Source organism: Chelmon rostratus, chromosome 3, assembly GCF_017976325.1.
Source record: "Chelmon rostratus isolate fCheRos1 chromosome 3, fCheRos1.pri, whole genome shotgun sequence".
In the NCBI taxonomy this organism is placed as follows: Eukaryota; Metazoa; Chordata; class Actinopteri; order Chaetodontiformes; family Chaetodontidae; genus Chelmon; species Chelmon rostratus.
The window spans coordinates 6,866,570-7,010,748 of record NC_055660.1 but is presented as its reverse complement, the minus strand read 5'-3'; the positions used below and the strand labels follow the sequence as shown (position 1 = coordinate 7,010,748).

Here is a 144,179-nt window from a genome sequence, read left to right as displayed (position 1 = left end):
ACTTAATTTGTGTTTGGACAGGTTTTGGCAGATGTTCCGCAGGTGAGCCGAAACTCCTCATATAATATGATTCTTGGACACGACAAAAAGCATCAGCCGGAGAAAAAAACTGAGGTACGTTTACTGGACTTTTGTTTCCACAGGGACAAAACCTGAGGTACGTTTACTGAACTTTTGTTTCCACTGATTTTTGCAGATGTTTCCCAGGAGAGCCCCGGTGATGGTGAGGATGGAAAAGCCCCAGGTCTGTGTTGTCGGCTCGCAGTTTGAGGGAGGACTTCTGAGCCCCGGAGATCACGAGAAAGATCAAGCGCCGGGGGACCAAGCTCAGGTACGTTTGCTAAACTTTTGTTTTCACAGGTTTTGGCAGATGTTTCGCAGGGGGGCCAAAGGTCCTCAGACAATATGAGGCTTGGACACGATGAAGAGCATCGGCCGGGGGACAAAATCTGAGGTAGCCTACGTTTATTTTCACTTTGGAAATTTTTTATACTGGTTGTTGTTTCGATTACACTGGTTGTTGTTTTTTATCACTGGTTGTGTTTTTGTATTACTGGTTGTTGTTTTTATTATGCTACTCTTTGTTTTATTATGCTGGTTGTTGTGTTTTTATCACTGTTTATTGTATTTATTTTACAGGTTGTTGTTGTTTTATATTGGTTGTTGTTTATATTATACTTGTTGTTGTTCATATTATGCTGGTTGTTTTTTATCACTGGTTGTTGTATTTTTATTGCAGGTTGTTTTTCATTATACAGGCAGTTATTTTTTTACATTGGTTATTGTATTTTTATTATACTGATTGTTTTTTTGTTATATTAGTTGTTATATTTATTTCACTGGTTATTGTATTTTTATTACTGGATGTTGTTTTTATTATACTGATTGTTATTTTCATTATATTGGTTGTTGTTTTTATGATACTGGTTTTTGTTTGTATTATACTAGTTTTTGTTTTTATGATGCTGCTTGTTGTTTTTTATCACTAGTTGTTGTGTTTATAGCACTGGTTGGTGTTCTCCGAGTAGCGTTTACAGGAGTGTTTACGACGGTTTACTGTGTTTTAAAAGGTTTCACTGGATTTAGGTCTGGTGGCCACCTTTTAATGTAGTGGCTGTGGCGAGCACAACCTTCACACTGCCCCAGAGGAGATGTGAGCCCCGGTGATGCTGAGGATGGAAAAGCGCCAGGTCTGTGTCGTGGGCTCACAGTTTGAGGGAGTACTGCTGAGCCCCGGAGATTACGAGAAAGACCAAGCGCCGGGGGGACCAAGCTCAGGTACGTTTGCTAAACTTTTGTTTTCACAGGTTTTGGCAGATGTTTCGCAGGGGAGCCGGAAGTCCTCAGACAATATGAGGCTTGGACACGACAAAAGGCATCTGCCGGGGGACAACAACTGAGGTAGCCTCCGTTTATTTCACTTTTTTTCCACAGGTTTATCTTCAAATATCTTATTGTTTTAAGATAAACCTGAAAAGATGTTAACCCATCTTTAATGTACTGAAGCCCCTCAGACAATATTAGACTTGGAGAGGACGACGAGCATTTGCTGAGGGACAAAAACTGTGGTACTTACTTAACTTGTGTTTGGACAGGTTTTGGCAGATGTTTCGCAGGTGAGCCGAAACTCCTCATATAATATGAGTCTTGGACACGACAAAAAGCATCAGCCGGAGAAAAAAACTGAGGTACGTTTACTGGACTTTTGTTTCCACAGGGACAAAACCTGAGGTACGTTTACTGAACTTTTGTTTCCACTGATTTTTGCAGATGTTTCCCAGGGGAGCCCCGGTGATGGTGAGGATGGAAAAGCCCCAGGTCTGTGTTGTCGGCTCGCAGTTTGAGGGAGAACTGCTGAGCCCCAGAGAGTACGAGAAAGACCAAGCGCCAGGGGACCAAGCTCAGGTACGTTTGCTTAACTTTTGTTTCCACAGGTTTTGGCAGATGTTTCGCAGGGGAGCCGGAAGTCCTCAGACAACATGAGGCTTGGACACGACCAAAGGCATCTGCCGGGGGACAAAAACTGAGGTAGCCTCCGTTTATTTCACTTTTTTTCCACAGGTTTATCTTCAAATATCTTATTGTTTTAAGATAAACCTGAAAAGATGTTAACCCATCTTTAATGTACTGAAGCCCCTCAGACAATATTAGACTTGGAGAGGACGACGAGCATTTGCTGAGGGACAAAAACTGAGGTACATTAACTTAATTTGTGTTTGGACAGGTTTTGGCAGATGTTTCGCAGGTGAGCCGAAACTCCTCATATAATATGATTCTTGGACACGACAAAAAGCATCAGCCGGAGAAACAAAACTGAGGTACGTTTACTGAACTTTTGTTTCCACTGATTTTTGCAGATGTTTCCCAGGGGAGCCCCGGTGATGGTGAGGATGGAAAAGCCCCAGGTCTGTGTTGTCGGCTCGCAGTTTGAGGGAGAACTGCTGAGCCCCGGAGATTACGAGAAAGACCAAGCGCCGGGGGGACCAAGCTCAGGTACGTTTGCTTAACTTTTGTTTCCACGGGTTTTGGCAGATGTTTCGCAGGGGGGCCAAAGGTCCTCAGACAATATGAGGCTTGGACACGATGAAGAGCATCGGCCGGGGGACAAAATCTGAGGTAGCCTACGTTTATTTTCACTTTGGAAATTTTTTATACTGGTTGTTGTTTCGATTACACTGGTTGTTGTTTTTTATCACTGGTTGTGTTTTTGTATTACTGGTTGTTGTTTTTATTATGCTACTCTTTGTTTTATTATGCTGGTTGTTGTGTTTTTATCACTGTTTATTGTATTTATTTTACAGGTTGTTGTTGTTTTATATTGGTTGTTGTTTATATTATACTTGTTGTTGTTCATATTATGCTGGTTGTTTTTTATCACTGGTTGTTGTATTTTTATTGCAGGTTGTTTTTCATTATACAGGCAGTTATTTTTTTACATTGGTTATTGTATTTTTATTATACTGATTGTTTTTTTGTTATATTAGTTGTTATATTTATTTCACTGGTTATTGTATTTTTATTACTGGATGTTGTTTTTATTATACTGATTGTTATTTTCATTATATTGGTTGTTGTTTTTATGATACTGGTTTTTGTTTGTATTATACTAGTTTTTGTTTTTATGATGCTGCTTGTTGTTTTTTATCACTAGTTGTTGTGTTTATAGCACTGGTTGGTGTTCTCCGAGTAGCGTTTACAGGAGTGTTTACGACGGTTTACTGTGTTTTAAAAGGTTTCACTGGATTTAGGTCTGGTGGCCACCTTTTAATGTAGTGGCTGTGGCGAGCACAACCTTCACACTGCCCCAGAGGAGATGTGAGCCCCGGTGATGCTGAGGATGGAAAAGCGCCAGGTCTGTGTCGTGGGCTCACAGTTTGAGGGAGTACTGCTGAGCCCCGGAGATTACGAGAAAGACCAAGCGCCGGGGGGACCAAGCTCAGGTACGTTTGCTAAACTTTTGTTTTCACAGGTTTTGGCAGATGTTTCGCAGGGGAGCCGGAAGTCCTCAGACAATATGAGGCTTGGACACGACAAAAGGCATCTGCCGGGGGACAACAACTGAGGTAGCCTCCGTTTATTTCACTTTTTTTCCACAGGTTTATCTTCAAATATCTTATTGTTTTAAGATAAACCTGAAAAGATGTTAACCCATCTTTAATGTACTGAAGCCCCTCAGACAATATTAGACTTGGAGAGGATGACGAGCATTTGCTGAGGGACAAAAACTGTGGTACTTACTTAACTTGTGTTTGGACAGGTTTTGGCAGATGTTTCGCAGGTGAGCCGAAACTCCTCATATAATATGAGTCTTGGACACGACAAAAAGCATCAGCCGGAGAAAAAAACTGAGGTACGTTTACTGGACTTTTGTTTCCACAGGGACAAAACCTGAGGTACGTTTACTGAACTTTTGTTTCCACTGATTTTTGCAGATGTTTCCCAGGAGAGCCCCGGTGATGGTGAGGATGGAAAAGCCCCAGGTCTGTGTTGTCGGCTCGCAGTTTGAGGGAGGACTTCTGAGCCCCGGAGATCACGAGAAAGAACAAGCGCCGGGGGACCAAGCTCAGGTACGTTTGCTAAACTTTTGTTTTCACAGGTTTTGGCAGATGTTTCGCAGGGGGGCCCCGGTGATGGTGAGGATGGAAAAGCCCCAGGTCTGTGTTGTCGGCTCGCAGTTTGAGGGAGGACTTCTGAGCCCCGGAGATCACGAGAAAGATCAAGCGCCGGGGGACCAAGCTCAGGTACGTTTGCTAAACTTTTGTTTTCACAGGTTTTGGCAGATGTTTCGCAGGGGGGCCAAAGGTCCTCAGACAATATGAGGCTTGGACACGATGAAGAGCATCGGCCGGGGGACAAAATCTGAGGTAGCCTACGTTTATTTTCACTTTGGAAATTTTTTATACTGGTTGTTGTTTCGATTACACTGGTTGTTGTTTTTTATCACTGGTTGTGTTTTTGTATTACTGGTTGTTGTTTTTATTATGCTACTCTTTGTTTTATTATGCTGGTTGTTGTGTTTTTATCACTGTTTATTGTATTTATTTTACAGGTTGTTGTTGTTTTATATTGGTTGTTGTTTATATTATACTTGTTGTTGTTCATATTATGCTGGTTGTTTTTTATCACTGGTTGTTGTATTTTTATTGCAGGTTGTTTTTCATTATACAGGCAGTTATTTTTTTACATTGGTTATTGTATTTTTATTATACTGATTGTTTTTTTGTTATATTAGTTGTTATATTTATTTCACTGGTTATTGTATTTTTATTACTGGATGTTGTTTTTATTATACTGATTGTTATTTTCATTATATTGGTTGTTGTTTTTATGATACTGGTTTTTGTTTGTATTATACTAGTTTTTGTTTTTATGATGCTGCTTGTTGTTTTTTATCACTAGTTGTTGTGTTTATAGCACTGGTTGGTGTTCTCCGAGTAGCGTTTACAGGAGTGTTTACGACGGTTTACTGTGTTTTAAAAGGTTTCACTGGATTTAGGTCTGGTGGCCACCTTTTAATGTAGCGGCTGTGGCGAGCACAACCTTCACACTGCCCCAGAGGAGATGTGAGCCCCGGTGATGCTGAGGATGGAAAAGCGCCAGGTCTGTGTCGTGGGCTCACAGTTTGAGGGAGTACTGCTGAGCCCCGGAGATTACGAGAAAGACCAAGCGCCGGGGGGACCAAGCTCAGGTACGTTTGCTAAACTTTTGTTTTCACAGGTTTTGGCAGATGTTTCGCAGGGGAGCCGGAAGTCCTCAGACAATATGAGGCTTGGACACGACAAAAGGCATCTGCCGGGGGACAACAACTGAGGTAGCCTCCGTTTATTTCACTTTTTTTCCACAGGTTTATCTTCAAATATCTTATTGTTTTAAGATAAACCTGAAAAGATGTTAACCCATCTTTAATGTACTGAAGCCCCTCAGACAATATTAGACTTGGAGAGGATGAGGAGCATTTGCTGAGGGACAAAAACTGTGGTACTTACTTAACTTGTGTTTGGACAGGTTTTGGCAGATGTTTCGCAGGTGAGCCGAAACTCCTCATATAATATGAGTCTTGGACACGACAAAAAGCATCAGCCGGAGAAAAAAACTGAGGTATGTTTACTGGACTTTTGTTTCCACAGGGACAAAACCTGAGGTACGTTTACTGAACTTTTGTTTCCACTGATTTTTGCAGATGTTTCCCAGGAGAGCCCCGGTGATGGTGAGGATGGAAAAGCCCCAGGTCTGTGTTGTCGGCTCGCAGTTTGAGGGAGGACTTCTGAGCCCCGGAGATCACGAGAAAGAACAAGCGCCGGGGGACCAAGCTCAGGTACGTTTGCTAAACTTTTGTTTTCACAGGTTTTGGCAGATGTTTCGCAGGGGGGCCAAAGGTCCTCAGACAATATGAGGCTTGGACACGATGAAGAGCATCGGCCGGGGGACAAAATCTGAGGTAGCCTACGTTTATTTTCTCTTTGGAAATTTTTTATACTGGTTGTTGTTTCGATTACACTGGTTGTTGTTTTTTATCACTGGTTGTGTTTTTGTATTACTGGTTGTTGTTTTTATTATGCTACTCTTTGTTTTATTATGCTGGTTGTTGTGTTTTTATCACTGTTTATTGTATTTATTTTACAGGTTGTTGTTGTTTTATATTGGTTGTTGTTTATATTATACTTGTATGGAAGCAAATCTGTGCCATCAGAGTATGAATTTGAATTTTTAGCACTGAATTTTTTTGCGTTGAATTTCTGGCACTGAATTTTTTTTTGCATCGAAATCAGACTATGAATTTGAAAAGTCATCGAATTTCAAGCATTGAATTTTATTTGATTCTGATTTTTTTCCAATGTCTAAAACAATTCAGTGTAAAAAAAAATTCAATGTCTCAAAAAAAATTCAGTACCGAAAATTCAGTGTCTCCAAAGATTCAGTGTCGAAAATTCATTGTCAAAAATTCAGAGTCAACATCCGGGTATCAAAACAGAAGCAATCGATCCCTGAATCAAATCGTTCAACAACCAGCCAATCACGTTACGCTCCACCTGTGACCTGTGACCTGTGACATCAAAACAGAGAGCGGTGAAGCTCACCCAGCTATGGCGACAGCAGGCAGAAACGACGGCCCTTCGGTGAGTGTATTTACTCATTATTTACCATTTCTGTTCAAAAACTTCAGTAACAGATATTACCAGACTTGTTGCACATTAACAGAAGTTCTTGAGCAATATCTGCACAGAACGTATTACGGGGTGGCGTCCGTTAAAACGGTTAGCAATTAGCTAACGCTATGTTTGCATGGGTTACTGCTAGTAATGTCACTCACAGTTCTGTGGCAGCGAGTATCTGACAAGAAATATTTGACTGACAGTACATTTAACTGTTGCTTTACCCAAAACAGTTTTAAAAATAGCACAAACGGACAGCAAATAATGTAGCTGTCTGTCATCAAACTCATTGCTTATCATTATCGTTTCGCTGTTTAAACCCTCTTTGTGCCGCTGGCTTGTAGATCCTAGTTTTTTTTGTGCTGTATTTGTGATGACAGGATAGTCAGGCTGACCTTGTGCAGTCAGCCAGGCACTTGTTGCAGCTAATAAGTTCGGCTGAGAGGGGCTCAGCCAGTGGTGGCGCAACAAATCAAGATATGAGGTTCAGTATTAAACTTCAGTTCATGTGCATATGGCTTGATTTACCTGTTGCAGATGTATTGATGATTAATAAATATTTTTTGGATACAATCCTGCAGAGAACAGAGACAGACAGAGAGACCACCACTTCAAATGGAAATGACCAGGTAAAGACTTATGGTCAATTTAAATGCAAGCCCTATGTATGCACATTTTCAGATGCTGCTGATTTGTACAGGTAAAATTCAGCTCTTTACTTTTACAGAAAGTATTATAATAATTTGTTGCATGGTATGTTTCTTACCAATATTGCAGACATTCAAATCTAAGTTGGTAAACCCTGGAAAAAGTCCAATCTGATGTTTTGTGACTCTTCAAAATATATAAAGTCCTGTTTAACTTAAGGCTAATGTGAAATTGCTTTATGAACTAAAAAATATATATGGGATTTGAAGGTGTAAAAGATTGCCTATTGCACTTTATACGAAACTGGTGAGGATAGGCAATACAGTGCCATGTTTTTGTATTTTCTATAGATCCTTCCCAGGTCTTTTTACCAAGGGCAGAGGGAAGAGGCGCTTTCCTGCAGCAAATCTTGTTCCTGCCAAGAGACTTAAACCACTTGATGTGGCCTTCTATTTGTTGCCGAAGCAGTGTGAAAAAACCCCAAAAGAGCAGGAGCAAATAGTCCATATGCGTGCAGGATTGGGCCGCCGGACTGCTCATCTAGATGAAAACACAACACATGAAGAGGTAATAACAAGAAGTTAGCTGTTTAAGGCTAGCTGTATTGTAAGGATTTGCTAGTTTGTCATGCAGTGTGATAAATGCTATTTCTGGCTGGAATGATGAGCTTTAATTCTCTTTTGGAGAGGCTTACACTTGCATCCATTTTTTGCTTACAGTTATGTGATGCCCTCAAAGTTTTATTTCCAAAATTGGGGGATGTTACTGGTGGGTGGCTGCTATACAAATCTGCAGGTAGGGTGACACAGGTTGACAGTTGCTCACTCATAAAAAAAACAGTACATATGTGGCAGCTAACTTCACATTATGCAATGCACAACACTGGTACCTAAATAAAACTTCAAAAGATTTCTTCAAACTCATCTCTGTACATTTATTATTAAGCCATTTCAATTTAAGGAATTTGTGAACGTTTATTAGGTCATGCCTCACTGCAAATCAGCAACTGCAAACTAATTGATTGTAATTTTATTTATAAAAGTCAACAAAAAAATTGACTTGTTTTGTTATCGTTGACTTCTTCAGTCTGGCCTGTTGTCAGACTAGAAGTCTAGTTGCTTTGACATAACTTCTAGTTTAATCTATATCTAATAAACTGTTGAAAGTTCTAATTTTCTTCTTCTCTTTTCTAAAGGTGGATGGGGTAGCCGAAAACTCTCTCTTGTGGCTCCTGATGTTACTGGCTATACAGGCATGATGTTGAAGTCTGTAAGTCGTGGGGGTAAAAATCTATTCATAGCCCCAATTCAAGAGGAACTCAGCACAGATCCCCTACCACTAACTGATGCAGCATTCAGCAGCATGCCCAAAGCCATGTGTCAGAAGTGTGGCGTTGCAGTTCCTCTTCCACTCCTGACAGAACACATCAAGTCTTGTGATGTCATGTATGTTGGCAGTGACGACAACCTGGCTAATGCAGATAGCAGTGAGTCTGAAGACGTAAAACGTAAGAATTCTTCATTTAAAGCTTTTGTCAGCATATTGTATAGTATTAAACAACATAAACTGTTTTTCTTTAAATTAACATTGTTCTAGCTTGTAACTTTTCAATATTTCTTCTATTTACAGCAGATATGCAGGAATGTCCTGTCTGCACAGAAATGTTTCCCATTGACTTGATTGAGGTACACTCTTCTTCATGTGTGGAAAGGTATCTATTTACTTTCTCTTGTCAGTGTTTTTCTCTTATCAGTAATTCTTATATACAATATCAGTTAAATACAAATGATTCTATGTGGATAGGGCAGGAAAAGAGGTGATGCATGAAAGCATTGTAATTGAGGAAGAGCAAGCAGCAGTGCCTGGACCATCCGGAACTTGCTCAACTGTTACAGATGGTAGGTGTTGTTCAGGGTTAGCAGTGGTTTAGGAAAGTTAAGGAAGGTTAACTGTCTTTGTGAAGGAAAATTGGCATTTATGAAGCATGGCCTACTCTTGATGCAAACCATGAATTGATTACCTTGCTGTAATATTTTTACTTTGACCTGGAATATCTGTATTTTAACTCAAGTAATGGTGTGGTGTTGTGTACTTTATCATTTGATATTACAACAATGTTAAATATAATACTTTTAAATCTTAGCACAGTCTTCAGAGCTCAACGTTGCCAGATTGAATGCCAGATTGGTTCTCCCATTAATCTTCATATATATAGTCAGTGATTATTAAGATGCTTTATTTATGCTGAATAAGGCTTGATGGCTCTAACTTGTGATTTGAATGTACATGTTAAAGATTTTTATTGTCTCGACAGTCAAGCATAGATCAAGAAACCACTTTTTTTTTTTTTTTTTTTTCTTATTAGGCTGGTTAACTATCAGTGACCCCACCAAGGCCATATCTCAGTGTGCTGACAGTTTTCTCCGTATTCATGAAACGGAGAACCCCTTACATCTCAGCATGGACATCAGAGAAAAGCCCCGCTGAACAGGACATGGCCCTAATCTCCTTCTACAAGCAACCTAGTGTGGAATGGGGACGACCTCTGAATTGCAAACTTGAAGGTAGCTCCAATTACAAGTTACACTTGTCCAAAAATAATTAAAGTATTTCCTTTGTCCTTATCTTGTCAAACTTTAAATTGTGTTACAGGAGATGCTGCAATTGGACAGGGTGTAACTCACTTTTTTTTCTCAACATGCATGGAAAAACTGAAGTCAGGGTTTTGCATCAATTTTGGTATGCTATATTTTAATTGGTTTGCTTTAACATGAAAGTTCAAGGGATTCTACTTAATGTGTTATGCCTATATTGATGAGAGCTACAGTTTCCAGTCCATGACATTACTAACATACTGTGTATTGTCTGACAACTATTGAGTCTCAAATTCATACCTAATGGCAATTAAGAGCAATATTAACCTGCATATATTTGTACTTTGGAAGGAAGCCTATTACTTTTATATTGATTTTATTTTGTGTTTTTATTGTCTTCAACAGCCAACTCAAATGGTACACGGCTCTTTGATGGACAGCCTGGCCATCTAGTCCCCTCAGCCTCTCACTTTCTTGTGGAAAGTGATATGTTCCTGCTGGCGGGGCGAATGGTCGGTCACTCCTTCCTTCATGGAGGACCATGCCTGTCGGGACTCAGCCCTGCTATTGTTCATGCCCTGCTTGGTGGGAGTCCTGAGACTGCAACTGTTACACTAGAGGACTGTCCAGACCTGGACATCAGAGAAACAATCAAGCTTGTATGTCATTCAGATTTTATGTACAATGGAGTATCCTTTTATTGTGTATCCATTATCCTTATTGAGTGACATTAATATATGGCTAACTTGAGCAGATATTTGTTTTTTTCCTTTAATTTGTCGTCATCTGTAATATCTGGCATCATGCATTTTTCTATCTAATTAGTTTCCCTCTGTCTTGAAGCTTGAAGGGAGATCCATACTGTCAGATAAGGATAAACAGCTCGTCCAGGACTTGGCCCTTGCCTGGGACCTCCCTTCCCCAACTGAGAAAAACAGGAGATGGCTTTTTGAGAAACTACTGATCCATGCTGTGAGTGAAACTACTTGTTTTTTTTATCCTGTGAGTGATGTTGTTCATAAATGCACATTGCTAAGATTCTAAAAAATTGTCTGACAAAATTAAATTGTTGCACTTTTCTCTATTGTTGTACTTTTCTTTATTAGAAAGCTAAAAAACAAACTTTTTTTTTTTTTTTTCCGGAAACATAAAAGATAGTGGGTATTATTATTAACAGTATTATTTCCTCTTTCACAAGTGGATTGAAGCATAATAAATGTATTTAAATGTATTTATTGTTTTTTATCTTCAATCTTACTTATAGATAAGGAACGTTATGTGTTCATCCTCTCTGTCTTATTACTACTAACAGGTAGTTGGACGTGTCACAAGGCAAATTAAGCAGCTGAGACGAGGTCTTAAAGAAACCCCAATGTGGGCACTGGTGACCCAGAGACCTGACACAGTGGCCTTGCTTTTCCCTAAAGAGGGAGCAGGACATTTCAGCCCTGAGGTTAATTTTAATTTCTCTGATCTTTTATCATTTTCCTAGCAAATATTGTGGTTCATACCTGGTCAGCATCTATTATGTTGTCAGTCTTGTTCTTGTTATTTCTGTTTTCCTACATACACAACCCACAATTGAGTGCAAAAGTTAGATGTAATTTTAAGATAGAAAAGTGACCAAAGTCTTTCTCATGCTATTTTTCAATGCAGGTACTTCTTCAGCGACTCACATGGCCTCATGAGGATAGCGACGATGATGAGTGTTCAGCTGACACCAAATGCCGCGTATCAGGCTATCTTCGACAGTTCATTGCTAATGGTAGGTTTACAGAGAAACTTGGAGGTGCCATTTAAATATTTGGTTACCTGTTAAAGCTATGTAGCTGTATAAAAGCTACATAGCTATTTAAACATTCAGTGTGAATTTCACACATTCACTATTGAGCTGGAAACAGCAACATGACATAAATTTTATTTTTAAGAAATCCACCTGATTAAAAAGAAAAAAGCATTTATAGTCATGTCACTGTTTTCAACTCAATAGTCCAACCAGTCTCATTCTAAAAATTATTTTTCTGTTAACTTATCTCAAGGGTTTGACTAATCTTCTGTTGAGTGTAAGCTGTTACTGTCATAGTTGGTCATTTATCCTGATGACTAATAAAGTCAAAAAAGATCTTTAATTCCTTTTTAATTTACTCCATAGCAACACCAACTGAACTGACCAACCTGGTCAAATTCTGGACCGGATGGGAGATTGTACCACCAAGTCTCTCTGTAGAAGTGGTCGAGAGCAGATACCCCACAGCCTCCACCTGCTTTGAGACCTTGCGCATCCCAGGGCACTACAAGGATTACACATCTTTTAAACATGACATCCTGGCCTGTATTTCCACTTGCCATACAGGATTTGGTCTTGTGTGAGTGTCATGTGGCCTGCATTTACCCTTGTCAGACAAGATTTGTTCAGTGTTTGTTTTTAAGCTCGTTAGTTATTCTGTTAAATGATGGTTTTAACAATTGTAAAACTGAAGGGAACTAGCCCAAGGAAGTACTTCACAAATCTTCCTTGTAAACTATCTCTTTAAGCATTCAAGAAGTTCTTATTGCATACTGAATTTATTTCCACACTGTTACTGAGAGTCCTTTGCAGTAGTACAAACATGTCAATCTCAGCTTTCACATAAAAATGTGGTATGTCTTAAATTTTTGCAGTTTAACATGTTCCTTGTCAACAGTCTCTGCACTGATATCATTCACACAAGTGAATTATAAGGGAATGAAAGCCCTTTTTGTAACATTCCTTGTATTACACTGAATAAATCATTAATATAGGTGTATACATTGAAATGAGCTGTACTGGTTTCTTCTTGCCAAAGCAATAAGAATAATAACATTCAGATTTTGCAAAAATACAAAATATTAATCAGTGTCTCTTCAGTCTCTCAACTCAAAAGACCTTCTGATTCTCTGATCAGTTCTTTCACAGATCAAGAAACCGCTCACAAAATTGAACAGCAGCAATGTAAGTATCGCAGCCAAAGGACTGGGATGCAGCTCTTGGGTTAACTGCCTCTCTTAAAGCTGTCATTTGTCCATCAGTCAGAGGGCATGCTGTGTCTGGAACAACGATGGTTGAGTGGTCATTATACTGAAGTCCGCTGTTTTCCCACTCAATGTCAGGAAAATCCAGTGTGTTATCTGGTCCTGGAATTGGGTAATATGTACGGCCTAGCTCCCACAGCTGGTTAGGGGTCATGTTGCTTTCTGTTCTCAGCGGATGATTGTCCCAACCACTGCAAAAAGTATCCAGGTCATCCTGCAGGCGTGGGACAAACAAAGTGACAGCAGAAGAGGTGTGTATCATTGGCGATGCTGAGGAAGCCCTCTTCTTCAAGGTAGTGGAGAACATCATAGTAGATGCATGTGACAGCTGCCCACACATCTCTCCACAACCTCTCAATCCTGGAAAATTTTAATTGAGAACAAAAAAAAAACCTTTTTTATGAAAGGGTTTTGATCCACACATGCACAATTATAAAATGACTGATATAATAGTTAAGACCATGCCTTAGAATTTCTACTTTATTGAAATAGTGTTTATGCATTACCCACTATATTAGATCTTGTTACATAAATACTGCAAGTCTGCATTAGACCCTATCCAAACGTGACAAATTATAGTACACCTGCTAACAAGTGTATGTTAACATACTACCACTACATGAGGTGGCTGCTTTAAGTAACAGTAACTATTCCCTTGAACAAACCGTTGGTTGTGAACACTCTTTCCAGATATAAAGCTGCTCCTTCCAGTGCCACGAACTGTAAACACCAAGCATGCAACGTCCACTTTTTCCACTCCCTGTTCACCACGAACCCTAAAGGAGACACACAACACCTTCAAAGATCACATTTATGTAATTTTGGTTACAGTTTATTGGTTGCTTATTAACACAATGCAACAGGAGTGGTTTAAAATTCTGAAAATGTATATAAATCTTTTTTTTTTCTTTCAAATTATACTAATTGTAGGGGGTAGTGTGATTTGGGCATTCGATTGTTCTCAGAGGTGGAAGTATTTATATCCTTTACTTATCTTTAAGTATTAATAAAGCAATGTAAAATTACTGCATTAGAAGTAAAAACCATGCATGGGAGATCCAACTTCAGTAAAATTTCAGAAGTATTGTGATTTTGAGATAGTATGCAGTATTACAGTAAAAGTACAGTGGTAAAGTTGTTAAAAGACATCTGAAAAACAATTCATTATCCATTGTGTCAAATCTTCATCTGAAAAATAACTACAGCTGTCAAATAAATCTAGTGGAGTAGAAAGTACAAAATTTCCTCCGGGATGTAGGGGAGGGAATTATAAACTAGAATCACATGGAAATACTTAACTACTTTACAGTACAAGTACCTTAAATTTGTACTTAAAAGTCCTCCTCCACCTACGGGCTGTTTTCACATTCATCTGCTGACGGGGAAGTTTCTCTGAGTTTGTTGAAAATCCATTTTAATTAATATTTCTCAAAGAGAAATATTTCATATACACCCTAAAACCTGTCTGAAGGGGATCTTTAAGTACAATACTTGAGTAAATGTACTTTTTGCCACAGACTGTACTGACAAAATGTAACAACTCCTAGTTTAAAATATGTATTTACCGAAGAGGAAAACCAAACTTCTCAACAGATTCTTGGAAGAAAGCCAGAGTGGTTGATGCAAGGTTGTTGGAGGCTGCACGGAGATACATTATCTGCAGCATAAATGGAATTACACCTCCATAAGAGACACAATTCCTAATGATTATAGAAATGTGTACATTTAGTCCAAACAACTGTACTTACCTTACGGGAAAAACCGTCAATACCACCAAAGACAACAATGTTGTAGCTGAAAGAGAAAAAAATAATAATAATGATAATTGGTCAACTGTATATAACATACTGCAAATAAGTAAAAAGTGTTCTACACACAGTTGCTGAATGTAATAGACATGCAATTTTAAGAGATCAGCTGTGATGGTGTACCCACAGTAACATGAAAGAAGGAGTAAAAAAAATGTTATGGTGCCTACTGACAACTGCTGCAGAGTTTTTAAATTTATGCAGTTTGTCAAAAAGATAGCTTAATAAGAATTTACCGTATCAATTTATGGTTTGTATCTATGTGCATCAGACACTGGGGTCCTGGAACTGAGTAGGTCCGTCGAGCAATGCATCCTACATTGACCATCCGAGTTATGACACCAGTGGTGTCAACACGGTGCATGGAGGCTCTGACACGGTCATACTGCACCCTCAGTCCTCTGGCTTGCAGAAGGGCCTTCATCATGCGATATCCAGAGTGAGGCTCCCTCGATTTAATCTCTCTCACACACTGATCTAACTCTTCATCTGTCATAGTGCTGTATAATGCCTTTACTGAGAGATCAGACTCAGCCATGTGTCGGTATACTGTGCGTGTGGACATCCCCAAAAGTTTGGCTATGTATGGAACAGACAAGTTAAATTCCAAAAGTTTGCTAAGGTACTCTGGGGATATGACCATTCGTTGTCGCCCAGCTGGTCCTTGCTCAAACTGCACAACTGCAATGTGTTGCTCCCTTTTGTCTTTTTCCAAATTGATAAGATTGTGCAGCTGTGTCAAAGAATCTAAAATAGCTGGACAAACAGTTACTTGACTGGATACCGCATTTAAAAACACAAGCTCTTGTGTGCAAGTGAACTCTAAGAAGTCCAGATCCAGAGGCATGCGTCCCAGAATATGCTCCAGTCGAGAGCGAAGTCTCTCTAACAGGTAATTAAGCAGGAATTCCTAGCAAAGAAAAACAAAAGAGAAAATTACCAATAGAGAAGCAAATTCATGATTGTAAGACCTGATGTTTGGAATATGTGTAATCTGTAATATTAATTGCTTCATCATATGGAAAAAAATAATGGTAAGCATGATATTTTTAAATAAAACATTACAACATTAAATAAACAACATGTTATATTTCTATTATTTCAAGTAAGTAAACATCTTATCTGAGTAAATGTTCACAGCTGAGCACATTAATTTTATATGAAAAATGCTAATTTATAAATGTCCTCTGTAGTGGAAGTCACAACTTTGCACTTATGTTTTTTGGAATATTTTTCAGTAGACAGACTTTGATAAAACAGAGACAATTATTTACAGAATCACTGAAGATATTCTCAAGTGATATATCCCACTGTGATGTTAATTGTGCTAAAATATTGTTTGTACTTTGTCTTTCTCCTCAAGTTTATGCCTGTGTCAGAAAGTATGCAGAATTACACCAGATAATGCTGCCCTGAGCCATAGAGACTGCAGTATTTCACAGTACACCAAGAATAATTATATCCTGTTGTCCAATTACGTGTACATGCTTTAAAATTTGAATGAAGCAAAGATTTAATATTTTTTTCTTTGCAATGTGTATTTTAACCACCCAACACTTAATTTATGTCAAAAATTAAATGAAATATATTTTTCCTGGGACTCAGGAGGAAGGGAGACATTTCCACTCCAACGTTTGGCTCAAAGAAAAATACATTTATATAAAGACATTTCAAGAAAAAAAAAGTCGCAAAGTGATTCAGAAAGGAGCGGAAAAAATGAATAAACCAGAACAGAAAATACACAAAATATTGCCACACTTAAGACTTATACACAAGTCGACTGATTTGGCCGCTTGCCAACTGAAGATAACTGTTACAAAAATTCCAATCTGGGCTATAGCTGCGCTGCCAACTCATAGCCGAGCCCGAGGCTACGTTGTACTTGTTTGTTTCATTCATTACAAACAACCTTTGTTGCTTGTAGTTGTCATCACTAACTTATGAGCTAGTATGACACGTGCTGTTACGAGTTATCGCTGTAATTAAATCATTTGCGCCTTCTTTTAATGTTTTGGGAAATGTGAAGTAGCCAGTAACTTAATAGTCTGCGGTTAAACAAACGAACAAATATTTCTTGCCAGTCACATCTTAACATAGCGTTAGCTAATTGCTAACCGTTTTAACGGACGGCACCTCATAATACGTTCTCTGCAGATACTGCTCAAGAACTTCTGTTAATGTGCAACGAGTCCGGTAATATCTGTTACTGAATTTGTTGAACAAAAATGGTAAAAAACGAGTAAATACACTCACCAAAGGGCCGTCGTTTCTGCCTGCTGTCGCCATAGCTGGGTGAGCTTCACCGCTCTCTGTTTTGGGGTCACAGGTCACAGGTGGAGCGTAACGTGATTGGCTGGTTGTTGAACGATTTTAATCAGGGATCAATTGCTTCTGTTTTGTTACCCGGATGTTGACTCTGACACTCTTTGACACTGAATTTTCGACACTGAATCTTTGGAGACACTGAATTTTCAGCACTGAATTTTTTTTGAGACATTGAATTTTTTTACACTGAATTTTTTGAGACATTGAATTTTTTTTAACACTGAATTGTTTTAGACATTGGAAAAAAATCAGAATCAAATAAAATTCAATGCTTGAAATTCGATGACTTTTAAAATTCATAGTCTGATTTCGATGCAAAAAAAAATTCAGTGCCAGAAATTCAATGCAAAAAAATTCAGTGCTAAAAATTCAAATTCATACTCTGATGGCACAGATTTGCTTCCATACAAAACCTGTCCAAACACAAGTTAAGTAAATGTACCTCAGTTTTTGTCCCTCAGCAAATGCTCGTCGTCCTCTCCAAGTTTAATATTGTTTGAGGGGCTTCAGTACATTAAAGATGGGAAACCGTCGTAAACACTCCTGTAAACACTACTCGGAGAACACCAACCAGTGCTATAAACACAACAACTAGTGATAAAAAACAACAAGCAGCATCATAAAAACAAAAACTAGTATAATACAAACAAAAACCAGTATCATAAAAACAACAACCAATTTAATGAAAATAACAATCAGTATAATAAAAACAACATCCAGTAATAAAAATACAATAACCAGTGTAATAAATATAACAACTAATATAACAAAAAAACAATCAGTATAATAAAAATACAATAACCAATGTAAAAAAATAACTGCCTGTATAATGAAAAACAACCTGCAATAAAAATACAACAACCAGTGATAAAAAACAACCAGCATAATATGAACAACAAGTATAATATAAACAACAACCAATATAAAACAACAACAACCTGTAAAATAAATACAATAAACAGTGATAAAAACACAACAACCAGCATAATAAAACAAAGAGTAGCATAATAAAAACAACAACCAGTAATACAAAAACACAACCAGTGATAAAAAACAACAACCGGTGTAATCGAAACAACAACCAGTATAAAAAATTTCCAAAGTGAAAATAAACGTAGGCTACCTCAGGTTTTGTCCCCCGGCCGATGCTCTTCATCGTGTCCAAGCCTCATATTGTCTGAGGACCTTTGGCCCCCCTGCGAAACATCTGCCAAAACCCGTGGAAACAAAAGTTAAGCAAACGTACCTGAGCTTGGTCCCCCGGCGCTTGATCTTTCTCGTGATCTCCGGGGCTCAGAAGTCCTCCCTCAAACTGCGAGCCGACAACACAGACCTGGGGCTTTTCCATCCTCACCATCACCGGGGCCCCCCTGCGAAACATCTGCCAAAACCTGTGAAAACAAAAGTTTAGCAAACGTACCTGAGCTTGGTCCCCCGGCGCTTGGTCTTTCTCGTAATCTCCGGGGCTCAGCAGTACTCCCTCAAACTGCGAGCCGACAACACAGACCTGGGGCTTTTCCATCCTCACCATCACCGGGGCTCCCCTGGGAAACATCTGCAAAAATCAGTGGAAACAAAAGTTCAGTAAACGTACCTCAGGTTTTGTCCCTGTGGAAACAAAAGTCCAGTAAACATACCTCAGTTTTTTTCTCCGGCTGATGCTTTTTGTCGTGTCCAAGACTCATATTATATGAGGAGTTTCGGCTCACCTGCGAAACATCTGCCAAAACCTGTCCAAACACAAGTTAAGTAAGTACCACAGTTTTTGTCCCTCAGCAAATGCTCGTCATCCTCTCCAAGTCTAATATTGTCTGAGGGGCTTCAGTACAATAAAGATGGGTTAACATCTTTTCAGGTTTATCTTAAAACAATAAGATATTTGAAGATAAACCTGTGGAAAAAAAGTGAAATAAACGGAGGCTACCTCAGTTGTTGTCCCCCGGCAGATGCCTTTTGTCGTGTCCAAGCCTCATATTGTCTGAGGACTTCCGGCTCCCCTGCGAAACATCTGCCAAAACCTGTGAAAACAAAAGTTTAGCAAACGTACCTGAGCTTGGTCCCCCCGGCGCTTGGTCTTTCTCGTAATCTCCGGGGCTCAGCAGTTCTCCCTCAAACTGCGAGCCGACAACACAGACCTGGGGCTTTTCCATCCTCACCATCACCGGGGCTCTCCTGGGAAACATCTGCAAAAATCAGTGGAAACAAAAGTTCAGTAAACGTACCTCAGGTTTTGTCCCTGTGGAAACAAAAGTCCAGTAAACGTACCTCAGTTTTTTTCTCCGGCTGATGCTTTTTGTCGTGTCCAAGACTCATATTATATGAGGAGTTTCGGCTCACCTGCGAAACATCTGCCAAAACCTGTCCAAACACAAGTTAACTAAATGTACCTCAGTTTTTGTCCCTCAGCAAATGCTCGTCGTCCTCTCCAAGTCTAATATTGTCTGAGGGGCTTCAGTACATTAAAGATGGGTTAACATCTTTTCAGGTTTATCTTAAAACAAGATATTTGAAGATAAACCTGTGGAAAAAAAGTGAAATAAACGGAGGCTACCTCAGTTTTTGTCCCCCGGCAGATGCCCTTTGTCGTGTCCAAGCCTCATATTGTCTGAGGACTTCCGACTCCCCTGCGAAACATCTGCCAAAACCTGTGAGAACAAAAGTTTAGGAAACGTACCTGAGCTTGGTCCCCTGGCGCTTGGTCTTTCTGGTGATCTCCGGGGCTCAGCAGTACTCCCTCAAACTGTGAGCCCACGACACAGACCTGGCGCTTTTCCATCCTCAGCATCACCGGGGCTCACATCTCCTCTGGGGCAGTGTGAAGGTTGTGCTCGCCACAGCCGCTACATTAAAAGGTGGCCACCAGACCTAAATCCAGTGAAACCTTTTAAAACACAGTAAACCGTCGTAAACACTCCTGTAAACGCTACTCGGAGAACACCAACCAGTGCTATAAACACAACAACTAGTGATAAAAAACAACAACCAGCATCATAAAAACAAAAACTAGTATAATACAAAGAAAAACCAGTATCATAAAAACAACAACCAATATAATGAAAATAACAATCAGTATAATAAAAACAACATCCAGTAATAAAAATACAATAACCAGTGTAATAAATATAACAACTAATATAACAAAAAAACAATCAGTATAATAAAAATACAATAACCAATGTAAAAAAATAACTGCCTGTATAATGAAAAACAACCTGCAATAAAAATACAACAACCAGTGATAAAAAACAACCAGCATAATATGAACAACAACAAGTATAATATAAACAACAACCAATATAAAACAACAACAACCTGTAAAATAAATACAATAAACAGTGATAAAAACACAACAACCAGCATAATAAAACAAAGAGTAGCATAATAAAAACAACAACCAGTAATACAAAAACACAACCAGTGATAAAAAACAACAACCAGTGTAATCGAAACAACAACCAGTATAAAAAATTTCCAAAGTGAAAATAAACGTAGGCTACCTCAGCTTTTGTCTCCCGGCCGATGCTCTTCATCGTGTCCAAGCCTCATATTGTCTGAGGACCTTTGGCCCCCCTGCGAAACATCTGCCAAAACCTGTGGAAACAAAAGTTAAGCAAACGTACCTGAGCTTGGTCCCCCAGCGCTTGATCTTTCTCGTGATCTCCGGGGCTCAGAAGTCCTCCCTCAAACTGCGAGCCGACAACACAGACCTGGGGCTTTTCCATCCTCACCATCACCGGGGCCCCCCTGCGAAACATCTGCCAAAACCTGTGAAAACAAAAGTTTAGCAAACGTACCTGAGCTTGGTCCCCCGGCGCTTGTTCTTTCTCGTGATCTCCGGGGCTCAGAAGTCCTCCCTCAAACTGCGAGCCGACAACACAGACCTGGGGCTTTTCCATCCTCACCATCACCGGGGCCCCCCTGCGAAACATCTGCCAAAACCTGTGAAAACAAAAGTTTAGCAAACGTACCTGAGCTTGGTCCCCCGGCGCTTGGTCTTTCTCGTAATCTCCGGGGCTCAGCAGTTCTCCCTCAAACTGCGAGCCGACAACACAGACCTGGGGCTTTTCCATCCTCACCATCACCGGGGTTCCCCTGGGAAACATCTGCAAAAATCAGTGGAAACAAAAGTTCAGTAAACGTACCTCAGGTTTTGTCCCTGTGGAAACAAAAGTCCAGTAAACGTACCTCAGTTTTTTTCTCCGGCTGATGCTTTTTGTCGTGTCCAAGACTCATATTATATGAGGAGTTTCGGCTCACCTGCGAAACATCTGCCAAAACCTGTCCAAACACAAGTTAACTAAATGTACCTCAGTTGTTGTCCCTCAGCAAATGCTCGTCGTCCTTTCCAAGTCTAATATTGTCTGAGGGGCTTCAGTACATTAAAGATGGGTTAACATCTTTTCAGGTTTATCTTAAAACAATAAGATATTTGAAGATAAACCTGTGGAAAAAAAGTGAAATAAACGGAGGCTACCTCAGTTTTTGTCCCCCGGCAGATGCCCTTTGTCGTGTCCAAGCCTCATATTGTCTGAGGACTTCCGACTCCCCTGCGAAACATCTGCCAAAACCTGTGAGAACAAAAGTTTAGGAAACGTACCTGAGCTTGGTCCCCTGGCGCTTGGTCTTTCTGGTGATCTCCGGGGCTCAGCAGTACTCCCTCAAACTGTGAGCCCACGACACAGACCTGGCGCTTTTCCATCCTCAGCATCACCGGGGCTCACATCTCCTCTGGGGCAGTGTGAAGGTTGTGCTCGCCACAGCCACTACATTAAAAGGTGGCCACCAGACCTAAATCCAGTGAAACCTTTTAAAACACAGTAAACCGTCGTAAACACTCCTGTAAACGCTACTCGGAGAACACCAACCAGTGCTATAAACACAACAACTAGTGATAAAAAACAACAACCAGCATCATAAAAACAAAAACTAGTATAATACAAAGAAAAACCAGTATCATAAAAACAACAACCAATATAATGAAAATAACAATCAGTATAATAAAAACAACATCCAGTAATAAAAATACAATAACCAGTGTAATAAATATAACAACTAATATAACAAAAAAACAATCAGTATAATAAAAATACAATAACCAATGTAAAAAAATAACTGCCTGTATAATGAAAAACAACCTGCAATAAAAATACAACAACCAGTGATAAAAAACAACCAGCATAATATGAACAACAACAAGTATAATATAAACAACAACCAATATAAAACAACAACAACCTGTAAAATAAATACAATAAACAGTGATAAAAACACAACAACCAGCATAATAAAACAAAGAGTAGCATAATAAAAACAACAACCAGTAATACAAAAACACAACCAGTGATAAAAAACAACAACCAGTGTAATCGAAACAACAACCAGTATAAAAAATTTCCAAAGTGAAAATAAACGTAGGCTACCTCAGCTTTTGTCTCCCGGCCGATGCTCTTCATCGTGTCCAAGCCTCATATTGTCTGAGGACCTTTGGCCCCCCTGCGAAACATCTGCCAAAACCTGTGGAAACAAAAGTTAAGCAAACGTACCTGAGCTTGGTCCCCCAGCGCTTGATCTTTCTCGTAATCTCCGGGGCTCAGAAGTCCTCCCTCAAACTGCGAGCCGACAACACAGACCTGGGGCTTTTCCATCCTCACCATCACCGGGGCCCCCCTGCGAAACATCTGCCAAAACCTGTGGAAACAAAAGTTAAGCAAACGTACCTGAGCTTGGTCCCCCGGCGCTTGTTCTTTCTCGTGATCTCCGGGGCTCAGAAGTCCTCCCTCAAACTGCGAGCCGACAACACAGACCTGGGGCTTTTCCATCCTCACCATCACCGGGGCCCCCCTGCGAAACATCTGCCAAAACCTGTGAAAACAAAAGTTTAGCAAACGTACCTGAGCTTGGTCCCCCGGCGCTTGTTCTTTCTCGTGATCTCCGGGGCTCAGAAGTCCTCCCTCAAACTGCGAGCCGACAACACAGACCTGGGGCTTTTCCATCCTCACCATCACCGGGGCCCCCCTGCGAAACATCTGCCAAAACCTGTGTAAACAAAAGTTTAGCAAACGTACCTGAGCTTGGTCCCCCGGCGCTTGGTCTTTCTCGTAATCTCCGGGGCTCAGCAGTTCTCCCTCAAACTGCGAGCCGACAACACAGACCTGGGGCTTTTCCATCCTCACCATCACCGGGGCTCTCCTGGGAAACATCTGCAAAAATCAGTGGAAACAAAAGTTCAGTAAACGTACCTCAGGTTTTGTCCCTGTGGAAACAAAAGTCCAGTAAACGTACCTCAGTTTTTTTCTCCGGCTGATGCTTTTTGTCGTGTCCAAGACTCATATTATATGAGGAGTTTCGGCTCACCTGCGAAACATCTGCCAAAACCTGTCCAAACACAAGTTAACTAAATGTACCTCAGTTGTTGTCCCTCAGCAAATGCTCGTCGTCCTCTCCAAGTCTAATATTGTCTGAGGGGCTTCAGTACATTAAAGATGGGTTAACATCTTTTCAGGTTTATCTTAAAACAAGATATTTGAAGATAAACCTGTGGAAAAAAAGTGAAATAAACGGAGGCTACCTCAGTTTTTGTCCCCCGGCAGATGCCCTTTGTCGTGTCCAAGCCTCATATTGTCTGAGGACTTCCGACTCCCCTGCGAAACATCTGCCAAAACCTGTGAGAACAAAAGTTTAGGAAACGTACCTGAGCTTGGTCCCCTGGCGCTTGGTCTTTCTGGTGATCTCCGGGGCTCAGCAGTACTCCCTCAAACTGTGAGCCCACGACACAGACCTGGCGCTTTTCCATCCTCAGCATCACCGGGGCTCACATCTCCTCTGGGGCAGTGTGAAGGTTGTGCTCGCCACAGCCACTACATTAAAAGGTGGCCACCAGACCTAAATCCAGTGAAACCTTTTAAAACACAGTAAACCGTCGTAAACACTCCTGTAAATGCTACTCGGAGAACACCAACCAGTGCTATAAACACAACAACTAGTGATAAAAAACAACAAGCAGCATCATAAAAACAAAAACTAGTATAATACAAAGAAAAACCAGTATCATAAAAACAACAACCAATATAATGAAAATAACAATCAGTATAATAAAAACAACATCCAGTAATAAAAATACAATAACCAGTGTAATAAATATAACAACTAATATAACAAAAAAACAATCAGTATAATAAAAATACAATAACCAATGTAAAAAAATAACTGCCTGTATAATGAAAAACAACCTGCAATAAAAATACAACAACCAGTGATAAAAAACAACCAGCATAATATGAACAACAACAAGTATAATATAAACAACAACCAATATAAAACAACAACAACCTGTAAAATAAATACAATAAACAGTGATAAAAACACAACAACCAGCATAATAAAACAAAGAGTAGCATAATAAAAACAACAACCAGTAATACAAAAACACAACCAGTGATAAAAAACAACAACCAGTGTAATCGAAACAACAACCAGTATAAAAAATTTCCAAAGTGAAAATAAACGTAGGCTACCTCAGCTTTTGTCTCCCGGCCGATGCTCTTCATCGTGTCCAAGCCTCATATTGTCTGAGGACCTTTGGCCCCCCTGCGAAACATCTGCCAAAACCTGTGGAAACAAAAGTTAAGCAAACGTACCTGAGCTTGGTCCCCCAGCGCTTGATCTTTCTCGTGATCTCCGGGGCTCAGAAGTCCTCCCTCAAACTGCGAGCCGACAACACAGACCTGGGGCTTTTCCATCCTCACCATCACCGGGGCACACCTGCGAAACATCTGCCAAAACCTGTGAAAACAAAAGTTTAGAAAACGTACCTGAGCTTGGTCCCCCGGCGCTTGTTCTTTCTCGTGATCTCCGGGGCTCAGAAGTCCTCCCTCAAACTGCGAGCCGACAACACAGACCTGGGGCTTTTCCATCCTCACCATCACCGGGGCCCCCCTGCGAAACATCTGCCAAAACCTGTGAAAACAAAAGTTTAGCAAACGTACCTGAGCTTGGTCCCCCGGCGCTTGTTCTTTCTCGTGATCTCCGGGGCTCAGAAGTCCTCCCTCAAACTGCGAGCCGACAACACAGACCTGGGGCTTTTCCATCCTCACCATCACCGGGGCTCTCCTGGGAAACATCTGCAAAAATCAGTGGAAACAAAAGTTCAGTAAACGTACCTCAGGTTTTGTCCCTGTGGAAACAAAAGTCCAGTAAACGTACCTCAGTTTTTTTCTCCGGCTGATGCTTTTTGTCGTGTCCAAGACTCATATTATATGAGGAGTTTCGGCTCACCTGCGAAACATCTGCCAAAACCTGTCCAAACACAAGTTAACTAAATGTACCTCAGTTTTTGTCCCTCAGCAAATGCTCGTCGTCCTCTCCAAGTCTAATATTGTCTGAGGGGCTTCAGTACATTAAAGATGGGTTAACATCTTTTCAGGTTTATCTTAAAACAAGATATTTGAAGATAAACCTGTGGAAAAAAAGTGAAATAAACGGAGGCTACCTCAGTTTTTGTCCCCCGGCAGATGCCCTTTGTCGTGTCCAAGCCTCATATTGTCTGAGGACTTCCGACTCCCCTGCGAAACATCTGCCAAAACCTGTGAGAACAAAAGTTTAGGAAACGTACCTGAGCTTGGTCCCCTGGCGCTTGGTCTTTCTGGTGATCTCCGGGGCTCAGCAGTACTCCCTCAAACTGTGAGCCCACGACACAGACCTGGCGCTTTTCCATCCTCAGCATCACCGGGGCTCACATCTCCTCTGGGGCAGTGTGAAGGTTGTGCTCGCCACAGCCGCTACATTAAAAGGTGGCCACCAGACCTAAATCCAGTGAAACCTTTTAAAACACAGTAAACCGTCGTAAACACTCCTGTAAACGCTACTCGGAGAACACCAACCAGTGCTATAAACACAACAACTAGTGATAAAAAACAACAACCAGCATCATAAAAACAAAAACTAGTATAATACAAAGAAAAACCAGTATCATAAAAACAACAACCAATATAATGAAAATAACAATCAGTATAATAAAAACAACATCCAGTAATAAAAATACAATAACCAGTGTAATAAATATAACAACTAATATAACAAAAAAACAATCAGTATAATAAAAATACAATAACCAATGTAAAAAAATAACTGCCTGTATAATGAAAAACAACCTGCAATAAAAATACAACAACCAGTGATAAAAAACAACCAGCATAATATGAACAACAACAAGTATAATATAAACAACAACCAATATAAAACAACAACAACCTGTAAAATAAATACAATAAACAGTGATAAAAACACAACAACCAGCATAATAAAACAAAGAGTAGCATAATAAAAACAACAACCAGTAATACAAAAACACAACCAGTGATAAAAAACAACAACCAGTGTAATCGAAACAACAACCAGTATAAAAAATTTCCAAAGTGAAAATAAACGTAGGCTACCTCAGCTTTTGTCTCCCGGCCGATGCTCTTCATCGTGTCCAAGCCTCATATTGTCTGAGGACCTTTGGCCCCCCTGCGAAACATCTGCCAAAACCTGTGGAAACAAAAGTTAAGCAAACGTACCTGAGCTTGGTCCCCCAGCGCTTGATCTTTCTCGTGATCTCCGGGGCTCAGAAGTCCTCCCTCAAACTGCGAGCCGACAACACAGACCTGGGGCTTTTCCATCCTCACCATCACCGGGGCCCCCCTGCGAAACATCTGCCAAAACCTGTGAAAACAAAAGTTTAGCAAACGTACCTGAGCTTGGTCCCCCGGCGCTTGTTCTTTCTCGTGATCTCCGGGGCTCAGAAGTCCTCCCTCAAACTGCGAGCCGACAACACAGACCTGGGGCTTTTCCATCCTCACCATCACCGGGGCCCCCCTGCGAAACATCTGCCAAAACCTGTGAAAACAAAAGTTTAGCAAACGTACCTGAGCTTGGTCCCCCGGCGCTTGTTCTTTCTCGTGATCTCCGGGGCTCAGAAGTCCTCCCTCAAACTGCGAGCCGACAACACAGACCTGGGGCTTTTCCATCCTCACCATCACCGGGGCCCCCCTGCGAAACATCTGCCAAAACCTGTGAAAACAAAAGTTTAGCAAACGTACCTGAGCTTGGTCCCCCGGCGCTTGTTCTTTCTCGTAATCTCCGGGGCTCAGCAGTTCTCCCTCAAACTGCGAGCCGACAACACAGACCTGGGGCTTTTCCATCCTCACCATCACCGGGGCTCTCCTGGGAAACATCTGCAAAAATCAGTGGAAACAAAAGTTCAGTAAACGTACCTCAGGTTTTGTCCCTGTGGAAACAAAAGTCCAGTAAACGTACCTCAGTTTTTTTCTCCGGCTGATGCTTTTTGTCGTGTCCAAGACTCATATTATATGAGGAGTTTCGGCTCACCTGCGAAACATCTGCCAAAACCTGTCCAAACACAAGTTAACTAAATGTACCTCAGTTTTTGTCCCTCAGCAAATGCTCGTCGTCCTCTCCAAGTCTAATATTGTCTGAGGGGCTTCAGTACATTAAAGATGGGTTAACATCTTTTCAGGTTTATCTTAAAACAAGATATTTGAAGATAAACCTGTGGAAAAAAAGTGAAATAAACGGAGGCTACCTCAGTTTTTGTCCCCCGGCAGATGCCCTTTGTCGTGTCCAAGCCTCATATTGTCTGAGGACTTCCGACTCCCCTGCGAAACATCTGCCAAAACCTGTGAGAACAAAAGTTTAGGAAACGTACCTGAGCTTGGTCCCCTGGCGCTTGGTCTTTCTGGTGATCTCCGGGGCTCAGCAGTACTCCCTCAAACTGTGAGCCCACGACACAGACCTGGCGCTTTTCCATCCTCAGCATCACCGGGGCTCACATCTCCTCTGGGGCAGTGTGAAGGTTGTGCTCGCCACAGCCACTACATTAAAAGGTGGCCACCAGACCTAAATCCAGTGAAACCTTTTAAAACACAGTAAACCGTCGTAAACACTCCTGTAAACGCTACTCGGAGAACACCAACCAGTGCTATAAACACAACAACTAGCGATAAAAAACAACAAGCAGCATCATAAAAACAAAAACTAGTATAATACAAAGAAAAACCAGTATCATAAAAACAACAACCAATATAATGAAAATAACAATCAGTATAATAAAAACAACATCCAGTAATAAAAATACAATAACCAGTGTAATAAATATAACAACTAATATAACAAAAAAACAATCAGTATAATAAAAATACAATAACCAATGTAAAAAAATAACTGCCTGTATAATGAAAAACAACCTGCAATAAAAATACAACAACCAGTGATAAAAAACAACCAGCATAATATGAACAACAACAAGTATAATATAAACAACAACCAATATAAAACAACAACAACCTGTAAAATAAATACAATAAACAGTGATAAAAACACAACAACCAGCATAATAAAACAAAGAGTAGCATAAAAAAAACAACAACCAGTAATACAAAAACACAACCAGTGATAAAAAACAACAACCAGTGTAATCGAAACAACAACCAGTATAAAAAATTTCCAAAGTGAAAATAAACGTAGGCTACCTCAGCTTTTGTCTCCCGGCCGATGCTCTTCATCGTGTCCAAGCCTCATATTGTCTGAGGACCTTTGGCCCCCCTGCGAAACATCTGCCAAAACCTGTGGAAACAAAAGTTAAGCAAACGTACCTGAGCTTGGTCCCCCAGCGCTTGTTCTTTCTCGTGATCTCCGGGGCTCAGAAGTCCTCCCTCAAACTGCGAGCCGACAACACAGACCTGGGGCTTTTCCATCCTCACCATCACCGGGGCCCCCCTGCGAAACATCTGCCAAAACCTGTGAAAACAAAAGTTTAGCAAACGTACCTGAGCTTGGTCCCCCGGCGCTTGTTCTTTCTCGTGATCTCCGGGGCTCAGAAGTCCTCCCTCAAACTGCGAGCCGACAACACAGACCTGGGGCTTTTCCATCCTCACCATCACCGGGGCCCCCCTGCGAAACATCTGCCAAAACCTGTGAAAACAAAAGTTTAGCAAACGTACCTGAGCTTGGTCCCCCAGCGCTTGGTCTTTCTCGTAATCTCCGGGGCTCAGCAGTTCTCCCTCAAACTGCGAGCCGACAACACAGACCTGGGGCTTTTCCATCCTCACCATCACCGGGGCTCTCCTGGGAAACATCTGCAAAAATCAGTGGAAACAAAAGTTCAGTAAACGTACCTCAGGTTTTGTCCCTGTGGAAACAAAAGTCCAGTAAACGTACCTCAGTTTTTTTCTCCGGCTGATGCTTTTTGTCGTGTCCAAGACTCATATTATATGAGGAGTTTCGGCTCACCTGCGAAACATCTGCCAAAACCTGTCCAAACACAAGTTAACTAAATGTACCTCAGTTTTTGTCCCTCAGCAAATGCTCGTCGTCCTCTCCAAGTCTAATATTGTCTGAGGGGCTTCAGTACATTAAAGATGGGTTAACATCTTTTCAGGTTTATCTTAAAACAAGATATTTGAAGATAAACCTGTGGAAAAAAAGTGAAATAAACGGAGGCTACCTCAGTTTTTGTCCCCCGGCAGATGCCCTTTGTCGTGTCCAAGCCTCATATTGTCTGAGGACTTCCGACTCCCCTGCGAAACATCTGCCAAAACCTGTGAGAACAAAAGTTTAGGAAACGTACCTGAGCTTGGTCCCCTGGCGCTTGGTCTTTCTGGTGATCTCCGGGGCTCAGCAGTACTCCCTCAAACTGTGAGCCCACGACACAGACCTGGCGCTTTTCCATCCTCAGCATCACCAGGGCTCACATCTCCTCTGGGGCAGTGTGAAGGTTGTGCTCGCCACAGCCACTACATTAAAAGGTGGCCACCAGACCTAAATCCAGTGAAACCTTTTAAAACACAGTAAACCGTCGTAAACACTCCTGTAAATGCTACTCGGAGAACACCAACCAGTGCTATAAACACAACAACTAGTGATAAAAAACAACAACCAGCATCATAAAAACAAAAACTAGTATAATACAAAGAAAAACCAGTATCATAAAAACAACAACCAATATAATGAAAATAACAATCAGTATAATAAAAACAACATCCAGTAATAAAAATACAATAACCAGTGTAATAAATATAACAACTAATATAACAAAAAAACAATCAGTATAATAAAAATACAATAACCAATGTAAAAAAATAACTGCCTGTATAATGAAAAACAACCTGCAATAAAAATACAACAACCAGTGATAAAAAACAACCAGCATAATATGAACAACAACAAGTATAATATAAACAACAACCAATATAAAACAACAACAACCTGTAAAATAAATACAATAAACAGTGATAAAAACACAACAACCAGCATAATAAAACAAAGAGTAGCATAAAAAAAACAACAACCAGTAATACAAAAACACAACCAGTGATAAAAAACAACAACCAGTGTAATCGAAACAACAACCAGTATAAAAAATTTCCAAAGTGAAAATAAACGTAGGCTACCTCAGCTTTTGTCTCCCGGCCGATGCTCTTCATCGTGTCCAAGCCTCATATTGTCTGAGGACCTTTGGCCCCCCTGCGAAACATCTGCCAAAACCTGTGGAAACAAAAGTTAAGCAAACGTACCTGAGCTTGGTCCCCCAGCGCTTGATCTTTCTCGTGATCTCCGGGGCTCAGAAGTCCTCCCTCAAACTGCGAGCCGACAACACAGACCTGGGGCTTTTCCATCCTCACCATCACCGGGGCCCCCCTGCGAAACATCTGCCAAAACCTGTGAAAACAAAAGTTTAGCAAACGTACCTGAGCTTGGTCCCCCGGCGCTTGTTCTTTCTCGTGATCTCCGGGGCTCAGAAGTCCTCCCTCAAACTGCGAGCCGACAACACAGACCTGGGGCTTTTCCATCCTCACCATCACCGGGGCCCCCCTGCGAAACATCTGCCAAAACCTGTGAAAACAAAAGTTTAGCAAACGTACCTGAGCTTGGTCCCCCGGCGCTTGGTCTTTCTCGTAATCTCCGGGGCTCAGCAGTTCTCCCTCAAACTGCGAGCCGACAACACAGACCTGGGGCTTTTCCATCCTCACCATCACCGGGGCTCTCCTGGGAAACATCTGCAAAAATCAGTGGAAACAAAAGTTCAGTAAACGTACCTCAGGTTTTGTCCCTGTGGAAACAAAAGTCCAGTAAACGTACCTCAGTTTTTTTCTCCGGCTGATGCTTTTTGTCGTGTCCAAGACTCATATTATATGAGGAGTTTCGGCTCACCTGCGAAACATCTGCCAAAACCTGTCCAAACACAAGTTAACTAAATGTACCTCAGTTGTTGTCCCTCAGCAAATGCTCGTCGTCCTCTCCAAGTCTAATATTGTCTGAGGGGCTTCAGTACATTAAAGATGGGTTAACATCTTTTCAGGTTTATCTTAAAACAAGATATTTGAAGATAAACCTGTGGAAAAAAAGTGAAATAAACGGAGGCTACCTCAGTTTTTGTCCCCCGGCAGATGCCCTTTGTCGTGTCCAAGCCTCATATTGTCTGAGGACTTCCGACTCCCCTGCGAAACATCTGCCAAAACCTGTGAGAACAAAAGTTTAGGAAACGTACCTGAGCTTGGTCCCCTGGCGCTTGGTCTTTCTGGTGATCTCCGGGGCTCAGCAGTACTCCCTCAAACTGTGAGCCCACGACACAGACCTGGCGCTTTTCCATCCTCAGCATCACCGGGGCTCACATCTCCTCTGGGGCAGTGTGAAGGTTGTGCTCGCCACAGCCACTACATTAAAAGGTGGCCACCAGACCTAAATCCAGTGAAACCTTTTAAAACACAGTAAACCGTCGTAAACACTCCTGTAAACGCTACTCGGAGAACACCAACCAGTGCTATAAACACAACAACTAGTGATAAAAAACAACAACCAGCATCATAAAAACAAAAACTAGTATAATACAAAGAAAAACCAGTATCATAAAAACAACAACCAATATAATGAAAATAACAATCAGTATAATAAAAACAACATCCAGTAATAAAAATACAATAACCAGTGTAATAAATATAACAACTAATATAACAAAAAAACAATCAGTATAATAAAAATACAATAACCAATGTAAAAAAATAACTGCCTGTATAATGAAAAACAACCTGCAATAAAAATACAACAACCAGTGATAAAAAACAACCAGCATAATATGAACAACAACAAGTATAATATAAACAACAACCAATATAAAACAACAACAACCTGTAAAATAAATACAATAAACAGTGATAAAAACACAACAACCAGCATAATAAAACAAAGAGTAGCATAAAAAAAACAACAACCAGTAATACAAAAACACAACCAGTGATAAAAAACAACAACCAGTGTAATCGAAACAACAACCAGTATAAAAAATTTCCAAAGTGAAAATAAACGTAGGCTACCTCAGCTTTTGTCTCCCGGCCGATGCTCTTCATCGTGTCCAAGCCTCATATTGTCTGAGGACCTTTGGCCCCCCTGCGAAACATCTGCCAAAACCTGTGGAAACAAAAGTTAAGCAAACGTACCTGAGCTTGGTCCCCCAGCGCTTGATCTTTCTCGTGATCTCCGGGGCTCAGAAGTCCTCCCTCAAACTGCGAGCCGACAACACAGACCTGGGGCTTTTCCATCCTCACCATCACCGGGGCCCCCCTGCGAAACATCTGCCAAAACCTGTGAAAACAAAAGTTTAGCAAACGTACCTGAGCTTGGTCCCCCGGCGCTTGTTCTTTCTCGTGATCTCCGGGGCTCAGAAGTCCTCCCTCAAACTGCGAGCCGACAACACAGACCTGGGGCTTTTCCATCCTCACCATCACCGGGGCCCCCCTGCGAAACATCTGCCAAAACCTGTCCAAACACAAGTTAAGTAAGTACCACAGTTTTTGTCCCTCAGCAAATGCTCGTCATCCTCTCCAAGTCTAATATTGTCTGAGGGGCTTCAGTACAATAAAGATGGGTTAACATCTTTTCAGGTTTATCTTAAAACAATAAGATATTTGAAGATAAACCTGTGGAAAAAAAGTGAAATAAACGGAGGCTACCTCAGTTTTTGTCCCCCGGCAGATCCCTTTTGTCGTGTCCAAGCCTCATATTGTCTGAGGACTTCCGGCTCCCCTGCGAAACATCTGCCAAAACCTGTGAAAACAAAAGTTTAGCAAACGTACCTGAGCTTGGTCCCCCCGGCGCTTGGTCTCTCTCGTAATCTCCGGGGCTCAGCAGTTCTCCCTCAAACTGCGAGCCGACAACACAGACCTGGGGCTTTTCCATCCTCACCATCACCGGGGCTCTCCTGGGAAACATCTGCAAAAATCAGTGGAAACAACAGTTCAGTAAACGTACCTCAGGTTTTGTCCCTGTGGAAACAAAAGTCCAGTAAACATACCTCAGTTTTTTTCTCCGGCTGATGCTTTTTGTCGTGTCCAAGACTCATATTATATGAGGAGTTTCGGCTCACCTGGGAAACATCTGCCAAAACCTGTCCAAACACAAGTTAAGTAAGTACCACAGTTTTTGTCCCTCAGCAAATGCTCGTCATCCTCTCCAAGTCTAATATTGTCTGAGGGGCTTCAGTACAATAAAGATGGGTTAACATCTTTTCAGGTTTATCTTAAAACAATAAGATATTTGAAGATAAACCTGTGGAAAAAAAGTGAAATAAACGGAGGCTACCTCAGTTGTTGTCCCCCGGCAGATCCCTTTTGTCGTGTCCAAGCCTCATATTGTCTGAGGACTTCCGGCTCCCCTGCGAAACATCTGCCAAAACCTGTGGAAACAAAAGTTAAGTAAACGTACCTGAGCTTGGTCCCCTGGCGCTTGGTCTTTCTGGTGATCTCCGGGGCTCAGCAGTACTCCCTCAAACTGCGAGCCCACGACACAGACCTGGCGCTTTTCCATCCTCAGCATCACCGGGGCTCACATCTCCTCTGGGGCAGTGTGAAGGTTGTGCTCGCCACAGCCGCTACATTAAAAGGTGGCCACCAGACCTAAATCCAGTGAAACCTTTTAAAACACAGTAAACCGTCGTAAACACTCCTGTAAACGCTACTCGGAGAACACCAACCAGTGCTATAAACACAACAACTAGCGATAAAAAACAACAAGCAGCATCATAAAAACAAAAACTAGTATAATACAAAGAAAAACCAGTATCATAAAAACAACAACCAATATAATGAAAATAACTATCAGTATAATAAAAACAACATCCAGTAATAAAAATACAATAACCAGTGTAATAAATATAACAACTAATATAACAAAAAAACAATCAGTATAATAAAAATACAATAACCAATGTAAAAAAATAACTGCCTGTATAATGAAAAACAACCTGCAATAAAAATACAACAACCAGTGATAAAAAACAACCAGCATAATATGAACAACAACAAGTATAATATAAACAACAACCAATATAAAACAACAACAACCTGTAAAATAAATACAATAAACAGTGATAAAAACACAACAACCAGCATAATAAAACAAAGAGTAGCATAATAAAAACAACAACCAGTAATACAAAAACACAACCAGTGATAAAAAACAACAACCAGTGTAATCGAAACAACAACCAGTATAAAAAATTTCCAAAGTGAAAATAAACGTAGGCTACCTCAGATTTTGTCCCCCGGCCGATGCTCTTCATCGTGTCCAAGCCTCATATTGTCTGAGGACCTTTGGCCCCCCTGCGAAACATCTGCCAAAACCCGTGGAAACAAAAGTTAAGCAAACGTACCTGAGCTTGGTCCCCCGGCGCTTGATCTTTCTCGTGATCTCCGGGGCTCAGAAGTCCTCCCTCAAACTGCGAGCCGACAACACAGACCTGGGGCTTTTCCATCCTCACCATCACCGGGGCCCCCCTGCGAAACATCTGCCAAAACCTGTGAAAACAAAAGTTTAGCAAACGTACCTGAGCTTGGTCCCCCGGCGCTTGTTCTTTCTCGTGATCTCCGGGGCTCAGAAGTCCTCCCTCAAACTGCGAGCCGACAACACAGACCTGGGGCTTTTCCATCCTCACCATCACCGGGGCTCTCCTGGGAAACATCTGCAAAAATCAGTGGAAACAAAAGTTCAGTAAACGTACCTCAGGTTTTGTCCCTGTGGAAACAAAAGTCCAGTAAACATACCTCAGTTTTTTTCTCCGGCTGATGCTTTTTGTCGTGTCCAAGACTCATATTATATGAGGAGTTTCGGCTCACCTGCGAAACATCTGCCAAAACCTGTCCAAACACAAGTTAAGTAAGTACCACAGTTTTTGTCCCTCAGCAAATGCTCGTCATCCTCTCCAAGTCTAATATTGTCTGAGGGGCTTCAGTACATTAAAGATGGGTTAACATCTTTTCAGGTTTATCTTAAAACAATAAGATATTTGAAGATAAACCTGTGGAAAAAAAGTGAAATAAACGGAGGCTACCTCAGTTGTTGTCCCCCGGCAGATGCCTTTTGTCGTGTCCAAGCCTCATATTGTCTGAGGACTTCCGGCTCCCCTGCGAAACATCTGCCAAAACCTGTGAAAACAAAAGTTTAGCAAACGTACCTGAGCTTGGTCCCCCCGGCGCTTGGTCTCTCTCGTAATCTCCGGGGCTCAGCAGTTCTCCCTCAAACTGCGAGCCGACAACACAGACCTGGGGCTTTTCCATCCTCACCATCACCGGGGCTCTCCTGGGAAACATCTGCAAAAATCAGTGGAAACAACAGTTCAGTAAACGTACCTCAGGTTTTGTCCCTGTGGAAACAAAAGTCCAGTAAACATACCTCAGTTTTTTTCTCCGGCTGATGCTTTTTGTCGTGTCCAAGACTCATATTATATGAGGAGTTTCGGCTCACCTGCGAAACATCTGCCAAAACCTGTCCAAACACAAGTTAAGTAAGTACCACAGTTTTTGTCCCTCAGCAAATGCTCGTCATCCTCTCCAAGTCTAATATTGTCTGAGGGGCTTCAGTACATTAAAGATGGGTTAACATCTTTTCAGGTTTATCTTAAAACAATAAGATATTTGAAGATAAACCTGTGGAAAAAAAGTGAAATAAACGGAGGCTACCTCAGTTGTTGTCCCCCGGCAGATGCCTTTTGTCGTGTCCAAGCCTCATATTGTCTGAGGACTTCCGGCTCCCCTGCGAAACATCTGCCAAAACCTGTGAAAACAAAAGTTTAGCAAACGTACCTGAGCTTGGTCCCCCCGGCGCTTGGTCTCTCTCGTAATCTCCGGGGCTCAGCAGTTCTCCCTCAAACTGCGAGCCGACAACACAGACCTGGGGCTTTTCCATCCTCACCATCACCGGGGCTCTCCTGGGAAACATCTGCAAAAATCAGTGGAAACAACAGTTCAGTAAACGTACCTCAGGTTTTGTCCCTGTGGAAACAAAAGTCCAGTAAACATACCTCAGTTTTTTTCTCCGGCTGATGCTTTTTGTCGTGTCCAAGACTCATATTATATGAGGAGTTTCGGCTCACCTGCGAAACATCTGCCAAAACCTGTCCAAACACAAGTTAAGTAAGTACCACAGTTTTTGTCCCTCAGCAAATGCTCCTCATCCTCTCCAAGTCTAATATTGTCTGAGGGGCTTCAGTACAATAAAGATGGGTTAACATCTTTTCAGGTTTATCTTAAAACAATAAGATATTTGAAGATAAACCTGTGGAAAAAAAGTGAAATAAACGGAGGCTACCTCAGTTTTTGTCCCCCGGCAGATCCCTTTTGTCGTGTCCAAGCCTCATATTGTCTGAGGACTTCCGGCTCCCCTGCGAAACATCTGCCAAAACCTGTGAAAACAAAAGTTTAGCAAACGTACCTGAGCTTGGTCCCCTGGCGCTTGGTCTTTCTGGTGATCTCCGGGGCTCAGCAGTACTCCCTCAAACTGTGAGCCCACGACACAGACCTGGCGCTTTTCCATCCTCAGCATCACCGGGGCTCACATCTCCTCTGGGGCAGTGTGAAGGTTGTGCTCGCCACAGCCACTACATTAAAAGGTGGCCACCAGACCTAAATCCAGTGAAACCTTTTAAAACACAGTAAACCGTCGTAAACACTCCTGTAAACGCTACTCGGAGAACACCAACCAGTGCTATAAACACAACAACTAGTGATAAAAAACAACAAGCAGCATCATAAAAACAAAAACTAGTATAATACAAAGAAAAACCAGTATCATAAAAACAACAACCAATATAATGAAAATAACAATCAGTATAATAAAAACAACATCCAGTAATAAAAATACAATAACCAGTGTAATAAATATAACAACTAATATAACAAAAAAACAATCAGTATAATAAAAATACAATAACCAATGTAAAAAAATAACTGCCTGTATAATGAAAAACAACCTGCAATAAAAATACAACAACCAGTGATAAAAAACAACCAGCATAATATGAACAACAACAAGTATAATATAAACAACAACCAATATAAAACAACAACAACCTGTAAAATAAATACAATAAACAGTGATAAAAACACAACAACCAGCATAATAAAACAAAGAGTAGCATAATAAAAACAACAACCAGTAATACAAAAACACAACCAGTGATAAAAAACAACAACCAGTGTAATCGAAACAACAACCAGTATAAAAAATTTCCAAAGTGAAAATAAACGTAGGCTACCTCAGCTTTTGTCTCCCGGCCGATGCTCTTCATCGTGTCCAAGCCTCATATTGTCTGAGGACCTTTGGCCCCCCTGCGAAACATCTGCCAAAACCTGTGGAAACAAAAGTTAAGCAAACGTACCTGAGCTTGGTCCCCCAGCGCTTGATCTTTCTCGTGATCTCCGGGGCTCAGAAGTCCTCCCTCAAACTGCGAGCCGACAACACAGACCTGGGGCTTTTCCATCCTCACCATCACCGGGGCCCCCCTGCGAAACATCTGCCAAAACCTGTGAAAACAAAAGTTTAGCAAACGTACCTGAGCTTGGTCCCCCGGCGCTTGTTCTTTCTCGTGATCTCCGGGGCTCAGAAGTCCTCCCTCAAACTGCGAGCCGACAACACAGACCTGGGGCTTTTCCATCCTCACCATCACCGGGGCCCCCCTGCGAAACATCTGCCAAAACCTGTGAAAACAAAAGTTTAGCAAACGTACCTGAGCTTGGTCCCCCGGCGCTTGTTCTTTCTCGTGATCTCCGGGGCTCAGAAGTCCTCCCTCAAACTGCGAGCCGACAACACAGACCTGGGGCTTTTCCATCCTCACCATCACCGGGGCCCCCCTGCGAAACATCTGCCAAAACCTGTGAAAACAAAAGTTTAGCAAACGTACCTGAGCTTGGTCCCCCGGCGCTTGGTCTTTCTCGTAATCTCCGGGGCTCAGCAGTTCTCCCTCAAACTGCGAGCCGACAACACAGACCTGGGGCTTTTCCATCCTCACCATCACCGGGGCTCTCCTGGGAAACATCTGCAAAAATCAGTGGAAACAAAAGTTCAGTAAACGTACCTCAGGTTTTGTCCCTGTGGAAACAAAAGTCCAGTAAACGTACCTCAGTTTTTTTCTCCGGCTGATGCTTTTTGTCGTGTCCAAGACTCATATTATATGAGGAGTTTCGGCTCACCTGCGAAACATCTGCCAAAACCTGTCCAAACACAAGTTAACTAAATGTACCTCAGTTTTTGTCCCTCAGCAAATGCTCGTCGTCCTCTCCAAGTCTAATATTGTCTGAGGGGCTTCAGTACATTAAAGATGGGTTAACATCTTTTCAGGTTTATCTTAAAACAAGATATTTGAAGATAAACCTGTGGAAAAAAAGTGAAATAAACGGAGGCTACCTCAGTTTTTGTCCCCCGGCAGATGCCCTTTGTCGTGTCCAAGCCTCATATTGTCTGAGGACTTCCGACTCCCCTGCGAAACATCTGCCAAAACCTGTGAGAACAAAAGTTTAGGAAACGTACCTGAGCTTGGTCCCCTGGCGCTTGGTCTTTCTGGTGATCTCCGGGGCTCAGCAGTACTCCCTCAAACTGTGAGCCCACGACACAGACCTGGCGCTTTTCCATCCTCAGCATCACCAGGGCTCACATCTCCTCTGGGGCAGTGTGAAGGTTGTGCTCGCCACAGCCACTACATTAAAAGGTGGCCACCAGACCTAAATCCAGTGAAACCTTTTAAAACACAGTAAACCGTCGTAAACACTCCTGTAAATGCTACTCGGAGAACACCAACCAGTGCTATAAACACAACAACTAGTGATAAAAAACAACAAGCAGCATCATAAAAACAAAAACTAGTATAATACAAAGAAAAACCAGTATCATAAAAACAACAACCAATATAATGAAAATAACAATCAGTATAATAAAAACAACATCCAGTAATAAAAATACAATAACCAGTGTAATAAATATAACAACTAATATAACAAAAAAACAATCAGTATAATAAAAATACAATAACCAATGTAAAAAAATAACTGCCTGTATAATGAAAAACAACCTGCAATAAAAATACAACAACCAGTGATAAAAAACAACCAGCATAATATGAACAACAACAAGTATAATATAAACAACAACCAATATAAAACAACAACAACCTGTAAAATAAATACAATAAACAGTGATAAAAACACAACAACCAGCATAATAAAACAAAGAGTAGCATAAAAAAAACAACAACCAGTAATACAAAAACACAACCAGTGATAAAAAACAACAACCAGTGTAATCGAAACAACAACCAGTATAAAAAATTTCCAAAGTGAAAATAAACGTAGGCTACCTCAGCTTTTGTCTCCCGGCCGATGCTCTTCATCGTGTCCAAGCCTCATATTGTCTGAGGACCTTTGGCCCCCCTGCGAAACATCTGCCAAAACCTGTGGAAACAAAAGTTAAGCAAACGTACCTGAGCTTGGTCCCCCAGCGCTTGATCTTTCTCGTGATCTCCGGGGCTCAGAAGTCCTCCCTCAAACTGCGAGCCGACAACACAGACCTGGGGCTTTTCCATCCTCACCATCACCGGGGCCCCCCTGCGAAACATCTGCCAAAACCTGTGAAAACAAAAGTTTAGCAAACGTACCTGAGCTTGGTCCCCCGGCGCTTGTTCTTTCTCGTGATCTCCGGGGCTCAGAAGTCCTCCCTCAAACTGCGAGCCGACAACACAGACCTGGGGCTTTTCCATCCTCACCATCACCGGGGCCCCCCTGCGAAACATCTGCCAAAACCTGTGAAAACAAAAGTTTAGCAAACGTACCTGAGCTTGGTCCCCCGGCGCTTGGTCTTTCTCGTAATCTCCGGGGCTCAGCAGTTCTCCCTCAAACTGCGAGCCGACAACACAGACCTGGGGCTTTTCCATCCTCACCATCACCGGGGCTCTCCTGGGAAACATCTGCAAAAATCAGTGGAAACAAAAGTTCAGTAAACGTACCTCAGGTTTTGTCCCTGTGGAAACAAAAGTCCAGTAAACGTACCTCAGTTTTTTTCTCCGGCTGATGCTTTTTGTCGTGTCCAAGACTCATATTATATGAGGAGTTTCGGCTCACCTGCGAAACATCTGCCAAAACCTGTCCAAACACAAGTTAACTAAATGTACCTCAGTTGTTGTCCCTCAGCAAATGCTCGTCGTCCTCTCCAAGTCTAATATTGTCTGAGGGGCTTCAGTACATTAAAGATGGGTTAACATCTTTTCAGGTTTATCTTAAAACAAGATATTTGAAGATAAACCTGTGGAAAAAAAGTGAAATAAACGGAGGCTACCTCAGTTTTTGTCCCCCGGCAGATGCCCTTTGTCGTGTCCAAGCCTCATATTGTCTGAGGACTTCCGACTCCCCTGCGAAACATCTGCCAAAACCTGTGAGAACAAAAGTTTAGGAAACGTACCTGAGCTTGGTCCCCTGGCGCTTGGTCTTTCTGGTGATCTCCGGGGCTCAGCAGTACTCCCTCAAACTGTGAGCCCACGACACAGACCTGGCGCTTTTCCATCCTCAGCATCACCGGGGCTCACATCTCCTCTGGGGCAGTGTGAAGGTTGTGCTCGCCACAGCCGCTACATTAAAAGGTGGCCACCAGACCTAAATCCAGTGAAACCTTTTAAAACACAGTAAACCGTCGTAAACACTCCTGTAAACGCTACTCGGAGAACACCAACCAGTGCTATAAACACAACAACTAGTGATAAAAAACAACAACCAGCATCATAAAAACAAAAACTAGTATAATACAAAGAAAAACCAGTATCATAAAAACAACAACCAATATAATGAAAATAACAATCAGTATAATAAAAACAACATCCAGTAATAAAAATACAATAACCAGTGTAATAAATATAACAACTAATATAACAAAAAAACAATCAGTATAATAAAAATACAATAACCAATGTAAAAAAATAACTGCCTGTATAATGAAAAACAACCTGCAATAAAAATACAACAACCAGTGATAAAAAACAACCAGCATAATATGAACAACAACAAGTATAATATAAACAACAACCAATATAAAACAACAACAACCTGTAAAATAAATACAATAAACAGTGATAAAAACACAACAACCAGCATAATAAAACAAAGAGTAGCATAAAAAAAACAACAACCAGTAATACAAAAACACAACCAGTGATAAAAAACAACAACCAGTGTAATCGAAACAACAACCAGTATAAAAAATTTCCAAAGTGAAAATAAACGTAGGCTACCTCAGCTTTTGTCTCCCGGCCGATGCTCTTCATCGTGTCCAAGCCTCATATTGTCTGAGGACCTTTGGCCCCCCTGCGAAACATCTGCCAAAACCTGTGGAAACAAAAGTTAAGCAAACGTACCTGAGCTTGGTCCCCCAGCGCTTGATCTTTCTCGTGATCTCCGGGGCTCAGAAGTCCTCCCTCAAACTGCGAGCCGACAACACAGACCTGGGGCTTTTCCATCCTCACCATCACCGGGGCCCCCCTGCGAAACATCTGCCAAAACCTGTGAAAACAAAAGTTTAGCAAACGTACCTGAGCTTGGTCCCCCGGCGCTTGTTCTTTCTCGTGATCTCCGGGGCTCAGAAGTCCTCCCTCAAACTGCGAGCCGACAACACAGACCTGGGGCTTTTCCATCCTCACCATCACCGGGGCCCCCCTGCGAAACATCTGCCAAAACCTGTGAAAACAAAAGTTTAGCAAACGTACCTGAGCTTGGTCCCCCGGCGCTTGTTCTTTCTCGTGATCTCCGGGGCTCAGAAGTCCTCCCTCAAACTGCGAGCCGACAACACAGACCTGGGGCTTTTCCATCCTCACCATCACCGGGGCCCCCCTGCGAAACATCTGCCAAAACCTGTGAAAACAAAAGTTTAGCAAACGTACCTGAGCTTGGTCCCCCGGCGCTTGGTCTTTCTCGTAATCTCCGGGGCTCAGCAGTTCTCCCTCAAACTGCGAGCCGACAACACAGACCTGGGGCTTTTCCATCCTCACCATCACCGGGGCTCTCCTGGGAAACATCTGCAAAAATCAGTGGAAACAAAAGTTCAGTAAACGTACCTCAGGTTTTGTCCCTGTGGAAACAAAAGTCCAGTAAACGTACCTCAGTTTTTTTCTCCGGCTGATGCTTTTTGTCGTGTCCAAGACTCATATTATATGAGGAGTTTCGGCTCACCTGCGAAACATCTGCCAAAACCTGTCCAAACACAAGTTAACTAAATGTACCTCAGTTTTTGTCCCTCAGCAAATGCTCGTCGTCCTCTCCAAGTCTAATATTGTCTGAGGGGCTTCAGTACAATAAAGATGGGTTAACATCTTTTCAGGTTTATCTTAAAACAAGATATTTGAAGATAAACCTGTGGAAAAAAAGTGAAATAAACGGAGGCTACCTCAGTTTTTGTCCCCCGGCAGATGCCCTTTGTCGTGTCCAAGCCTCATATTGTCTGAGGACTTCCGACTCCCCTGCGAAACATCTGCCAAAACCTGTGAGAACAAAAGTTTAGGAAACGTACCTGAGCTTGGTCCCCTGGCGCTTGGTCTTTCTGGTGATCTCCGGGGCTCAGCAGTACTCCCTCAAACTGTGAGCCCACGACACAGACCTGGCGCTTTTCCATCCTCAGCATCACCGGGCCTCACATCTCCTCTGGGGCAGTGTGAAGGTTGTGCTCGCCACAGCCACTACATTAAAAGGTGGCCACCAGACCTAAATCCAGTGAAACCTTTTAAAACACAGTAAACCGTCGTAAACACTCCTGTAAACGCTACTCGGAGAACACCAACCAGTGCTATAAACACAACAACTAGTGATAAAAAACAACAAGCAGCATCATAAAAACAAAAACTAGTATAATACAAAGAAAAACCAGTATCATAAAAACAACAACCAATATAATGAAAATAACAATCAGTATAATAAAAACAACATCCAGTAATAAAAATACAATAACCAGTGTAATAAATATAACAACTAATATAACAAAAAAACAATCAGTATAATAAAAATACAATAACCAATGTAAAAAAATAACTGCCTGTATAATGAAAAACAACCTGCAATAAAAATACAACAACCAGTGATAAAAAACAACCAGCATAATATGAACAACAACAAGTATAATATAAACAACAACCAATATAAAACAACAACAACCTGTAAAATAAATACAATAAACAGTGATAAAAACACAACAACCAGCATAATAAAACAAAGAGTAGCATAAAAAAAACAACAACCAGTAATACAAAAACACAACCAGTGATAAAAAACAACAACCAGTGTAATCGAAACAACAACCAGTATAAAAAATTTCCAAAGTGAAAATAAACGTAGGCTACCTCAGCTTTTGTCTCCCGGCCGATGCTCTTCATCGTGTCCAAGCCTCATATTGTCTGAGGACCTTTGGCCCCCCTGCGAAACATCTGCCAAAACCTGTGGAAACAAAAGTTAAGCAAACGTACCTGAGCTTGGTCCCCCAGCGCTTGATCTTTCTCGTGATCTCCGGGGCTCAGAAGTCCTCCCTCAAACTGCGAGCCGACAACACAGACCTGGGGCTTTTCCATCCTCACCATCACCGGGGCCCCCCTGCGAAACATCTGCCAAAACCTGTGAAAACAAAAGTTTAGCAAACGTACCTGAGCTTGGTCCCCCGGCGCTTGTTCTTTCTCGTGATCTCCGGGGCTCAGAAGTCCTCCCTCAAACTGCGAGCCGACAACACAGACCTGGGGCTTTTCCATCCTCACCATCACCGGGGCCCCCCTGCGAAACATCTGCCAAAACCTGTGAAAACAAAAGTTTAGCAAACGTACCTGAGCTTGGTCCCCCGGCGCTTGGTCTTTCTCGTAATCTCCGGGGCTCAGCAGTTCTCCCTCAAACTGCGAGCCGACAACACAGACCTGGGGCTTTTCCATCCTCACCATCACCGGGGTTCCCCTGGGAAACATCTGCAAAAATCAGTGGAAACAAAAGTTCAGTAAACGTACCTCAGGTTTTGTCCCTGTGGAAACAAAAGTCCAGTAAACGTACCTCAGTTTTTTTCTCCGGCTGATGCTTTTTGTCGTGTCCAAGACTCATATTATATGAGGAGTTTCGGCTCACCTGCGAAACATCTGCCAAAACCTGTCCAAACACAAGTTAACTAAATGTACCTCAGTTGTTGTCCCTCAGCAAATGCTCGTCGTCCTTTCCAAGTCTAATATTGTCTGAGGGGCTTCAGTACATTAAAGATGGGTTAACATCTTTTCAGGTTTATCTTAAAACAATAAGATATTTGAAGATAAACCTGTGGAAAAAAAGTGAAATAAACGGAGGCTACCTCAGTTTTTGTCCCCCGGCAGATGCCCTTTGTCGTGTCCAAGCCTCATATTGTCTGAGGACTTCCGACTCCCCTGCGAAACATCTGCCAAAACCTGTGAGAACAAAAGTTTAGGAAACGTACCTGAGCTTGGTCCCCTGGCGCTTGGTCTTTCTGGTGATCTCCGGGGCTCAGCAGTACTCCCTCAAACTGTGAGCCCACGACACAGACCTGGCGCTTTTCCATCCTCAGCATCACCGGGGCTCACATCTCCTCTGGGGCAGTGTGAAGGTTGTGCTCGCCACAGCCACTACATTAAAAGGTGGCCACCAGACCTAAATCCAGTGAAACCTTTTAAAACACAGTAAACCGTCGTAAACACTCCTGTAAACGCTACTCGGAGAACACCAACCAGTGCTATAAACACAACAACTAGTGATAAAAAACAACAACCAGCATCATAAAAACAAAAACTAGTATAATACAAAGAAAAACCAGTATCATAAAAACAACAACCAATATAATGAAAATAACAATCAGTATAATAAAAACAACATCCAGTAATAAAAATACAATAACCAGTGTAATAAATATAACAACTAATATAACAAAAAAACAATCAGTATAATAAAAATACAATAACCAATGTAAAAAAATAACTGCCTGTATAATGAAAAACAACCTGCAATAAAAATACAACAACCAGTGATAAAAAACAACCAGCATAATATGAACAACAACAAGTATAATATAAACAACAACCAATATAAAACAACAACAACCTGTAAAATAAATACAATAAACAGTGATAAAAACACAACAACCAGCATAATAAAACAAAGAGTAGCATAATAAAAACAACAACCAGTAATACAAAAACACAACCAGTGATAAAAAACAACAACCAGTGTAATCGAAACAACAACCAGTATAAAAAATTTCCAAAGTGAAAATAAACGTAGGCTACCTCAGCTTTTGTCTCCCGGCCGATGCTCTTCATCGTGTCCAAGCCTCATATTGTCTGAGGACCTTTGGCCCCCCTGCGAAACATCTGCCAAAACCTGTGGAAACAAAAGTTAAGCAAACGTACCTGAGCTTGGTCCCCCAGCGCTTGATCTTTCTCGTGATCTCCGGGGCTCAGAAGTCCTCCCTCAAACTGCGAGCCGACAACACAGACCTGGGGCTTTTCCATCCTCACCATCACCGGGGCCCCCCTGCGAAACATCTGCCAAAACCTGTGTAAACAAAAGTTAAGCAAACGTACCTGAGCTTGGTCCCCCGGCGCTTGTTCTTTCTCGTGATCTCCGGGGCTCAGAAGTCCTCCCTCAAACTGCGAGCCGACAACACAGACCTGGGGCTTTTCCATCCTCACCATCACCGGGGCCCCCCTGCGAAACATCTGCCAAAACCTGTGAAAACAAAAGTTTAGCAAACGTACCTGAGCTTGGTCCCCCGGCGCTTGGTCTTTCTCGTAATCTCCGGGGCTCAGCAGTTCTCCCTCAAACTGCGAGCCGACAACACAGACCTGGGGCTTTTCCATCCTCACCATCACCGGGGTTCCCCTGGGAAACATCTGCAAAAATCAGTGGAAACAAAAGTTCAGTAAACGTACCTCAGGTTTTGTCCCTGTGGAAACAAAAGTCCAGTAAACGTACCTCAGTTTTTTTCTCCGGCTGATGCTTTTTGTCGTGTCCAAGACTCATATTATATGAGGAGTTTCGGCTCACCTGCGAAACATCTGCCAAAACCTGTCCAAACACAAGTTAACTAAATGTACCTCAGTTGTTGTCCCTCAGCAAATGCTCGTCGTCCTTTCCAAGTCTAATATTGTCTGAGGGGCTTCAGTACATTAAAGATGGGTTAACATCTTTTCAGGTTTATCTTAAAACAAGATATTTGAAGATAAACCTGTGGAAAAAAAGTGAAATAAACGGAGGCTACCTCAGTTTTTGTCCCCCGGCAGATGCCCTTTGTCGTGTCCAAGCCTCATATTGTCTGAGGACTTCCGACTCCCCTGCGAAACATCTGCCAAAACCTGTGAGAACAAAAGTTTAGGAAACGTACCTGAGCTTGGTCCCCTGGCGCTTGGTCTTTCTGGTGATCTCCGGGGCTCAGCAGTACTCCCTCAAACTGTGAGCCCACGACACAGACCTGGCGCTTTTCCATCCTCAGCATCACCGGGCCTCACATCTCCTCTGGGGCAGTGTGAAGGTTGTGCTCGCCACAGCCACTACATTAAAAGGTGGCCACCAGACCTAAATCCAGTGAAACCTTTTAAAACACAGTAAACCGTCGTAAACACTCCTGTAAACGCTACTCGGAGAACACCAACCAGTGCTATAAACACAACAACTAGTGATAAAAAACAACAAGCAGCATCATAAAAACAAAAACTAGTATAATACAAAGAAAAACCAGTATCATAAAAACAACAACCAATATAATGAAAATAACAATCAGTATAATAAAAACAACATCCAGTAATAAAAATACAATAACCAGTGAAATAAATATAACAACTAATATAACAAAAAAACAATCAGTATAATAAAAATACAATAACCAATGTAAAAAAATAACTGCCTGTATAATGAAAAACAACCTGCAATAAAAATACAACAACCAGTGATAAAAAACAACCAGCATAATATGAACAACAACAAGTATAATATAAACAACAACCAATATAAAACAACAACAACCTGTAAAATAAATACAATAAACAGTGATAAAAACACAACAACCAGCATAATAAAACAAAGAGTAGCATAATAAAAACAACAACCAGTAATACAAAAACACAACCAGTGATAAAAAACAACAACCAGTGTAATCGAAACAACAACCAGTATAAAAAATTTCCAAAGTGAAAATAAACGTAGGCTACCTCAGCTTTTGTCTCCCGGCCGATGCTCTTCATCGTGTCCAAGCCTCATATTGTCTGAGGACCTTTGGCCCCCCTGCGAAACATCTGCCAAAACCTGTGGAAACAAAAGTTAAGCAAACGTACCTGAGCTTGGTCCCCCAGCGCTTGATCTTTCTCGTGATCTCCGGGGCTCAGAAGTCCTCCCTCAAACTGCGAGCCGACAACACAGACCTGGGGCTTTTCCATCCTCACCATCACCGGGGCCCCCCTGCGAAACATCTGCCAAAACCTGTGAAAACAAAAGTTTAGCAAACGTACCTGAGCTTGGTCCCCCGGCGCTTGTTCTTTCTCGTGATCTCCGGGGCTCAGAAGTCCTCCCTCAAACTGCGAGCCGACAACACAGACCTGGGGCTTTTCCATCCTCACCATCACCGGGGCCCCCCTGCGAAACATCTGCCAAAACCTGTGAAAACAAAAGTTTAGCAAACGTACCTGAGCTTGGTCCCCCGGCGCTTGTTCTTTCTCGTGATCTCCGGGGCTCAGAAGTCCTCCCTCAAACTGCGAGCCGACAACACAGACCTGGGGCTTTTCCATCCTCACCATCACCGGGGCCCCCCTGCGAAACATCTGCCAAAACCTGTGAAAACAAAAGTTTAGCAAACGTACCTGAGCTTGGTCCCCCGGCGCTTGGTCTTTCTCGTAATCTCCGGGGCTCAGCAGTTCTCCCTCAAACTGCGAGCCGACAACACAGACCTGGGGCTTTTCCATCCTCACCATCACCGGGGCTCTCCTGGGAAACATCTGCAAAAATCAGTGGAAACAAAAGTTCAGTAAACGTACCTCAGGTTTTGTCCCTGTGGAAACAAAAGTCCAGTAAACGTACCTCAGTTTTTTTCTCCGGCTGATGCTTTTTGTCGTGTCCAAGACTCATATTATATGAGGAGTTTCGGCTCACCTGCGAAACATCTGCCAAAACCTGTCCAAACACAAGTTAAGTAAATGTACCTCAGTTTTTGTCCCTCAGCAAATGCTCGTCATCCTCTCCAAGTCTAATATTGTCTGAGGGGCTTCAGTACATTAAAGATGGGTTAACATCTTTTCAGGTTTATCTTAAAACAATAAGATATTTGAAGATAAACCTGTGGAAAAAAAGTGAAATAAACGGAGGCTACCTCAGTTTTTGTCCCCCGGCAGATGCCCTTTGTCGTGTCCAAGCCTCATATTGTCTGAGGACTTCCGGCTCCCCTGCGAAACATCTGCCAAAACCTGTGAGAACAAAAGTTAAGTAAACGTACCTGAGCTTGGTCCCCTGGCGCTTGGTCTTTCTGGTGATCTCCGGGGCTCAGCAGTACTCCCTCAAACTGTGAGCCCACGACACAGACCTGGCGCTTTTCCATCCTCAGCATCACCGGGGCTCACATCTCCTCTGGGGCAGTGTGAAGGTTGTGCTCGCCACAGCCACTACATTAAAAGGTGGCCACCAGACCTAAATCCAGTGAAACCTTTTAAAACACAGTAAACCGTCGTAAACACTCCTGTAAACGCTACTCGGAGAACACCAACCAGTGCTATAAACACAACAACTAGTGATAAAAAACAACAACCAGCATCATAAAAACAAAAACTAGTATAATACAAAGAAAAACCAGTATCATAAAAACAACAACCAATATAATGAAAATAACAATCAGTATAATAAAAACAACATCCAGTAATAAAAATACAATAACCAGTGAAATAAATATAACAACTAATATAACAAAAAAACAATCAGTATAATAAAAATACAATAACCAATGTAAAAAAATAACTGCCTGTATAATGAAAAACAACCTGCAATAAAAATACAACAACCAGTGATAAAAAACAACCAGCATAATATGAACAACAACAAGTATAATATAAACAACAACCAATATAAAACAACAACAACCTGTAAAATAAATACAATAAACAGTGATAAAAACACAACAACCAGCATAATAAAACAAAGAGTAGCATAATAAAAACAACAACCAGTAATACAAAAACACAACCAGTGATAAAAAACAACAACCAGTGTAATCGAAACAACAACCAGTATAAAAAATTTCCAAAGTGAAAATAAACGTAGGCTACCTCAGCTTTTGTCTCCCGGCCGAGGCTCTTCATCGTGTCCAAGCCTCATATTGTCTGAGGACCTTTGGCCCCCCTGCGAAACATCTGCCAAAACCTGTGGAAACAAAAGTTAAGCAAACGTACCTGAGCTTGGTCCCCCAGCGCTTGATCTTTCTCGTGATCTCCGGGGCTCAGAAGTCCTCCCTCAAACTGCGAGCCGACAACACAGACCTGGGGCTTTTCCATCCTCACCATCACCGGGGCCCCCCTGCGAAACATCTGCCAAAACCTGTGAAAACAAAAGTTTAGCAAACGTACCTGAGCTTGGTCCCCCGGCGCTTGTTCTTTCTCGTGATCTCCGGGGCTCAGAAGTCCTCCCTCAAACTGCGAGCCGACAACACAGACCTGGGGCTTTTCCATCCTCACCATCACCGGGGCCCCCCTGCGAAACATCTGCCAAAACCTGTGAAAACAAAAGTTTAGCAAACGTACCTGAGCTTGGTCCCCCGGCGCTTGGTCTTTCTCGTAATCTCCGGGGCTCAGCAGTTCTCCCTCAAACTGCGAGCCGACAACACAGACCTGGGGCTTTTCCATCCTCACCATCACCGGGGCTCTCCTGGGAAACATCTGCAAAAATCAGTGGAAACAAAAGTTCAGTAAACGTACCTCAGGTTTTGTCCCTGTGGAAACAAAAGTCCAGTAAACGTACCTCAGTTTTTTTCTCCGGCTGATGCTTTTTGTCGTGTCCAAGACTCATATTATATGAGGAGTTTCGGCTCACCTGCGAAACATCTGCCAAAACCTGTCCAAACACAAGTTAACTAAATGTACCTCAGTTTTTGTCCCTCAGCAAATGCTCGTCGTCCTCTCCAAGTCTAATATTGTCTGAGGGGCTTCAGTACAATAAAGATGGGTTAACATCTTTTCAGGTTTATCTTAAAACAATAAGATATTTGAAGATAAACCTGTGGAAAAAAAGTGAAATAAACGGAGGCTACCTCAGTTTTTGTCCCCCGGCAGATGCCCTTTGTCGTGTCCAAGCCTCATATTGTCTGAGGACTTCCGACTCCCCTGCGAAACATCTGCCAAAACCTGTGAGAACAAAAGTTTAGTAAACGTACCTGAGCTTGGTCCCCTGGCGCTTGGTCTTTCTGGTGATCTCCGGGGCTCAGCAGTACTCCCTCAAACTGTGAGCCCACGACACAGACCTGGCGCTTTTCCATCCTCAGCATCACCGGGGCTCACATCTCCTCTGGGGCAGTGTGAAGGTTGTGCTCGCCACAGCCACTACATTAAAAGGTGGCCACCAGACCTAAATCCAGTGAAACCTTTTAAAACACAGTAAACCGTCGTAAACACTCCTGTAAACGCTACTCGGAGAACACCAACCAGTGCTATAAACACAACAACTAGTGATAAAAAACAACAAGCAGCATCATAAAAACAAAAACTAGTATAATACAAACAAAAACCAGTATCATAAAAACAACAACCAATATAATGAAAATAACAATCAGTATAATAAAAACAACATCCAGTAATAAAAATACAATAACCAGTGTAATAAATATAACAACTAATATAACAAAAAACAATCAGTATAATAAAAATACAATAACCAATGTAAAAAAATAACTGCCTGTATAATGAAAAACAACCTGCAATAAAAATACAACAACCAGTGATAAAAAACAACCAGCATAATATGAACAACAACAAGTATAATATAAACAACAACCAATATAAAACAACAACAACCTGTAAAATAAATACAATAAACAGTGATAAAAACACAACAACCAGCATAATAAAACAAAGAGTAGCATAATAAAAACAACAACCAGTAATACAAAAACACAACCAGTGATAAAAAACAACAACCAGTGTAATCGAAACAACAACCAGTATAAAAAATTTCCAAAGTGAAAATAAACGTAGGCTACCTCAGCTTTTGTCTCCCGGCCGATGCTCTTCATCGTGTCCAAGCCTCATATTGTCTGAGGACCTTTGGCCCCCCTGCGAAACATCTGCCAAAACCTGTGGAAACAAAAGTTAAGCAAACGTACCTGAGCTTGGTCCCCCAGCGCTTGATCTTTCTCGTGATCTCCGGGGCTCAGAAGTCCTCCCTCAAACTGCGAGCCGACAACACAGACCTGGGGCTTTTCCATCCTCACCATCACCGGGGCCCCCCTGCGAAACATCTGCCAAAACCTGTGAAAACAAAAGTTTAGCAAACGTACCTGAGCTTGGTCCCCCGGCGCTTGGTCTTTCTCGTAATCTCCGGGGCTCAGCAGTTCTCCCTCAAACTGCGAGCCGACAACACAGACCTGGGGCTTTTCCATCCTCACCATCACCGGGGCTCTCCTGGGAAACATCTGCAAAAATCAGTGGAAACAAAAGTTCAGTAAACGTACCTCAGGTTTTGTCCCTGTGGAAACAAAAGTCCAGTAAACGTACCTCAGTTTTTTTCTCCGGCTGATGCTTTTTGTCGTGTCCAAGACTCATATTATATGAGGAGTTTCGGCTCACCTGCGAAACATCTGCCAAAACCTGTCCAAACACAAGTTAAGTAAATGTACCTCAGTTTTTGTCCCTCAGCAAATGCTCGTCATCCTCTCCAAGTCTAATATTGTCTGAGGGGCTTCAGTACATTAAAGATGGGTTAACATCTTTTCAGGTTTATCTTAAAACAATAAGATATTTGAAGATAAACCTGTGGAAAAAAAGTGAAATAAACGGAGGCTACCTCAGTTTTTGTCCCCCGGCAGATGCCCTTTGTCGTGTCCAAGCCTCATATTGTCTGAGGACTTCCGGCTCCCCTGCGAAACATCTGCCAAAACCTGTGAAACAAAAGTTAAGTAAACGTACCTGAGCTTGGTCCCCTGGCGCTTGGTCTTTCTGGTGATCTCCGGGGCTCAGCAGTACTCCCTCAAACTGTGAGCCCACGACACAGACCTGGCGCTTTTCCATCCTCAGCATCACCGGGGCTCACATCTCCTCTGGGGCAGTGTGAAGGTTGTGCTCGCCACAGCCACTACATTAAAAGGTGGCCACCAGACCTAAATCCAGTGAAACCTTTTAAAACACAGTAAACCGTCGTAAACACTCCTGTAAACGCTACTCGGAGAACACCAACCAGTGCTATAAACACAACAACTAGTGATAAAAAACAACAACCAGCATCATAAAAACAAAAACTAGTATAATACAAACAAAAACCAGTATCATAAAAACAACAACCAATATAATGAAAATAACAATCAGTATAATAAAAACAACATCCAGTAATAAAAATACAATAACCAGTGTAATAAATATAACAACTAATATAACAAAAAAACAATCAGTATAATAAAAATACAATAACCAATGTAAAAAAATAACTGCCTGTATAATGAAAAACAACCTGCAATAAAAATACAACAACCAGTGATAAAAAACAACCAGCATAATATGAACAACAACAAGTATAATATAAACAACAACCAATATAAAACAACAACAACCTGTAAAATAAATACAATAAACAGTGATAAAAACACAACAACCAGCATAATAAAACAAAGAGTAGCATAATAAAACAACAACCAGTAATACAAAAACACAACCAGTGATAAAAAACAACAACCAGTGTAATCGAAACAACAACCAGTATAAAAAATTTCCAAAGTGAAAATAAACGTAGGCTACCTCAGATTTTGTCCCCCGGCCGATGCTCTTCATCGTGTCCAAGCCTCATATTGTCTGAGGACCTTTGGCCCCCCTGCGAAACATCTGCCAAAACCTGTGGAAACAAAAGTTAAGCAAACGTACCTGAGCTTGGTCCCCCAGCGCTTGATCTTTCTCGTGATCTCCGGGGCTCAGAAGTCCTCCCTCAAACTGCGAGCCGACAACACAGACCTGGGGCTTTTCCATCCTCACCATCACCGGGGCCCCCCTGCGAAACATCTGCCAAAACCAGTGGAAACAAAAGTTCAGTAAACGTACCTGAGCTTGGTCCCCCGGCGCTTGTTCTTTCTCGTGATCTCCGGGGCTCAGAAGTCCTCCCTCAAACTGCGAGCCGACAACACAGACCTGGGGCTTTTCCATCCTCACCATCACCGGGGCCCCCCTGCGAAACATCTGCCAAAACCTGTGAAAACAAAAGTTTAGCAAACGTACCTGAGCTTGGTCCCCCCGGCGCTTGGTCTTTCTCGTAATCTCCGGGGCTCAGCAGTTCTCCCTCAAACTGCGAGCCGACAACACAGACCTGGGGCTTTTCCATCCTCACCATCACCGGGGCTCTCCTGGGAAACATCTGCAAAAATCAGTGGAAACAAAAGTTCAGTAAACGTACCTCAGGTTTTGTCCCTGTGGAAACAAAAGTCCAGTAAACGTACCTCAGTTTTTTTCTCCGGCTGATGCTTTTTGTCGTGTCCAAGACTCATATTATATGAGGAGTTTCGGCTCACCTGCGAAACATCTGCCAAAACCTGTCCAAACAAAAGTTAAGTAAACGTACCTCAGTTTTTGTCCCTCAGCAAATGCTCGTCATCCTCTCCAAGTCTAATATTGTCTGAGGGGCTTCAGTACATTAAAGATGGGTTAACATCTTTTCAGGTTTATCTTAAAACAATAAGATATTTGAAGATAAACCTGTGGAAAAAAAGTGAAATAAACGGAGGCTACCTCAGTTTTTGTCCCCCGGCAGATGCCCTTTGTCGTGTCCAAGCCTCATATTGTCTGAGGACTTCCGGCTCCCCTGCGAAACATCTGCCAAAACCTGTGAAACAAAAGTTAAGTAAACGTACCTGAGCTTGGTCCCCTGGCGCTTGGTCTTTCTGGTGATCTCCGGGGCTCAGCAGTACTCCCTCAAACTGTGAGCCCACGACACAGACCTGGCGCTTTTCCATCCTCAGCATCACCGGGCCTCACATCTCCTCTGGGGCAGTGTGAAGGTTGTGCTCGCCACAGCCACTACATTAAAAGGTGGCCACCAGACCTAAATCCAGTGAAACCTTTTAAAACACAGTAAACCGTCGTAAACACTCCTGTAAACGCTACTCGGAGAACACCAACCAGTGCTATAAACACAACAACTAGTGATAAAAAACAACAACCAGCATCATAAAAACAAAAACTAGTATAATACAAACAAAAACCAGTATCATAAAAACAACAACCAATATAATGAAAATAACAATCAGTATAATAAAAACAACATCCAGTAATAAAAATACAATAACCAGTGTAATAAATATAACAACTAATATAACAAAAAAACAATCAGTATCATAAAAATACAATAACCAATGTAAAAAAATAACTGCCTGTATAATGAAAAACAACCTGCAATAAAAATACAACAACCAGTGATAAAAAACAACCAGCATAATATGAACAACAACAAGTATAATATAAACAACAACCAATATAAAACAACAACAACCTGTAAAATAAATACAATAAACAGTGATAAAAACACAACAACCAGCATAATAAAACAAAGAGTAGCATAATAAAAACAACAACCAGTAATACAAAAACACAACCAGTGATAAAAAACAACAACCAGTGTAATCGAAACAACAACCAGTATAAAAAATTTCCAAAGTGAAAATAAACGTAGGCTACCTCAGATTTTGTCCCCCGGCCGATGCTCTTCATCGTGTCCAAGCCTCATATTGTCTGAGGACCTTTGGCCCCCCTGCGAAACATCTGCCAAAACCTGTGGAAACAAAAGTTAAGCAAACGTACCTGAGCTTGGTCCCCCGGCGCTTGTTCTTTCTCGTGATCTCCGGGGCTCAGAAGTCCTCCCTCAAACTGCGAGCCGACAACACAGACCTGGGGCTTTTCCATCCTCACCATCACCGGGGCCCCCCTGCGAAACATCTGCCAAAACCTGTGAAAACAAAAGTTTAGCAAACGTACCTGAGCTTGGTCCCCCGGCGCTTGTTCTTTCTCGTGATCTCCGGGGCTCAGAAGTCCTCCCTCAAACTGCGAGCCGACAACACAGACCTGGGGCTTTTCCATCCTCACCCTCACCGGGGCCCCCCTGCGAAACATCTGCCAAAACCTGTGAAAACAAAAGTTTAGCAAACGTACCTGAGCTTGGTCCCCCGGCGCTTGGTCTTTCTCGTAATCTCCGGGGCTCAGCAGTTCTCCCTCAAACTGCGAGCCGACAACACAGACCTGGGGCTTTTCCATCCTCACCATCACCGGGGCTCTCCTGGGAAACATCTGCAAAAATCAGTGGAAACAAAAGTTCAGTAAACGTACCTCAGGTTTTGTCCCTGTGGAAACAAAAGTCCAGTAAACGTACCTCAGTTTTTTTCTCCGGCTGATGCTTTTTGTCGTGTCCAAGACTCATATTATATGAGGAGTTCCGGCTCCCCTGCGAAACATCTGCCAAAACCTGTGGAAACAAAAGTTAAGCAAACGTACCTCAGTTTTTGTCCCTCAGCAAATGCTCGTCATCCTCTCCAAGTCTAATATTGTCTGAGGGGCTTCAGTACATTAAAGATGGGTTAACATCTTTTCAGGTTTATCTTAAAACAATAAGATATTTGAAGATAAACCTGTGGAAAAAAAGTGAAATAAACGGAGGCTACCTCAGTTTTTGTCCCCCGGCAGATGCCCTTTGTCGTGTCCAAGCCTCATATTGTCTGAGGACTTCCGGCTCCCCTGCGAAACATCTGCCAAAACCTGTGAAACAAAAGTTAAGGAAACGTACCTGAGCTTGGTCCCCTGGCGCTTGGTCTTTCTGGTGATCTCCGGGGCTCAGCAGTACTCCCTCAAACTGTGAGCCCACGACACAGACCTGGCGCTTTTCCATCCTCAGCATCACCAGGGCTCACATCTCCTCTGGGGCAGTGTGAAGGTTGTGCTCGCCACAGCCACTACATTAAAAGGTGGCCACCAGACCTAAATCCAGTGAAACCTTTTAAAACACAGTAAACCGTCGTAAACACTCCTGTAAATGCTACTCGGAGAACACCAACCAGTGCTATAAACACAACAACTAGTGATAAAAAACAACAAGCAGCATCATAAAAACAAAAACTAGTATAATACAAAGAAAAACCAGTATCATAAAAACAACAACCAATATAATGAAAATAACAATCAGTATAATAAAAACAACATCCAGTAATAAAAATACAATAACCAGTGTAATAAATATAACAACTAATATAACAAAAAACAATCAGTATAATAAAAATACAATAACCAATGTAAAAAATAACTGCCTGTATAATGAAAAACAACCTGCAATAAAAATACAACAACCAGTGATAAAAAACAACCAGCATAATATGAACAACAACAAGTATAATATAAACAACAACCAATATAAAACAACAACAACCTGTAAAATAAATACAATAAACAGTGATAAAAACACAACAACCAGCATAATAAAACAAAGAGTAGCATAATAAAAACAACAACCAGTAATACAAAAACACAACCAGTGATAAAAAACAACAACCAGTGTAATCGAAACAACAACCAGTATAAAAAATTTCCAAAGTGAAAATAAACGTAGGCTACCTCAGATTTTGTCCCCCGGCCGATGCTCTTCATCGTGTCCAAGCCTCATATTGTCTGAGGACCTTTGGCCCCCCTGCGAAACATCTGCCAAAACCTGTGGAAACAAAAGTTAAGCAAACGTACCTGAGCTTGGTCCCCCAGCGCTTGATCTTTCTCGTGATCTCCGGGGCTCAGAAGTCCTCCCTCAAACTGCGAGCCGACAACACAGACCTGGGGCTTTTCCATCCTCACCATCACCGGGGCCCCCCTGCGAAACATCTGCCAAAACCTGTGAAAACAAAAGTTTAGCAAACGTACCTGAGCTTGGTCCCCCCCGGCGCTTGGTCTTTCTCGTAATCTCCGGGGCTCAGCAGTTCTCCCTCAAACTGCGAGCCGACAACACAGACCTGGCGCTTTTCCATCCTCACCATCACCGGGGCTCTCCTGGGAAACATCTGCAAAAATCAGTGGAAACAAAAGTTCAGTAAACGTACCTCAGGTTTTGTCCCTGTGGAAACAAAAGTCCAGTAAACGTACCTCAGTTTTTTTCTCCGGCTGATGCTTTTTGTCGTGTCCAAGACTCATATTATATGAGGAGTTTCGGCTCACCTGCGAAACATCTGCCAAAACCTGTCCAAACACAAGTTAAGTAAATGTACCTCAGTTTTTGTCCCTCAGCAAATGCTCGTCATCCTCTCCAAGTCTAATATTGTCTGAGGGGCTTCAGTACATTAAAGATGGGTTAACATCTTTTCAGGTTTATCTTAAAACAATAAGATATTTGAAGATAAACCTGTGGAAAAAAAGTGAAATAAACGGAGGCTACCTCAGTTGTTGTCCCCCGGCAGATGCCTTTTGTCGTGTCCAAGCCTCATATTGTCTGAGGACTTCCGGCTCCCCTGCGAAACATCTGCCAAAACCTGTGGAAACAAAAGTTTAGTAAACGTACCTGAGCTTGGTCCCCTGGCGCTTGGTCTTTCTGGTGATCTCCGGGGCTCAGCAGTACTCCCTCAAACTGTGAGCCCACGACACAGACCTGGCGCTTTTCCATCCTCAGCATCACCGGGGCTCACATCTCCTCTGGGGCAGTGTGAAGGTTGTGCTCGCCACAGCCACTACATTAAAAGGTGGCCACCAGACCTAAATCCAGTGAAACCTTTTAAAACACAGTAAACCGTCGTAAACACTCCTGTAAACGCTACTCGGAGAACACCAACCAGTGCTATAAACACAACAACTAGTGATAAAAAACAACAACAAGAATCATAAAAACAAAAACTAGTATAATACAAACAAAAACCAGTATCATAAAAACAACAACCAATATAATGAAAATAACAATCAGTATAATAAAAACAACATCCAGTAATAAAAATACAATAACCAGTGTAATAAATATAACAACTAATATAACAAAAAAACAATCAGTATCATAAAAATACAATAACCAATGTAAAAAAATAACTGCCTGTATAATGAAAAACAACCTGCAATAAAAATACAACAACCAGTGATAAAAAACAACCAGCATAATATGAACAACAACAAGTATAATATAAACAACAACCAATATAAAACAACAACAACCTGTAAAATAAATACAATAAACAGTGATAAAAACACAACAACCAGCATAATAAAACAAAGAGTAGCATAATAAAAACAACAACCAGTAATACAAAAACACAACCAGTGATAAAAAACAACAACCAGTGTAATCGAAACAACAACCAGTATAAAAAATTTCCAAAGTGAAAATAAACGTAGGCTACCTCAGATTTTGTCCCCCGGCCGATGCTCTTCATCGTGTCCAAGCCTCATATTGTCTGAGGACCTTTGGCCCCCCTGCGAAACATCTGCCAAAACCTGTGGAAACAAAAGTTAAGCAAACGTACCTGAGCTTGGTCCCCCAGCGCTTGATCTTTCTCGTGATCTCCGGGGCTCAGAAGTCCTCCCTCAAACTGCGAGCCGACAACACAGACCTGGGGCTTTTCCATCCTCACCATCACCGGGGCCCCCCTGCGAAACATCTGCCAAAACCTGTGAAAACAAAAGTTTAGCAAACGTACCTGAGCTTGGTCCCCCGGCGCTTGTTCTTTCTCGTGATCTCCGGGGCTCAGAAGTCCTCCCTCAAACTGCGAGCCGACAACACAGACCTGGGGCTTTTCCATCCTCACCATCACCGGGGCCCCCCTGCGAAACATCTGCCAAAACCTGTGAAAACAAAAGTTTAGCAAACGTACCTGAGCTTGGTCCCCCGGTGCTTGGTCTTTCTCGTAATCTCCGGGGCTCAGCAGTTCTCCCTCAAACTGCGAGCCGACAACACAGACCTGGGGCTTTTCCATCCTCACCATCACCGGGGCTCCCCTGGGAAACATCTGCAAAAATCAGTGGAAACAAAAGTTCAGTAAACGTACCTCAGGTTTTGTCCCTGTGGAAACAAAAGTCCAGTAAACGTACCTCAGTTTTTTTCTCCGGCTGATGCTTTTTGTCGTGTCCAAGACTCATACTATATGAGGAGTTTCGGCTCACCTGCGAAACATCTGCCAAAACCTGTCCAAACACAAATTAAGTTAATGTACCTCAGTTTTTGTCCCTCAGCAAATGCTCGTCGTCCTCTCCAAGTCTAATATTGTCTGAGGGGCTTCAGTACATTAAAGATGGGTTAACATCTTTTCAGGTTTATCTTAAAACAATAAGATATTTGAAGATAAACCTGTGGAAAAAAAGTGAAATAAACGGAGGCTACCTCAGTTGTTGTCCCCCGGCAGATGCCTTTTGTCGTGTCCAAGCCTCATATTGTCTGAGGACTTCCGGCTCCCCTGCGAAACATCTGCCAAAACCTGTGAAAACAAAAGTTTAGCAAACGTACCTGAGCTTGGTCCCCCCGGCGCTTGGTCTTTCTCGTAATCTCCGGGGCTCAGCAGTTCTCCCTCAAACTGCGAGCCGACAACACAGACCTGGCGCTTTTCCATCCTCACCATCACCGGGGCTCTCCTGGGAAACATCTGCAAAAATCAGTGGAAACAAAAGTTCAGTAAACGTACCTCAGGTTTTGTCCCTGTGGAAACAAAAGTCCAGTAAACGTACCTCAGTTTTTTTCTCCGGCTGATGCTTTTTGTCGTGTCCAAGACTCATATTATATGAGGAGTTTCGGCTCACCTGCGAAACATCTGCCAAAACCTGTCCAAACACAAGTTAAGTAAGTACCACAGTTTTTGTCCCTCAGCAAATGCTCGTCATCCTCTCCAAGTCTAATATTGTCTGAGGGGCTTCAGTACAATAAAGATGGGTTAACATCTTTTCAGGTTTATCTTAAAACAATAAGATATTTGAAGATAAACCTGTGGAAAAAAAGTGAAATAAACGGAGGCTACCTCAGTTTTTGTCCCCCGGCAGATCCCTTTTGTCGTGTCCAAGCCTCATATTGTCTGAGGACTTCCGGCTCCCCTGCGAAACATCTGCCAAAACCTGTGGAAACAAAAGTTAAGTAAACGTACCTGAGCTTGGTCCCCTGGCGCTTGGTCTTTCTGGTGATCTCCGGGGCTCAGCAGTACTCCCTCAAACTGTGAGCCCACGACACAGACCTGGCGCTTTTCCATCCTCAGCATCACCGGGGCTCACATCTCCTCTGGGGCAGTGTGAAGGTTGTGCTCGCCACAGCCACTACATTAAAAGGTGGCCACCAGACCTAAATCCAGTGAAACCTTTTAAAACACAGTAAACCGTCGTAAACACTCCTGTAAACGCTACTCGGAGAACACCAACCAGTGCCATAAACACAACAACTAGTGATAAAAAACAACAAGCAGCATCATAAAAACAAAAACTAGTATAATACAAACAAAAACCAGTATCATAAAAACAACAACCAATATAATGAAAATAACAATCAGTATAATAAAAACAACATCCAGTAATAAAAATACAATAACCAGTGTAATAAATATAACAACTAATATAACAAAAAAACAATCAGTATCATAAAAATACAATAACCAATGTAAAAAAATAACTGCCTGTATAATGAAAAACAACCTGCAATAAAAATACAACAACCAGTGATAAAAAACAACCAGCATAATATGAACAACAACAAGTATAATAAAAATACAATAACCAATGTAAAAAAATAGCTGCCTGTATAATGAAAAACAACCTGCAATAAAAATACAACAACCAGTGATAAAAAACAACCAGCATAATATGAACAACAACAAGTATAATATAAACAACAACCAATATAAAACAACAACAACCTGTAAAATAAATACAATAAACAGTGATAAAAACACAACAACCAGCATAATAAAACAAAGAGTAGCATAATAAAAACAACAACCAGTAATACAAAAACACAACCAGTGATAAAAAACAACAACCAGTGTAATCGAAACAACAACCAGTATAAAAAATTTCCAAAGTGAAAATAAACGTAGGCTACCTCAGATTTTGTCCCCCGGCCGATGCTCTTCATCGTGTCCAAGCCTCATATTGTCTGAGGACCTTTGGCCCCCCTGCGAAACATCTGCCAAAACCTGTGGAAACAAAAGTTAAGCAAACGTACCTGAGCTTGGTCCCCCAGCGCTTGATCTTTCTCGTGATCTCCGGGGCTCAGAAGTCCTCCCTCAAACTGCGAGCCGACAACACAGACCTGGGGCTTTTCCATCCTCACCATCACCGGGGCCCCCCTGCGAAACATCTGCAAAAATCAGTGGAAACAAAAGTTCAGTAAACGTACCTCAGGTTTTGTCCCTGTGGAAACAAAAGTCCAGTAAACGTACCTCAGTTTTTTTCTCCGGCTGATGCTTTTTGTCGTGTCCAAGACTCATACTATATGAGGAGTTTCGGCTCACCTGCGAAACATCTGCCAAAACCTGTCCAAACACAAATTAAGCTAATGTACCTCAGTTTTTGTCCCTCAGCAAATGCTCGTCGTCCTCTCCAAGTCTAATATTGTCTGAGGGGCTTCAGTACATTAAAGATGGGTTAACATCTTTTCAGGTTTATCTTAAAACAATAAGATATTTGAAGATAAACCTGTGGAAAAAAAGTGAAATAAACGGAGGCTACCTCAGTTGTTGTCCCCCGGCAGATGCCTTTTGTCGTGTCCAAGCCTCATATTGTCTGAGGACTTCCGGCTCCCCTGCGAAACATCTGCCAAAACCTGTGAAAACAAAAGTTTAGCAAACGTACCTGAGCTTGGTCCCCCCGGCGCTTGGTCTTTCTCGTAATCTCCGGGGCTCAGCAGTTCTCCCTCAAACTGCGAGCCGACAACACAGACCTGGGGCTTTTCCATCCTCACCATCACCGGGGCTCTCCTGGGAAACATCTGCAAAAATCAGTGGAAACAAAAGTTCAGTAAACGTACCTCAGGTTTTGTCCCTGTGGAAACAAAAGTCCAGTAAACATACCTCAGTTTTTTTCTCCGGCTGATGCTTTTTGTCGTGTCCAAGACTCATATTATATGAGGAGTTTCGGCTCACCTGCGAAACATCTGCCAAAACCTGTCCAAACACAAGTTAAGTAAGTACCACAGTTTTTGTCCCTCAGCAAATGCTCGTCATCCTCTCCAAGTCTAATATTGTCTGAGGGGCTTCAGTACAATAAAGATGGGTTAACATCTTTTCAGGTTTATCTTAAAACAATAAGATATTTGAAGATAAACCTGTGGAAAAAAAGTGAAATAAACGGAGGCTACCTCAGTTTTTGTCCCCCGGCAGATCCCTTTTGTCGTGTCCAAGCCTCATATTGTCTGAGGACTTCCGGCTCCCCTGCGAAACATCTGCCAAAACCTGTGGAAACAAAAGTTAAGTAAACGTACCTGAGCTTGGTCCCCTGGCGCTTGGTCTTTCTGGTGATCTCCGGGGCTCAGCAGTACTCCCTCAAACTGTGAGCCCACGACACAGACCTGGCGCTTTTCCATCCTCAGCATCACCGGGGCTCACATCTCCTCTGGGGCAGTGTGAAGGTTTTGCTCGCCACAGCCACTACATTAAAAGGTGGCCACCAGACCTAAATCCAGTGAAACCTTTTAAAACACAGTAAACCGTCGTAAACACTCCTGTAAACGCTACTCGGAGAACACCAACCAGTGCTATAAACACAACAACTAGTGATAAAAAACAACAAGCAGCATCATAAAAACAAAAACTAGTATAATACAAACAAAAACCAGTATCATAAAAACAACAACCAATATAATGAAAATAACAATCAGTATAATAAAAACAACATCCAGTAATAAAAATACAATAACCAGTGTAATAAATATAACAACTAATATAACAAAAAAACAATCAGTATAATAAAAACACAATAACCAATGTAAAAAAATAACTGCCTGTATAATGAAAAACAACCTGCAATAAAAATACAACAACCAGTGATAAAAAACAACCAGCATAATATGAACAACAACAAGTATAATAAAAATACAATAACCAATGTAAAAAAATAACTGCCTGTATAATGAAAAACAACCTGCAATAAAAATACAACAACCAGTGATAAAAAACAACCAGCATAATATGAACAACAACAAGTATAATATAAACAACAACCAATATAAAACAACAACAACCTGTAAAATAAATACAATAAACAGTGATAAAAACACAACAACCAGCATAATAAAACAAAGAGTAGCATAATAAAAACAACAACCAGTAATACAAAAACACAACCAGTGATAAAAAACAACAACCAGTGTAATCGAAACAACAACCAGTATAAAAAATTTCCAAAGTGAAAATAAACGTAGGCTACCTCAGATTTTGTCCCCCGGCCGATGCTCTTCATCGTGTCCAAGCCTCATATTGTCTGAGGACCTTTGGCCCCCCTGCGAAACATCTGCCAAAACCTGTGGAAACAAAAGTTAAGCAAACGTACCTGAGCTTGGTCCCCCAGCGCTTGATCTTTCTCGTGATCTCCGGGGCTCAGAAGTCCTCCCTCAAACTGCGAGCCGACAACACAGACCTGGGGCTTTTCCATCCTCACCATCACCGGGGCCCCCCTGCGAAACATCTGCAAAAATCAGTGGAAACAAAAGTTCAGTAAACGTACCTCAGGTTTTGTCCCTGTGGAAACAAAAGTCCAGTAAACGTACCTCAGTTTTTTTCTCCGGCTGATGCTTTTTGTCGTGTCCAAGACTCATACTATATGAGGAGTTTCGGCTCACCTGCGAAACATCTGCCAAAACCTGTCCAAACACAAATTAAGCTAATGTACCTCAGTTTTTGTCCCTCAGCAAACGCTCGTCGTCCTCTCCAAGTCTAATATTGTCTGAGGGGCTTCAGTACATTAAAGATGGGTTAACATCTTTTCAGGTTTATCTTAAAACAATAAGATATTTGAAGATAAACCTGTGGAAAAAAAGTGAAATAAACGGAGGCTACCTCAGTTGTTGTCCCCCGGCAGATGCCTTTTGTCGTGTCCAAGCCTCATATTGTCTGAGGACTTCCGGCTCCCCTGCGAAACATCTGCCAAAACCTGTGAAAACAAAAGTTTAGCAAACGTACCTGAGCTTGGTCCCCCCGGCGCTTGGTCTTTCTCGTAATCTCCGGGGCTCAGCAGTTCTCCCTCAAACTGCGAGCCGACAACACAGACCTGGGGCTTTTCCATCCTCACCATCACCGGGGCTCTCCTGGGAAACATCTGCAAAAATCAGTGGAAACAAAAGTTCAGTAAACGTACCTCAGGTTTTGTCCCTGTGGAAACAAAAGTCCAGTAAACGTACCTCAGTTTTTTTCTCCGGCTGATGCTTTTTGTCGTGTCCAAGACTCATATTATATGAGGAGTTTCGGCTCACCTGCGAAACATCTGCCAAAACCTGTCCAAACACAAGTTAAGTAAGTACCACAGTTTTTGTCCCTCAGCAAATGCTCGTCATCCTCTCCAAGTCTAATATTGTCTGAGGGGCTTCAGTACAATAAAGATGGGTTAACATCTTTTCAGGTTTATCTTAAAACAATAAGATATTTGAAGATAAACCTGTGGAAAAAAAGTGAAATAAACGGAGGCTACCTCAGTTGTTGTCCCCCGGCAGATGCCTTTTGTCGTGTCCAAGCCTCATATTGTCTGAGGACTTCCGGCTCCCCTGCGAAACATCTGCCAAAACCTGTGGAAACAAAAGTTAAGTAAACGTACCTGAGCTTGGTCCCCTGGCGCTTGGTCTTTCTGGTGATCTCCGGGGCTCAGCAGTACTCCCTCAAACTGTGAGCCCACGACACAGACCTGGCGCTTTTCCATCCTCAGCATCACCGGGGCTCACATCTCCTCTGGGGCAGTGTGAAGGTTGTGCTCGCCACAGCCACTACATTAAAAGGTGGCCACCAGACCTAAATCCAGTGAAACCTTTTAAAACACAGTAAACCGTCGTAAACACTCCTGTAAACGCTACTCGGAGAACACCAACCAGTGCTATAAACACAACAACTAGTGATAAAAAACAACAACCAGCATCATAAAAACAAAAACTAGTATAATACAAACAAAAACCAGTATCATAAAAACAACAACCAATATAATGAAAATAACAATCAGTATAATAAAAACAACATCCAGTAATAAAAATACAATAACCAGTGTAATAAATATAACAACTAATATAACAAAAAAACAATCAGTATCATAAAAATACAATAACCAATGTAAAAAAATAACTGCCTGTATAATGAAAAACAACCTGCAATAAAAATACAACAACCAGTGATAAAAAACAACCAGCATAATATGAACAACAACAAGTATAATATAAACAACAACCAATATAAAACAACAACAACCTGTAAAATAAATACAATAAACAGTGATAAAAACACAACAACCAGCATAATAAAACAAAGAGTAGCATAATAAAAACAACAACCAGTAATACAAAAACACAACCAGTGATAAAAAACAACAACCAGTGTAATCGAAACAACAACCAGTATAAAAAATTTCCAAAGTGAAAATAAACGTAGGCTACCTCAGATTTTGTCCCCCGGCCGATGCTCTTCATCGTGTCCAAGCCTCATATTGTCTGAGGACCTTTGGCCCCCCTGCGAAACATCTGCCAAAACCTGTGGAAACAAAAGTTAAGCAAACGTACCTGAGCTTGGTCCCCCAGCGCTTGATCTTTCTCGTGATCTCCGGGGCTCAGCAGTTCTCCCTCAAACTGCGAGCCGACAACACAGACCTGGGGCTTTTCCATCCTCACCATCACCGGGGCTCTCCTGGGAAACATCTGCAAAAATCAGTGGAAACAAAAGTTCAGTAAACGTACCTCAGGTTTTGTCCCTGTGGAAACAAAAGTCCAGTAAACGTACCTCAGTTTTTTTCTCCGGCTGATGCTTTTTGTCGTGTCCAAGACTCATATTATATGAGGAGTTTCGGCTCACCTGCGAAACATCTGCCAAAACCTGTCCAAACACAAGTTAAGTAAGTACCACAGTTTTTGTCCCTCAGCAAATGCTCGTCATCCTCTCCAAGTCTAATATTGTCTGAGGGGCTTCAGTACAATAAAGATGGGTTAACATCTTTTCAGGTTTATCTTAAAACAATAAGATATTTGAAGATAAACCTGTGGAAAAAAAGTGAAATAAACGGAGGCTACCTCAGTTTTTGTCCCCCGGCAGATCCCTTTTGTCGTGTCCAAGCCTCATATTGTCTGAGGACTTCCGGCTCCCCTGCGAAACATCTGCCAAAACCTGTGGAAACAAAAGTTAAGTAAACGTACCTGAGCTTGGTCCCCTGGCGCTTGGTCTTTCTGGTGATCTCCGGGGCTCAGCAGTACTCCCTCAAACTGTGAGCCCACGACACAGACCTGGCGCTTTTCCATCCTCAGCATCACCGGGGCTCACATCTCCTCTGGGGCAGTGTGAAGGTTGTGCTCGCCACAGCCGCTACATTAAAAGGTGGCCACCAGACCTAAATCCAGTGAAACCTTTTAAAACACAGTAAACCGTCGTAAACACTCCTGTAAACGCTACTCGGAGAACACCAACCAGTGCTATAAACACAACAACTAGTGATAAAAAACAACAACCAGCATCATAAAAACAAAAACTAGTATAATACAAACAAAAACCAGTATCATAAAAACAACAACCAATATAATGAAAATAACAATCAGTATAATAAAAACAACATCCAGTAATAAAAATACAATAACCAGTGTAATAAATATAACAACTAATATAACAAAAAAACAATCAGTATCATAAAAATACAATAACCAATGTAAAAAAATAACTGCCTGTATAATGAAAAACAACCTGCAATAAAAATACAACAACCAGTGATAAAAAACAACCAGCATAATATGAACAACAACAAGTATAATATAAACAACAACCAATATAAAACAACAACAACCTGTAAAATAAATACAATAAACAGTGATAAAAACACAACAACCAGCATAATAAAACAAAGAGTAGCATAATAAAAACAACAACCAGTAATACAAAAACACAACCAGTGATAAAAAACAACAACCAGTGTAATCGAAACAACAACCAGTATAAAAAATTTCCAAAGTGAAAATAAACGTAGGCTACCTCAGATTTTGTCCCCCGGCCGATGCTCTTCATCGTGTCCAAGCCTCATATTGTCTGAGGACCTTTGGCCCCCCTGCGAAACATCTGCCAAAACCTGTGGAAACAAAAGTTAAGCAAACGTACCTGAGCTTGGTCCCCCAGCGCTTGATCTTTCTCGTGATCTCCGGGGCTCAGAAGTCCTCCCTCAAACTGCGAGCCGACAACACAGACCTGGGGCTTTTCCATCCTCACCATCACCGGGGCCCCCCTGCGAAACATCTGCAAAAATCAGTGGAAACAAAAGTTCAGTAAACGTACCTCAGGTTTTGTCCCTGTGGAAACAAAAGTCCAGTAAACGTACCTCAGTTTTTTTCTCCGGCTGATGCTTTTTGTCGTGTCCAAGACTCATACTATATGAGGAGTTTCGGCTCACCTGCGAAACATCTGCCAAAACCTGTCCAAACACAAATTAAGCTAATGTACCTCAGTTTTTGTCCCTCAGCAAATGCTCGTCGTCCTCTCCAAGTCTAATATTGTCTGAGGGGCTTCAGTACATTAAAGATGGGTTAACATCTTCTCAGGTTTATCTTAAAACAATAAGATATTTGAAGATAAACCTGTGGAAAAAAAGTGAAATAAACGGAGGCTACCTCAGTTGTTGTCCCCCGGCAGATGCCTTTTGTCGTGTCCAAGCCTCATATTGTCTGAGGACTTCCGGCTCCCCTGCGAAACATCTGCCAAAACCTGTGAAAACAAAAGTTTAGCAAACGTACCTGAGCTTGGTCCCCCCGGCGCTTGGTCTTTCTCGTAATCTCCGGGGCTCAGCAGTTCTCCCTCAAACTGCGAGCCGACAACACAGACCTGGGGCTTTTCCATCCTCACCATTACCGGGGCTCTCCTGGGAAACATCTGCAAAAATCAGTGGAAACAAAAGTTCAGTAAACGTACCTCAGGTTTTGTCCCTGTGGAAACAAAAGTCCAGTAAACGTACCTCAGTTTTTTTCTCCGGCTGATGCTTTTTGTCGTGTCCAAGACTCATATTATATGAGGAGTTTCGGCTCACCTGCGAAACATCTGCCAAAACCTGTCCAAACACAAGTTAAGTAAGTACCACAGTTTTTGTCCCTCAGCAAATGCTCGTCATCCTCTCCAAGTCTAATATTGTCTGAGGGGCTTCAGTACAATAAAGATGGGTTAACATCTTTTCAGGTTTATCTTAAAACAATAAGATATTTGAAGATAAACCTGTGGAAAAAAAGTGAAATAAACGGAGGCTACCTCAGTTGTTGTCCCCCGGCAGATGCCTTTTGTCGTGTCCAAGCCTCATATTGTCTGAGGACTTCCGGCTCCCCTGCGACACATCTGCCAAAACCTGTGGAAACAAAAGTTAAGTAAACGTACCTCAGTTTAGATAAACCTGTGGGGAAAAGGGTGATGACGTTTGGACGACACCAAAGATGGCTGCCTAAACTTGAGCTCCCGGTGCTGTCGCCGCTAATTTTGTTTTCATCTGTTTTATTAGCTTTGTTTTAATTTGATTCATAAGTCATTAGACTCTTTACATCTTTTGGTTGCAAGCAAAATGCCGAATCCGCGAAAGAACGACGTTAATGCAGCTCAACAGCCCGATTGCTCCAAGGCTAATGCTAACTCCAGGACTGAGCAGACTACTTCAAACACTTCGGATACTGCTGTAGCCGAGCCTTCCTCCAACACCGTGATACTCGAGCTTCTTCAGAAGTTATCCTCGGACCAATCGAGGCATTTTACAGAACTACAAAGAGAGCTGTCGGAGACGAGGAGAGCCGTTTCTGCAGTTGAGGAGAAATTAGCCGACGTGCTAACCCGAATGTCCAGTGCGGAGGCTCAACTAGACATGCGTGAAGACGTGGAGGCGCAACGTAGTGACTGTCCCCTGGCTTTAGCCTCAGATGCCAAATCGTTTCCATAGCAACCATCAAAAACAATAATAAAGTCCATAACCGCAACTGAGTAAAATCAAACAAATCTGTCAAAGTCCAATATTGTCTGAGGAGTTTCCGCTCATTAAAGACGGCTTCACATCTTTTCAAGTCTATCTTAAAACATAAAGATAATTTAAGATAAAAACCTGTCGGGAAGAAAAAGTGAAATAAACGTAGGCTACCTCAGTTTTGTCACCTGGCAGATGCAGAGAGTCCAGCAAAACCTCACGGTCACAAGTGAGCACGGAAAAGCCTCCTGGAGGCTGCCACTGACTGAATCCGGAAAACATCTCAAAGTCATACATTTCTGGTCCCGCACCAGTCCTTGATACGTGACGTCACTTGATCAAGGGATCAGCAGAAAAGGGCCTTGATCAAGTGACGTCACGCTTATCGCTTGAGTTTTAGCCCGTTTCCATAGCAACCGTCAAAAACAATAATAAAGTCCGTAACCGCAACTAAGTAAAATCAAACAAATCTGTCAAAGTCTAAAATTGTCTGAGGAGTTTCCGCACATTAAAGACGGCTTCACATCTTTTCAAGTCTATCTTAAAACAAAGATAATTTAAGATAAACCTGTGGGGAAAAGGGTGATAACGTTTGGACGCCACCGAAGAAGGCTGCCTAAACTTGAGCTCCCGGTGCTGTCGCCGCTAATTTTGTTTTCATCTGTTTTATTCGCTTTGTTTTAATTTGGTTCATAAGTCATTAGACTCTTTACATATTTTGGTTGCAAGCAAAATGCCGAATCCGCGAAAGAACGACGTTAATGCAGCTCAACAGCCCGATGGCTCCAAGGCTAATGCTAACTCCAGGACTGAGCAGACTACTTCAAACACTTCGGATACTACTGTAGCCGAGCCGTCCTCCAACACCGTGATACTCGAGCTTCTTCAGAAGTTATCCGAGGACCAATCGAGGCATTTTACAGAACTACAAAGAGAGCTGTAGGAGACGAGGAGAGCCGTTTCTGCAGTTGAGGAGAAATTAGCCGACGTGCTAACCCGAATGTCCAGTGCGGAGGCTCAGCTAGACATGCTTGAAGACGTGGAGGCGCAACGTCGTGACTGTCCCCTGGCTTTAGCCTCAGATGTCGAGAAGCTGAATGCCAAATTGGTTGAGTATGAGGACAGAGAAAGACGAGGGAACTAATTTCCATTATTTACGGATTTCCAGAGCGCGCCGAGGATAAAGATGCTATAGCCTTTTTAAAGGATACACTCCCGGAGATTCTTCACGAGGACTTCCCAGGAGGCCTTGACCTAGAACGCGCACACAGAGCGTTGGCGCCGGCTAAACCCGGAGCTCCGCCGTGGCCATTCATTGTGCGCTTTTTGAGATTCCAACAGAAGGAGCGAAGTCTGTCTAGGGAGATGGGAGATGTCCGCTGGCAGGGACACACAATAAGCTCCTATCAGGATTTTTCGAAGGCCACGCAGGACCGACGACACTCGTTTTTGGACTGCAAACGTTTACTTCACTCGGCCAAAATCCCGTTCAGCATTGGATACCCTGCTGTCCTTTCCTTCACAGCGCCTGGAGGAATTAAATACCGCTTTGACAACCCGAAGAAAGCCCTGCAGTGCATTAAAAACTTTTAGACTTCGCTGCGGGAAATGGTATGCTGTCATGGTCACAGTAAGCCTGACTCTCTTTTGCTTCTGCCGAACTCCAGCCCCGGGTAAGATAACCTGAACAATGTTATGTACATTTCTCAGCATGATGGTCGCAGTATTGAATCAAGCTTAGAGCCTCCCCAGCACGTTCCTTTCCTTGTTTTTGCCACAGAACGCTGAGGCATAGGCTTCAGGAGGTTAGTCCTGAAAAGTTTTCCTGGACTTTGGTCTGATATGCTCATACAGGAACATGCTTTGTGGGTCTTCCTTGTTTATTTTTTGTCTTACACTTCCGTTGAGGCATTATGTAGCTGTACGGTTTTGCTCTTGTTTTTCCCTTTCTGCAACCAAAGTTGATGTGCCTTAATATAGTTTTCAGGCAGTCCCGTTACATGTTCCATATTACCATAGCCAGCCTTTTATTCTGGGCATTAAAGTTTCCTATGGATTGGTGATGTGTAAATGTATATGAGCAGTAACTGGTACTTGTGTTTGATTGGATGAGCCAACAGTAATGCAGGGGCATAAAATTGAGCGTTTGTGCGCATGCACATCCTTAAAGCTACTTTGCAACCAATTGCATAGGCAGGATATAATATGCAAAGTTATGCAGGTCATGTGTGACTGTGTGTTGTGTTAGTTTTAATTAATTTACTTTCACTGTTGTGATAGTGGAGGCAGATCATTGGTTATTGTGTATTTGTGTTCATTTTATTTAAATTACATTATGGCTTCATTGTTTTTATAGTCATGTCATGATTATAACTGTTATCCTTATAACATGCCTTTTTTTCTTTTTATTTGTGTATTTTATTCATTTATTTTCCCCCTCGCATGTTAGTGTGCCATTTCACCCTTTTTGCTGTTATAGACCTATTGATAGTTGTCTGGTAATCTTTAGTTTAGTGCCAAGCAGTTAACAGATGTTAATAATGGGATTGTTGTAATGTTTGGCGATGGCGCTGCCTCTTTTGGGCAGTCAGATAGTTCCTAGTTTTCTTAGTTGGTTGTCGGGTAATGGACTTACCAGGAATGTTGAGGAGTAATTGGACTCTTCACTCCTCCTCCTTTTTTTGTACTTCTTTTTATGTTTTGGGGGTTTTTTTTGTTTCTGGACCCGCACCAGTCATTTGATACGTCACTCGTGGAGCAGAAAAGGGCATCGATCTTTTGACGTCACGCTTAGTTTTAGCCCGTTTCCATAGCAACCATCAAAAACAATAATAAATAACCACAACTAAGTAAAATCAAACAAATCTGTCAAAGTCTAATCTTGTCTGAGTGGTTTCAGCACATTAAAGCCTCACATCTTAAAAAATGCTCACAATGTCCACGTGGTATGACAAAAACATTAGTGGTCACTGCAATCAGTCCAGTTTGTACTGAACAGATCCCTTCTTCATATAACTCAAGTGTGACAGGGACAAAATCCACAGTCCTTACTGAGAGATCTGCTTTATTGATCCAGTATCTGTAGACACAAGGAATTTGACCCCGGATTTAATATTCCGTGTTAATACACATTTCAAAGGCTCTGCCACAGCTCATCAAGGAAACACCATCAGAGGAATTCTGACTACAAACACTCAGGAAAATTTGACAAATTCAGCCTCATTTTAACTTCACCTGTTTGTCAGAGTCATTTTGGCACAGAATAAGACTGGAAATTTTGTCCTGCCACCCATCACCTATATTTGAATCACTTTAGAAAAGGATCTCTGAACAGCTCGAGTGTATAAACAAACGCTTACATTTTTTATTTGCCATTTCAACATTCAATCACAAACAAATTTCTTTCACTCAGCAAGAAAACACAACTGAAGAAATGTCCACAACATTCATACTGTATGTAAAAGCAAGTGCATAAAATTATTAGGAAACTTAAACCATAATTGAAAAGGGTTAGTTTACCCAAATGATTGGCAATAGACTGAACACTAAACAAGTCAAACAAAATACTGCACACTTCCACCACCAGTATAATAAAATATACATGCTGAGTTCATCAAGTCCAACTCAGACAGACTGAGTAGCTTAATAAGTGCACAAAACCTGGTGGGTGTCAGCAGGTCATTATTTTTCTGCATAGTTGAAATATATTAAGGATTTTCAGGAAAATTATACACAGCACACAGCATCAATTTAAAGACAGAAAAAATGTATGCACTGAAGCAATAAACTGCTATTCTGATGTTAATGGATATACTGAACTGAACCTGGCCAAGCTCACCATCACTGACTCCCTGTGAAAACTAATGAGCACACAAACCTAAATGCAGACTTGGCTGTGGTGTGTGTGGGCAGTTCTGATCAGGCACATACTGAAGCATTGTTTCAAACACCTTGATAAACTCTTTCTCAGCTCCTTTCCTTGGTATGTATTTTTTCCTTGCACTGGCTGGCTAAGCTTGATTATCACTTTCACATCTGAAGTCTCCCTGTAGCTTCTCCTCCTGCAGCGTAGATGTCCATGGTGGCCTGCCAGTTCATCATTCCAACTGTACGCTGTTCCCACGCATTGAAGCAGGACGGAGGAGATAAACAACGAGAGAAGGCGGTGGGAAGAATACAACGTCTTTGCCATGAACCAATCTTGGATGATAAAAGATTATCCTTTGATCTCTGTGTGTGTCAGAGCTTGAGAAATGTATTGTATGTGCAGACTGTTATATGAGCAGTATTTCAGGCTCTGACACAGCGCAGTAGAGCATGAAGCCCATCTGATCCACCTGGTCCTCTGACAAGCCGCTGAGCAGATTGACAGCTGGCTTGAAGTAACTGTGCAACGCCCCTTGTTCTAGGTAGCCAATCAGCTCTACAATACACTGCTGGAATCTCACATCCAGGCTGATCTGGGACCAGCTGCTCTCACTGTCGCTGAGGTGCAGGATGAGATTGGCTAGCGGGGCGGCTTCGAGTGGTCGCAAGGCGGGATTCAGTCTGCATGCCGCCTTGAGGATTTTAAGTGTCTGTCTGCGGCATCCAGCATCAGCGGCGTCGAGCTGAGCCAGGCGCTGAGTCTCCCACGGGTAGAGAGAGAGGTGCCAGGCGTTGACCCAGGGAGAGGTGAGCTCAGGCTGGGCAGTCAGGACCACGTCCCCCTCCCTCAGCAGAGGCAGCATGGAGATGAACAGGGGCTGATCACTGCTTTGAGCCCCTTCTTTTTCATTTCCAGGCCTGAAGGATTACATTAGGAGAGAAGTCCATTAGAGAGAGCAAGCACATTAAGCTTCACACACAAAAAACATCACACAGCTTGTAATAAATCTATGTGTTTGGCCACTTGGGTTGCCTATTTACACCTTCAGAAGATAAGGAGTAATGTGAACAATCATCTGGACTGTTACATGCAAGACTGTGGGAAGGGTGTCACACATCAGGAACAAAATTTAGCAATTGATAAAAGGATAACAGGTAAATCAACAGCATTGTCCTTGAATAGCAGCTTACCACTGACATTTAACCAGTTTTATCATTTTTGGGCAACTTGGCACTTGGCGCTGCATCACCAACTATTGAACAATTGTGTTATCACTTCTTTGTAAACTTCAAACTGTAACATTTAAAAGTGCAACAGCAGTGGTGTTAACTCATGAAAACCAAGCATTTGACTTGTAATTGAATGTCAACATTGAAAACAACAAAGAACACGAACCGAATCTCCAGTCTCAGGTCTGGTCCTCCCAGTACAGGTCTGACAAGACAGTCCATAGTGCTGCTGATGGATGGCCAGTTTATAGTTTCCATGATAGTCTTACTAAACATGTTCACAAGAGCTTCTGACGACAGGTAGCCGCCCACCAGGTACCTACGAGACACAAGGAGAGACTGGTTTCAGTGAATGGCTCAATACCCGTGCTTAAAGGATAACTTTTTTTTTACAACCCGGACCTTATTTCTAGCATTAAATACAACCATTTACTCACCCAGACAACTTTGGTGGCATTTGGAGTCGTTTTGAAGAAATTAGCCCCAGAGGAGTGTAATGCGAGTACTCGGGGCATCCATGCGCAGCCTCTATATAACGCATAATCTGAGGCGAAACTCGTTCCAATATTTTGTTATGATTTGCTGGTGCTATTCCCCTCTGAGCCCGTGGTGGCATGTTATCAATATCCGGCGTCTCTAGACAACTACCTCTGACGTGGATGATGTCATTACCGAACGCCGCATGCTGCGAGCAGCCAGCCACAACACGACTAACTCTGCGGCGGTCGGCTACGAATACGCAATAATGAACCATAGCTGTGCCAAACTACAGCTAAACTAGCCGACCGCCGGCTCAGAGGGGAATAGCACCAGCATATCATAACAAAATATTGGAATATGAACGAGTTTCACCGCAGATTATGCGTTATATAGAGGCTGCGCCTGGATGCCCTGTACTCGCATTATACGGATATACGCGCCGCTCCTCTGGGGCTAATTTCTTCAAAACGACTCCAAATGCCACCAAAGTTGTCTGGGTGAGTAAATGGTCGTATTTAATGCTAGAAATAAGGTCCAGGTTGTAAAAAACGAAAGTTATCCTTTAAATAAGTCTATTATTACTGCTTCAATGTAAGTTACAAAGGCTTGCAGAGGTAGCATCACCCTTTACACTCACATCGCAGAAAACATATCGATTTGATTCAGTGTTGGTATCAGTAAAAGTATTAAATAAGGCATTTTTAAAAATTCTGCATGTGAATGTTTCTAAAGGTTTCAGCTTTAGTTAGAGCTAAAATGGTCAGTGATTGAGAAAAAAAAAAACAATCGCCAATACCATATTGATAATAGATTACATGTTTCAGTAATTTTTCAAGCAAAACAGTAAAAGAAATGTGAAGCATTCTCTAATTGCAGCCTCTCAAATGAGATGATTTGCTGCTTTTTTTACCTTATATTATTGTAAATGGAATATTTTGGGCTTTTGGTCAAACAAGACATTTCTTTTGCCGATATGGATATTTTTTGACAATTTTTTGATGTTTCATTGACTACACAATTAATTAGTAAATTGATCAATCATGAAAATGATCATTATATGCAGTCCTACATTTATTTGTTATTTACTGATTTACACATGAAAATTGTAGTAAAAACACAAACAACACAGTAATAATCTGCTAGTTACAGCAAATGATAATATTTATAACTAAACATGCAGGTTGCCTGATGAATAAAAACATTTTTAAAAATCTGGCCTTGTTCACCTGTCCCAGTAGCTGCGTCCTCTAGGAAAATATTCCAGATTGACCCGTCGGACCATCCAGTGCAGCGGGTGTGTGAGCAGTGTTTCCTCTCCTGGGACGAGACGCCATAGAGAGGCCTCCAGCTGTAGAGGCACCAGCAGACATGCATGGTCTGCACTGACCACCTAAACACAGACACGTGCACATACGCACACATGCACACACAAAGAGAGAGAGAGAGAGACAGAGAGGGAGACAGACAGAAATAAACCCAGGTGGCATGACATTATTGAGGGGTAGAAACGTTTTCTAAAAGTGTATTATCAGCAACAAAACTAATATATATTGTGTGAGTGTGTACCTGCAGGTCATCCAGTAGAGAACCTCCAAGGCTCATTTCTCCCAGGGGCATGTCAGGATGACGGCCGTGCAGAAAGCCCTGGATCTCCATGCAGATGTCCAGAGCTAAAGACTGAGCCCTCTGGACCTCATGTTGAGCTAGTGCCACCCTCGTGTGATAGTACTGCTGCAGGCGCGCCTAAACAGATTGCAGATATTCTTCCAATGATACACAGCATGTGTGGTTTCTGCCTTAACTGTTTTATAAGAGCAGTAAGTATTAAAGCCCAACCCGTGGCAAAACACGACTGGACCTAGGAAGCATCTGAAACTAGAAGGACACTCAAAGAGCAGACCTCCATGAAGAACATTAGCTCACTCTTCTATGATATGCAAATCTGCAAGAGCAGCCACTATATATGTCTCCATAACAACTGCTTTCTGTATGAAGTTTAAGAAGCTACATGTGTCAGCTGCCCCAGAGTATTACTGGTACCCATGAATGTGGATTGTTATATGGAGTCATGGTCTTTCTACAACTGGCTGGGTTTTCTCACTATTGAATTTTACTACCATCTGCTGGATTTTAAGGTGTATGACATTTATTCTGCCAAGGCCGAATACCCTATCTCAGATTGTTAAAGACAGTGAAAAATAATTCAAGTATCTGCCCCATGATTCGAATCAGCTCCAAAATTTGATGGGTCCTTGGATGATGCTACACCCTTCCACCAAGTTTCATGAAAATCAGGCCTGTAGAGGTAACAATGGAACGGGTTCTACTGTCAATATTGGGCCAATCCTGTACATTACCTGTTTTTACAGAAACAAAAGTAATTCGCATGACAAGAATTGGACAAAAGGAAAATTCATTGTCCAGTATTCACTGAGACAGCAACTTTCCAGAGGTGCAGAATAGAAATATATAATGTGCAGCAGTTCAGAAAAGATACAGTTTGCATAAGGCAAATGTCATTGTTTCAAATCCACTCTTATGTCCAGTCATGCATTTGCTCCACTAACATTTACTGAACAAATGATTTCATGCAGCAAGTACAGATTATATCCACAACACTACTGCTTATGTAGATGTTCTGCACACTAACTCAAAGCTGTTTCATGCTTGTTTGACTTCTTCTTTACAGCCATTGCATGAGCACACACAGAATTTTGATTATGAAGGACTCTTGTTGCTCTGTGCAGCCTAACCAGAGCATAACAATCCCCTAAGCGCTGCTCTTTACACAACATGTTACACATGCACAAGGAGGAGAAGGAGCTTACACTGAGCAGAGCTCTTACGGCAGATGCTCGGACAGAAACCATAATTTATGCCTTCAAAAAATATGAGGTGTGTCAGAATGTACCTGTAAACTGAGGACGCACAGCTGGAGCCTCCTGGACTTTGACTCAGGTTTAGACTGCACCTCCAGAGCCGACATCTGAGGTTGTTGGCACAGGTCAGCTGATAGTGACAGAGAACAGAACTTGTCAAACAGTTGTTAAGTAATATGGGCTACAATGATGAATAGAATATATACCTTATAAATTCTGCAAACTATTTGTGATATATTTGTTTGTGTCATTTTCCTGAACATTTTTGGTTGCTGAGATGTAGTCAATACCTTTCTGCTGTCTGGCTGCCTTGGCAACATGTTTCATCACCACACCCTCAATGCCCTTTTTGATCATTGTGGGGGAAGCAGAGACCAAACTCAACTCCTCCCAGCTCTCAGCCATCTTCTGCTCCACCTTTTCATCATCAGCTGCACGGCCTGCACGCTCTATGAGCTAAACACAAACACCCATTGTCACAAACATGGAGCATGACTGACGATGCACTGTCCAAATACAGAGGACATACACTGCCATAACCTGCAGGTAACGGTGTTGATGGTAATTGTTTGGAACATCATATTAGCTCAGTTCCACACAACACAACCACAATGGAAAAAAGGCATGAATGTGAGAATACGTACAGAGAATATATGATAGTTACAGTGAACTCACTGTAACTTTTTGTTACAGTGAGTTCACTTTTCGGATTCATGGAGGACCCGTATATACGACGCACTGGTGTATAACTAACAACCTCAAAATCACTTACCCTTTTCACTGCCAATGTAGCAATTCCTAGCACGGCAGCCCCACCAACTCCAAGAACCAGCCGGGCATTAGACAGCAGGAAGTCAATCACCATGGCGATGCCATCCTCTCCTCGCCTCCGACTGCCCTGGAAGTTCATTGCTTCCTTTTTGTGGTTAGCCTTGAGAAGAGAGAAGGCATGAATTCAAGTGAGCAGAAAGTAACACAAGACAATATTATCAGGTGGAGGGAAACTGAACTGCAGCAGCATTGTTTATCATGGAATCAGAAACCATGGAGCACAGCTGCATTTCTACATTAATATTATGAAATATCTGGATAAAGGAGAGGAGAAAGTTAAAAGCAAATGCCTTTATACAACCTGGCAAGACGGGTTGGTTGGATGAATGTGAAAAATAATGTAAATCACAGCCCTCACAGTGATCAGAACAAAACCCAAGTGAAAATCTACGGGAGATTTTAGACCAGTTTTCTAGGCAGTGCTCTCATTCAACATCATCAAAACAAATGAGGGAATGTTTTTTGGCAGAATGATGTTCATCCACACAGCAGACCTCCACCTGGAGAATCTACTCCAAGGAGCACTGAAGTTGTTCTGGAGTCTTACGGTGATCTTATTAAGATACTTTCTTTTGCTTTTTCCTTTAATTTGACAACTTTCTGTCTGCAGTTTTCATTAGTACCAGTGTCAAAAAACACACAACATTACTTAAATAAATATGGTTCTAGCTTCTTATAGCTTTGTTTTTACTGTGGGAGCATCATGGCCATCATAGAAACAATATTAATGAATGTTTGTAAATATAGTTTCAAAACAGTCGGTCATGTATTAATTTATGTAGAACTGCAACAATTAATCAATTACTTGTTAACTATTAGATTAATTGATAATTGATTAATCCGTTTGACTATTTTTTAAAGAAAAAACAAACAAAACAAGAAATTTCAGCAAGTCGCCTTGGGCTTTGGGAAACACTGATTGACATTTTGCACAATTTTCTGACATTTCACAGACTAAACAACTAAATAATTAATCGAGACAACAAATCAACAGATTAATCATTTAGTAGCAGTTAGTGGCAGCCCTGAAGTTATGCCGTTGACATGAAGAACATTTTTCTTTTGTGCACTAAATAATGTTATTTCATGCTGTACAGGTTGGGGAAATGTTTTGATCCGTGACATTGGGCTATTGAAATAAAAGTGGCTTGACTCATTAATAAGTACCAATTTGACAACTTAAGTTATGAGGGACTAACCACTCTGCTGCAGTCTTATGTTGGCCTCAAACACAATGCATTTGGAATCATATTTTAGGCCTTAAACAACCATGATGAATCTAGTTTTTAAAAGACAGGAAGCTCACAGAATAATCAGACCAGCATTCTACATAAAAGAAAAGAAGACTTGGGAACCATGCTTTTGGTTTGTTTTTCCATGGCTGCTTATGTGCAAGAGGAGTTGTTAAAAAGAAAGTCAACTTAGTTGAGGGTTTGTTGATAAGGTTTTTTCACAGATGAATCAGCACAGGAGGAAAAATCACAGGTGTAATTAAAAACATTAACAAAGGCTCTTCTTCATTGTAGTGTCATTTCCAACATTTCCAGTGAGCCAATTTGATTGACGCTATCCATGATGATATTAATTACACAGATTTTCCCTCTGTGATGAAAAAGTCTTCTGTGACAACGGCCTTTTGGCAGAACAGCTGCCTCTCTGACTACAAGCCTGTGATCAAGGGTAACAGTAAACTGCAGCAGTGGATTATGTTGCTTAAGATACACTGATTATGGGTGAAATTAGTTGACAAACTGTGAACTGGTCCCTTAAGCTTGGTCATTTCTGGAGTAGACACATATGTTACCATGATATAAATATACTTTAAGTCTGTACAAAACTGAAGGTGTGCACTCCAAGTGTGTGTCCTGTCTCCTTGCCAAAGGTACAGGATCCCAAGAATGGAGACATGCTCTATTTATAGACCAAATGCATGCCTGAGTCATGCTGGTCAAATATGTGACAACCTTCCTAGTCAAGTTACAGCACATGTCTACAGCACGTTCAGGACACAGGTGACACATTCAACATCAGAAAAGAGTTCACTTTTCTGCGTAATGTTACTTTACCATCAAGCCAAGGACTCCTGATGTTGACAGATATTACCCAACACTGGCTAAGCTGATTATGGCTGCAAACAAATAGAGTAACTGATAAACACATGGATCACTCAGTCAGGAATGTGAAAACCGAAATGCTGTTGTTTCGAGCCAGCGCAATGGTGCTGTAGCATGTAGCACTTCCAAAATGACTTTTTAAAGAAATTTTAGCATTAAAATACTTCATATTTTAGTAATATAGTGACATATTTATAGTATTAGCAGCATCATCATACACCCGTCAGGTTGTTACTGTTAACTGGAGGGACAAGCAGTCTCTCTACAGGGACAGTACCTAAGTAATCATATGAATAAAAATGCTTTGTATCTACTGTTTTCTTTTGTGTTTGTGGGCTGCTGAAGTAACCAAAGGTGGCAGCACTGCCATACAACAAGGACGACTTATTACATAATGATACCGCAGAAAAAGAGCGCTGACTTCTCTTACAAGGATCTTTAAAAAAGTGTCTTTTGAAACTTCTATTGTAATATAATTACATGTCATCCTTATACTGTCGTCATATTTATCGTAACACATTGCTATGCCTTATAATTCACCCGCTGACCATTTCCCCAGTCTACGAATGTAATACTAGAGATCAGTAACATGATCATAACATAACGCAATGTTTATCTATCCAACCTTCATCACCAATCAATCGACCAATGTTAGCTATTTTAATGTTGTCAGCATGAAGAGTAGCATCAAACGGATGGACGGCTGCCAACCCTAGCTAGACGCTAACGTCAGTTCATAAAGCTAGCCAGATAGGTTAGTTAGTTTTGTTAGCTAATTTAGCAGTCGGTAGCAGCTAACCTAACCGTCCACTACTATTATACTTACCACTCAGTGCGGAGAGAAATGTAACAGTCCGACTCCACACCATTAGCTTTTGATTTAAAAAAAAATGCTATTCCGATGCTCTCCAACAACAAATCGTAAAATTACTGTCTAGCGTTGACGGACATAAAGTGGTAATTCTGTGTCAAGCAGCTAGCTAACAGTTACTTTCTTCTTCTTCTTCTTCTTCTTCTTTTCAATTTTAGTTGGTAATCAACATGAAGGTCCAGTAGCGCCCCCCAGGAGAAGCTCAGGAACACCGACTGACTACATTAAGAACTAAGTAATCTCACCACAAGGTCAATTTAGTAACTGTTTCAGTACTTGTGATCATATCAGATGGTCTTCATCAGTAGATGGAATTTAAGCAAGTTTTGGAAAAAGTTAGTTTGTGGTGAGTTTTGATTTTGCTCCATTGATGGAGTCTGTGTTGCCACTGATTACACAATTGAAAATATTTAAAAGCAGATACTTTTTACATATTTTCTTTATTGAATTATAAATAACTTTCTTGAAATATCAAGGATGCATAATATACAAACTAAATACAAATTAAGGAATTATTAGAAGAACACAGAAATGTAATTGCAAAGGCCCAAACTTTTATCCAGACTGAAAATCCTCACTTAACTGACATGATCCTAGAAACTTAAATTAACATTAATCAATAAAACAGCAATCCTGGTGCTAGAAACTGCTAGATTTCAGGATGGCAGCCCATCTCCACTATACCTTCCCTCCCTAAATATGCCTAATAATATAAGTAACTACTGCTCCGGGCAGTAGAAGACACACTCCAGTTTGTAGTCCCTTGGGCTGGTGCTTGAACAGCTTGGTTGAGGGACAATCTTACTTTAATGAATGGCAGACCATCTCTGTGGAAACAATTCCAGCTTTATTTCATTCAGCCTGCACCCTTGTAGCCAGAAATGTGACCACTGAAACCCATGCAACCACCTTGTGTGCCACCACTGTGTCCACAAAGTTAGTGTCCCATTCTTTGAAGGGCTTCAGTACTTGCTTCTTGCGATCATTTTTAACTGCAAGTTGAAGAGCTTTAGAAAATGAACACAACTCAGCCTGTTTTTAGAAAGTAATTTCTCCTCTGAACCAAGGTTATTTTTGTTCATGTGTAACTCCAGACTAACCTAGCAGTCAGCTAATAAGTACCGCTGCCAAATATGACTGACTGGGAGCAAGCAATCTCTGCTTACACAGCAAACCGCAAGGACACATACATCTGGAAATTCACTTTCTTATTGCCTGAATGTTTAGACACCAGTTAGACACATAATTGGTTTTGCTCAAATTAAGTTCTGACTAACCCACATATCACTTACTTTAAATTAGGAAAATTTTGATTTAATTCAGAGCAGCAACAGCATGGCCTGTCACTCAATAAGGTAAAGCAACTTTAAACTGAAACAGGAGTGTAAAACAAGGCCTGAGTTTTTCATCACTCCATCAGTTTGGTTGATGCACCATATTGTGACCTCCACCAAGATGAGCCATAAAGCTGAGTAAAATCATAACGCAGACAGCATGGCTGCACATCTGCCAGCTGTTTCAACTTAAACTGCAACAGGGAGGCAGAAGTGTACTAACAGCATAGATCTGGCATGGCACAGGATCAGAAATGTTGGTGCGAAAAACCAAAGGTTTCTTTCTGCATAAAAGTTCCCCAAATCAAACACTATACAAATGTATAATACATTATAACAAGTTAGATTACAGCTTAGGTTTTCTTTTGTACAAGTCCATACATACATCTTTCTTGTAGCTCTTTCAGTCTGTACATCTCGGTTACAAAAAATACATGCCATTTTGAAGTATCTATGGACATAGAAACAAGAATTGAACCGTTGGCATCAATGCCTAACTGTAGTAACTAACCCAAGGTCTGCCAGAAACAAATATACACTCAAACTTATCCAGACTCAAACCAAAATGCAGACAATGATTTTTGTGCTCCTTGTGCCAGACTAAAAGTGGAGCAAGAAAATGATGACTGATCAAAGAATGTTACAATATTGAAATACGTAAAAGAGCGGGTATATGTATGATAGAGAAGTGCTCAGTGGCGTCTCATTTTGACTTTGCGTCCTGAACTCTCCCGGTGTTTGTCAGAGTCTTGACCACGCCTCCAGTAGTTCTCTGAGCTGATGCTGTGGTGACGGTGACGCGACACTGATGGATGTCTGTTCTCCTCTTTGTCCATCTCTAGAACTCTCGGCCTGGAGGAGAAAAAACATTGAGATGCCAAGTCAGATTTGGATCATCATTTATCACTTTCCAACCGACTGTAACACTGCTTCATTATTGCAATTTACATGACACCTGCTCAAGAGGAACAGTGTTACTCTCAGCTACTGTATCAGCTTTGGACAAGTGCTTCTTCAACCCTTTTCAGACACGCAATATGTAACATCACTGACTTCATCAAGCTGTTAACTTGATGGCTTTTTGTCATTCAGACATTTAGATGAATGTTCCTTGCAGCTTCATTGGGAAATAGCAGCACATTTACAGAAAAAGCCACAATGCTCACATGATGTTTGGCACCCGGTGTGTGTGAGCGGGAGCAGAGAATTACAAATGTAATGATTTTGAGAAAGAAGAAACTTGTCTGTTTCTGCTATTGTTGGATTTGAAATTATTTTGCCTTTGATGTCTTCATGAGCCCCCGCTTCTTGCAGTGAATCCCAATACATCATATACATTAATGGTGAGCGAATCCTGCTGCCTGTTTATGAAGACCAGCAGTGCACAAGCATTGAGTGGCAGGATGTTAAGCATGGACTTAATTCCTATTGCTGCATTTAAAAAGTTTTGCTGGACAGATATTTATTCATCCATGCAGTACAAATGAACACTAACAATATATACATTCCTCATATACTGCTGGTCAGATTATAAGGATGTCTGTTCTTTAAATTGTTTTTGACCCGGTGTCACCACAAGAAGAAAACAGCTTTTAGAATGATCTGATACGAGAACAGCAATTTCCTCAACAACTTAAAATTGTTTTTTTCTGCAGTGTTGTATAGTCTGTTTTGTTAAATGATCATGCGCATAGGAGGTGATGATTGTGAGAAATTCATTACAGTGGCTTTATAGGGCAGAACAAGATGCACATTTCTCTCTGGGTATATTTCAAAGCCAGTCTGAACACAGCCACATACCCAAGTGGATCCAAGTCAACAAACTTCATTATCATCTCATGAGACGCATGTTTCTGAGGTGAAACAGAGGGGGCTGTGATTTCCAGAAGAATAAATTAGATGCATTGGTAGCTGCTTGTTAAGCAGTTGTGCATCATATTGATGACAGTGTGGGTGCTCTCTATTTCCATGTTTCCCTGAAGGATAATAGGGGTAAAACTACACCTTACAAAAATGCAACAATTTCTTCCGAAATTAGTGAAGTGGCTCTTTAAATTCAGCATCAACTATTCTCAGGTCTGTTTCTCAGATTTTTTAAATTAATTTATGCAAACCTGGCAGGTTTTCCAGAGGTTTGTTTCGATTGGGCACATGACAACCTTCACTGTGTCTTTAAGTGTGGTGGTATACCTGTGAGCAGCATCAGGGTCTGCTTTGCGATGAGAGCGTTTGGCTTTCAGAGGAGCGGGTCTCTCTGCAGGAGAAGACCTTAAAGGGCTGTCAGAGTCCAGTCGAGGAGCATCAGGTCTGGTCCTGGCAAACAGAAGAGGGTGCATAAGATGGAACACACATCAAAGCGAGATTTCATATAACATAATTACTTTTTAAATGATAGCATGTTGACTCACTTTCTAAGGATGATAACAGCACGCCGCTCCTTTATGTCTTGGGGTCTGATGCAATGAGTGATGTCATCAGCAGCGTAACCACTGAGAAAGAAAAATGCTTTAAGTGACAACTTCTGCCAGGGGTGGCCACACAAAAACAGCAGTTCAATCAGTGCATGATAGCAAACACAGCCATAATCACCTGAGCACTGTGACACTCCCTCTCCTCACAGGCAGGACAAACACAGGCTCTGACACCCGGATCGGTTTGAACTGGAAGCGGCAGCCGAAGCAGAGTGCGCTGTCACTGAAGAAGGACACTGAAACGATGGGCCGTGCAAAGATGTGCAGAGGATCTACATGTGACACAATGCAGCCACCTGGTTGATAATCATTGATGACTGCACTGTTGACAAACCCTTCCGGGATCACACCACTGGACACCAGACGCTTGATCACCAGCTCATGCACCCAGCTTGGGATCTCATCCACTTCTCCTTTACGGTACAGCCTCTCCTGGCCTGGTCCACGCTTCTCCAGCTGGGATCCATACGTGTACCCCTCCCCAAAGAAGTACTTGTTGCGGAGCGGCGCTCTGTCCACGGTATGCTCACGGTAGAGTCCAGCCTCTCCTTGAGCGACCACGTCGTCGATCTTCTCCTCGATGAGGGCGCACTCCTCCGGTGTGAAGATCCTCTTCTGCAGGATGCTGCTCCTCACCCGACGGGCCTCCTGCTCCCGGAGCTCCGCGCTGTCATCACTGTGCTCGTATTCATCGTCGTCGGACTCTCGAAACTTGCGTTTTCGACCTTTACCGCTGCCGTTACTCGTCCCGTCCACGTACTTATTTTTTTCCTCGTCTCTGTGTGGAGTCATGGATTTCAGCTTCTCCCTCAGGTCAGAGTATCCGCTGGCTGCCATGTCAGCCAAAACAGTATGACTGGTGTAGTGCGACGTGAGCTCCCAGCTAACACACAGCTTTTATCAGGGCTGCATTTCAGCACAATTTTAACTGCATGTGGTTAATGTGAACGGAATAGATGTCAGAAGGAGTCTTAGACGATGGATATCGCTATCTTAAGGGACCGCTCACTCTCACTCACAGCGGCGTCCAGCGGACACAGGTAGCTAACATTAGCTAAGTTGCTCGGCCGCTCTGTCTGTGCATTGAAACAGCAGTGTGGAATGAAACTTGGCACTCTGTAGATATTACCGGGCTTCCAAACAAGCGAAGCTGTTTTAAACGCTGCGTCGACGCTTCAACACGCTTAGCCAGAGGAGGGGCTAGCGATAGCTAGCCGAGGTGCATTGCTAGTCAGCTAAGCTAGCCTGGCTTGGTCTGTCCGTTGCCGCCTGGATATACCGACAACCCACGCAGCAACATTTCACATGTCACCGCTAAATTCCAAACCTCGGTGTTCCGGAAAAGTTCCACCCAGGTTGTAACTCAAAAGTCCAGGAAAAACATTGTTATAGCCATACAACGCAGTTTACAGCATCGCAACGCGTCTTCCAGAGAAAGGCTGAAAATAAACTCGTGCAACCTGCTAGAGATCTGCGCATGCTCAGTTGTGACCTGCCAGTTTGGGGAGGGCCGATCACGTGTCGTGAACGGAAGACACATAAATCCATTTTGGGAACTTTGAGGGGGCACTTAAGACCACTGCTAATTTTGTCCCACTGACACCTCATTTACTTCCAGAAAGTTCACACTGTTCATGTAAAGGTCTGTGATAGTTTTCATTATAGTGTTATTTATTGTGTTGATACCCATCTAATGATTGTTATTATTCGTATAATTATAATAAGTAAGTATTAATAAGAAGCCATATATATTTTATTCATTTTTACCTACTGTGGAGAGGAAATACAAACAGAATGAAACATGCAAACAGACGTTTAAGATCTATAATGTGAAAGGTTTTCTTGAATGAAAAATAAGAATCTGTATCTAAATATTTGTGCACAGCTAAGAAAAAAGACATTTTGCACAAATTCACTACTTGATATCTCAAGTACAAAGCTGGTGTACAGAAGTAACACATGTCGATAATATTTGCACTATTTTCTGTCCATAACCAACCCAGTAACTGCTGTAAATAAAAAACATGATTGATTGAACTGAAATGTTTTTACATTTAATGAATTTATACTTTACCTACATACCTATATTCAGATTTATAGATCAAGTGATAAATTGTTCAATGAAAAAATGATTAAAAAAATGGAAAAATAGTTACTTGCATCATTAAAATAAATATTTTAAGGCTTTGTTAATTTGAGTCTTGATGGTGACATCAAAGCATTTAATTGCGCTGTTTTATACTGACACGTCTTCATACCAAATACTTGTTTTAATTGTTGTTTATCATTTTAATCACTCAGTGCAGAAGTGCTCATATCTCTGTCTTTAAATTTGGTTATTTTATTTTGATAAAATGTTCTTTACAAAACAAGAAAGTTGATGCAATAATAATATTGATTGAATATAACAGTTTACATTAACATCAAGTTTTACAGTAAACAGCATTGATAAAAAAAATAAAAAACATGTTACATATCAAGTTATAAAATGTTGCAATGACAAGGCACAGGCCTATGACGCTTTCTCAGGGTTAATTAACAGATTCTGTACAGATAAAACATGTTTAATGTTTAATCAATTGAAGCTACAGTCGTAAGTGCAATTATGAAAGCGTCAACCTGAAAGAAGCATGGACTAATATGAGCTCATTTTCACTGTTTTCAAGATACATTTTGTTCAGTTAATGTAGTAAAATAATCAAGCAAAAGTAAGACTGACTTCAGGGTACTCTTATGCATTCACATATCACATTAATGTGTGTGTGTGTGTGTGTGACACACACAAAAAACACCTGAAGGCAAGAAGAGGTAGGCTATTGATGAGGGTTTTGTCGAATGTATGCGTGTGTGCTTGCAATTAAGCATGAGCATGTGTTATAACATGGTGATTTCACTGGGTGGCAGGGTGAGTCTCTTCTCCCGCACAGACATCATGTTTTCCACCTGCATGGCAATGACTCGACACAACTCCAGGCCCTGCAGACAAAGAGACAGCAACATAACAGCTCCACTGAAAATAAACATGTGTGACCTCTAAAGGGTGTCTTGTCCCTGTTTGCGTAATACCTGCTCCAGCTGCAACTGAATGACCCGTTGTGTGTTCATGTCCCCCAGAGTGAGGTCTACGTATGGGTAACTTGTTCCAGCAGTGGGCCTCTGGGTGCGGCTGGACTGCACCTCCACCAGGGGGACCACTGCCATCAGCTCCTGCACCACAGAATGCAAACGTTATAACACACAGCTGTGTTACTCAAACTACGTGACTCTGCTCCTGGGCTCATGTTTCAGTCACGATGAGATGAATCATATCAGCACTTGACGACAGTGAATGTGTGTGGTGCCTTACGTGTGTATTTTTGTGCAGGAAGTGGAGACCGTGTTGACTGACAGCAACAATACAGGGGGCGTAGAAGGTGGTGGAGCTGCTGCTGTGGATGTAGAAAAACGAGGAGCCGAACATGGGGAATGCACTGACCAGCCCTGCACGTACAAAGACATGAAAGATTGAGTACAGATTGTCACATTTTTATTCTTTGAGGAGGCGTCACATGAACTAGACAAAAGATCTGACTTTATTAAAAGTAAATCACAGATTTTACACATCACGTTCAGTTGTCTAAATAAACAAACAGCTGCGTTGCATAATGGAGAATTGTAGGATTTAGTTTTTTTCAAGTTTGACCTGCATTGCATTCGGGTTTGGCTATTTTTGTTTAATCTGCCTCTTATCATTATGGTAGAGCAACAGTAAATCACCAAATCTCTTATTTAAGACACTAATACTTTCTCTATTCTGACAATATCCATTAAGAAGTGCAAATTTACACATTTTCAACAGCATTTCTTGTTGTTAATAGACGACATCTAAATGCATATTACTGTTCGTGTAAATGTCAAGATTAAGTACAAATTGACTGAGCTTAACAGTTCATTCTTGAACCTGGAAAACAACCACTTCGTTGCTCTGGAGCTTTTGACTCTATCACACGGTCCTCATGGGTAGATTCAATCTGTCAGTGCTGTCTCCTTCTTAATAGCAATATGAATTCTATAGCCCTGCTTTTGGCTGCTTATTGAATCCGCTGATGAGGACCAGGTAACGTGTTTGAAAGCCCAAAAACAAGTAAATAATTAAACTGTGAAGTGATTTTTTTCTCAGCTTCATAATATCACAGCTTGTATGGGAACATGGACAAAAGAATGTGCAGCTTGTCTTGGTTTGGAGAGGACGACTTCTATTGTTGAAGGGAACAACAAGAACTTTGGCAACCACCTCATCAAGAACAAGAACAGGAATTTATGGGGTCCAGATGTAGAAGTTTGAGAAAGTCACACATCAGAATGATAGAAATTGCACACCACTGTTTCTTTTGTCTTTCTGTCTGAAAATGCATGTTCTTTATCTTAAAACTCACATTAAAAGACTGTTTTACAGAATTATTGATCAGAAATCTATTTTTTCATGAGTAGTCACCTGGCATGTCACAAGAGATTTCTTTTTCTCAACATTTTTTCTAATAAATATCTTGCAAAGGTTAATTTTTGTGATAATATGTACAATATCAATGTGTCACCTGTCAAGAGATTGTTATCTTCAGCTTATCACATGGTAACAATCCCATAAACGTCTGTGGCTCTATTAGGCTAGTGTGGGCAATGTTTCAAATATGTTTTAGAAATATATTGTTTTTTATATGTTTTTGCATTAATGTGATAAAGTCTCTTGATTTGTTATTTTCTTTGCTTGATTTGGCAAAAACATACATTACTGTCTAATTAATTGGTCCACAAACAGTTTCTCAATTTATTTTTCTGAGAATGTACCATATCACAATATATACTGATGCTGCGATCACAGTTTTTCTCTGTAATGCCTCTTCATGTGAACAGGGATCTTACCCAGAAACTGTGCTCTGGCCTGGTGCGGGTTCAGGGTCTGCACTTGCTGCATGTGCTGCGTTACCATGGTAACCCACTGCTGGGGTGGCTGCTTTTTGAACAGAGGTGTGGCAATGTACTCCGATAATTCATGTCTGGAGGAGAGAAGACGAGAAAATGAATCTAAGATAAACACAAGTCTGCCTCAGTGATTTCTCAACATTTCTCAGAATTATTTTACTCAGTGAGCTGCTCCGTTCTGCTGTCGGCTCTATGTGGGTGGAAAGAGATAGTGATAACAACATGAGTTTTTACAGTTGAGAAAAATAAAGGGTCACGCACTTTAAACACACAAACTATTGACTGCACTGCATTCTGGTCTCTTCAGCAAAGAGTTTCTACCCCAACAGTTGTTGACCATCAGTATGTAGATGGAAAATCTAGAAAAACATCCATTGTAGCTTCAGTGCTGTTGTGAAATAACCCTATATGTTGTCTATATTAAATATATACATAAAATATACAATAATATACAAATTAATTAACAAAAGCACAGGCCCATAAATCTGATGTGCATCTCTCTCAAATGTGCTGAAACAGAGGCCCTGTTTGTTTAAGGCCCTGCAAGTAAAATGTTTCTTTTTGTCTGAGAAATTTTTACAAATCAAATTGGATTTGGTGTTAATATGTTAATAGTAGTAATGCATCCTGAAATACATATGAATATTTACTTAGAAAACGCAGAATAAGAGCTTTAGATTTTATTACAAGAACCTGGAGGCCAACAGGGGCCAAAAGAAGACAAATGGAAAAGAGAGCAAGTTTGAAGCACGGAGAAAATAGTGTTGACTGTATTAAAGCATGACAGGCTAAATGGCTTTGCTGTGTAAACTAAGTCTTTAAGGGAATGGAGGAAATTTGGTGGGTGGATGTTTAAATATATGTACATATGTGTGTGTTTCATATACTACACTGTACAGTATGTTTGAAAGTCTATTTCTTATTTTTATGAAAATGGTCTCTGTGCTTCTCTGTATTAAGGACACATTTTTTTTCTTTATTTATGCACTATGCTTGTTTTTTTAATTAAATGTATTCTCTTTTTATGATCAGTTTAGTCTGCTACATTCTCCACTGTGAATATACAGTGAGTTGTGGCACACAGCAATGACATGATCACTAAAGTAAAATGGATTAAATAAAAACAAAGTTTTTAGAATATCTGTGAGACTATTTTGTCACTTGATCACTGAAACTAGAGGCTGTGTTGTCAGAGAAAGAACATCTCAACGCTTTTTATGTATTGTTTTCTCACATGCTGGGGATGAAGATGATGTCTTTGGCTCTGTGCTGCAATGCTGCCAGTTTGGAGATCTGGTGGAACTGTTGATCGCTTACTTTTCCATGGGGAAGAACATTTAGCAGGCCTTTACGGTAGTCTGGTAGGATCTAAATATACACACAAACACAGTTACACATGCACATGCTATATATAGGTCACATATGCTGAATGTGAGTGAAACATCATCCGTCGTACCTGGTTATAGTGCATGGCGACACAGAGTTCATTCTCAAACTTGAGGGGCTGAGTCCAGATGACTCGTCTTAACCAAAAGCTGTAGTTGGTGTCCACTAACTCGGCCTCTGTTGCAACATCCAGGATATACTCGTGCTTGTTCAGCGGACGCACATTCTGACCTGGACACACCCACATACATATGTGATGTGTGTTGCAATGTCAGTTTTTATTTATTACAACAATGCAAAACTGTAAAACACTCACAGCAATACTTATAAAAGACTCTTCCAATACTATCCATATCTGACCTGCAGTAGCTAAAAAATAGTTAAAATCCAATACAAACTATTGACACAACTAGCCCAAAAAGCCATATTAATACTTGTACAGTCACATATATTTAATGTTCAAGGAGGAAAACATGAAAAAAGATGAGTCCTGCGTGAGTGCTTCAAGGGACAAAATCAGTGTTTGAGCTTTCAGCTTTGAAAATTTGATAAGATCGAAGGAACAGGAGTGGAGAGGAATATGACAGAATTGTACAAGCAATAAGCACCATAACAAAAGCTCCCTCTACATTTCATCAGAAAAAATGAAGACACACAAGCATGTTCCTTTTGAAGTTGTTAGAAAAAGTTATGTCATGTTACGCACAATGTATTTGTTCACTTATGAGATGTCATTGTTTGACGGGTGGAGCATGTTTTTACGTAAATACATCTACATACGTTGTAGATACACAGTGTGCACATGAAAGAACATCTTAGTCGATAATAAAGAGAAAAAATGCATATTGGATTGCTGTTGGCAGAGACTCAGTGTTGTCATAGCAGTATCGGAAATGAAAAGCCGATATCGAGCCATCTCTCATTATTTCACCCTGACAGCCCTATCAGGCTCATGAACATGAGTGACTTTCTCCCACAGCTAGAAACCAGAGAGCAGTGTGATATGTGATCTGTGAGTGGATCTGCTTCACCGACAATGACAGGAAGATTGACTTCATGCGCTAATACATCATTTAATGTGTTTTTGAGTGTGAGAGATAAGAAACAGACGTCTGTGAGCACACCTCTATTGGTGACAAAAAATATGGCATATTCCTCCATGGCCTCCAGTCTGTGTAAACCCATCTCATAACACAGCTCCTCAATCACCTCCAGGGCAACCTGAAACACACACACACACACACACACACACACACAAACAAGTATATCACAGCTGTCTCCTCATAGACATCAGAGGTGGTGAACTGCCAACAGGGGCTGAACACTTACAGAGCACGTTTTGATTTTCACGTGACGTTCAATGCCTCCAGGGAAGAGAAACAGCTGACGTTTTGAACTACGTCCCGCCTGAGGAAGTACAAACACACACAGACAATGATGGAGCTCTACAGCACAGAAGGAGGAGGTATATCAGAGCATTGGGTCCAAAGACAGTACTTGTTGGTTTTGGTCTTTTCAGAAGATTTGTTGACAATAACAAAACAAAATTATTATCATCAGCCTTATCCTTCAAAATTAGCTCCATTTGAACAAACTGCAACATTAATTTGCTGCTTATATCAATATTAATACTGTAGCATAACATATACAATAGTATAGATCTGAATGTGCACAATGAGTACCTTTATTTTGAAGCACATTTTACTGCTAATACTGCATTTTTTACTTGAATCATGAATTGAATGAGTTATGTTCAATGGAGTGTCTTTGCACTTTGGGTGTTGCTAGATTTATTAGTTAAGGACTGCCACCACTGTGGATTTCTGCCACGAGTGTGGATGAATAAAATGTGGCACTGACCATCATAGCCTTCAGCTCCATGCTGTTGGGTGGAACAATGCGGCCACCATACTGGAATGTCTTCTTCAGGTTCTGCTCACATGCTTTAGCAATGCCTGTTTAAAGAAAACATTACATGCTGGTGGCTTTGGTACAGTGTACAGTAGATTTACACTTGGTGTGTGTTTGTGTGTGTGCTTTTACCCTGATACTGTGCCCCAGCGCTGCGAGAGGCCTGCTGCAGGTATTTCAGCAGGAAGGGCTTGAGGACCTCAGAGCAGCGATGGAAAGCAGTCAGGATGTACAGCAGCCTCCAGCCTCGCTGGCAACTATCTCTGTACAACACAAGAGTGCACAAACACACACACTCAGGATTACAGGTTCAGGGAAGAACGAGGAGTATAGTGTGTGTTGGTTTGTGGTGTGTTTGTTAATGTGTTAAAGTAGACTTACGGTTTGGAGCTGGTGTTAGCGGTAAGCTGTTTTAGGAGTTGGCAGTAAGCCTCATCCCTCATCAAGGTGAACTCTCCTATGAGCTGAGGGGAGGACATACACACACACACACACACATACACAGATTAGTAAACTGTCAGACCAAATGGTAGCCTAAGAGAAAAAAAAAACTGTGTACTGTGTAACTGTGTATTTACCTTGAGAAAAGTGCTGACCACTTCGTGTTCTGTCGATCCCCTTGATGGAGAGTCACCCATGAAACGCATCGCCGCTATGCAAATTACACAATCAGGGCACATATAAACACACACACAAACACACACACACACAGACAGATCAATAATATTTCAATCCCAAATATCCGATTTTCTAGAAAAATTCAGCACTTGAGTAAAATCTTAAAATCTGAGACAAGAATGTGTCATTATAACAGAGGATGAATCGGAGCCCAGATGTAATAAGAGTAATGCAATAAGATAATGTAATTAGAGGAGAGATGACTGAAGGTGAGAACTTACACAAGAAGAGATCAGTTGCTACTCTGTTCATGGCTGGATCCGTAAACTCTATCAGAGATTCAGTCAGAGGAGTCTGCAAAGGTGAAAATCACACCAGAAATGTATTATGCAAACTATTCAATACAAACAAAAACCACACAAAGATATGAGAAGATAAGAGTGCTAAGATGTGTTAAGTTATAGCTGGAAGACAGGCACCTTGGAGAACTTGATCATGTCGGTGGGCTCTCTGGAGTCTCTGTTCTTGCTTTTGCTCTTCAGGGAGTCTCTGAGAACAAAATCAGTCACAAAGTGCACATAAAGTATTCATTTATTCACTTAATTCATTTACTTAAGTAATAGCAGCAATACCAAACTATAAAAGTCCTGCATTCACAATTTATTTCAAAAGCAACAAAATGTATTTAAATATACTCACAATGCAGATTGGCATCTGTCAATATTTTACTTTTATTATTGATTCACTGGCATGTAAACAATACTTTAATGTTGTGATTTGAATTACTTTATTTTCTGTTTGGTAGTTTAATTTATAACAATGCATCACAGAACCTTGTTTAGAACCTAATGACTTTTTTTGTATTTAAAATGTAATAAGTAGTGAAGAACTATAGCTGTACAAAAACAACAAACAATGAAACAAAAAGTACAATAGTACAGTACTGAAGTAAAAATACTTAGTTACTTTCTTCCACTCTGTGTGAGGTTAGTGTTTTTCTGTGTTTTTTAGGATTTTCTCTGAGTGTGCACATTTCTTTGTCTTACCCCTTCCCTTTGGTTCCCTGTCTGAAGTACTTCTTGGCAAACTCCAACATGTCATATTTACTGTCCTGCAGTGCCCTCTCATCCAGATCTCCATCACCAAAGCCATCAAGGGAAACCCGCTGACAATCCAAAAATGACAGAGAAAAACAATGTGACACTCTAGTGACACACTTTGACCGACAGAAAAAAAAACATACTGCATGTAGGTGTGTGTGTGTGTGTGTGTGCATATGTACCTCAATTGTTTGATCTATCTCATGTGCAGCCATGGTGGATGCCACGGCAACAGCGATAGCTGATGACACAGCGAACTGTCCCGCTCCTCCTCGAGGCTCTGACATGCGGTCCAGTGGCAGCGACAGGAAGTCAGGAGGAGCGATCGGATGGACGCACTCGGCCGGGAACGCACCAGAGCGGCTGAACACAGCACCAAACTTCCAACCTGATACACACACAAACGCATGCACAGCGCGATTACAACATCCAGTCATACAAAAGCTGACACACCTGGGTTCTTTGTGCCCATAACCAAGTCTCACCTCTGCTTGAAGTCCTGATCCCTATCTGCCTTTTCTCTAACAGCAGGTCAGCTTTTCATTTAAACAAGTCAGATCCTTATCTACACACTTTCTCATTTACAAGACTTAACTCTCCCCTGCAGCTATGCTGACAACCTGGCACTTAATATAGCCTTTGATCTAATATAGATACTATACACATATTTCTGTCACCCGTGGGTACTTGCATTAATTCTCTGCAGGGTTACCCTAGTAAACAGAATATCTTTGAGTTGTAAACAAAACAAGACATTTGAGGATGACATTTAGGGCGGAGGGAAACACTGATTGACATTTTTCACCATTTTCTGATATTGTACAGATCAAACAACAAATTGATTAATCAAGGAAATAATCAACAGATTAATCAACAATGAAAATAATTGTTAGTTGCAGTCCTACTATCATACATAATTTATTAACTTTTGTAAATGCTCCCTAAAAGCCACGCTTATTAATACTTTTACACTGACAATGCATCAAACGATGATTTGTAATGTGAAAGGAATCAGTGATGAACCAAACAGAATTAGCACCCAACTCTGCACTTCCTCTCAGCTCTAAGAAGGTTTTTTAGAATCTTTTAGCTCATTGTTTTAGTTTTCTGGATGACAACTTTACTGTTTTGGTTCCCTTTCCCTGCTCTCATCGACTGTTTACCAATAAGAAGCTCCAATAAACCTCACTGCTACTTGTGCAGCACCAAACAATAGACAGAAAAAGTTGGCAATTAGCCAACATTTCCCTCACAAGTTGGTGGAGACCAAAACAGAGCTCAAAGGATTATGACTGGAAACATGACTCAAAATAAATCCTAGTGTATTTGCTAATGCATTAGCCATATCAACTTTACAAGGTAATATGTCAGTGCTGTATTCATAGATAGTTCTGCTGAACCCGAGTAGGGACCAGCTTGTTTTTTTCTAATGTGACATAAGTACTCACACACACATAAGCACACATCTTGACTTTTTGAAAAATACTTGGAATATTCACGATCATATTTTATATTATTGTGTTTATACCTTTAGTAATTTTGTGAGATCTGACAAATCTGAGTGGACTGCATGTTGGAGGATGGATTCAAATTGAGAAAACATGGCCGTAGTGTATGTGCTCTGTGAGGTTCATTCATTTGCAATTGTTTAGATGTCTGAGTTAAAAGAAAAATAAACACATCAAATAAACACATCACACAGTAAATTACAAAAATGTGTGTGGAAGCACACACTGAATTTGTGGAATGACGTGACCTCTCGTCTGTGATCGCATTTCATCTTTTGTGTCCTCAAGAAATAACATGAATCAATATTTTTCAAATTGCATCGGCATCTTCCATCTGAAAAATAATTTTCTGATACAATATTGCATTTGAAGAGTGCTGTGGGCACTGTCAACATCATTGCACCTATTTCTCCTTGGCTTAAGATACCATCACACCTCCAGGATATACAAGCACAGTAAGGTTAGTAAATCTCTCAAAGCTGCCAGTTTGGATTGACCTTGTTTACAATTGGGCCTCAGCCCAGGTGAACTTTATAGATTTAGTTTCAGATTTACATGAAGAAATTTAATGAACAATCACCAAAGTCTGGAGTGTCTCTTTTCAGCTCCTCCAAAAAGACCACCTTCTTCCTCACCACACAGCCGTAGTTGCAACCTGGAGGACAAAAACACACGCTTGGATCATAGTTTCACTCATAACAGATTTTCTACTAAATGTACCACAGTGTCTCACCCTTCTCCAGCCCGTCCATCACCTGCAGCCTGATGATGTCACCTTTGTGAAAACTGAGCATCGAGCGGTCGTCTGTCACAAAGTTTCGCTCTGCAATCACATAATCTGAGTCCTGCAAAGAAAAAAGAAATAACTTTCTTCTGCACGGTTACATGTTATGTTGTTCGCATGTATAGTATTTGGACTGAAGTTCACCCTCAATTTGACTCATCTGCTACTGCTTCAGTTGCTGATCTCCCACAAATCTCACAGAAAATGTTGCTACATTCAGTATGTACAGATGAAGGGGGTAAGAGAAATAGTCTTCAAGGTAAAATCACCACATCAACTGCCCCAGAGCAACTACTGTCCTTTGATGTTCATGTTTTAACTGACACTGTTTTCAGGTTACTGCTGTTGGCTGAACTGGGAACAAAAAAATGGCAAGAAACAAAATGGGTATCATTTACAGATGTTTTTTATAGTGTCAAAGCCTGTCTGTACCTTTTTGATCTCATTGATGAAGGTGTCAATGAGATGTTTGACTTGCTGTGCCTTGGCTGAGAACAGGATCAGTTTCTCATTGGTGAGATTGAACTCCAGCATGTTCTCAGAGGGGATGGTCACAAACAGGATGTCTGCATAGCTGAAAAAACACAGCGCACAAGGGACTGTGATTCTTTCTGACTGGCTATGAAAAAGGGGGCATCCTCGAAAGGCTCCATCATTCACAAGCGAGGATGGAGCGAGGTTCACGACTTTGTGAACACAGGATTGTATAAAGGATGTTACTACATGGAACACTTCATTAAACCGTTGTTTGTGAACACAGTTTATTTGCAAATGATTGCATTCTGTTTTCATTTCTGTTTTACACAGCATCCCAGCTTTTTGGGGTTGAACTACATTTCTGATTAAATAAAAAGTCAGTGCTTCTATATTGACACTCCATTCCTTTTATGATGATAATTGGTTTTATTTTACTGTAAAAGCCGTATTGTTGTCCATACTGTGATCCTGAAGGAATGGTGATTTTTCAACTGGTGAGGTTAGACTGGCTGTGTTTTGATCTATAGAACAAAACTGCTCCTTGACCAATAAATTGGCCAATATTAGATTATCAATGTATATGTTGGCCGTTAAGCAACAGGATATTGCAAAACAGAAACATCTCACATCTCTAAAGATAGGTCTTAGCCATACAAATCCAGTACTGGTCAGGTTACACACACAAATCGATCTTCTCCTGAATAATCAAAAACATGAGCAGGGTCAAGGCAAGACAATCTGACACAATTTGGTATATTTGTCTTTGATTTACAACTCACCTGACACCGAATCACAAAATACACATATCTGGAATTCCAAACATGATAAAAGAAATCCTACCAAAAACAGAACAAACAACACATACGTGTAGGGCCGTAGGACTCTGAAGTAGTCTGGAGCTGCAGCGCTGCTTTTTACGGTCTTCAACAACTTAATACCGCTGTGGGACACTGACAACACCTGCACACCAGTTCCTACACTACCCTGTTCGCACAAACACACAAAACAAACACATAGACAGAGAGAGGTTTAATAAAAATGAAAATAACACACAATAATTACTACCGTCTGAAGATTCACCACCCTCACCGATGCAGGGAACAGACGGGAGAAGTATATTTCCCAAGTTTCCCTGGCTGCCGTGACGATTGTTTTCTTCACATGCTCCTCCACTGGATCCATATTCTGTTCAACCCCATGTTTAGCTGTCATTCACACAAACAGGCAGAGGAACTCATGAATGTCAAAGCGATGAGTTTGCATTAGAGCATACGGTCTAAAAAAATGTCTGCAGGAAGAACAGACAGACTACCGAAAAGAGCCTTCATTTTCTGCCTTTCATCCCGTGTGATGCGAACACACGCCTCTGACAGAGTGTCGTTCACTATCTGCAGGAGAAAATCGAGGAGACGACAGGAGAGAAGGAAAGAGGAGAGGTACTGTTAGAAATAATTTAGTTTGATCTTTCTATGCTTTTTCTGTCATCAGGAAAAATGAGAACAATTGGTGAGAGGTAAAAAAAGGTGAATGAACAAATTTTCATTTTTATTATTTTTATATAAATTAATTCAATGTAAAAAGTGACTGCATGGATACTAAACATCTCAAACAATGCATTAATCTGCTAATGTTATATCCATCCACCCTTTCATCCTGCATTAATTCAACTATCTCTGAAGTCGCTGGTTCCCAATCTAGAGGTCCCAAACCACCACTAGGGGTCGCCAAAGTGTCACAGGGGCTTGAGAGGCCTTCTTGATTTTAAGGGGTGTAAGAATAATTTTTGAAAAATTTACAGTAGGCCTATATGTCAGCATTTCATTAATTTCTGTGAAGAAAGCTAAATTAAATTGTTATTTTTTAAGTCTAGATTATTATTTAAGACACTGAAGAATTGAACACATTTACAGAGCCTTCACTCTTTGCATTAGAAAAGGTACAACAGTTAAAGGAACCAACAAGCTAATAGAACAATGGCTAACTGTCAGGGAGAACAAAACACTTAACTAGTCAAAAAAGAACCCTATGGAGTATATATGATTGCTAACATACTATAGACCTAAAAATATCTCTGATGCAAATAAAAACTATATTATAATCTGATTAAAATGTATCCAAATTTTTGGTTTCACACAAACATCCTGTAGTTATCGCATTTATCATTTGGATTAATTTCGCATTTTATCAGTTGTTCTGCAATGTTATTATTATGCATTGAATATAACATGAAATATCCATTAAATATGTCACTTAGTCAGGGGGTCTCTTTACTCAATGACTCAATGATAGAAAATGGTCCCTAAAGCAAAAAGGAACCACTGACTTATTGTAAGTTACCTGTTTAAAAATGAGGTCTAGCACCAGAGGATTGTTGAAGCTGTCTTTGGGAAAAAAAACCTGCAAAAGAAATAAAAATACTCACAATAGAACAGAATACAGACATTCTTACAGCAGATTCTGTAGTGTTTTTGTGTGTATGTGCACACCTCCTTCCTGAGGTACAGTCTCCAGGGAACATTGGTGTAGGTGTAGTGCTCTTCATTAGTGCTCTGATGAAGCTGTGTCTGGATGGTCTCCGTCTCTACAGGAAGCTCTCGAGAAACTGCACCAGACAGTTCACATTACTTTTATTTGATGTCCTTATTTTGTCAAAACCGCATTCATTGAGCATGATGATCTGTTGCTGCCTTGCTCTTTCACAGCTTTGCTCCACTGTTACTCCACAGAAAGGGAGATAATTTTATTGGTCTAATACTGGTAAAGTGCCCAAAAGATGACAGGACAGATGTGCTTTCACAAGCTGTGTATCAGTAAGTTATATGGCACCTTGCCACCCACCTTCTGTGAGAGTGAGCATGTCCCTGCTTAACCCTTCTGTATTCCTGACCTTGTCAGGAACATGCTAAATGTTAGTCAATAGGTCTGGTATATTTGCCTGTGGTGATTTCATGTGAGTAAGTCAATGAGGTGAACTGTCACTCTGGTCAATATCAGGGCACATTTGACCACATGAACTCTAGTGGGCAAGTTGGCACGTTTCAGAGGAGGTCACTGCTGAGCAACGGGGGTGACAAGTTTCTGTGTTTTTCTCTGTTTGGGGCTTTGTTCTTTCCAGCATTTAGTGCAGGAGTGGCTAGTCATGTGCCATGGAGAGACTGCAGGTTTTCATTCCAATCGAGCATCTCGGCAGGTAATTTTACAGATCAGTTCTTCCCCTCTGCTTGATGGAAAGATACTCAGTGAGTGGAGTTTTTGGTTAAAACAAAAACCTGCAGTGTTGGCTCTCCACAGTACATGGTTCGCAAACCCTGAGCTAGCGGATGCTCAGCCTTAGGTGCATTGGGTTTGCAAGACTTAAGCAGTCAGAGATATACAGATTTTGTTTTCAAAATTTTCATAATAATGATTTGGTCAACAGGCTAGCTTAGAGATCTGTGGTGTATGTACTGTAAGTAGTTAAAGTGATCATAATCTTTGCTTAAAGGTACCTGATGAAACGTATGACCACTAGGGACACTGAAGGCTAATTTTATGACTAGGGAGACTAGGTGATGCAATCATCAAATGTGTTAGACCTCACAAACAACTAGGGGTAGGAAGTAACTTCTTAGTGTTGCAAATAAAGTAATAAAGAAGAAGAATAAAGAGAACATACATTTTTTTAGGAACAGTAACTTTTCACATTCCTTTTTAAAATTGTATTTTCACTTTATACTCCTATTTTTACACAGGTGATATACTTTTACCTTTGCTTCATTTGCCATTCACACAACAAGAAAATCAGGCAAATACCTTTTCAGCAAGGTTTAGTTGCTCTACTAATTTAACTCAAATCCAGTAACTGTATACGATTCCACTGGTGACTGCGTTGGAAAGCAGCATCTGCCTTTCACAACATTATCTGAAATACTTCCACTTTCCATTAACAGCATATCAAAATCTTATTTAGTCTATGCAGAATAAATATAGACAACGCACTGTATAAACATCTAAGTCAGATGATCACTGGATTGTTTCTGAGATATTAACAGACTCTTCTCCTTGTGCAGAGCTTTCTTTTGATGGAAATTAGCTTTTCTTATCTCTAATCTGCATTGGGTGTTATTTGTTTTATAGCGATGCCTGATGGTGAATTCATTAAATAGAATGTCAGCAATGAAACTGATGTTGGCTTTCTCTCTGTAGGCTATCAGTTGTTATTTATTGAGGAAATAATCATTTTTGAGCAGCATAGGGAGAGAGCAAATATGGGTGGATGAAACAGTGCTGTTGAGCTTAATGCATGACGCACAGGTCTCCCTCTATATATGCAGACTTACTGCCTCATTCAATAATGGGCTTCTCCCAAGTTATTGCCACAATAATTCTGCTTGAGGTGAAGATTATGTTCATAACTGCTTTAGGAATAACCATATTGTATGGGGATAATCAACATGCAAAGTAAAGTGAAATCCCTAGAAATAATGTTGCACAGTTGCTATTTCACACACTAAACAATACCAAAACAAAGTAACTTGTACTTTGAGAAGTTTATTTACCGAGCACTTTCATGCTTTTTCTTGAGGAGGTTTGTCAAATGGTAATTTTTACTTTTATTTCAATAATGTTTTATGGGACTAATTGTAAAGTTTTCAGTAACCTACTGACTACAGCAAAGAACACACTGCATTTTGGTGACAGACAAAACCGGAAAGGTTAAATACCTTTAACTCTGCATTGTGAGTCTTGTCTCTTGTCTAGAAAATGCTAATCAGTATATGTAGCGGGTGTGAGTACCTGGAGGAGGTAAGGGGAGAGGGCGATCAGGTGCTCTCGTCTTCGTGCTCTTGGTGGGTTTAAATCCTGCCTCTTTCATTGCAGATGCAGATGGTGAGGGGGCAACAGGACGTTTGGGCTACACAGATACAACAGTCCTCTACATGATTATTATCTAATATGCATGTCCATATCCCTGTATGCACTGCTTGCATTATGTGACTGTGTATTTTAACATTTTGCAGGCTTGTGTGTGTGTGCATGTATGTGTACCTGTGGAGCAGGAGGGTTGTCCATCTGGGGTTTGAGGATCTGTAAAGCTTCATCACGAGGGGTTTGCTTCTTCTTAAACTTCCCCTCCGGTCTCCTAAATACATCCACACAGTTAGCAGGATTTTTCAAGTACATATGTAGTGTATCACATAATCTGTGGGTCTGTGCTCATTGCGTGTAAAAACATCATTCTGGTGCAACTTCCCAGTCAGTATCTGTTGGAGGTTTGTTGTAGCCTGGGATTCACAGTATGCACAGTTAATACTGAAGATAGCATTAAATGCTGTGCTTATTTACATACAAAAATCTATCAATTTAAAACTATGATTCCTGCACTCAATCCTCAGCACTTATCAGTTAGTCTGTGTGTTTGTGTGTGTGAGGCCTCACCCCTTGCCAGGTGGCAGCAGGTCTGGTGGTGGAGGCGGGGAGTTGTACCTTTTGATGATGTCTTTGAAAATATAAACCATGTAAGAATGATGGACATTGCACATCACATTTTCTTTCAGTGTTTCAAATCCAAAAACCAACTAATGTGTCTGCTGGAAATCAAGAGATAAATAACTTAAATGACTAAACAATGATAGTGATCAATCATCATTCACTCATTTATGAACCTGTTTAATGAATCATTACATCAACATTTTTCAGCGTTTAGATTTAGAAACCTTGGACATCTTGACTGGGGATGATGTGATCAGAGGACCGAGATGAGTACTTCACCACATCTCCAACAGGGGGCGGAGGAGTCGTCGCCACTGGAGCTAAAACACACACAACAAAACATAAAAACACAGCCATAAGGAATTATGCTCTCCTGTGTAAAGCTCTCTTAAATAAGAGTTTCTTTCTTGCTTGCGCAATCCCTCATGCTTTTTTCTCTCTTTCTCTCTTACCAAACTTCCTGACTGGTGTGTCCTTGTTTACAGGGACGCCTGGAGCCTTCCTCCGGGGGAAGCTGTCCTTACCTGACTGAACCTGAAAAAGCCACACAGAGAGGACAGAGAGTTTGCACATACGGCTTTGCAGACATTTTGTCTCTTGTGATTTGGCTGTACTCAGGACAAAGTCAGAGCAAAGAAAAGGGAAGAAAAAGGACATTGCACTGTATTTTGTGAATGCAGCACTGTTCTTTTGTGACAGATTGTAGAAATGTGAAACATCCTTAGTGCCAGGGTTGTTGGAAATCATTGAAATAAAACACTGGATGAGAGCAGTTACATCACCAGACCAGATCACATATATTAATGCAGACTGCAGACACTGATGAACCAACTCAGCAAAAGAAAAGCTTCACCAGACTCAGCAGCAGGCGTAAGAGCCACATCTGCGTCAGCCCACAGTCCCATTTTACTTCTGTGTCAGATTTTTTTCTCATCCGACTGGCTGATTTTAAACTTTTAACTTCAAAACCATTAGTTGATGTGTGTGTGTCACTGGTGCTGGATGTGATTTTGTTTTGTCTGACTGTGTTTTTCTTCTTCTTTTTTCAGGTCTGTCTCGATCTTGATCTCAATGAGACTGCCTGATTAAATGAAGGTTATATATACAAGTGCTTTCCCCAGAGTGACAGAATTTTGTGTGTGTCTTATCTTGGCTTAACCAGTTTTTGCTCATCATTGTATTTTTACTATGAACATATCACTCACTCTTTCCATTAAAGAAACTGGAAAGGAGTTTGGAGGTGGAGGAGAAAGAGGATGAGGAGAAAGGAGTTTACAACAACAACTAGAACATCTTTCATGAATTAAAAAGTACTGAATCAGTCTCAGAGTTACTGACCTGTTCAGCAGTGCTGGCTTTAGGCTGCCTGGACTCTTTTTTGGTGGAGCTCGGCTGAAGGTTGGGGTCAGGACGGGGGGCCCGAGGCTGAGCTGAGGGCTCAGCAGGAGGCTGAGCTTGAGGGGGCGATGGAGTTTGTTCCTGTTGAGCAGTAGGAGGATAGGGACTGGGTGGGATGCTTGCTGCAGCGTAGGGGGTGGGACTGAAATTAGCATAGGGGCTGGGTGGGATGTTAGCATATGGACTTGGGGGTATGACAGCATAGGGGCTAGTGGGTGCATACGGGCTGGGAGGGTGGTGGAGCAGTGGGCTCATGGGAGGACTTGTGATTGGGGAGGTGGGGGGACTTGTCACGGGGCTGCTGACGATGGCCATGGCCTGCATGGTCATCTGCTGGGCCTGAGAAAACAAAAGATGACATATTAATCCCAAAAAAAGAACACAGTAACAAGTAAACAGATGTAAATCCAGATGGAGGGTTTACCATAATGATGGCCTGCTGGTTTACAATAGTCTGCTGCTGCTGGGCCAAAGCAGTCTGCTGGGCATCTGGCGGAGAGTTGAGAAGTGACACAGTAAACACGAAGAAGGGATACGAATTATGTTTTTTTCCTCTCATGTTTCTCTTCACACTCAGTACGAACCAGGTGTTACAGGTGCCACCGCAGCAACAGGAGGCGACATCACGCCTCCCACAGGAAGAACTCTCACAGCTGTGGACACAAACACACACATCAAAATTCAGTCAGATTTTAAGTGTGTCTGTTTTCTTACACATGCTAATGATGTATGGAGTGACTGAGGTTCTTCCAGGATGTGAGTGTGTGTCTATGGCTCTGTCTGAATTACTCCATATCTACTAAATAGCACCTGAACTTTACTGTAAAAATATGCTTTATAGAAAGCTCTCAAAGATTCATACAGTGGAACAAAAAAGTAGTCAATTGCATGTAGACTTTCTGCTAGCAGTCCCACAGTATAAGGTGTTGGATTTTCCTGATGGAAATATGATGGAAACACCTGACAGCTATAAAACAAAATAATGTGATTTACTATATTCGCTAAACAGTAAACTGTCAAGTGTTTATTTAACAGTAAATAGCAGATTAGTGAACAAGGGAGTGTTTTTTGACTGACCTCCAGGTGGAGGTGGGGGGCCAGTTGACTGCCCTTGCTGTTTCCACCCCCCTCCAACTCCCCCAGCCCCCTTCATCCTGCTGGACAGTCCTGCAGCTGATTCTATTTCCTGTGAGGACAGACAGACAGACGCTAGAAAATTACATCAGATTACAACATGAATTCATAAGAAAACATTAAGACAGTTAAAGAAGTACTGTGGTAATAAATGTGGTTTCAAGCCAATATATCAGCATCTGGCTGATCTATATCTATATCTATCTTATATGATAACTGATGATTAACAAGAAAACACAGTAAAGAAAGACATGTGAAACAGTGATGGCATTACATACTTCTCAACATATATAAGACATCTCACTCAGTACATACCTTGGCCATTTTTCAAAATATTATATATCTTTATATGAAATTTTAAACTCTCAAATATTTATATCAGTTTTGGCCTCAGAAATCCAGTATCAGTTGCTGGCAAATATCTGGCCATATCTGTCATCTTGTTTCCTCAGTCTTTGATCAAACAGTTCCTGAATTCTGAGGCAAAAGTCATTGTGCATCTTTTTTTTTTTTTTTTTTTTTGGAAAAGGGAGGGAAAAAAAGCATCTTCCTTGAAGTAAGTTATTCAAAAAGGATTATTTTGGTGTCAGTACTGAAACTGAGGTATCATTTCAAAATATTTCATATGATACTCGGCCCTTCTTCTGAAACTTGTATAGCCACTCCCTCATAGAGGACAGAAGCTGTATTTAGCAGACAAAAAAGTTTCGAAACAAAACGACCAGAATTGACTCTGCCATGGCTCATATGTATGTTCAAAACACTTCACTTCACTAACAAATCACCAAATACAGTATATTTAAATTCAGTGGAGATTTGTGGCTATGAGGAGGCAATAACATAACATGAAAGTGAGTCAGAAAGGCTGTGGCGAAATGACGCATCAACGATGGAGACATGGAATATTCTGGTAGGAATCAAAGATGAGTACAACTGCTGTCCTCTGTGAAAGGGCAAACTACAAACCGTCCAGAGCTGAAGTGAAGTATTTGATACTAAAAGACAGATTTTTGGTGGAGTATTCCTTTAATGGCTGCATTTGTGAGTGTGAGGAGTGCTAGAGAGACATAGAAAGAGATGAAAAAACCTTCATGATATTTGTATAATCAGAGCACATTTTGGCTGTGGGATCAGAAGAATCCCTGTCTAATGTGTGCAGCCATTCCATCAGAAATCAGCCACTGACCCATAAATCCGCAGGAGTGTGTGTGTTTGTGGGCCATGTCTCATTAAATAGTAAGCCCTTCATTTGCCAGAGTGTCAGTTCCTCGTAAGCAGATCCTCGCGTTGCCTGGGTGGGAAATCACCGTGGCGATCTAGTGGCTGTGACAGTTACGGTAACTGGGTAACGTAATAGGTTGCTGGGCGGGAGAGGTCTGTAGAACACATCTGATACATGCTAATTCCTGTCAGCCACATCCGATAGCACGGCTAACATTCACCACATCGCCGTCCCAGCTGAAGACTGATAGATCCAACATGGCCTGCATTCGCTGCACCATTGACCTGACTAAATATGTACGAATTTAACCTAATCAATCACCATCAGATTTTACTATAACTGTTTTTTATAACAGTGGTGAAGTCGAAGCGTTTGCGGTGGAGGTGTTGCATCATAAATGAGCTGACATAGCAGCAATGAGCAGAGAGCAGAGATCTAAGTACAACTCCCATGGCAAAAAAGTTGGTACGCTGTAATGTAAATAAAACCGTATGCAATCATTTGCAAATGAACTGTGTTTACTGACAACAGTTTTGCGAGGTGTTCCTGAGCCCAACTTTTTCTGGAATTGGGGTTGTAATATTAGCAAGTCAAGCAGAGCTCACAGCAAACACAGCATTGCATGTTGTATAGTTTATACTTGTGTTTACATGTGGGACTAGCAAGCCAGGCATGTACTGCATATTCTATTGCATAAATGTATACTGAGTGTTAGGATTACAGAAAAAGCAGTAGACTCACTCCATGGTAACTCTGTCTTTGTCTAAGAAAAGAGCTTTACAGTTACCAGCAGTGAATGGTTGACAGAGGAGTCCGATCTCAAGTGGTCAAGTGTGTCAGCGTGAGTGAATTATGTAACTTACTCCAGTTCCGTCAGACAGTACAGGGTCAAACAGGCTGTCGAGATAACGATCCATGCCTCTCTGAGGCTCCGAGTCTGTGAGAGAACAGCACTTCATGGTCAACTGTAATCCAAATCAGTGTGTGTGAATGTTCAGATGTTTACTTAAATGTCTACCTTGTCCATCAGAGCCAAGTATGGCTGAAGATATGACATCATTAGTCATGTCAAACCCACCACCCAACAAGCTTCTGGAAAACAGTAAGAAAAGAACAACTGCAGCCTCTTTATCATCACTTACACCTCGCAGCGGTGGAAGAAATATTCAAAGCCTTTACTTAAGTAAATGTACATGAGCATTATCAGCGAAATGAACTTAAAGGGGTTGAGGTGGAGTTATTTTTAACTACTTTAAATACAGTTAGATGGTTAAGTCAAGTGGTTCCCAATCTAGGAGTCAGGTTGCCTATAAAGAGTCACATGATATATCTCTGAGGTTGTGAAATGATTAATGGGGAGAGGGAATAAAGTCTTTATTTTTTGTAAAGTGTTGGATAATTTTACCTCTCTGGGCCTTAAACAGTTCCTGAAATGAAACTGTATGAGGTTTAGAGGGAAAAATCTTCTTCTTAGAGGAACTGCATCTGAAACCACTGAGAAGGGGCTCCAAGAGGATGTTTCTGAGAAGTTTTCTTGTAATTTATTAGCTGCTCATATGTTTTAATTAATACTACAACTGTCAGATAAATGTAGCGGAGCAAAAAGTATAACATTTATCTCTGAAATGTAGTGGAGTAGAAATATAAAGTTCCATAAACTTGAAATACTCAAGTAAAGTCCTATAACCAAGCAAAGTAATTGAGTCAGCGTATTTAGTTACTTTCCACCACTCGAACCTAGACAGACAATCTCATCTTTCTGGTTGTTGGATGGGTTCATGAAATCTCAGAGATATGACTGTGTGTGTGTGTGTGTGTGTGTCTCACATGCTGGCATTGGGCCGCACTCTCGTTGGTTCCTGTGCAGAGATGATGAAGTAGCTGCTGTGTTTGGGGAAGTCAGCAGGAAGCTCCAAGTCTGACATCAGATCCAGAACGTAGTCTGAGCCCTCCAGCTCCACCCACTGAGCCGGCTCCTTCAGCAGCACCGACCAGCCTCGACGGCCCTCCACTACACCCCTACACACAGGCACGCACACACGCACACACACACAAATACAGTGTTACTCCTGATTCTTGTCATCACCTTTAGTTTCCTTTGTGAACTTTTCCTTGTAATTAAATCCATATATTTATTTACAGTGAGATGATACCTGTGTTGTAAGATATTTTTGGCCATTTCTTCTCCCGTCGTCCAGGAGTGCAGAGGACAAAGGAAGGACACACCTGAAGGTGAAAAAACATACTGTGGATGTGGAAGTAGCTTCTGACATACAGTATTTACTCAACAAAAACTAAGTAGTAAATGATGTGGTGGTTTCTATAATGCACTGAAAGCCATTTCAATTAAGTGATGAAATAGTTCCTCAACTGTATCATTGAAATAAAGGTGCTAAGAAAACGACCCTCCCCGTGTGTCTATGATGATTTACGCAGACACCAGCGCCAACAAACAGACACAAGCACAGCCAGTGAACCAGAGCGAGTATCAGGTGTTGTCTAATCCTCAGTAGACTTGCCAAAAGGCCAGAGGACAGATTAGCTGGATGAGAGGAGGAAATGAGAGAGAGACAGATAACTCTTTCGTGCTGAATAGTGCAAGCATTGTCTGGGCTGAGGAAAAAAAAACATAAACAAAAACAAGATTTACCATTTCCTGGTCGTATGCCTCCACCAGCCAGTTAAGTTGCAGTTTACATCCATGCGCTCAGACTCATATAATATATGTAGTAAAGACTTTAAAGGAATTTAATACAATTCTTAAGTGTATTTTTTGGTGAAATGGAAGTTATCAATATACTGATATGTATGATTCCTGTGAGAAATATGCTGTCTTCACCTAGAGACTATTTTTCCAGAGGAGCACAGAGGTGCAACAACAATCAACTGAAGCTCAATATCAGCAGAACCGATGAGCTTGTGGTGATTACAATGCTTCAAATATGGATGTTGCTGCAAAGAAGCAACAAACTGTGAAACGTGGATGCTTCACACCCGGCAGCCCAGAGGATCTATACAGTCAGCACAGTTTCAAGGTGGACACCAAAGACCACCAATTCAGTATCTGACCAAATGTGAAACATGGCGATAATCTCGCTGTCTGTTCCTGAGTTGTTGCAGGCACAGAGGCATATAAACAGAAAGGTGTAGTCGTGTGAATAAGAGGAAGTCAAATTAAAGGAAGTCAACGTAAACATTACTTTCACATTGTCACATATTGCTGTTCTGTGTTCATGATGTCATCTGAATATTTAAGTACTGTGCAGAGTTGAGGCTTGTGATTTAGATCAATCATAACACAAATTTACTCAAAGAAAAGACACATTTCTTCAGCCAAATATAGTACAAAAGCAAACTAAAAAAAAAATACAGTTCTCTCTTTGATCGGGAGACAGTCCAGAAATCCAGAAAATCAGTTAAAATACCCTTTGACCTCTTAACTACATGTATTGTGAGTGTGTTCTCACCATCGAAGCAGTGTATGTGCAGAACAGTGTGAGCTCTTTTGCGATTGGCGGTCCACTCTAGTAGACAGGGCGGGTACGTCCGGACATACTCTGGCCCGACATTCAGCCTCTGCAGAGCTTGAAGCAGACGGTGCTGGCACACACAGTCATAGCCCTCCGGCCCATAGTCAGACACAAACCTACAACAAAAGCACAAAGAGTAAGCAAAATAACTACCAAAATCATGTACACAGATCACATGCACGCACAGAAAAGCAGGGAATAAATGCACTCTATAATAAACTGTAGAGACGCTGTCATTACATTTCACTGTGTTTCTTACTTCAGCAAGTACTTGGCCAGTCTTTGAGAGGGCAGGAAGGTAGAAAGGCAGGAGGAAAGGAGGAGCCAACCACGCTCTGAATTCAAAATGTTAGGATTTCTCCACACCTAATGGAGGGGAAGAGAAAATGGGAGAAAAGAGATTACGTGCAATATACTGAAATAGTCTTATTTGGGCTTTCATTTCTGTCCCACTAGCTAGAAAAAGGAGCTCACCTGATTGGCTACCTGAGCCAGTATCTCATCTCGGAGACTGGGATTGGCAAGTCCTCTCTGGATGATGTAGTTCCCAAACAGATTCTCCTGAGCACCATTCAAGTTAGGATCACCCATAAATCTTAGTATCTATTAAAAGCAAAGACATTTACAACACCTTAGTCTTAGATCTTCACATGATGTTTGTTCTTACTTGCAAAATATAAGCAAATACAATAAATAGTCACAATCATGACTTTATTATGTGTTTCCCAGGGATGACTTGAATTTTATTAGAAGGCTACGGAACATGTTTGTTTGTGTGGGTTTGATTACTTGATATAATGCTGCTGGGGTTTCCCAGCATGTAAATGCAACATGTACCAGAATGAATATATTTATGGCTCCTTGTTTTAGCTCCTCATCCATTCGAATCAGAGAACTCTCCAACGGGGCTGCCAGCATCCCAAACAACGGCTCCTACGACACACACACACACACACACAGACACACACATAGAGTTGTGTTTCCAGCATTTTTGGAGACATTACATAGACTTACATTCATTTCCTGGCGTCTTACCCTAAACGTAACCATAAGCACATGTTTTATCCCCATAAGGAATGCAAGTCCCCACAATCTGACTTTGTAAACAATGAGTAATACACGTCCACACACACATACACTGTGCTTATAACTGATTATTCACAGTGACTGTTTATGTAGTTTATTTAGTCCTGGCTGCAACTTTTTTTCATGTGTTCACACAGTTTCACCTGTAGACACTGTGCTTCCTGTGTGTGTATGTGTGTGTTTACCCTAAGCATGGCCCGGATGTAGTGTGTCATGAGGTAGTTGTTGATATCCAGGGGCAGGGTCAGCTGGGGGTCAACCTGAACCTTTGGAGCCTGGACCACAGCCAAGCAGTCAGAATGCAGCTCTTCACCACCTGTACACACACACACACACACACATTCACAGAGACACAGCACAGCAAGCCGCGTGTCATCACAGACATATGACAGTAAATATTGTTGAACCAACCTGCAAACAGGGTGGAACACGTCCCCTGATGGAAGTTTATTTATAGCAGCAACTGACTGCAGATCAGTGTGTTACACTTTATATGTGTTTGTGTGTGTGTGTATGTGCACACCTGAGGCCGCCTGTAGCAAGGCTGCCAGCTCAGCAGGGATAGGCAGTGTTGTCACATTCACCACTTCTCTGTTGATGCGATCCTACACACATTACAAACACACATAGACACTTATGTTACACACTAATGTTACTTCTTCGTCATTCTTTCTCAGAATGAGTCACTCCTCCTTCTTACACTTTAACTTTATTCCATCCTTCACTCACCTCCTCTGCCTTCCTTACAGGCTCCACCACTGTCTGACAGAAAGACAACAGTATCACACTTCACACATTTGTTCATTTTTTATTCATTTTTCAAACACAACTGCTGCAGATGTCCCCAGAACACAGACACAAACACAGCGTGCATACCCTCATGTAGCGCTGGCGGTTGATGATGAGCAGCACGGCGGAGCGGAACCTGATGAGGTACTTCCTCCTTAGAACAAACTTTTTTCTGTTCAGGAAAAGCGTTCATCGTGGAAGATGGATTATTCACACAGATACAGTAAGAGAGCAGTGAAAACGTAAGAAACATTCCCCATGAAAGATGCAGGCACTTTACTCTAATGTCAATTACCGTAATTAGAACAGGCAGCACAATTGGTGAAGCAAGATATGTGTTAATCACACTTATAGAGTTAGTTATAGTTTCAGTACATGATGGGTCATTTCCCTGAATTCATCAAAGTGTGACCAACGATCTGTTAAATATCATTACAGATTCAAAATGTTTGACCTTGAGTTTATTGCCATTTATAGCGTCCTCATTAAGCCATAACTGAATTTTAACACGTTCAAATAAAATGCAAATTTGCATCACGTCTCCAGGTTCTGTGAGACATGCACTGAGTGAGAAATCTTTCACCTTTGATGGATGAGCGCGGCCTGAATCCTCTGGCCTTGTCTCCTCACATCAAGGACAAAAGGAGCAGACTGTCTGTGATAAGCTTTGACCCACTTGACTCTGTGAAACCAAACACTAAATCCTAAATTGCCAAACTGAGGCCTGAAATTCCAGACTCAAGACAGTGTGCTGCCCATTAAAGAAAAAACAGGGGAAAAACAGACTTCATTTCCAGTTTTTAACTGTGCAGTGATTATCGTAATGAATAACCTGATAAGGAAAACCCTTCAGCTGAGCTTTGTACAGCCTGTATGTTATGTAGAGGCATCCATTTATCTTATTTGGTTTTATTCAAAGAAGTCATGAACCATTACATTTAAGAGCCAAAAATGAATCCAAGTTGTTGACCTCAGATGAACATTACCTGGCCAGGTAGCCTCTGCAGCGAGCCTCAAACAGGGTCACACGGCGCTTGAACTTGGTAAAGTTCTTTCGGACAAAACATGTGCGGGTGTATCTCTGCAGTGTCTTGGCAGCGAGGTTCAGCACACAGTCACGCTTCCCCTCCAACAGCTGATACAGCTCTTCTTTCAGGAAAATCTAACACAACCACAAAGACACATACATCTACATTAAAACATACTTATTTCCTTTGCATGATTAATTTGATTTGATTTCGTACGTGTGTGTGTGTTACTGAGAGAGCCCACCTTACTGACTCCCAGCTGATACGAGCCACTCTTGACCGGACCGAGCTTGTGCAGCATGCTGACACAGTTTTCTCCGTCTGCAGGTGGAAGCTCCCTCAGGCACAGCAGGGCTTTATACCTGTGTGTACGTACATTACATGCCCACACACAAACTTAATATGGCAATCCAGCATGAATTCTGAAGTAAATGTAAAAAAGGATCAGTGAAATCCAAAGCTGCAACATGTGTCTTAACTCTGCGTGAATCAAAGTCTGAGGTTTTGTTTGGCTGTGAATCTGAGAGACCGAGTGGAGAGTTAGTTGGTATTCTGGATATTCAGAGTTTTGGTAGTTCAGTATTTGCTTGTATTTAGTAGTTTTAGTGTGAATCTAATTGACTGTGAATGACTCTAAAACGGTTTTTGTGTAATACTCAAAGTCAGACTACTTTGGCAGTAGGTGGTCAGATGTGCTGTGATATTAATTGGCTTCAGCTGCTTTCCTGCTGCAGGAGTTTACCAGATGGCGATTTCAGCATGAAGAAAGAAGAAAGAAATCGATGTGTGAATTGTACTCTCGCCAGAACAGCCAATAATTCTGACAAGCTGAATCTGGTGATGACGGGTGGATGAGATACTCTGTACTATATTTTATCTTACATGGTTCAAATAGAGCTTACATTTTTCTTCAAATGTGTTTCACGTGAAGACTGGTAGGTAACCAACCTCGATAGGAAGCTGTGAAAGTGCAGTCTGATTGGATAACCCTCCTTCCTGATATGGATGGTCTCCATGATACCAGAGTAATGTAGCTGAGTGTTGACCAGCTCCATGTCAAACACTCCTGGCTCCTTTACATACATATACATGAATACACATAATAAGCATGATCTGTATATTACAAATCAATTACAATAAAAAACAAATAAAAAAACACTGCAAGCCTGCACACATCACCCAACTTGCAAATGTACCTTATGATGGTTTGGTTTGATGCATCGCACAAAATAAGGGTTACACCTGTCACAGATAGATGAGAACGAATAGATGGATAAATGACTGTATGGCTTAGTACATTAGTCCTCTGCAAGGAAGCCGTCTTTCCAACTGAAAGGAAACTAAAGAAAACCAACTTTCTAAGTATAAATCTGTAGAGCATGGCGTGGTTGAAGCTACATAGTAATGGTTTTATACCAAAAGATCTCCAGAGGCCTCAGTTTTCATCTGTAAGAGACATGACTGAGCTAAAATCAAGCAAATGAGATTCATCTTCCAAAGATAAATGGCTCTTCCACACACTGACATTTGAGGCTTATAGGGTTGTTAGAACTGATCTCTAATCACTGCAGTCTAATGGTACACCAAGGCAAAATCAATGGTTCAGAACTAAATGTCTATTTAGGCACAAGGCCATAATACAGTATGTGTCATTCCCTCTTTCTACTCATCGACTCAGTCCCCACATCATACTCATTCTCTATATCTTGCAGTATCTCACAGTACATTTCAGACACCTACACAATAAATTACAGTGTGACTCATCATTATTATGCGTCAACACTGACAGATTCAATGTCACATGAGGTTTATTTTGATGTCTGCCTCATCAGGAGCAAAGCATACATTTAGTGGGATAAGGGCACTGCATAACACATAAAATCTACACTCAAATGAGTTAGAAGAAGTCAATCATTATGCTATGCATACAATGCAGTGGTAAAATACAACAGAACTTTGCCGCTGATGTTATAAAGGTGTGTCAGTGGTCTCTGCATTTTCTAAAGGTTAAATGAGTGTTGTTTTACTCAGACCTTTCCATCTTCTCCAGCAGCTCCTGCAGGCTGCTCTGGAACTTCGCACTGACTGTGCTGGCCTGATAACGACGAGCCACGCTGCTGCAGCGCACATTAGACCGCTGCTGAGATGCAGACTCTGAGTGCTTTAAGAAGAGACTGGATACCATCTGTATCCGCACACACACAGAAAACACAGAGGACAAGCAGGAGTGTGAACAGTCAACCCTGATATGAATAGTATGATGATATGATAGTTCAATTCCAAGTGTATTGCAGACTCAAAACAATAATTACTAAATGTATATCTACATTTCTCAAAAGAAAAAACATAATTGTATTGTGCCACACCACCAGAAAACATAATTAGGACTAAAAATCAAGACATTTATATGTAACTGAAGATCATTGCTTATGCTTACACTGGGAATAACAGGGATAAAAATAGTGTAAATGTTGGAACAATATGAGAAAGAAAGTCAAAAGAAAAAAGTGTATTTGCATATCCTACTCTGTTCTTGCTCTGGATGAAGAGGTCTAAAACATCCTGGCGGACCATGTCGAAGTTCTTATCCAAGAATTTGTGCACCTGCACCACAAATTATTAGAAAAGTGTTTGAACAAAATTAGATTCAGCAAGATAACAGATTCAACAATGGACAAATAAAAATACAACAGCTTTGAGCACATTAATCCTAGGTGGAAAATGTAAGTGCACTAATAAACTGGAGAGGGAATTTGATGTTTTCAACAATGATTTGTTTCATTGGATGTTATGCACAGGAAAGAATCCCTGTAAGAATCAGTCAGAACGAAACGCAGAAATATTAGATGTTGATTTGCAGTTTGGAGACTGTGTCGGTATAAAATTGCTAATCATTTCCACATCTTCTGGTCATGTGAGAAAAATAATGTATTTTATTAAAAGGGACAAAAGGAAAAGTTTTATATACGGTGTAAATTCTGGACATGAAAGAAGGAAAGAAAGAAAGAAAGAAAGAAAGAAAGAAAGAAAGAAAGAAAGAAAAAGAAGGAAAGCAAGAAAGACAAAGAAAGAAATAGGGAACGACCAAAGAAACAGAAAAAGAAAGACAGAAAGAAACAGAAAAAAGAGAAAGGGAAAGAAAGAAAGAAAGAAAGAAAGAAAGAAACAAACAAACAAACAAACATACCTGGTAAACGACCTTCCCAGCATAGTGTTTCAGGGTGAACTCTGGCAGTGGCATCTTTGGCCTGGCATATAGCGGGTCGTTTCCATGGTGATAGTGGCACTTCTGAAGGAAGGTGTGATCTGTTGCCTAGCAATCAATGGTTGGTGAGCCATGGAAACTAAATCTCTACAGCACAATTCCATGTTGCGTATGTGTGTTCAGCAGATTGCCTCGGTCAGATACTCATGTAACACCGTGTTCTTATTTCACTTTGAGCATCGGACACACTTCATAATACATTTATATCAATACGAGCTCAGTGGGCCTCTTCTATTAGTCTATTATTAGGAATAACGATAACAGCAGGAAGGCAATTGTAGACAAAAAGTGAGCATGTGGGAAAGTTTTGTATTGATCAGAACTGAGGATAATACACTTCAGTGTCCTGGTTTATGAAAAATCCAATAAGTGGAATGGGTTTTCTGTAACAACATTTCAAAACTGAGGTATGAAATATTTGAAATATGAGTTATTGTCAGCTTTAGCTTTTTTCCTAAATACACACAACAATGTAAGACTTGAAATGTTTCTTGTAATCTAATCTAAATTGATTTTAAGGATGCATTCTCACCACAGGAGTCTGTCTCTCTTGATTGGATCGTACACTTGGAGAACAAGTTTTTGATTGAGGTATGACTTATTAACAGTCTGCTTTAAAAGTATTGTTTGTATTAATCAATTATATTTTCAGTTCAATCAATATCAGCTGTGATTATTATCACGTGTGAGTTTTTTCCCATAACTTTGGAAATAAAGAGTTTGGTTCAACAGGTGTGAATGTACCTGAGGGAAACCACACTGGTCGTCCAGTATGCGTAGTATCCCATGAGGCTTAGCGGCGATGAGGTCAAGGCAGGCCTGGTTGTGGCTGAAGGGCTGCTGCTGCCACTGGATCTGCTCCCGCATATACTCCTCCTACACACACAGCACAAAAGTTCATCAGGTTTCTGCATGTAAAACTCTTCCAACTCCACTGTTGATTGTTTCCAGTTTTCACTTCAGTTGAAGTGTTGCTGTGTCTGCTATAGTTCTCTATAATGCATGTAAGTCAGCATTAGAGAAAGTCAGGTTACGAACAGGGCTGTATATCTTCATTCATTCAACTTTACACCGACTCATTTTAATGCCACTGAGTTTATATGTTGGGTTCAGATCTCTCTGGTTTAAAGCTCCAGACACACATGTACTAACCCAATAAACAATAATTTGGTGAGTTGCAGGTCAAAAGATCCAGACAACAAAATTTGGTTGAGAAGTTGCATTTCACAGCTGTTTCAACAGTTTTGCAATCTGTACATTCACTGTACAAACACTCAGAAATCAGGTTTTGCACGAAATCTGACAATGTGTTTACATACACTGCAAATCTGTGTCGCTCCTATTCCCAACCTCATACTAGACTTGCAACAATACCTTACTTTGTGTGTGTGTGTCAGAGACAACACAATGACAGGGTTTGCAGTGAGCGCACAGCTTTTCTTTACAACATGATTAACTGATTAATTGTGTAGTATCTAAAATGTCAAAATGCTGGTCACAGTTTCCCAGAGCCCAAAGTGACATCTTCAACTTGCTTTATTTGTCCAACCAGCAGTCCAAAACCCAAAGACGCTTCATTCATTCTTTCATTCATTCATTCTTCATCATAAATGACAAAGAAAAGCAGCAAATCCTAAAACGAAGCTGGAACCAGCGAACGTTGGACATTTTTGCCGAAAAAATGACTGAAACAATTAGTTAATTTTCTTTTGATTGATTAATTGCTTAATCAAGTAATCGTTGATACTTTTGACACACAAATCCATCATGACTGGGAAAATAAAAATATGAGTCCCTGACCTGCTCCTCCTGGAAGATGACCCTATTAAAGAAGAACTGCAAAGTTTCATTGGCGTAGTTGATGCACAGCTGCTCAAAACTGTTCACCTGTAGCTCCTGGAGAGCAAAGAGAGGAGATATTGGGGAATGAGGGAGTTAGTAAGCACAGGTCAGCTCAGACGCACCAGCTCTGTGACATGATTAAGCATTCTTTAGCTTGACCTCAAATCCATATATGTCCAATATGGAGATGGAAAGGGCTTCGTTGCGAGGGTAGACCCGTCCATTGATGCGCTCTGTCAGCCAACTAAATTGCAGCGAGTACAGGATCTTGGCAACGGCATCTCTATGAAAAACACACAATAAGGTTTCTATGGAAACAGAAAACCCGGTTCCTATGGAAACAGAGGACATCTGAAAAATCTCTCCCCCAGCCCTGACATCCTTTGTCCTCACATGCCTCTACCAAAGATTGGAAGAGAATATCAAAGAGGGTTAACTCCCTCTCAGTAGTCTCCTGGTATGATTTTAGAAAGAGGAGGTAAAAAAAAATGAGGACATTAAAAAAAATCCTCAAACAAGGTTTTTATTTTGGGTTATTCCAAGAAAAAGTAGGTACAGAGTATCTAATTTAACAGACACCATATTCAGACGTTTATTCAGTCAATTACCTGGCATCCACAGCACTCTCCACTGTGAGCGGAGTGAAGATCTTTTCCCTTCCTGTATCCTGGAGGGTAAACCACATCTGTTATCCAACAATCGCTTTGGTTGTCATAATATAATTGCTTAGATCAATGCTATGTGTGAGGGTTTGATTGTTTATGCAGAGCGTGTTCTGCTCACTGTCATTTTGAAGGTGACAGACTTCTGCAGGCCCTCAGGTGACACCTGCAACAGCTCAGCGACCACCCTGATCTCCTGTGTGCTCACCACCGCCGCAACCTCCTGACCCTCAGCCTGCAGGGATGCACACCCACACACACAGAGGCAAAGACGTTCATTATTACCATCATCCATCAACATCATCATTACCATTCAGCCGTGAATGCATTTTTATAGCCTATTTGTATTTGTGTGTGTGTGTGTGTGTGTGTGTGTGTGTGTGTGTGTGTGAGAGAGAGAGAGACAGAGACAGAGAGACCTGGTGTGGCTGGAAGTAGACGTTCCCCAAATGAAGAACAGATGACAGCAGTCTGTAGATGCCATTTTGCTCCTCTGGAGTGAAACACAGAATGTCCATGGCATTCAGCAGACGCCTGAAGTCCTCCCCATCATCCTTCCCCTCTATGGTACAATCCCCTCCCTGCAAACACATCACACATACACCGTTATCTACAACAACATACATACCCTCAGTCGGTTTAATCACAGCTGTAATTAAAGAGCAAATTATCAGCAGCTGAAAGTCTTGTTTTTGCCGAGCTCCAGGGGTTCAACTTCTCATCTTGATGCAGATGTATGCATCAAGGTGTGTCAGTATGTGACATCACTGTTGGGTGTAGTTAATGGTGCAACAGCGCACACTTCTAACCTCGCTTTCAACCAAACAGAGCAATGAAACACTACTCTTCAGCCATGTGTTACATTTTTACACATACATACATACATATATATATATATGGTTAGCCACAAGTGCCTTTAGTGGTAACCACAAACTCCCACACCAATAACAACAGAAACAGTCAAAGATCTTCAATCAGCATTTTCATGAGCAATGCTGCTTCATGCTAATGCTTTCATTACATCTCCTGAAGTGGTACAAAGAAACACATATTCAGCCCTGTAGTGCAGCATGAGGTTGTCAATGCAAGATGATGTATGATCAGTCTGAGTGTCTGTGATGGTACTGCACCCTTAATGGTGACATCAGCATACTAACGTGCGCACAATGAACATTTTCATGGGATTCCATTCAATAGCTGTAGAGACATTTCAGTAAAAAGCTAAAAAGTCTAGCTCATTGTGGAAGCAGAGGAAAAGTCAGAGGATTACCAAAGCTGACAGAATCTGCTGGATATGAACGTCTGTAAATCCATTTCCATTAGGAAAAACCATCAGACTAACAAACATTGCCATCTTTGGAGTCACACTGCAATATAAAACTAAACTATTTTTCCCAACTTTTTTCCATTCTTTCGTTATTTGTGAAGTGTTGTTTTAGCTCTTCAGCCCTCAGAAAATTACCCAAACGAAACAATGTAAAATCTCTGGCTAAATGGCTCACAACTCAGAGACACATGCAACATATAATGAGGGCCAAAAGGGTTTGTAACCTTTGCTGAAGAACGATTTAAAAATCATGACATCAATCATCAATTCATAATCATGAATCAATCAATATCAATTTTGGAAAGACATCAGCAAATCACATTAATCACTCAATATCACTCAGATACAAAGACCCCAGGCTGCAAAGGCCCCTTACACTTCATTTGGGTTCCACAATGAGTTTTCTGCTTGTGTCATTAATCACTTTGGAGAATAAATATCAAATTTTTCGAAAAAATTGACATCTCATTTGTTAATGTGACTATGAAATTGATTACAGTGACCACTCCTTATCCCTGTTCTGTGTGTGTGTGAGTGAGTGTGCGTGTGTGTGTGTGTGTGTGTGTGTGGAGGGGAGTGTATTTCATATTCTTCTGAGCACCTGATTCAGATAGTAGTAAGTCTCAGCTTCCTGCAGATAGAGTGAGCGCTTCTCATTTGGAGGGAGACCTGCCAACATCTCATAGAAGATGTGATAGTTCCTCTCCGATTTGGCCTGTGGATGAAAAACGCACACACACACGGCCACATGACATACATAAATCAACTAACACATGCACAGATCTGTGGTGGTATGTTTGCTGAACTGGAAATAGTTGTGTAGAAAAGACAGCGCAATGGATAAAAAAAAACAGGATAACTGGATGGATGGGTGAGTGACTGATGAACAGACTGGGCTGTGTAAAGACAGAGTGCAACATGTTTGACACCTCTCATGCTTACTGCCTCTACACTCTCCTCTTTCTCACCATGACTCAGTGGTAAGAAGACTCCAACCTGACCTGCTGTGTGTGTGTGTGTGTGTGTGTGTGTGTGTGTGTGTGTGTGTGTTTGAGTGTGTGTGAACTTTTGTTTTTCACCTGAAAGACAATGCGGGACTTCTCCAACAGGTACTGAGACGTTATGGCACCGCTGATTACACCCCTTGTAAATGACACATGGGTACACACACACACACACACACACACACACACATGCATGCACAGGCAAACACACACACACACACACACACACACACACACACAGTACATTTGAGTTAAGTAACAGGTCATGCATGTGTAATGTGCTTGGCTCTTCTCTGTCACAGTTCTAGCAGAAGATCAGCTACTCATCTAAATGTATTACTGGGACATGTTGGCATACTGTATACTCCTCTTATCCCATTATGTGTGTATGTTTGTGTGTGTGCGTATATTGCGAGTTAAAGGTTTAATTTTAAGTCATGGTATACAGCAACTTTTATTAGAAAAGCTGTACTGAGTTCCAAAAAGTTTAAAGTCCTGCCCATAGGAGGAAGATCATCAATTGTCCCAAACTGCATCATGAATTGGTGCAACACACAGACTAATGTCTTTTAAGAAAAACAATTTATTAATACAATGTAGCGGTGTGGTTCCAATAATTCCCTTCAGGCAGCAAGATTAAGGTCAGCGAGACTTTCTTCTGACTCTATTTGGTTTTAAAGTGTATTCTTTAAAAATACAACTAGTACAAAATCTGATCTGTTTCTAATTATGTAGAAACTAGGGACATTCCTTGTTTCTAGTTAATCTAGATTCTTCAGTTTTCTGGACTTGCTGATGTTTATTGAGTTTTTAACTATATTGGTAGAAGTTGTCATTACTCACTCCTCCATGTAGATCTGCGTATATTTGCCAAAGCGTGAAGAGTTGTCATTGCGCACTGTTTTGGCATTCCCAAAAGACTCCAGCAGGGGCGTGGCCTCTAGGATCTGACCACAGACAGAAATGTTACCATGGCTACCTTCAACTGGGATGGTGGTTGTCAAAAGAGCAAAAACTAGGGGAAGAACACTTTACCTCTATCTGATGGGAGATGGTAGAGAAGAGATAAGAGAAAAAGGAAAGCAATGGTGGGGTTAGTTTTAATGACTACAGTATGGACTCGTGTGTATGTATATACTGTAATATAAGTATATCTACCTGTTGTGTGACGTTGCACTTGTGATGTATGGCTGTCAGGTAACGCAGGATCAGTTTTGTAGCTTCAGTCTTTCCTGACCCACTTTCTCCGCTGTGATAACAAAAACAGTTAACATGCAAATTTTATGGCACATCTTTTTCTTTATTACTCATAAAGAGAATTTCACATATTGTGGACACAGCAGTGAAAATGGTTAGAAAATAGGTGCTGTTAAAAAAAAAATCAACCCCAGCAAAATTACTCCTTTACTTTTAAACCCTCAAATAGCATTGTAGTGTTTAAAAGCTTAAGGTTTTAGAGTTTTGTTGAAGTGCTGCTAGTTCAAGGCAAATTCAAGGCTTTACTCAAAGTGAAAAATGATTGAAAAAGTAACACATTTTATACCTGATCACAATACACTGGTCCTTTTTGGCATCCATCATGGTGGTATATGACATGTTAGCAATGGCAAAAAGATGACTGCAACACAAGAAAACATTTTCAATGAAAAAACACAATTGTGTGCTAATTAGTTGTGTTGAAGTGTGTGTGTGTGTGTGTGTGTGTGTGTGTGTGTGTGTGTGTCGTGTGCATGCGCGTGCATGTGTGCATGACTGTGTGTGTTGATGTGAAGTGGTAGTGAAATCCATAACCTAACTCTCCCTTGGCAACCAACCAACAGCAGTGTAACAGGAGCCTCTTACTAACACCTGAGAGTGCTGGCATTTACACCTCTATTTACCACCAAACTGCATCTGAGAGCACAGCTTAAGACACATGTAGACAGATGTAAGTCTGTACAGTCACACACACCCGACACAAGAAACACACTGACTCAAAGCTTCCAGTTGAAAGTTAGAAAGTTTTGTTTGTGTATTCTGTTCAGAACTAGAAAGGACCCGCCATCAAACCTCTATTCAGGCTGCACAATCACCTAAATGTTATTTTGTTAAGCCAAATGTTTAGAATTGAATGTTTAGATATATAGATAGATGTAAGATAAATATATATACATATATATATTAAAATAAACATAGTGACATAGACAATCATGGGATAGAAATGGCATATTTTCCCAGGTCTTACGGAGGGTTGTCACTCAGGCCGCGGCCCCCGTACTGAAGCACCATGTCTGTTCCATAAATGTTGAGCAACTTGTAGGGATTTACAGACACAAGGATGCTGCCTATGTATGTCTGTGTAAAAGAGAAAGCAAGAGAGCGACAGGACAAGAAGGAAAGTGGATGAGTAGATGTATAAGGAGTGTCCATGATATTTGATGAAATTAGTTATTCAATTTGCATATTAGAAAAAAAGCATACATATACAAGTTCCTGGTCGTAGCGCTTCTTCAGGTTCAACAGAACTGTGGTCTCATTCAGCTCACTGAAATGAAACACAGAGGAAATTAAACACACAAGTACAGATCACACATTGTCACACTGGAGCAGGATTCCAACACTCACTTTGAGTATTAATTAAATTTCAATGATATTCAAGATCTTTCTCTGTAAATGCGTAGAATTAGAATTACGTGATTCAAAATCAGACATCAGAGAGAGTTTTCACTCGGGAGCATGTCATAAAATGATTGCGGATTAATTTCTGCTGCTGAAATAACATAAATATCTAATGCAGGAGATTCCTCAGGATGTGAAGTGATGATCGTTTGACAGAGATCTACTTGGCTGTTGCATTTTAATAAAATACTTATATACTTAACATACTTAATGCTAGGGATTTCTTTCCGAGCTGTACACATTTTCAAGGATTTTAAAAGCCTACAGGCACACTGGAAAATGCACACACACACACTGTAAATTGATGCTTAAAGAAACTGAAAGGATATGCATTGAAATGAGCTGTGCTGCCCTACACTGGAGCAACAAAATGCTTTCAGTGTGTGATGGGAGTGAATGAGTTGTGAGGCTGTTTATTAATACTGAATTCTGCTTACGGCAGCTGTGTCATGTCCTCCATTCCCTCCGCCCAACGTTTCACCCTGTTGCCTGCTGTGGGCATGCTTAGGATAGAGTAGATCTAGACAAGCACACATATTATGGTATGTAATTAGCGTCACATTGTCACACAACATTGTCAAAGCTTGAGGGATATTGACATCAATTAATGCAGAGCTGACAGACAGTATACTATGCAGAAGTTTAAATGTTCTTGTTTGTAAACTCTTCAAAATGGTTTTTGTGGGCCATCCAGATTTTATGTTGTATGTTTTCCAGTTATTACTAGAATAATGTGTTGACCTTACTGTCATGACCCGTGCTGTGCATGCCGGCTTTTTGTTAAGTTTCCCCTTGTGTGTTGTCGTTGTCAGGTTTTTGTCACATCCTGTTTTATTTTGAAGGTTTATGTTATGTTTCTTTGTTTACTTTACTTCCTGTATTATCCCACCCTTGTGATTGTCTGATGTGTTTCACCTGTGTGTCATTAGTGTTCCTGCCATGTGTATATAAGTCTGTGTCTTCCCCCCTGTCTTTGTTGGGTTGTTGTCTGCGTCACTTTGCTGTCTGTGTTTCCTTTATTGATTTTTAGGGTATTGATTTACCCTTGTGTGTCTTTATTTATAGTTCCCTAAGTTTTGGTTTACTCTGGTTTTCTTTGTTAAATAAATTTGTAAATTTATATCTACGCCCCTTGTGTCTGCGTTTGGGTTCAACCCCTTAGTGCCCACCTTCCTGACACTTATTCATTTCTATCCCCACTTATTGTGCATCAATGTTATTATAAAAAACTGAAAAAAGTAAAACATGTAATTCTCCTACAAATGATTACATGTTGCCTTTACAGACACACATAATTGAACACATGTATTCATAAATTTACTCACCTTGTCATACCAGCTTTGGCCAGGTACTCTGTCTCTGTCAGGCGTCCAGTCTGTGTCCTGAGGCTGTCCATCCACAACTCGAGGCGTCGGTGAATATCCTCCTAACACCCCATCTTCTCTGTACATGGACCACTTTGACAGATTCTGGACTGTCCCATGTGGCAAAACCCTCTCAGCTGCCCAAACATCTTCCCCTCCTTCCCCTCCTCCTTGGGCATTCCTGGCCCAGTGTCCTGAGCGTGGCCCATAGGGAGGAACTACAGCATAGCGATTATCCTCACCCTGCAGGCCTGCTGGCACCCTGTATGAGGCATAGCGAAGCTGCTGGTTTTGGACGGCATCAGACAGGCTTGGGTTGTGGAACCGACGTACGAGAAGAGAGCTATCTGGCAGCCTGTTAACAAGGAATGGTTCTTGAATTCAGAACATGTAACACAGGGTTGTGCAACGCTGACAAATGTTAAAATTGCTTATGTGGAATTTTGTCATTGTGATAGAATTAGCCATTCATGCTGCTTTCTACATATAGGATGTTTCCACCACAGGAACTTTCACCACAGGGGGCCAAGGACCTTTTAAGGAATTCAGGGACTGAACCTGTATTTCACTCAGAGGACCCATAGAGTTGCTTTAGTATTGATATCAGGATAAGCATTGGACATCTGCAGTGTTTTCTAATGTTAGGCTTTGTTTTTACTTTTCCATTAGTTTAAAAAAGAGCGAGATAAAGAGAGAAAGTGTTAATGACTTAAGAGCACAACTGAACCAGAGACAGAGTTGTGATGGAGAGAGGAAGGGAATTAATGAGAGAGCAAGAGACAGAGAGAGTGAGAAAGGGAAACAGAGAGAGTGAGAGAGAGTGAGAGAGAGCAGTGATGAGAGTACAAAGTGAGTGAACATGAAAAATAAATCTATTTGCACTGCAGACAGTTTAATGGTGGTGTTCCCTTATGTGTGAAAATTGCATTTTAATCCATCATTGATCTTATTTGCCTTAATACTCATGTTTTTACAGAAGCAGTGGAAAACCAACACAAATAAGGGACTCAAATGGGTTTTTAGTTCAAAGTTTAGTTTCCAAATTTAATTCCTCTGGTTCCATAGTTCCTGGAACTTTTTGGGCAATCAAGGCTAATGTTTCATTCTCCATTGGTAAAAAGTTAATGCCTAGCTTGCAGCTTGATTTCTCAACAGGTAATTCTGTGCAACACCTGGGCAAGCCTATCAGGTCATTCTCTGTCCTAGTTTCCATTTATAGTCCAGATCCCTACCTGTAACGGACACCATGGAGTTCCTCATTCTTCAGCACAGAGGCGAGGTTGGGAGTCGTGGGTTTGGGTGCGCCTGACAGTACAGAGTTCTCTGACAGATGATAGAGACCTGTGGACCGCATTGCCTGGTTTTGTCTTAGAGCAGCTGCAAGGTTGGGAGTGGAGGGCTTCTGGCCAGGGATAACCAGGGAACCATCAGGGAGCTGGTATGATGCATTACGAAGGTTCTCATTCGCAAGAGACTGGAGAACAAGATACCAGGTCATTAATTAAGGCTTTACTCACAATTTACTAAATTGTGCAAATTAATGTCATCAAACTGTGTAATTCAAAAGTCTCTAATGGCTAAAATGCTATGTTTGACTTTAAAACAAACACGGGGACCAGGTTAGAGAAAAAAGGGCTAGCAAAACAAACAGGTACTGCAGCAAAGTTAAATTAAGGTAAATTTACATACTTTCAACAAGTCAGGGGCAACTGGTTTTCGTGGATCAATGATGATAGTTCCATCAGGCAAGGTGTAGGACACACCCTTTAGAAAGGGATTCTGCAGGGCGGCTGTCAGGTTGGGGCTCTTTGGTTTTCTTGGGTCCACTATAATAGTTCCATCTGGGAGGGTGTATGACGCTCCTTTCAAAGCTGGGTTACTGAGGGCCTATGTATTACAACAGCTGTTTTCAGTTAAGGTAAGCCTGAGAGGTTAAACGAGCACAAATCAATTAATTGCGAGTAGAATAAAAGCAGCAGCTTAGCATATTTGATAACCTATACCAATCATTTTTAGCAAAACAAGAGCTGCATGAATTTGTGGAAACTATTTTAAACCCATAAACCTGTGCAGTTGTACAATCAAAACGTAGTAAAGATCATACAGATGAGAATGGAGGAAAGAGATGAACACACACAAAGAGTTACAGGTGGTGTGAAAGCATAGGGAAACATAAAAAGCCAAGGAATCTGAATCCATAACTAACCTTAGCCAGGTTTGGTGAAATGGGTGTATTGGGGTCATGAACCCCTTCTGGTAGTGTGAAGTTGGCATTCCGCAAAGCAGAGTTTTGAAGGGCACTGGAGAGGTTTGGAGAGACAGGTTTCCGTGGATCAATAATGATAGTGCCATCAGGCAGGGTGTAAGATGCACTCTTCAGGTAAGGGTTCTGAAGTGCTGCTGTAAGGTTTGGGGACTTCTCTTTCTTGGAGTCAATCACAATGGTACCATCGGGCAGAGAATAGGAGGCTTCACGCAGAGCTGGGTTGTTGAGGGCCTTAGCCAGGTTTGGGGAAATTGGTTGCTGAACGAGCAGGCACAACAGAGCAAGAAACATATTCATCAACTTAAAGTAAACGTTTAACAATGACAGGGAGAGAGAAAAGGGAATACAATGCAATAATATGAAGTAAACTAAATTCAAATAAAGACTCATGAGTTACTTGCTGTCTTGGGTCTATAATGGTGCCATCAGGGAGAGTATATGATGCAGTCTTGACATTCTGGTTCTGAAGAGCTCTGGAAAGGTTAGGAGACATAGGCTTCTGGGGTACACGTGGGTCCTGTGTTGGTGGGGGTGGTTAGTGAAATATGAGAGTAGAACTGTGATAAAACAATAGTTGTGCCATGTCAGGTTGTATAGTAATTTTTACATGTTCTTTTTATACCTACCCTGATTACTGATCCATCAGGCAAGGTGTATGAGGCTCCACGGACTTGCTGATTTTGCAAGGCATGGCCGAGCAATGGGGAGGAACGTGAATCTGCATATGGTGACACCAAAGTTCCATCTGGCAGCCGGTAAGATGCCTGCATTAGCTGTGGGTTTTGTAAGGCACTTCCCAACATTGGTGAGGATGCTGGTGAGGGTCCATATGGGGACCGTCTGAGTTGCAGAGGTGTCTGATAAGCTGCTTGGCGAAGGTTTGGGTTCTGTTGAAGAGCATTGTGGAGCTGAGGTCCAGCTGGTGCATAAGGGTTACGGCGTTGCATCATAGGGGATCTCAAAGATGAGACATTCTGCAGACCAGACCGGTTCTGCAGAGCATCATGAAGCAGTGGTGCTGGGCCAGGCTCAGAGATATAATCATATGGAGTAACAACAGTTGGTCCGTATGGCGAATGGAGCTGTGGAGTCTGATAAGAAGCCACACCTCTTAGTGCCTGACCATGTCTCATGGCTCCAGAGAGCATTGGAGTTGAAGGTATAGATGGGGCATATGGGGATTGAAGCCTTTGGAGAGGAGAGGAATAGGAGGCTTCTCTCACTGCCTGGTTTTGCAGAGCACCAGACAGCATTGGGGAAGAAGGGGGAATAGGCTGTTCGTAAGGGGACGCTGGCCTTTGTAAATGAGAACTATAAGATGCATTACGTATAGCTTGATTCTGCAGAGCTCCAGACAGCATGGGAGATGAAGGGGGCATAGGCTGTTCGTATGGGGATGCTGGCCTCTGCAGGGAGGAAACATAGGATGCATCCCGAATGGCCTGGTTTTGCATTGCACCTGAAAGTGAAGGGGATGAGGGGGTGTGAGGTCCCATGTATTCTGTAGCCATTTCACCCATGCCTCCCAACTGGGCCAGCTCTGGGCCAAGGGGGGAAGCAAAGGAGGCCTGTCGAATAGCTTGATTCTGCAAAGCACCAGACAACATGGGAGAAGAAGGAGCAACAAGCTGATGCGACTGCTCAGTATAAGGATCAGCATAGGTGCCAGACACAAAAGTTTCTGGTGCATAAGTGGATGAATAGGCAGCTCGAGGAGGCAGGAGTGGGGAGGACTGAGGAGAGAGTCGAGGAGGGAAGCGAGGGGATGCAGGATGTGACATGTGTTTAAGGGAGGGCTGTGGAGAGGCAGGAGGCATTCTTCTTATAGACTGCTGGGCCATGAGGGGACGTCCTCGAGCCACAGGGCGAGGAGGAAATCGTCCAGATTCTCTCCTCCCTAAGGGAGCACGGTGGATCATGTGAGGGGAGTGAAAAGGGGAGGAGTGGAGGGAGTCTACTGTGAGAACAGAAGATCTATTGCTTCTTATGGAGGAGGCACGGAATGGACGCACATTCTGGGTGGGCGGGGGTACTGGACGGCCTCTGAGACCCATAGGTGAGGGTCTGACAGCACCTAATGGAACATTTCCCCCCATCCTAGGCCGGGCCAACGGTGTGGGGTCCCTGAGCAGCCGAGTTGAGCGGCGAGAGAGGGTAGGAGATGATGGGGCAGGCCGTGGCCCTGCAGGGGACACACTGCGACGAGATGGGGAAGGAGAGGGAGATGGTCTTCTACTGAGTTGTGGAGAGAGAAGGGGAGATGCATGACCAGGGGAGATGGGAGGGGAGGCTGGCCCACGCATCTTTCTCCCTCCAAACGGGCTATGGGCTGGAGTGGCAGAGGGCAGGGGACTACGCCTCCTCATGGAAGCACGAGGTGAGGAGGGTGGGGAATGCTGTCGCATTGACGCTCTTGGTGAGGGTGGAGGACTTTGCCGGATTATGGACGCACGGGGAGAGTGAGGGGGTGAGGGTCTTCGAGCCAGGGGAGACGGTGATCTCTGAGGTTGCATCCTGTGACGGGCAAGGGGGGAGGCCATTGGGGAAGAAGGAGGTGAGATTCGTCTCGACAAAACAGAGGGGGGTCTCTGGGCATTAATGAAACCACTCCTCATGGATGGTTGTGGGGATGGGCTGCGTCTCTGTGGAAGCATAGGAGAAGGTACTGGGGAAGCCATGGCAGAGGGATGTCGTTGCATCTGTGGGGAGGGCATGACAACAGAGCGGCGGGATGGACTCGGAGAGGGTAGCATGCGGCGTGCTGGAAGAGGGGACATACTTGCTTGCTTAATAATCATGGCAGTTGGAGTGGGGATCGGCACTTGGCCGTAACCCTGTTGCTGTGACATCATCATCATTGGATCTGTCATCATCTGCTGCTTGAAAAACAAAAAATATGTGTGGAAGTGAGAATGAAAAAGGAGCAAGCGCAAGAGAAACTTTAACCCCCAACTCCCACCCTGTGACCAACACATGGTGCTTACAATCACACATTGCCTTGCACTAAATTTTCAGCTTTCACAACTTGAAAGCTAACAATGTGGTGGAACATTGTCTTAATTGTTCAAGATGCATTGTCTCTCCCCCTAGGGTGGGATTGCTTAAATTGAGGAATTACAGGGTGTGTAGCTCAAAATGGTTACTTGGAGGCGCGTAGGTGTGCTCTCCAGAACAGTTTTTTTTTTCAAATTTCACATGTTCACCCCAAATTACAGTTGAAATTCACCAAATTCTGTGACCCTCAAGAATAATTAATCATACAAAATCAATGACACAACAGAGCTATAATTACCTGTGGTGAAATCACTTGCGGAGACATTATCTGTTGCTGTGGCATCATCATCTGCTCTTGATGTGACATCATTTGTTGGGATATCATCTGCTGCTGTGGTGACATCATTTGCTGGGGCATCACCGGTTGTTGTGGTGACATCGTTTGTTGGGGCATCATGTGCTGCTGTGGTGATATCATTTGCTGGGATATTATCTGCTGCTGTGGAAATGTCATTTGTTGCTGTGGTGACAGAATCTGTGATGTCATCATTTGAGCAGACATACTCTGTTCTTGTAACATCATCTGCTGCTGTGGTGACATACTTTGTTGCTGAGGTGACATCATCTGTTGCTGTGGTGACATTACCTGCGGGGGCATCATGATTTGTTCTTGTGGGGGAAATATAGTTTGTTGTTGAGAAAACATCTGTTCTTGAGGAGACATCACCATTTGTTGTTGGAATGACATGTCACCAAGTTGACCTGGTGCAAGAGGGATCTGGTCTTCATACTGGATGTCTGACATGTCTTCAAATTCTGGATCAGGTGGCAAAGTAGGTGGAGGGGGCAGGGGCACATCTAGACGCTCTTTCCCAAATAGGCGCACTTGAGGCCTAGGAACTCTAAATGCCATCTCCCCTCCCTGAACTCCACCAGTATCGTCCCTATATTGATCCAACTGGTCTGTATACTGGTCCCCAGACAAGCCCTGTACCTGATGCATCCCTTGCCCTACAAAGCCAAAGACCTGCAGGCCTCCTGGTGGGTATCCAACAGCTTGTTGGGAGCTGTAGTCTTGGAAGGGCATGCCAGCATCACTATAACTAAGTTGATATTCTGGTGGAAACCCCCCTTGCATTTCCATAGTTGCTGCATAAGGGTTCCCATAATAACCTTCCTGTCCGGTATCATAGTAACTCCCCTGTCCGTAGTAAACTCCTTGACCATTTTCATCATAATAACCCTGAGGCTGAGAGTCAAGGAATCCGTCTACCTCACCTCCATACATATGGCCCTCACCCATTAGTGCATAATAGTCCAGATCCTCATCATTATATATTGCCTGTTGTTCCTGGTAACCATAGTAATCAGCTTCCTGGTTGCTGTAGTAGCCTTGGGCAGAGGAATAAGGGTTATAGTAGTCCCCCATGCCCTCATCGTAAAGACCACCTTCATAATATTCTGCATTTGGGTCATAGAGTCCTTCTTCCTCATAGTAACCCAGGTCTTGATAGTCTGCTCCCCCTGCTCCATTGTCATAGTAACCAAACTGACTCTGGCCTCCATATGCTGCAGTTACCTCATCTCCATAACCACCATAATCATCATCATAGCCTCCATAACCTTTGTTGCGGACTGAATGTCGCTGGTTGTATCCATAAGTTTCCTCCTCATGCTCATAACCATCATTGTGGTAACCACGGAGATAACCTCTGGAGCTGGCTTGTCGATTATGCCCTCTCTGTTTGCCCCAGCCATGTTGTCCTGCATTGCCACGCATTTTAGTGGACAGGAAGCGTTTGGTCAACCAGTTTGTTGCTGCTGCAACCTTACCCAGCAACATGCTTCTGTTCTTGAAGTCGTCAGCAGACCCATCACCATCCTTTTTTCTAAACATACCTTTGAAAAAGCCCCCTTTCCTCTCAACAGATTCTTTCCCTCCTCCCAGACGAAGCAGCATATAGGTTGGCTTCTTCCCACCATTTGCCGCCTTCTCTTTGGCCTCTTTCTCCTTTTTCCTCTTTTTGCTGGCCTTAAACCTCATCATGAATCGAGAAGTGTTCTTGAGCATGGACTTGCGCCGCTTCTTCTTAGCAAGGCGATTCTTTCTCTTCCCCAACCCCAGGAACAACCGTGATGTACTTTTCAGCTTCTTCCTGCTATTCCTGCGCCTCTTGAAGCCAGAAAACTTCATGAACATCCTGGACATGTTCTTTAGGCCTTTCTTTGGGATTTCCTTAATCGGAAGCTGCGGAGCCTCCTCTTTCTTTTTGCCTTTCTTCTTCTTTGCATCAGCATCAGACTTCCCACCTTTGTGGTGGCGGTCATCTTTAGATTTCTTTTTGGATTTGCCATAATCCTCGTCATACTCATCCTCCTCTTCTTGGTCTTCATCCTCCTCCTCATCTTCTTCCGAGTATTCCAAATGTCTAGACTTGCCCCCTTTCTTTCCCTTAGCCCCTTTACCTCCTCGCCCTTTACCTCTCCTATCATCCTCTGAATCTTCCTCTTCGTCATACTCATCTTCACTTAACTCTTCATCCTCTTCTTCATCACTTAGAAGCTCTTCCTCTTCCTCTTCAGATTCGACTTTCTTACCTTTCCCTTTGTCTTTTCCTTTCTTTCCATCATCTTTCCCTTTAGGTTGCTCCTCCTTTCCCTTCTTCCCCCCTTTCTTATCATCCTTGCCCCCTTTCTTATCATCCTTTCCACCTTTCTTATCATCCTTGCCCCCTTTCTTATCATCTTTTCCTCCCTTTTTGTCATCCTTGCCTTTCTTTTCCTCTTCTTTCTTTTTCTCTGGTTCAGGTTTTCCACCCTTCTTTGTGTCCTTCTTGGGGTCTTTCTTGCCAGGCATTTTGACAAGTAGCTAGGAGCACACCATGCTCTCTATTCACGATGCAATGATGTAAACCTTCAAAGAACACACATATTACATGTACAATGTAGGAAAATCAGTTTCTTATCTTAAGCTTAACATGAAGAAAATATGAAGTGATAAGTTGAGAAAATATGATCTGGAGTCTGACCTTTAAAAGATTCCTTGGTTTAGATATGCCTAGTTGACTTTGTGCCAGCACTATATGCAGGTTCAGTATCTGTGTGAGGACAGGTCCACCTGGCCAAAGCAGTTGTACACTGCCCGAATCTGGTCCCCATGAAGGCTCCTGTCCAAACATACACACCTAAATGACAGCCCCTCTCCACGAACACAGAAAGATTTATATATACACAAAAACTAGCATACATACACATACACAATGAAACAAAGCAGTTAAGTAAACTATGATCTGCATATTACAGCCAAATTCAAGAACTGTGTTAAAATGTATTTACCACGATAATTAAGTCAGTACTAATTTCTTTGCACAACAAATTGTTTTAAACACTCAAGCGATGTCTCAGACTCCTACTCATCTTGCTACCAAACGATCTCTGCAGCCTACCCAGGAATCTCCAACTCTTTTCCAAACCCTGCCATTTGTGTACAATACGTCCAATTTCAACACAGAAATCTCCAATCTTAGAGAGCTCAGACTCCAACATAGAGGTATGCAACTTTTATCAGTCAACTTCCAGCTCTACTTTAGGCCTTAAGGTCAAAGGGTTCAATGAGCCAGAGCCTTCTTTTCTCTTAAACACCTTCTTTAAATCTAATTCTGCGCAAGTATGTATAGGATTGACTGCTTAACCTCACTGCAAACTCTTACAAAAGAGATTTTTACTGTGTTGGTTTTACTAATTTCCACACAGTGTGATCCCTGCGGCATCTGCATCCTGTCAAACTGCATACAAACATTAAAAACACACAAACAAAACATGCAGCTGTTACTCCAGCTCAAACTCTACCCTCTCTATGTTTTACAGTTTGTAGAGTCAAAGTAAGAGACAAATTCTTGTGGCAGTGTCACCACAGTAATTCATCAAGACAGCTCTCCATCATAGTCACCTCGACATTCAATGACAAACAGTACAGAAGAAGAAGTGTGGTGGTCGCCAGAATCTTAGCAGTCTTCAAATTTGTTGAGTCCTTGCAGGGGGGCTCTTCGTTAGCACTGAAAAAGAGAAAAAGCAAAAAACTCCACGACGTCTTTAGGTCACACTCAGCTTCTTCCTTTGACCTACTCTGTCCTCTGTTGCTCACTACAACACATTCCCTCAGTCAACACAGCACACTGCTCACATTGCCCTCCTCAGAGTGTGTGACAGCTAGTGTGTGTGTGTGAATAAGTGTGTGTGTGAGGGAGAAAGACAGAAGGGCAGATGGGTTGCCTCTTTGTGTGCATGTGTGTGCGTTTGCATGTGTGTATACTGCATGTGTATGTGTTTGCGTGCATTTGAGGAGTTCCTTGTGGTGGGTCGTAGAAGGAGTCTTAATTTGTCATTTGGCTCTACAGGTGAAACCCGAGAGCTCCAGGCAACTGAGGGGGCGGGGCATAAATAATACAAAAGGTCGAGAGAGAGAGAGAGAGAGGGAAAGAGAGTAAGAGAGAGAGAGAGAAGAGAGAAAAAGAGACAGACATGGGATGCAGAGGATAAGCCTGATTGGCAGTAAGATGTCATCAAATACACAAATATCCAATAATTAACAACCTCTAATTTCTGTATAATTTATGCGTTGTACACTTATAAATGGGAGAAATCACATAGACAAACCATAATGCTATCTCACCTTAAATGTACCCCTCCACTTTTTCCAGAGGATCATTTGCTTAGGTGTGTGTGTGTGTGTGTGAGAGAGAGAGAGAAGATCAGTGATGGATCATCTAAGAAATATTCAATTTAAACAGCATCATTATGAGAAATGCAGGCAGCCACCAACCTACTTCCACATACGTAACAGCAGGAGAAGGAGCAGAGGCAAGAGAAACACCCACTTGCTAGATATGTGACGTCTTCGCTCTAGGTATCAATAACAAGAGGAATGACTCTCTCAAACACACACACACACACACACAGAGCCAGCAAAGGATCGGTAACAGGGCTGTGATTATTAGTGCCATCAACCAAATTATTCCTCTTCCAGAGGGAAGGGGTCGGATTGCCAGATCTGTCCTTTTACAGAGTGTAGGTGTTGGGTTGCCAGATCCTGATCTTTTGGTCTTGGTGTGTAAGTCTATCTGATCATTACCAACCAGCAACGAGGACATGCAGTGTGTGTGCGAGTGCATGTGCACACAGTGTGTTTATTCAGAGTTATGTCTTTGAGTGGGTGCACATGTGCATTAAAAAGACGGAAAGCGTGATGAAAGAGTATTTTTTCCTGGATTTCCCACGGTTTGTCTCTAACCGCACATCTGCCTTTGAAGCAGAATGAAAAGACCCCATCAAACGTGAAAAGCTCTGAGTTGCAGCCAGTCTCCCTCTTCCCAAAGCAATCGCTGCTGGCAGGTGGTCCTCCATCTTTTGATAGAATTTGTAGAGAAGAGACAAAACACAGAAACTGGGATGCATGCCCAGGAGAGAAAAGCAGACAGAGGTGGACTTGATGAGGCTCATCAAACGCATTGAGGTCCTGAGGGGAGCAGCAGACCATCTTTGTCACTTTACACACATACACAAACACATACACACACAGTAATCTGCTGCTATCTAGTGGACCAGCATTACACCTGCAGCACTTGTAGTAGTCTGAAGTTGGTTGGATCAGGTAAGTTTATAGGCCTTCAGCAAGTGTAGGGCTTGCCCAATACAAAGAAAATGCCTAATAATTTTGCATAGTTTCCCATGGTTTAATATAATCTTATCATGAGTGTTAAGGGGATAAGTGAAGTAGTCTAGCTCCAGGATAAGAGATAAGTGGATCAACCAAAGTTAGATGGAGGAAGTGTGGGCGCACCCAAAAACCTACCTTCCCTCCGACACACCTGCATCGACTTTGCTCACGTCACCGGAGCTCCGTAGTCACGTTTCCCCATTCTCTTATAGATGAAAAAAGCTAAAGAAAAAAAACACCAAAAACTACAACAAATCACGTTTACGTTTACTTAATGTAATACTTAATCACTCACACACTTCCTCGCATAGGCTGGTCGTCTGGTGGAGAACCAGGGGTCAGTAGACAGGAAAAGTGTGCCACCGGGAACGGAGGATGAATTTTTAACGACCGCCATTGTTCGGTGACCGGCCGGTAGCTTCAGTTCCGCACACTCCGGTGAGAACTGCTGAGCACCGCCAGTAGTCTCGGTCATACAGGGTGACACACACCAACAGTGTAAATACACAAGGTGGGTAAACTAACGGCAAGTTAAATTAATCAATTTCAATTTAAATATATATATTATCGTATGTTTTTTGCCTTATAAACTGACATCTTATATAGCCTATCTTAATGGTTTGCTAGCTAAGTTAAAGAACAGAGTATTATTTAGCGTTAAGTGCGGAAGAAAAGTTGGTGTCCGTTACCTGACTGTTATCCGGAGTTTTGGTGTATAGGGATTTGGGTATTTAACATTCCCTCTCAAAGGACTGAACACGATGGGAAAGTGTGTCATGAGATGGCTCAAGGGGTAAATGGAGCATAACAGATGAAGGTGAGAGCAACAGCAAGAAAATGTACAGTTGATGTCTCCACATGAGCAATCCTTCTGTTGCCCGCCAGATGGACCCGGCTGACAGCAAACAAACAGCAGAGAGCTCCAAACTGCTGCATCTCCACTGGATTCACTCCATAACCCAGACGACCTTGCCGTCTCCCCCACATGACCGGCTGGCCGCCCGTATCAAAACAGATTTTGGCTTTGATATTGAACCAACTGTGGAGAGACGCGATGCAAGAGCTCGCTGTTTTTTTCCTTTTTTTTATTCTCGAAAAACAAGCCTTTGGGCACGTTTGAGCTATTTTTAGAGCTGCTCCTGAAACTGACAGCTGACTTACACATACTTACACTACAAACCAATGGGCAAATTTGCAGTGTTTTGGGGCAACACATTTAATACACTGTTGATATTCCGCAGCTGGCAGCCAACATGTTGGTCGGTGCAGGCAGCTCTCCAGCCTGCCAGCTTGTTTTCTTACCAAAACCAGGGCAGCGTTTTTAATTTAAGACCACTAACAGAAATGTAATCAATTACTAATCTACTTAAACACATGCCTGAAAAATGCAACTGCTGATGTTTAAGTAAATAATCCAAAACTTAGGCCCATCTCTCTTTTAGTTAATTTATAGGTTAGAGCTGCTACAATTAATCAATTAGTTGTCCAGTATTAAAATAAATCAGTTTGAGTAATTTTTTAAGAGAAAAAAGTCAAAATTATTTTATTTCAGCATTTTTAGTGTAGATATTTTCAGGTTTCTTTACTTCTTTATGAGAGTAAACTGAATACCTTTGTAGACAAAACAAGACATTTGAGGACATCGTCTTGGGCTTTGGGAAACACTGATCAACATTTTTCACTATTTTCTGATATTTTGTAGACCAAAAAAACAAATTGATTAATCGACAATGAAAGTAATCACGAGTTGCTATAAATTTCGAAGGAATAAGTGGTTCCCAATAGACTCTTGGCAAAGCAGAAAGAACGTGTTTCTATTAGGAAGCTTATTATCGTCTAGTTTTTCTGTTTCCTTTTTTTTCCTTGTAAATAAATGATAATTTTACTTTGAATAATTTGGACTTTTAATTAATAATAATTTTGCTTGTTCACTCTAAAATATTTAATTGAAACACAGAAAAAAATCTCTCTTAAATGGGTGAACTGGTCACAACTGGTAGACATGCAGCCTTTGATTAGGGACAGCAAGTCATGACTTTATTTCAAGGGGTGATAAAGAGGTTGAGAATCACTTGATGAGATGAACGATAGCAGAGGGCATCACACTCTTTCTCTCTCTGTGGTTCTGTTGTGGTTTTACACAGCCTCAGGGTGGTAGCGATTTTATTCTTTGTGGAAACAAATCTTACCTTAATGACTTGGATTATTTTCAAGGCAGTGTTGCAACCAGGAGTTGCTGCTAGAAATTGCTACTCCCTCAAAACAGCTCGCTTAGGGCCCTGAAACAGTAAATATCTATAATGCTTGGCATGTTCCAGGGTCCCTGTCTAGCTCTGAGCTCTGTGAATCATTCAACGAAAGTAATGGCTCCATCCTGCAGGCACAAGGCACAAGCCACTTTTTTTTGAATAACACAGTGCAACCTTGTTTCAGAAATGTGGTGATGTTTCTGCAGGAAAAATGAAATGAAAAAAAGAAAGAAAGTCAAATATCAGAGAGCGAATGTAATGTGTGTGTGTTTGTGTGTGTGTATTTATATATATTTATATGTGTAGTTCAGGCTTTTAGTTCACACATTTATTTATTAAATGTAAGTATCCTAAAATTTAAAAGCCAAAGTCAAAATGCAAATTCTTGTGATGTGAAAACAGACAAAAAGTAGCTCCATCTTATAGCTTCTGATTTTGAAATGGATGCAGTCATGAGCTCTCCCACTACCAGGCTCTGCTGGTCGGACCACAGGCAGCAGATCAGTGAACGGATCCCCAGCATTACTTTTTCTCCTGAAGGAGTCAGTTGAGTCTGGAGCTGGAGCAGCTGCTCGGAGACACACAGTCTCTGCAGCGGGTCAGAGGGTGACTGTAGAAAGCTCCCACTGGGATAGAGAGACCTGTGCATGCGTGACTTTGTATCTGTGTTTAAGAGAGCCAGAGAGAGTAAATACAGATACATACATACTAGGTAGATAGATAGATAGATATTTAGGGAGAGACAAAAAAAGCAGCAGGGTACAGTCATCCACATCCCCTTCTTAGAGGCTCCGTCTGGGTAGGCTGATAGCGGAGGAGCAGGGCTGCTGGAGTAGCGAGGATCCTGCTGTGTGTCCATCAGTTTCAAATAATTCCTGCTGCTGCTAAAGTGTCCTTGAGTCACATGTTGAACCCTTGCCTGTACAGAAACACACCTAACTGCTGTTGCACTCCAAACTACAGTGAATTTGTTCCCGTGTCTAACAAAAATGCTACTTTTGTGCATCTGTCTTTTATCCACAGTCCAGATTGTGCCAACCAAACAGTTCAGCAACAAGCAAGGCCCCAACCTGCAGAATCCACAACCACCATTCCCACACCCACTCCAGGATGGATATAGTAAGGGTGTGTGTTCCTATGTTTGTTTGTTTGTGTGTGTGTGTGTGTGAGAGAGAGGAGGTAAGGTTGAGCTGACAATGACAAATAGCTTTAAATAGGATAAGAACCTGCATTTGGGGAGAGGAATGTATAGCAGCATATTGTATTTACGGACTTGAATGATGATTTGTAGGAGCCATACAGGACAGTAAAATATTTGTGTCAGGGAAAGTTCCACAAAACCCTCAACATGCTGCTAAGAGCAATGCGGGACATTAACTCAAATATAGAGATAGCAAAACCAACTTTTGTTATATACAAGACTAAATGAAAAAATAAACACATGTGGATCCATGGGAAAAATAATTGTATACTCTTCTATGCCAGTCTAGTTCTATACACCTGCACTTTGCATTCAGTAAATAACACACACGTCTTCTACACTACACTAGTACTATCATTTATAAAACACAGAGCATGTGGTAGTCAGCATGCAGATACAAAGTATTTTGTATGACATTTGCTCTGGATTTTCAGAGGATAGCTAGTACATGGATAATATGTTGCATATATGACACACCTACGATTAGATGAAAGAAGATACGTGGATGACGATCTTTGCTCCATGTCTTACTCCTCTCTCATTGTGTTTCTTGTCTGTGTCTACTCTGTTTAACAGTCTGATAAAGATGAAAATGCTTAAATGAAAATAATAATGAAAAACTGGAAGAAACAGATTACAGGTCATACATAAAGAAAAATAAAACATGTGGAGACTGTTTGAAACAAAACAAGATACAATCATCATCATTATCAACTCATATGAAATGTAGTTCTGGCTTTTAGTTCACACCAGTAGCTTATTAAAGTGCTTTAGGCTCCGGGGAACAAATGAAATTATGAGTCATTTTGTTTTGACATTGAGCATCAGGAACCCTCAGAGGGAAGGCGAGAATACTGAAAGTACAGTAGATGTAGGGAAGGGCCAGTAGCTTTACAGCAACATTAATTTACATTTCCGTAACAACTTGCTATTGTTTTGTATTGAATGGCAACCTCCTGTTACTGGATGATATTTGATTGATTGATTGATTGACTGATTATAGTGTACAAATACAAACATACAGAAATGCAATTAATACTAAGAGGCAACACTTGCCTTCTCTCCAGGTTTCAAAAACAGGTTTTCATGTATAAAAAATCTGTGGTATTTATCCACATTCAAAACATTCATCAGACAAAATCTACCAAGATGTGAGAGCATTTCTCTAAATGGCTGTTAAACATAATGATAAAGCTTAAAGAATGTCTCCCTTCCTCCTGGGTGTTTTGAAAACATAACAGACCGAGGATTTCATTTAGTGCTGCTTTAGATCTACTCCACTCTCGAGTATATGAGAGCAAAGGTGCAACAGAGATGAAATTATCATGTTGTTTTCTGCACAGCAGGTGATTATTTGATCATCAGGAACCACTTGGTTCTGAGATCATGCTTTCATGTTGGGATGGTGCTGTGGAATGGAGATAACACCTGTCTTGGCACTCAAAAACTACAGAAATGGAATTTATATGAAAGCTAATGCATTTCTTAACCGTATTAGATTAAGCCAAATTATAATTTAAGATCTTTTTAAATAGAGGAAAGTGGGCATTCTACCCATAGTTGATATTTTCATGTTTAGAAACAAAACAGAGACATGCGGCAGAGGGGACACCTGTGGCCTTGGACTTGGCAGACTTGGTTGTTTGACAAATTGTGCTGCAGTTTGAGACATTTATTCAAAATATACGTAATACGTGGAAGATGTACAGCTATAATTTATCTAATTTCTTTCTTGCTCTCTGCATACTGATGCATTGTGAGCAGCAAAGTTATACAAATTTGCATTCAGAGCTGCTGACTTCAACAGCCCTGCAGTAACTCCACCCCCCGCCACTCAGGCTGTGGAACTTAAGTATTCATGTGGTCTACAAAAATATTGTATAATCTATGTTTTAAATAGAATGCTCGAAATAAACTTGGCATTTTAATAGCCTTAATGGGTGGTGAATTTTAATGTGAAATGTAACATTTGGGCGAGTTTGGATTATTTTGTATTTAACCTTAACAGCCTGCAGTAAAACAGCAAGGATATAATACTATCCTCCAGTGCTCTTTATAAGATTTTTCACTGTGTAGAAGCTGCAAATACCACACGTAGCTAAACAACTTGGGCTGGAAAAATACCTCAAACAAAAATGAACCATTTGCCAGAATTTGCTTTATGGTGATGCATGATATGTCAGATTAAATAATGTATCAGCCAGATATTGTAGGCCATAGGCAGGGTATAACAACTAAAGGTTAAGTTAAGTTTGAATCAATCAGTCCCCGGGCGGAACTGGACATGGCCGGGGGAGACAGATGACTAGGCTACCTTGCTTAGCCTGCTGTCACAACGACTTGGACCCAGATAAGCAGTGAATGGATAGATGGAGATCAGTATAATGTTGGCATGGTTTCCATGCTCTCTGCCCCCACATTTTGGAATTTTGGAGGCTGAAAATTTAGGCTATCACTGTAACATTTCTGGAGTGAGACCAAGAAGCAGAATCAGTAGGTAGGAGTAGTAGTACAAAAGCAGGTTTGAATAGTCAAAAGGCAGGATACAGGTCAACAACAGGTAGGCAGTCAACTGAGGCAAACAAGACCAGAGGGGATCAGGCAGGAAGCCAAAACTCCAAAAAACTAGCTGGGTTCAAAGTCACTAACACAGGCATTAGATGCAGGAAACAAGGCTGCATTAGGAAAAATGGAAGTGGTGAGTATTACCAGGCAGGTGAAATATATCTTGTGTGGGTCTAATGGGGTAATCTGGTACAAGGGTATGCAGACAGGTAGAGGGTCTGGTGACTGGAAAAGGCTGGAACACACTGAGGGCAACTGGTAGACTGGGTAGAGGAGGAATGGCAGTGTCTAAGATCAGAGCGGGGGATGGATGTAAATCAATACACAATTCATTCTTAGACTAAACTACATTAATCTTGCTATTTTGGCAAATATTGCAGCCTTAAAATTCAGGCATCACTGTAATAGTTTAAACTCAGAAGCAGAATCAGTAGGTAGACGTGGTAACAGAGGAGAAGGCAGGATGTAAGAGAACAGGTAGGCAGTCAGCTGAGACAAACAAAACCAAGGGACCAGGCAGGCAGCCAAAAGTCGAAAAACTAGCTGGGGTTAAAGTCATTAAAGTCTGAAGTTCCACACAAAATTGGGTTAGGTTTGGTAGCAACTGAAGAACTCTGGCTTTGTGAATGTGATGTTTGTCCAATAGACAGTAATTTTATCAAATTCTGAATATGATGACAGTGAGGTTAGTTTTATAATGTTTCTACAGTAGCCCAGAATGGACAAACCAAACATTGGCTCTAGAGAGTTTCTCGCGAATTTAATTCGTTATTTAGTTGGATCTGCAATCTTACTGCTAGATGCCATTAAATTCTACACACTGGACCTTTAACATAAGGCTGCTGTGGGTTAGCTGACACCTTCTGCACCCCTATTCGATCCATTGGTTAGTG

At 41.5% G+C, this 144,179-nt stretch overlaps 4 protein-coding genes across 4 annotated transcripts; 1 reads left to right on the top strand and 3 right to left on the bottom strand.

Annotated features, from left to right (window-relative positions):
* The first annotated feature begins 8,050 nt into the window (after window positions 1-8,050).
* On the top strand, window positions 8,051-12,265 carry LOC121604225. Its single transcript, XM_041933680.1, has 5 exons — window positions 8,051-8,096; window positions 10,739-10,867; window positions 11,208-11,348; window positions 11,552-11,660; window positions 12,048-12,265. The coding sequence occupies exons 1-5, from the start codon at window positions 8,061-8,063 to the stop codon at window positions 12,263-12,265; spliced, it is 633 nt and encodes a 210-aa protein (XP_041789614.1). The 5' UTR covers window positions 8,051-8,060.
* A 60,495-nt stretch (window positions 12,266-72,760) lies between these two features.
* On the bottom strand, window positions 72,761-82,097 carry mief2 (mitochondrial elongation factor 2). The gene is made up of 8 exons (XM_041934348.1): window positions 81,922-82,097; window positions 78,923-79,081; window positions 78,441-78,606; window positions 78,183-78,280; window positions 76,838-77,014; window positions 76,498-76,661; window positions 74,958-75,110; window positions 72,761-74,479 (listed from the first exon to the last, which is right to left on the bottom strand). Exons 2-8 carry the CDS (start codon window positions 79,058-79,060, stop codon window positions 73,969-73,971), a joined length of 1,407 nt encoding a protein of 468 aa, XP_041790282.1. The 5' UTR covers window positions 79,061-79,081; window positions 81,922-82,097; the 3' UTR covers window positions 72,761-73,968.
* A 296-nt stretch (window positions 82,098-82,393) lies between these two features.
* On the bottom strand, window positions 82,394-87,241 carry alkbh5 (alkB homolog 5, RNA demethylase). The gene is made up of 4 exons (XM_041934368.1): window positions 85,890-87,241; window positions 85,709-85,789; window positions 85,491-85,613; window positions 82,394-84,152 (listed from the first exon to the last, which is right to left on the bottom strand). Exons 1-4 carry the CDS (start codon window positions 86,606-86,608, stop codon window positions 83,993-83,995), a joined length of 1,083 nt encoding a protein of 360 aa, XP_041790302.1. The 5' UTR covers window positions 86,609-87,241; the 3' UTR covers window positions 82,394-83,992.
* A 1,404-nt stretch (window positions 87,242-88,645) lies between these two features.
* LOC121604221 (unconventional myosin-XV-like) lies at window positions 88,646-133,764 on the bottom strand. Its single transcript, XM_041933675.1, has 74 exons — window positions 131,854-133,764; window positions 129,188-131,437; window positions 128,959-129,078; window positions 128,502-128,819; window positions 127,985-128,182; window positions 127,528-127,769; window positions 126,257-126,650; window positions 125,369-125,451; window positions 124,734-124,797; window positions 124,498-124,607; window positions 123,817-123,891; window positions 123,432-123,522; window positions 123,309-123,314; window positions 123,117-123,220; window positions 122,349-122,412; window positions 121,871-121,984; window positions 120,362-120,523; window positions 120,064-120,177; window positions 119,889-119,947; window positions 119,440-119,563; window positions 119,239-119,334; window positions 118,183-118,314; window positions 117,361-117,486; window positions 116,700-116,777; window positions 116,207-116,358; window positions 115,370-115,415; window positions 115,122-115,246; window positions 114,418-114,535; window positions 114,132-114,307; window positions 113,233-113,317; window positions 113,086-113,118; window positions 112,880-112,961; window positions 112,542-112,672; window positions 112,108-112,203; window positions 111,745-111,873; window positions 111,530-111,636; window positions 111,208-111,386; window positions 109,894-109,966; window positions 109,568-109,759; window positions 108,759-108,832; window positions 108,604-108,677; window positions 106,462-106,570; window positions 105,969-106,037; window positions 105,809-105,873; window positions 105,325-105,723; window positions 104,439-104,520; window positions 104,211-104,306; window positions 103,933-103,993; window positions 103,543-103,636; window positions 103,291-103,408; window positions 101,001-101,116; window positions 100,852-100,911; window positions 99,827-99,902; window positions 99,604-99,719; window positions 99,380-99,498; window positions 98,470-98,611; window positions 97,987-98,098; window positions 97,834-97,908; window positions 95,928-96,133; window positions 95,692-95,810; window positions 95,125-95,194; window positions 94,927-94,999; window positions 94,606-94,679; window positions 94,409-94,491; window positions 94,160-94,290; window positions 93,977-94,071; window positions 93,446-93,523; window positions 93,241-93,337; window positions 92,187-92,347; window positions 91,965-92,098; window positions 90,671-90,804; window positions 89,118-89,251; window positions 88,838-88,978; window positions 88,646-88,747 (listed from the first exon to the last, which is right to left on the bottom strand). The coding sequence occupies exons 1-74, from the start codon at window positions 133,762-133,764 to the stop codon at window positions 88,646-88,648; spliced, it is 12,648 nt and encodes a 4,215-aa protein (XP_041789609.1).
* Window positions 133,765-144,179: the final 10,415 nt, after the last annotated feature.

What these genes read in the sequence shown, in the direction of transcription:
- LOC121604225 (XM_041933680.1), top strand. Translation starts at nt 8,061, where the DNA reads ATGTTACTGGTGGGTGGCTGCTATACAAATCTGCAG. An exon ending in GCTGCTATACAAATCTGCAG is followed by an intron (nt 8,097 to 10,738) that starts GTAGGGTGACAC and finishes TCTGTCTTGAAG; the next exon opens with CTTGAAGGGAGATCCATACT. An exon ending in CAGGACATTTCAGCCCTGAG is followed by an intron (nt 11,349 to 11,551) that starts GTTAATTTTAAT and finishes TTTTCAATGCAG; the next exon opens with GTACTTCTTCAGCGACTCAC.
- mief2 (XM_041934348.1), bottom strand. Translation starts at nt 79,060, where the DNA reads ATGAACTTCCAGGGCAGTCGGAGGCGAGGAGAGGATGGCATCGCCATG. An exon ending in CTACATTGGCAGTGAAAAGG is followed by an intron (nt 78,607 to 78,922) that starts GTAAGTGATTTT and finishes GTTTGTGTTTAG; the next exon opens with CTCATAGAGCGTGCAGGCCG. An exon ending in GACCTGAGACTGGAGATTCG is followed by an intron (nt 74,480 to 74,957) that starts GTTCGTGTTCTT and finishes GTAATCCTTCAG; the next exon opens with GCCTGGAAATGAAAAAGAAG.
- alkbh5 (XM_041934368.1), bottom strand. Translation starts at nt 86,608, where the DNA reads ATGGCAGCCAGCGGATACTCTGACCTGAGGGAGAAGCTGAAATCCATG. An exon ending in GCTGTTATCATCCTTAGAAA is followed by an intron (nt 85,614 to 85,708) that starts GTGAGTCAACAT and finishes TCTGTTTGCCAG; the next exon opens with GACCAGACCTGATGCTCCTC. An exon ending in GACCCTGATGCTGCTCACAG is followed by an intron (nt 84,153 to 85,490) that starts GTATACCACCAC and finishes TTTCTCCTCCAG; the next exon opens with GCCGAGAGTTCTAGAGATGG.
- LOC121604221 (XM_041933675.1), bottom strand. Translation starts at nt 133,764, where the DNA reads ATGTCCAGGATGTTCATGAAGTTTTCTGGCTTCAAGAGGCGCAGGAAT. An exon ending in CAGGGAACCAAAGGGAAGGG is followed by an intron (nt 95,195 to 95,691) that starts GTAAGACAAAGA and finishes TTTTGTTCTCAG; the next exon opens with AGACTCCCTGAAGAGCAAAA. An exon ending in ATCATCTTCATCCCCAGCAT is followed by an intron (nt 90,805 to 91,964) that starts GTGAGAAAACAA and finishes TCTCTCCTCCAG; the next exon opens with ACATGAATTATCGGAGTACA.